Here is a 144,179-nt window from a genome sequence, read left to right as displayed (position 1 = left end):
AACACACAGAAATCTGTGGCTCTCCTATACACTAACAATGAACCAACAGAAAGAGAAATCAGGAAAACAACTCCATTCACAATTGCATCCAAAAAATAAAATACCTAGGAATAAACGTAACCAAAGAAGTGAAAGACTTATACTCTGAAAACTGTAAGTCACTCTTAAGAGAAATTAAAGGGGACACCAACAGATGGAAACTCATCCCATGCTCGTGGCTTGGAAGAATTAATATCATCAAAATGGCCATCCTCCCCAAAGCAATATACAGGTTTGATGCAATCCTATGAATCTACCAGCAACATTCTTCAATGAACTGGAACAAATAATTCAAAAATTCATATGGAAACACCAAAGAGCCCGAATAGCCAAAGCAATCCTGAGAAAGAAGAATAAAGTAGGGGTGATCTCACTCCCGAACTTCAAGCTCTACTATAAAGCCATAGTAATCAAGACAATTTGGTACTGGCACAAGAACCACAGACCAATGAAACAGACTAGAGAATCCAGACATTAACCCAGACATATATGGTCAATTAATATTTGACAAAGGAGCCATGGACATACAATGGCGAAATGACAGTCTCTTCAACAGATGGTGCTGGCAAAACTGGACAGCTACATGTAAGAGAATGAAACTGGACAACTGTCTAACCCCATGTACAAAAGTAAATTAAAAATAAATCAAAGACCTGAATGTAAGTCAAGAAACCATTAAACTCTTGGAAGAAAACATAGGCAAAAACCTCTTAGACATAAACATGAGTGACCTCTTCTTGAACATATCTCCCCAGGCAAGGAAAACAACAGCAAAAATGATCAAGTGGGACTATATTAAGCTGAAAGATTCTGTACAGCAAAAGACACCATCAACAGAACAAAAATGAACCCTACAGTATGGGAGAATATATTTGAAAATGACAGATCCGTTAAAGGCTTGACATCCAGAATATATAAAGAGCTCACATGCCTCAACAAACAAAAAACAAATAACCCAATTAAAAAATGGGCAGAGGAACTGAACAGACGGTTTTCCAAAAAAGAAATACAGATGGCCAACAGACAAATGAAAAGATGCTCCACACGGCTAATTATCAGAGAAATGCAAATTAAAACTACAATGAGGTATCACCTCACACCAGTAAAGCTGGCTGCCATCCAAAAGAAAAACAACAACAAATGTTGGCGAGGCTGTGGAGAAAGGGGAACCCTCCTACACTGCTGGTGGGAATGTAAGTTAGTTCAACCATTGTGGAAAGCAGTATGGAGGTACATCAAAATGCTCAAAACAGACTTACCATTTGACCCAGCAATTGCAATCCTAGGAATTTACCCTAAGAATGGAGCAATCAAGTTTGAGAAAGGCCAATGCACCCCTATGTTTATCACAGGACTATTTACAATAGCCAAGAATTGGAAGCAACCTAAATGTCCATCGATAGATGAATGGATAAAGAAGAAGTGGTACATATACAGAATGGAATATTACTCAGCCATAAGAAAAGGGCAAATCCTACCATTTACAGCAACATGGATGGAGCTGGAGGGTATTATGCTCAGTGAAACAAGCCAAGCGGAGAAAGAGAAATACCAAATGATTTCACTCATTTGTGGAATATAAGAACAAAGGAAAAACTGAAGGAACAAAACAGCAACAGAATCACAGAACTCAAGAATGGACTAACAGGTACCAAAGGGAAAGGGACTGGGGAGGATGGGTGGGTAGGGAGGGATAAGAGGGGGAAGAAGAAGGGGGTGTTATGATTAGCATGCATGGGGGGTGGGAGAATGGGGAGGGCTGTACAACACAGAGAAGACAAGTATTGATTCTACAACATTTTGCTATGCTGATGGACAGTGACCATAAAGGGGTTTATAGGGGGGACCGGGTATAGGGGAGATCCTAGTAACATAATATTTGTCATGTAAGTATAGATTAATGATACTAAAAAGAAAAAAAAGCAGTTCCTGTGTGGTGACCTCCAATGAGTTCTACACAATTGTATAAATGGCATAGAAAAGTGCAGGCAAAGGGTCTGTTTGTGTTTATACAGAGGATCAAAGCCTAATTTGGCTACCCCGAAAATGAACTAAGATACGAAATGAAAAATAAATTCCAACATCAGCACTCTCTGGAAGACTCATACCAGAAGATGATCATCAAACAACCCCAACAAAGATCCACGCACTGCTACAGGTGTAGATGCACTCATCCCACCAGCTCCTGGACTTGCCATGGGAATGAAGAAGGAGATATCTAAGCTGGCCTGTGCATACAGTAAAACAACAAATTTGACTGGATCTATACTGTTGGAACTCAAACAAGAATTAGGAGAAGTGCAAATTGTAGCACTCCAAAATCTTACAACTACAGACTATTTAATGTTAAAGAACATATGGGATGTGAACAGTACCCATGAATGGGTTGTTTTAATTTGTCTGATTTCTCTCAGACTGTTCAAGTTCAGTTGGACAATATCCACCATATCATAGATAAGTTTTCACAAATGCCTAAGGTGCCTAACTGGTTTTCTTGGTTTCACTGGAGATGGCTGGTAATTACAGGTATGCTTTGGTTATGTAACTATACTCCTATTATGTTAATGTGTGTGCGCAATTTAAGTAGTAGCTTAAAACCTATACATGCTGAAGTTACTCTACAAGAAGATATGTCAAAGAAATAATCAATCTTCCCATGTTTTCTTCCGCCTGCTACTTCTATAGCTTTTCTTCTTCCTTCCTAATTACAACCCTTAAATAGAATTCATGCCTCATATCAAAGTTACCGAGTATCATAATTCTTCCAAGTGGTAAAGATACCTCAAGACAAATGCTGGGCATAGAAGCCACAGGGCATAAATATGCAAAGAAGTAAAAAGCTAACCTTTTCAAACAATACGGCTTTTCTCTCACTTACCAACTTTACATTTCCCTGTATGGCCCCGGAAGATGACTGGTTAGCCAGAGACGGGTAAGATTCCTCAAGGGAGGAACAACCTAAGACAGGCACAGTCGCAGGGGGGCCATCAGGTGAGAAATTGGGGATCAACAGAGGTGAGGCTTAGAACCTCACCCCCCCGTTCTGAGAGAAATCTTCTGCATACGTGGATGTTTTATTGCCCTTGTCTAGCTTGGATTAACACATAATCTACAGGCACACACCTGATCATCTACGTTTGCTCTATTACAACACTAAACTATGTTTTCTACCTTTATCTTGTATCTACCTACCACTTCAGCATTTTATTAAAAACAATAATAACAAAGAGAGAAATGTGGTATCCACATATAAATCAAGTATAAAAATCAAATGAATATTCATATTTGAACTGACTGTTTATAGTTCATAATGCATGAGCAAAACCGAAAGTTTCTGTGATGAGTGCCCTTGCACTGTTCACCATGTAACTTATTCACTATGTAAGAATTTGTTCTCCATGTAAGAACTTGTTTGTTATGCCTCAGAAGATTGGAGACTGATGAAAATTAGGCTTGGGGTGGATTAATGATTGTGCATTGAGCATTGACTCCCCTGTACAGAATTTTATTGTTGTTAACAACCATTTGATCAATAAATATGAGAAATGCCTTCATAAAAAAAAAAAAAAAGTACACACTTCCAATTGTAAAATAATTAAGTAACCGGGATGTAATATATAGCATAAGGAATATAGTCAAAATATTGTAACAACTTGGTATGGTGATAGCTGGTATAATTATCATGTATATAAATGTTGAATCACTGTGTTGTACACCTGAAACTAATGTAATACTGTGTGTCAACTACCCTTCAATAAAAAATAATTATCTACAAAAAATAAATAAATAAATAAAAAATAATAAATAGTACATGTAATAATGTCTGTATCACATTATGATGTTGATATAATGGTTTGTTAATATCTAGTGTATTGCATTTTCTAAAATCATTTCCGTGTTTTCCCAACATTTCCAAAATACAGAAGAGACACTGTATCCTCTTATTAAGGTAGATCATTTTGCATGATCCTGTGAATCTTTAGTCTTTGAACCATTCATTTTCCATCACACCATGGGGTTTTAGTAAAAGAGATAAAGATGTCCAAAATTTCATGCATAGCTTGAAACTGCCACTCAGTTGGCTTTGTCAAGAATTGCAACATTTCAAGTACTGCAAAAATTCGCCAAAGCTATAGAGACTAAGCCTCAATCACTAAAGTATTTAGTTGTGTCTTTTAGTGATAGGGTTTTGTTGATTGATTTATTTTAATTATGAGTTAAATATCCCTACCTCCAAACTCTTTCTGTTTGTTTTTCTGTTTCTACTTCTTTGGTCAATTACCAACAGTCTTCCTTCCATGCAGTCTTTTATTGTTCATTACTTCAGCTAGTTTAAAATGTGTAATTGTTCAGAGCAGTAATTTGTGTATGCCCCTCTTGCTACTGCAATCCTATGACATAATTCAGAGCATTTTCCAACTCACTATGTACCTATAAACCAGTAGGTAATTACTTTCATTTCTAATTCCAAATTATCCAGAGAGAAACTGTAATATTTGTTATCATCATTATGTGGAAACCTACTGCCAAACTAATTCACTGGGTACTCACCAGAGGTTAGGATTATTTTATACAGAGCATGGCCATTTAGGACAGTTTCTCCTAACTAGAGAATATATATATATATACATACATATATATGTTGTATTGGTTTTGTTTAATCTATAATATGATTTAGATTTTGGGGTTTTTTGATTTGCTCTAGAATGGAGAAATGGTTACTAGAGGCAGCTTTTCTCCTTCCTACTGTGATGTTATTGATATTACTATCTGTATTAGTTTTTTAGGGCTGCCATAACAGTGTACCACAGACTAGATGGCATAAATCAAGAAATTTACTTTTGTACCATAAGGAAGGCTGGTAGTTCAATATCAAAGTGTCAGCATGACTTCATTCTGAGGTCTTTCTATTTGGCTTGTAGATGGCCATCTTCTCTCTCTGCATTCACATGGTTTCAACTCTGCACAAACACTTATTTGTGTCCACATGTCCCCTTCCTGTGGGGACACAAGTAATATTGGTTTAGGCCCCACTCTAATGACCTCATTTAACCTTAATTACCTCTTTAAAAGTCTTATCTCTAATTTCATTCATATTCTAGGCACTAGGGGTTAGGACTTCAACATATGAATTTGGGAGGGACACAATTCAGCTGACTGCACTATCCATATCAAGTTTTAAAGTAAATATAATTTTATGTGTAATATAGTTATAAGTAAACCTAAAGCATGACTTACAAAAAATAGGTCTTATATCAGGGAAATATGGAATATTTCCCATAAGTTTCCTTAAGAAAAGAAAAAAGAAGTCTTGAAAAAGAAAAAAAAGCATTTTAAAACATTAGTCCGCCTGTTTTTATATTTATTTTAGACTCTGACAAATACTAATAGCATTGTGTATACTAATAAAGTGTAATTAACACTGAATTTGGAGACAATGATAATGAGATTTCAGCAATAGAAAATGCAGAAGAGACTTGAAGAAATAGTGTTTTCTGATTCACTAAAACTGAATTAATTACTTCCCTCAGGATCAGTCTTCCTCATTGTGCACCTTATGCATAAAAATAAAATTTTGGAATGCAACCTGAAGCACATTTGGATTTAGGCAGTTTTTGGAGATCTTACCGAATTAATGAAAAACAAATACAGGCAAAATGAAGCACCATAAATATAGTTTTATGTAAATATTCTATGCCACCTAATTAATAAATATTAGGGATATGCATGATTCCAAAAGGCCTCAAACATAGCTACTTTTCCTCAATATAAAATTAAAATGCCCTTTGCATTTTTAGTTTTGTAAAACAATCTAAAACAGAAATGACCTAAAACAATCTTCAATAAAATAACATTGAATTATTCCTTATTTGCATCAATGAGAAAAATGAACTGGAATCCACAAAGTGTTCCAAATCAAGTGCTGTTCCACGCTCCCCAAATCCAGGACCTTTAATTATGCTAATCCTTTCTGGCATTATGAATGTTCAACATGTGTTTCTGCTATGTGAATATTTTCATAGCAATTATTCTAGGGTCTGCTTAATTTTACTCTATGTTCATTTCCAATGTGCTATATGGAATTTGCCTTTCTTTTTATATCCATGTTACTTTGTATTTGATGGTGAGAATTAGCTTTTCTGACTTTGACCATCCATTCTTAACAAAAATAAAGGCTTCTGTGGTAGATTGTGTTTGTGCTCTCAATTCTTTACCTTGCTCTGAGTTGATACCCGTCCTGTATCTTCATCAGAGATGGAATGTACTCCTCTTTCACTTGTCTTTGGGCTAAGCCATGGGACTTGTTTTGGCCAGTGAGAAATGTACAGAAGTGACAGTGTGCCATTCTGATCCCAGGCTTTAGGAGGCTTTGTGCATTTTTTTTTGTCTTCCTAAATATACTCCATAACCAGAAAAGAATCTCCCATGTAGTCATTATCCCAGGAATAAGATGGTAGAAATGTGGAGCTAAACTGATTCCAGCTTGTACAAACCTAAAGAGAGTGACCTGCAGACCTTCAGTGAGAAGCAGAAATGTCAGGCTAAGCTCATCTTAGATCACCTAACTGATACAGTTTGTTATGGGATGAACTGTTCAAAATTCATATGTTAAAGTCCTATATTTTACCTCAGAATGTGAATGTATTTGACCATTAAAAAGGGAATTAAAATAAAATTAAGTCATTGCAGTGGACCCTAATCTTATATGACTAGCTTCTTAATAAGACAAGCTAATTAGGATACAGAGACATACACAGGGAGGACCGCAGGAAGAAATAAGACAGCCGTCTGCTTGCCAAGGAGAGAGGGCTCAGAATGAAACCAACCCTACCAAAAACACTTTGATTTGGCCTCCAGAACTGTAAGGAAAGCGTTGTTTAAGCCATGCAGTCGGTGTACTTTGTTACGGGACCCTGAAGAAACTTCTATAGGTTGCATTCACTGTTTTCCCTCTTTAGATAATTTGTATAATCAACAGTTTACATATGTGAGTCTACCTTACGTTAGCCAACATGGCTAATGATCAGCTCCCCCAGCCTGTTGATGAAATGTATCTAAGGACCTTAGTGGGTAACTGAAGTAGTCACTAGCCACATTTGGCTATGAAAATGTAAATTTAGATTACCACTAAATGTAGTTAAAACTTCAGTTATTCAGTCACCCTTGCCCCATTTCAATTACTTATGAGTCAAATAGGACTACTAGTTCATATGTTGAACACAAATTTATAGACATTTCTATCTTCACAGAAACTTTTATTGACAGGACTGGACTAGAGAATCGATAGGTACACAAGATTAAAATTGCTATTCTTAGATTTTTCTCACTCTGTAAGACAATTTAGGAGGCATGTAATAAAATTCGAGTGTAATTAGAATTAAATGAAAAGTCAAGAGATATTTTACTTTCTTTCAAATAATATGTTTAGGTACTTGTTCACTTTAATGGCTAAATTCATAAAGATTATGGATTTCACACTACTGTTATGATGTATTCCTTTACAGGGTTACTTCTGTTAATGAGAATTAGCAAGGAGTTGACTTTGAGAGAGATACCCAGATTTGATCTAATGCAAATAAAACTTCATGTTGCATTGCCTGAAACACAACATAACAATAAAACAATAAATAAAGAGCAAAGTAACCTAGCTTTTTAAATCAATATATGAAAAATATACTTAGGGAGATCAGCCTTGTCCTTTAGAAGTAATAATTAGCCAGGTTTTCTTTGTATCTTTATACTCTCCAACTATCCAATCATTAGAGCTTTTTCCCACATGCTACATTATTTTCCATCTCAAACTTCACAAATTTTTTTTTTCAATGCTCCCCAAACTGCACTACTTTTCTGTACTACATTTATTGCCAAAATTTCAGAGTTGCTTTAAATGGAAATTTCTCATTATTTGACTAATCGTTGCCCACTGGTACTTCCCAATAAAACATACCTCCTTTTTTCCAATCTGGGCTGGCTCTCCAATCTATTTTAACCAAAAGAGTGTGGCAAAATTGATGCTGTGCCAGTTCAGAGCTAAAACCTTAGGACACTTTCATAATTTGTCTAGCCATGAAAATAAATAGCTCTGAAACCATCATGCTGTAAGGGAGCCTCAGATAGTTGACAGAGCCACATGAAGAAACCATATGAAAGGTAACTGAAGATCCCAGGGACAGAGCAAACCCTAGGCCCTGACTGAGTCTTGGTTGAAGCTCCAACCAACACCTTGCACCAGATTTCCAGCAGTATGATTGTTGGAAACAGATCCCGGTCAGCTCGCACATGTTCAAACCATTCTAGCTGACACACCAGATCTGTAAATAAGGCAACCATCTTGGATTGACATCAGATGGAGCAGAAAGGCTTTATCCTCACAATGCCTTACTCAAATGCCTAACCAAAGAATCATGAGCAAATAACATAGCTGTTGATTGAAACTACTGAATTTTGAGTAGTTTCTTATACAGATGTATTATTTTCCTAGGGTTTCATAACGGAATACCACAAACTAGGAGGCTTAAACAACAAAAATTTATTTCTCACAGTTCTAGAGGCTGGAAGTCCAAGATCAAGGTGTCAGCAGGCTTGCTTTCTCCTGGGACCTCTATCCTCGGCTTGCAGTTGGATGTGTCTTTGCATCCCTGATGTCTCTTCCTCATCTTCAATGACACCAGTCACATTAAATATTCTTTCGCCATCCTTATAGCTTCATTTAACCTTAATTACCTCTTTAACGTCCCTGTCTCCAAATAGTCACAATGGAGATTAAAGCTTTATTATATGAATTTTCAGGAGACACAACTCAGACTATAACAACTTCTACTGTCTGAACAATTGTGTCCCGCAAATACATATGTTGGAAACTAACCCCCAAGTTAATGTTATTAGGAGGTGGTGCATTTGGGAGGTGTTTAGGTCAAAAGGGAGCCCTCGTGGACAAGATTGGTGGCCTTATAACAAAGAGATCAAAGGATCCCTTGCCACCCTCCACCAGGTGAGGATACAATGAGAATTTGGCAAACTGAAACCCTGAAGAGGTCCTTCAACCAAACCTCACATTTGATTCCTGTAAAATTGGTTGCACTTCACAAAATTTTTATGCCTCACAAAACTGGTTGATTATAAATACCAATATAACAATAATAATGTTAGCACTAATAATGATACTATCTAATATTAATGAGCATATAATACATAGTAATCATGGAGAAATAATTAGAAATTTACTTACATTTAAGAGATGCATAGTATAGTGGCTAATGTAGGAAGTAGAAAATCACTCCTCTAAACAAATAATTGTAATGATACAGAAATGCATTTAAATTCATATGGAGATTAAAAAGGGGAGACTAAGTTTCCAGGGATTTTAATAAGATAAGGAATGGGAAAGGAATGAGACAAGAGATATTTGATATTTAAAATAATGCACATTCCCTTATACCCCTGGTGAACCACTGTGTTGTATACTTGAAGCTAATATAAGATTGTATATCAATGATACTTTAATAAAAAAACAGTACTCAGAAAAAAAATGCATAACAAAAGGGAGAAGTCCATCAGGATATTAAATGTAAATTGTGTAGAAAAATATGGATTTCAAATTTCATATCATTAAGAATTTTATTGTCTTATAATCAATAAATGTGTGAAATGTTAAAAATGTCATAATAAGAACAATGTAATGCCTGCTTTTGCATTACATTATCTTGGCTTGAAAATCAAATTAAAGTACATATATAAATAAATGGATAAGTACTGATAACATATAAAAGCTGTACATAGAGATACACTGTGATAGAGTCCCTGCATGAATAACCCCATGCTTTCTTTCTACCCAGTGTTCATACCATCTGACATCCTCCCACACTAATTCTGGGCTTGGTGAGTGACTTTCTTCAACAAGGTAGAAAATTAGGAAAGCACTTTTGTGTTTTAACTTTCTCTTTAGCACTCCCTTTCACGAGAACAGGCTGAGTAGACTTTTGAAGGAATGTGAGCAACATGGGGAATCATACCAGCCAGGTCAGCTAGAGAAGCCAGTCTATGCCAAATGGCCAAGTTCTTGTAAATGTTGAGTGAGCCCAGCCAAGATTAGCTGAGTCCAGCCCATGTCATTGTAACCTCATCATGAACTGCAGGTTCATTCCTAAAGATAATTTTGTTGTAAAGCACTACTTTTTAAGGTGGTTTGTAACATGGCATTATTATAGCAACAGAAAATGAACTCAGAAGTACAAGCAGTTCACCAAAAACTGAGTCGGCAGAAGAAATGTGCTAATGAAGAAGAATAATATGCAAACACCCCAATTACTAATGAAAGGAAAAGCTTGATGTGTTTGAGAAAAGAATAGTGGGTCATGTTATGGGTCTTTTGGGATTGGGAGAGAGTCAAGGTTTTTATGCATAGTTAGCTTTAATTTAAGTTTTTGATAAAGCCAATTTTGTTGCCAGGAATATAATAGCCTGATATTTGCTTGAACTCCCAAGTTTTTAGAATTCACCCTGATTCTAATTTGCTACCAGTTTCAAATATAATAGAAATAAAAAATCTAAGTAAAAGAGTTATATTATTCCCATAAGAGAAGAATGTTCTCTGTAATTGAACCATCAAATGTCAAAAGAATAATTATTTATAATATGTCAGAGACAATGCATCTCAATGAATATTTGAAATTCTAATTTAAATTTTCCTAACCTCAGTCACAAATGGGCTTAAAAATCTACATAAAACATTGATTGGAAACTGAATGTCCAAGCATTGAAACTATTTATTCCTTATGAAGGTACTAAAGATTAAGAAAAAAAACTTCTTTTCCATTAACATAAATTGCTTAACAATAACCTATCTTGTTATGCCTTTGTTAAAACATTATTTAATTATTTTAATATGTCTAAGCATTATGGTATGCACCAGAAATATAGTGATGAGCACAGTCAAACAATGGTGAGTAATTACTGTAAGCAGGGTAATTCCAAGTATAGTACCTTGTTTGACACTCACAACATCCAAAATATGTTGTAAATTCATTAAAAATGGAAATATAAGTTTTGGATTTTAGGAACAATGTAACTCTTACCATACAAAAATATGTATGGTCTATTTAAAAATATATCAAAATGTAACCCAGCCAACCACAAAAATAATTCAGGGGTTGAGGAGTTTTCAAATAAATTTTTAAAGAATTCATTCAGCATTTATAATGAAAATGTAGGAATGTAATTCTTATGAATATACTGAAATAAAACTATTTTTTATTTATTTATGTATTCTTCCATCCATTTTCCAATTCAATGAGGATGCACAGACACACACACACACACAAATGTAACAATTTCAGATAAAAATGTGTCATTAATAAAAAATATAACCACTTTCTTTAAAAAATGGATGCTTTATTATGTTTTGAGTGGTTTATCACATAAAAATATATAATTAATACAAATATTATATATCCTTTTGTGTGCCTAGATTTTAAATAAATATATTTTTCATTTCAGTTCACAAACACAACTTATTTTTCACTGCTGTATAGTATGCCAGTTTATAGATCTACTTAACCTGTCTTCTATTCAAATATACCTTAAAAATATGTATCCATTAAAGTAATGCTGAAGAGAATATCATTACTTATAAGTATTTTCACATGTGTGCATATATCTATAGGAGAAAAGTTTGGAAGTGAAATTTCTGACTAAAAGTGTATGTATTTTTATTTCTGATTGGCTTAACCAGGTTGCCCTCCATTGAGCATTGAGAGTGGTTATTTCCCTATACTTTTACCAATACAGATATAAATTTTTAAATATTTGTTAATCTTCTATGTGAAAAAAATGTCAAAGTGAGATTGAATTTTTATTTCTCTTATTATGGGTGAAGTTGATCATCTTTTCATATTTTATGGGCCATTTAAAATTCCTTTTGTGTGAATGAACCCTTGCCAATTTTTCTAGTTTTTCATCTTCTTGTGTTTAGAGAAGCTCTTTATTTATTTATTGTTTATTAAGGTATCATTGACATACAATGTTATGAAGGTTTCACATGAGCAACATTGTTGTTTCAACATTCACTCATTTTATCAAGTCCCCACACACACCATTGCAATCACTATCCATAAGTGTAGTAAGATGCTATAGAGTCATTACTTGTCTTTTCCATGCTATACTGCCTTCCCCATGGCCTACCTATATTATATGTGCTACTTATAATGTCCTTTAAACCCCTTCTCCCTCCCTCCGTACGCACCTTCCCCAACCCCTTCCCTTTGATAACTGCTAGTCCCTTTTTGGAGTCTGTCAGTCTGCTGCTGTGTTCTTACACTCCACAAATGAGTGAAATCATTTGGTACTTGTCTTTCTCCTCCTGGCTCATTTCATTGAGCATAATATTCTCTAGCTCCACCCATATTGTTGAAAATGATAGGATTTGTTTTCTTCTTGTGACTGAATAATATTCCTTTGTGTATATGTACCACATCTTCTTTATCCATTAATCTACTGATAGACACGTAGGTTGCTTCCATGTCTTGGCTATAGTAAATAATGCCATGATAAACATGGGGTGCATATGTGGTTTTGAATCAGGGATCTTGTTTTCTTTGGGTAAGTCCCTAGGAGTGGTATTCCTTGGTCAAATGGGATTTCTATTTTTAGTTTTTTGAGATATAGGAGCTCTTTATATTTAGAAAGTATAACTCTTTATTTTGATGTGAGCTGTGAATAATTTATTCCCACTTTGTTGTTTTACTTTTATTATTGAGATTTTACTGGTGTATAGAAATTTTTAGCTTTAGCTGTACAACATGATTTCATATATGTAAATATTACAAAATTATTACATTATAAGTTTAGTTAGCATCCAACACTACACAGTTATAATTTCTTTTTGGGTGATGAGAACTTTTAAGATCTACTCTCTTAACAATAAACTATAACTACTTTTAATTTACCTAAAGAATAACCAAATGATTTGTGTTGTAATAGGTGTAAGTTTTATCTTGCTTTCTATAACTTTAAGAACTTGAATGAAGCATGGCTTTGATGGTATTTTTCATTATGAAAATGTAGAACCATATAGCTCAATAAACACATTTTTGTAAAAAAAGAGAAAGAATTATACGTAAAACTGCATCATAGCTAAAAATAAATTAATAATTGGCCCCAAAGTAGGGAAAAGTTCTGGCAACAATGTTAATACTAATAATCTATTATTGGAAAAATTGATTAATCCATCTAACACTGTGTGTTGATACTGCACTTCATTGCGTATCAGAGTAATTATTTATTTTTAAAATTTTTGAATAAATTATATTATAAGGAGAAACAAATAACAGTTTTTTATGATACTCTATCCTATCTGGAACAACATAGTTTAGAAGAGCTCAAAATAAGGATTTATGCCCCATTGCTACATTGTTAACCTATCCATTAGTCCTTTCTCTTAACGGTATTCTTGCAAGCACTAAATGAAATGATAATTGTGAAAAACTTCCTTGTTTTGCTATAATACTGCTTAAACAGAAATATGAAATGTAGCATGCGCTATCAGCATACTTTTTCATTTGTTATTTGAGAATAATTAATTACTATTTTTGGTATCATTAATCTACAATTACATGAAGAACATTATGTTTACTAGGCTCCCCCCTTCACCAAGTCCCCCCTACATACCCCATGATAGTCACTGTCCATCAGCATAGTAAGATGCTGCAAAATCCCTACTTATCTTCTCTGTGTTGCACAGCCCTCGCCATGCCCCCATCCACATTATGCATACTAATTGTAATGCCCCCTTTCTTTTTCCCCGCCCTTATCCCTCCCTTCCACCCAGTCTCCTCTATTATTCAGGCCTTACAGTAGGATGGCACATTTGATACAATTAGCAAAACATTACTGACACTTAAAAAAAATAAAATCCATACATTATTTAAATTATTTTGTTTTATTTCCCCCTTAGTTTTAACCTAATGTCCTTTAACTGTTCCAGAATCACAGCCAAGATGCCACATTCAATTTAGTTGCCATGTCTCCTTAGGCTCCATTCTTTGGTTATGACAATTTCTCAGATTTTCCTTTTTTTTTTAATAACTGACAGTTTTGAGCACAGGACAGGTATTTTTTAGGTGTATCAGTGATTGATGATTGTTGATTTGGATTTTGATCACTTTATGGAGGTACAATATGTTATGTTTCTCTATTTTAAAGTTACATTTTTTCCCTGTTTCCATACTGTACTTTCTGGAAGGCAGACACTCTGCACAGCCCATATGCAAGAACTGGGGAATTCTACTTCAGCTCCTTACGGTGGATTTCTATAAATTATTTAGAATTCCTCTGCACAGGTGATTTGTATCTCCCCCCCCCCCCCATTTGTTGATGTACTTAATCATTTATTTCAGTATGGATCACACATTTTTGTTTTATACTTTGGGTTAGAATCTAATACTACTTTAATTTTTGGTGTGGCTCAAGCCGTTCTCCCAGCGGCCACAGAGTGCTCTTTCAGTTGGTCCCCGTCTCCTTTTGATGTGCTCTCAAGAGTACGGGTGTATTTTTAAAATCCCTTTTTTTACTTTGTGATATCACACAGTACTCCAGTCTTATCTTTTTTACTTCTAGCCCCAGTCCTAGAAGTAGCTATTTCTCCAAGAAGCCATTGTTCTTTTTTCTGGTAAATAGTATTAGAAACTAAGAACTGTGTACCAGTGTGTTCATTGCTATAGGAGTAGCCTTTTGTCTAAGCCTTCTCAATGGACCAAGGAAGGAAATGCATGTGTGTGTTATAACTCATGTAGATACACATTTTTATAAATCAGTCTATATGGAACCATCCATGTCTATATTAAGTAACAGCAGTTTATTCTGTTGCCTCCAGCTCTAACCTATTATTATGAATAGATTGCTAATAACCTGGATTATTTTAGTTCCTTTCCTTTCTTATCTATAAACTTCCACCCAACAGTAAAAAATCTGGCTGCAACCACTTGCCATTCATTTACTTCACTGTTCAATTCCAGTGTAAATGTTTAGCAGCCTAAGAATTGTTATCAACTAGAATATAATGCTTCTCTTCATTTGTTTCTGCCTTAAGTTCTACAGACTTACACTCATTTCCAAAAGTACTTAGGTCTGCACTTTCACATATTTGTATACACTAATGTCACAGTCTACCTTCCTGCCTGGGATCTCCAGTTCCTTAAATGATATTACAATTTGCATACATTGCAGTGAAGTCTTTGTGCTGTAGTGTTCTATGCATTTCGACAAATGCAGTGTTCTGTAAAGACCATTATAGTATCATTAACAGTAGTTGTAGACTGGTCAAAAATTCCCTGTGCTTAACTATTCTGTCCTCTCTTTTCCTTATGTCCCTGGCAAACATTGATGTTTCTATGACTATTATAGTTTTGCCTGTTTCTTAATGTTATATAACTGGAATTACATCATCTGTAGCCTTTTTACAGTGCCTTCATTCATTTAACAATATACATACAAGATACTTCCTTTTTTTTTTTGTTTGGCTTCAGGACCATTACTTATTATTGCAGAACAACATTTCATTTTATGGGATGTATCACAGTTTGTTTATCCATTAACCTATTGAAGGCTATCTTGATTACTTCCAGGTTTTAGTGATTATCACTAAAGCTGCTATAAAAATTCACAAGCAGGTTTCACACGGAAACAATTTTCAAATAAGTTGGGTAAAAACCTAGACACATGGATATTGGATCCTATGGCAAGAATACGTGTAGCTTTGTGAGAAATTGCCAAACCTGTCTAAAGAGGCTGCCCAGTTTGCATTCCCACCAGTGATGAACAAGATTCCCTGCAATTCTGCATCCTTGCCAACAATTAGTATTGTCAGTGCATTTTTATTTTATTTTGGCTCTTTTAATAGGTGTGCACTAGAATCTCACTATAGTTTTCATTTGCAATTCCCTGATGATAAATGACTTGGTTATCACTTACACACTTATTTTCAGTGTTTATTCTCTGGTGGGGTGTCTATTCAGATCTTTGCCCATTTCATAATTGGGCTTTTGCTGTTTTTAATTGAGTTCTAAGAATTCTATGTACATTTTTAATACAAGCCCTTTATCAGATATATGTTTTGAAAGTATTTTCCTTTTGAAACCTTGTACAATGCTTATGGGGTTGTAAATCGGTGCACACAGTATGGAAAGCAGTATGGAGGTTCCTCAAAAAATATAAAAATGCTATATGACCCAGCAAATCTGCATCTGGGAATTTACACAAAGAGAACAAAAATCACTAATTAGAAAAGATACATGTACTCCTTTGGTTATTGCAGCACAATTCACAATAGCCAAAATATTGTCTTAATGTCAAAATATTGTCAACCTTAATGTCTACTGAGAGATTAATGGATAAAAAAGATGTGGTACATATATAAAAGGGAATACTACTCAATAATAAAACAGAACAAAATCTTGCCATTTGGGACAAAACAGATAGACCCAGAGGTTATTATGCTAAGTCAGTTAAGTCAAGCACAAATACCATATGATTTCACTTAAATGTGGAATCTCGAAAACAAAACAAATGAACAAAACAGAAATAGGCTCATAGATACAGATAACAGATTAATGATCGCCATAGGGCAATGGGTGGTGATGTGTGAAATAGGTAAAGGGCAAAAGTGACTTAAGGATGTTTGATATCTAGATCTTGGTGATGGTTACATGAGTATATACACATCAAAATTCATCAAGCTATATACTAAAATTTGTGCATTTTATAGTCTGTACCTCAGTGAAAATTTCTCTTAAAAAATATCCCCTGTAATTTTTTTAATTCTCTTAGTACTGTTTTTTTTGCAGAGCAGAGTTTTTAATTTAGTGAAGTACATTTATAATTTTTTTTCATGGTCTTCAATTTTAGAGATACATGTTTTTTCATTCAAAAAATTAGATATTATTTTTAGGAAAACAAAATTACATGCATTTTGCTGTGGCTGGAAAGCCTACAGAATTGACATTGAAAAACCCCCTACCTTAAGTCTCCATGGTTTTGAATTCCCAAAGAAATCCAGCACTCGTGACTATGGTTACATTTACTCCCTATTTGTGCCAGGAAATCCAAGAATTTAAAATCCCAGTATAGTTTTGCTTTCCCTTTTTCTTAGAAATGTATTTTAAAATTTTAAATTTAAATCTACCTAGATTTTCTCCCATGTTTTTCCTAAAAAATTTAAATTTTGTGTTTACATTTCAATCAATAATCCATTGTGGCTTAATTTTAATTTTAATGAAAGGCACAAGATCTGTGCCTAAGTTCTCTTTTTTTTGCATATGGAATTCCAATAGCTCCAAAAACATTTGTTGAAATGACCATCCTTTTTCCATTGAAATGCCTGTGCTTCTTTTTCAAAAATCAGTTAACTTTATTTTTGTAGATATAGATATCTGGATACTCTATTCTGTTTCGTTGTTCTATATATGCATTTTTTCACCCATATCATGCCATCTTGATTGCTGTGGCTTTATCGTAGGTCTTGAAACCAGGTATAGCAGCCCTCCAACCTGGTGTTCTCTAGCATTGTGGTAACTATACTAGGTTTTGACTTTCCTTATAAACTTCAGAATCAGTTTATCTACACACATGTATGCATCAAGACATATATCTTGATGGGATTTTGAATGAGATTGTGTTGACACTATACATAAACTTGGGAGAACTGAAATTAGGACAACATTGGCTCTCCTGTTCTATGAGTGAAGTATCTTCTTTTTATTTAGGTATTTTTTTATTGTTTTCATCACAGTTGTATAGTTTCCTGCCTAATATCCTATGCATATATTGTTAGATTTATGCTTAACTATTTCCTTTTGTGTGCAGCTGTTGTAAATTTTTAAGAATATCAAATTCCAAATATTTATTACTAGTGTGTTAGAAAGCAACTGACTTTGTGTATAAAGCTTGTATCATATGATTTGCTATATTCATTTATTAATTCATTTCTTTGGGTTTTCTGTACAGGTACTGTCATCTATAAAGAAATAATCTTTTTTCTTCCTTCCCAATATGTGTTCTGTATTTTTCTTGTCCTCTTGCACTAGCTAGGCCTCCCAGTGTGTTATTAAATAGTATTATTAGAGTATGTCCTGGCTTCTTCCTAATCTTATGGGGAAAGTATTCCACTTCTAACCATTAATTATGAATTTTTTGGCAAGCATTCTTTATGAAGCTGAGAAATGCTCCCTTTATTTTTAGTTTGTTAATCGCTTTATTTTGTTTTGTTTTTCATAAACGGGTGTTGGATTTCTTGACTTTTTAAAAAATCAATTGATGTTACATGATTATTCTTCCTTAGCATGCTGATGTGGTGGAATTACTCTGAATTTTAACATGTAAATTAGCCTTTCCTACTAGGAATAAATTACACTAGCTTGTGTGTATGATTATTTTTATATATGTTTGAATTCAATTTGCTGATGTATTTTTAGCTACTTTTGCATCAATATTCATGATAGATTCTGGCTAATAGTTTCCCTTCCTTATAATATTTATATCTGGATTTGATACTAGGATAATGTTGGCCTAATGGGATCAGTAAATGTTCTCTGTGCTTCCTTTTTCTGGAAGAGATTAGGAAGAATTAATATCACTTCTTCATTTAATGTTGGGTAAAATTCACCTAACTATTATTTGAGTCAGGTATTTCCTTACTTGGAAGGTATTTATTATGAAATCATTTTCTATAGTAGTTACCTATCACTGGAATCAGAATCAAGAGTTGCAATTACAAACTAGTTGGCAACTTTGGTTGAGTTACTTTATTTATACAAGATTCAGCTCCCTTCATTGTATAACAGGGAATATAATAATACCTCACAATAACAAGCATTGAGATTTAACAATATTTATTACTATAATAAAATTGTTCAGTATATCATAAATTTATCATTATTCCATACTTTTCTGAATCTTTGACAATGTGTGTTTGGTCTCTATAATCACAAACAATTTAAAAGAGGCCAATATACCACATACCAACTAGACAGAGTCAATTTGTTTCATTTTAGATAAACATAATCTAGAATTCACATTCTAGCATTATTTAGACCAAAATGTGTAATATTTTTTAATTTAGTCATTTTTCATGAAAATAACCTTTCTTGATAACACTGCACTTTAATTTTGTTTTGCTTCATTTTCCTTAGAATATATATTCATAATTTCTGCTAATTGCAACCAAATATTCTTGTGAAAACTAAAATGCTGGGGAATGTTTCAATAAGCAAGATAAAGCAAATTAATCTGACTTGCTATGAAACCTGATCAAGTGAGCTTGACTTTCACATAAAGATCAGTTAGTCTTCTTATCTATTATTATTAGCATGAGTTTGTATGTATCACTATGCGCTGCCTTATGTAACACAAATTTATGTGATCCTATGCCCATCTTTAAAAGTGGGGTTAGTAATAATGGACTCCTAATATACACTTTATATGGTTGTTTAAACAATTGTGTAAGAGAATGTACAGGAAAGGGCTTTGAAAATGGTAAGAAAAATGGAGAAGACAAAATTTAAAGAAATATACAAAGGCAAGATTTTATTCATATTATGAGGGTCAGACAACTCTCAGTCCAAAAGTTAGTTATGCAAGATATATGATCTTTTATTTTTCTAAAACATGTTTAATTTTATTTAGAATTTCCATTCTGGAGGCATGGTTGAACTTGATTGCACTCAACTCACCATTGTCATCAGTGACTGTAAGTTTGAGTCCAGGTTTCTCACCCCAGTCAAGTCACTGCTCAGATGTCCATTTATCTGCTTGATCCCCTTTGAAGGTCAGATGTCTCCTGGTCTTGCAGTGGACCATTTTTCTAGTTCTGACCAATATCTGGACACTGAAATTGCAGGAAATATGCCTTCATCCCTGATTAGATATACTTATGAAGAAGGTATTACCTCTCTGGAGTCCTATAGATTCTCTGCTCCTTTGCACTGGAGGGAGGGGAAGTAGGGTGTGATCAGAGGAAAGAGAATGATGGGAGAGGAGTATAGTGATATTTTGAAATTAAATGAAAGAAAAGGAGTTCTAGAGCTTCTAGTATTTATAAATAATAAAAACATTATTTAAATATTACCTATTCATATCTGAAAAGTTATCATTACTTATTTTTTCCCTGAATGTCAATCTCTTTGAGAATATAATGAAAGATCAAGGAAATGACTTATCACTCCAGGATAATACACACATTTTTAATACCATTTCAGAGGTTCTGTGGGGTTGTTTTAGATATTTCCACCTTTTCGTTTAAGTGTTGTCTGATTTGACAGCTATAAATAAATTGTTTTTTCTTCTCTTTGCCAAGAGTATATGCACTTTACCTTGCCCTTATTATATTCTTTTATTCAACTAAGTACTTTCCATAACTACTGTGTCTCACAAGCTATAAAACATCTGAGGAAAAAGATTTTACTATGTTTATATTGGTGTTTCCTGCAAACAAGTCCTAAGCTTGGTATATGCTTAGTATATGAATAATTAATTTTAATTGAAATACTTTAATAAAAATTGGAACAACTAAGTTTATTGCCTTTTTACAAACTCACAACACAATAAATATGTATTTGTACTAAGACTTGCCCTTTAATTTCTGCCAGAAATGTCTTCTATTATTTTTTTATTTTGTTAGGTATGTTGATCTGTAAAAACAGACAATGTTACACACAAGTTTTTGAAAACTGTGACTTCATTTTCAACTGTGACACGTAAAGAGCTGAAAAGACATTACTTCCATCTCCCAACTAGAAAAAGCTGATTAAACTGAAAATTAATAACTATCTTGGACTCAAAAAGTGAGGCTGTAGAGTCACCTGTCACCATAAACTCTGGATAGAAAGTCAAAGATAGAGAATTAGAGCTTAGATCTATTCACTTAGAGCAGAAGCCATAGAATCCATAAAATAATAGGAAGAGTTAAATGGCAATATTGAACTGTTGGCAGTTGGGTTAGCATAAAAGTGAGAAATTTCTGGACATTCAGTTTTAAGGTATTCTATATTTTCATGTGTTTTACCTCCAGTAACTTCACCAGGTCAGGGCAAAAAACAAAGAAAGATCCCTTTGCATCTTATAAACTCAAAATCATGTTTACCCAAGAGGAAACAAATTAACTCTGCCTAATATTGGTTTATGGCCTTAAATTGTTTGTAACTGTAGTAACCCAACATACATTGATAAAGACTTAGAAAAGTATGGGATAATGATACCATTTAGGATGTACTGCACATCTTTGTTATAATAAGAAATATCATTAAATCTCAAATGTACATTCCTATAAGGTGTTATTATACATGATCTTACATGGAGGAGAGTGAAGCTTGTATAAATAAAGTTACTTAACCAAAGTTCCAAGTTGTTTGAAATTGCAACTATTGACTCTTATTCAAGTATCTAGGGATTTTTAACTATGCTTAAGATTTCAAATTTGTGGTCTGATTATGGGTCACTTGGTGTGAAAGGTAAGAATATTAAAGCACATACTTAAATGTGTTATTATGCTGTTTTCATTACCACTGTATCTCTAATAAATAGAGTTTGTGCTTTAAAAATGGCTAGTCAAGTTAAATATATGATACAGTCAAATAATTTATCAAAACCATCAACTGTTCTCAATTGCATAAACAATTTGTGGGACATATTAAAGAATACTAAATATTCTTTAATTAAAGAATATGAAGCCATTTATAAAATATTAGTATGCTGTAGATTTTCAGAGAGCAAACTAATGGAAAATGATAGAGAATGAAATATAGAAAGGTAGAAAATGAAAGAGAAAATATGAACCTCTCCCTATTCAAGGTCGCTTTTGCTTCAGTTTCCTTTTAAAGAAGCCAAGAACACATACCTAATATCTCCCCTGTGATTCAGAGACACACCTGGATTTTTATGATGAATGAATCCTGCATAAACTTGGAATGCTTTAGGTCAAAAAGGCATGAAACTAGCAATAACTGCCTTTTAAATCACTGAGCTAAGAAAATTGAGAGGGATCATCTCAACACACAATATTCTGTGTTACTATCTCACAGGAAATACATTGCTACATTTGCAGTTACACATTTTGTCTTTATTTCTTATTGATAATTGAGCCTAGTTGAGATTTTAGGGTAGATGAACTGGCCTTGTCCTATGCAACTAATAATCTCATTTAGTTGATTAGCATTAAAACCATAAGTATATATTTTCTGTGAATATAATTGATTATTTTGTACTGACTTCTTTTGAATTACTGACAAACTCTGTAATTTTTTGTGTTTTTCTCTTAAGTTTAAACAAACATTACATGTCACACACATAAGGATCTCAAATCATAAGATTGATTTTTTAAAATTTCAGGTTGGTAACTATTTTACTATGTTATCACTCTTGTATGTGAAGAATGCAATCAAATTATCCAAAGTTAGATTTAGATGGGACTCTTATACAATATAACCCTCCTAAACTTTGTGTGACTTTATGTATACTTTACTCACTTGACCTGAGAGACAAAAACTACACATTGAGTAGAAAAAAATCAATAATTCCAGATGTGATATCAAAATGCAGATCATCAGTGAGTGATGAAGGTGATCTTCACCCTTAAAACAAGGGTGAAGACATGGAATACGGGAAAAGGTGAACTAATAGAGAAAAGAGGTAAAGAAAATCTGAAGGGGGACATTTGTGCAGGAAGTCTAGAGACCATTCCAGCCAGAGAAAATGCTAGGAAATAGAGGGCTCTAGAACAATTAAGGTAATCATGTGAGGTAAGATGATTTGAAGATATTTATTATACATACTTTTCTAGCAAGTTTGGGGATGTTAGTGATGGATAGAAACTGTCACCAGAATTATTTTTTAATCTTCATAAAATAAGCAATTGTTGATAGATAAAAGTTCATTTAGCTCTAGCCTGCCTGGAGACCTCATCTCCAGGATTTAGGTCTGGGCGTGTGATTAATTTCCAGTCAATGACACCAAGCAAAAGTGATGTGTGCAACTTTCAAGTCATACTTTAAAAGGAGAAGAAAACTCTGCCTTCCTATTCTCCTTTACTGCTGGATGAAATAAAGACAGGTTTCTGGGAACTGGAGCAGAATCTAGCACGATTAGATTAAAGTTATATATTGAGACAGGCAGAACCACCAGAGATACAAAATCAACATGCTAATACAAAAGAAATAGACTCCCTCTTTGATTTGTTTTTAGTTTGTGTCTGTTAGAGTTGCTGAGCCCGTATCTTAACTGTGCATTGCAGCACAGTGGTTCTCAACTTTTGCTGGTGTTAGCCTTCCAAAGAAGCCTTGCTAAATTAGAATATGCTGGTCCCACTATCAGTAGGTCTGGAGTGAAGCTGAGAATTTACTTTTCTGTTAAGTTCCTTGATGAGGCTGATTATGCAGTTCAGGAGCCACAGTTTCTAACCACTTGTAGTACACTCTACCAGGAATAATCTCATTAACACTTATTGCAAAATGACTAATTTTGCTTCATCTGATATAGTCTCTATTACTTAAATAGAAAGAAGTCACCAGCTAAGCAATCCCAGTTTGACCTGGAGGTTCATTTGTGTCTTTTAAAAACCCAGAATTATTAAAAACACTCATTCACAGTCTTCATTGATTTGACATTATTTCCCTTCAAAACTGAAAAAAATGCATATAACTAGAGTCACAATATTTAGAAATATAAATATACTTAACAGAAAAGAACTAATGAAATTGAATTTAGTTAACAGTGGTTAATGAGAATTATAGGTAGGGAGAAAGGTTCAGTGAAATGTTCTTTTTGAAATATAAAGTATTTGTGTAAAATTTTGTGTTTATCACTTTTTCCTTAGGATAGATCTTTAGAAATTTTTATAAGTGATTTGAAAGACAATAGCAGTTTAATCTCTTAATACATATTAGTAAACAGCATTCCAGAAATCTGAACTTCTTATATTCTCACCAGTGGTGCAAGAGATTTCAGTTACCACACTAATATTAGCACTGAGTATTCACTCTCCCTCTTCTTCCATTATTTCTTCCTTGCTTGGTTACTTCCTTTTTTCCTTTTGTCTTTCTTCCTACCTGTTTGCCCATTTGGATGAGATAAATCAATATGACTATTACATTTTCATTATATTTACTTAGTCATTATTTTGATTATACATTATTATCCATGAATTTCTGTGTTCTCATATGTCTTGCCAATGGGTTTCAGCCCCTGTTAAGTTCACTATGGATTCAATGTGACCAAACAAATTGACAGCAAAATGTTCTTTGGTGTGAAAGGGTTTATTACCCGGCTTGTTATACCAGCGGTAGGTCAAACACTATAGCGTCTCTGCTTCTGCTCAGAGCACTGGGCCAAGATCTCTATACTGCACAGTAATAGCTTATTGCCTAAAGGTGTGGAAATGGTAGCCTAGCAACAGGCCAGTTACATCATCAGGTGGTTTAAGTTCAGTGAGGATCCTGGCCACAGGAGCCCCAGCTTCCCCACACTTCACCCCGTCAGAATTACTGCCTTACAATTTACATGCTTTCAATCTTCCGCAATGGTCGCTGTGTGAGAAAGCTGGAGCACTGTAACTAGATTCCACAATTGCAACAGAGGATAACAACAACTTAGAGATAATAAAAATTAAGATATAGCAAGATTTTGATATAGGTAACAAAAATTATAATAATTCTCAAGCCAGAGAAAGTTCTCAATCCTCAAAGACTTTGGGGGTGATAAGAAACATGTTTTAATAATACCAACATAGGCAAATCTTTACCCCAAAGGGGTCAGGCAGGATGCATGCAAAAGTGTGGTCCTCTGATAGGACTATAGCAGGAAGGGGGTCCCTTCCAGGTCTAGTGTACCACACTTTTACTCCTTTCCCCATGGGGCTTACTGAAGGGTCTATATATAGTGCTACTGGAGGTGCATGCACTGGCCATAATGATAAAACAAAACTCCCCAGGAAGATGCTTCTACCTTCTGGCCGTTCAGTATATACTACTGTGACCTTTGGCGGCCACTCTGCTGTTATTCCAGGAATTCACAGGAGCCCAGCTTCCAGGCCTTGTCCCCAAGGTGCCAGGAGAGCCAGCCATTATTGGTCAATGTGTTGAAAGTCCACGTCCAAGTCCACGTCCACTCAATGGAATCCCCGGGGTTCAGTGCAGTTGGTGCTGGCATCAAGATGTTATTCTGGTGGCTGAACCTCAGTTTCAGTGATTTTTCCTTGGTTTGTACTTGCAGTTCTATAGGGGAGGCAGCCATATGTGTTAAGATGTCTACAGGGCTCAGGGCTCCCTTTCAGGGTCTCTTGTTCAAACGCCATAGCACGGTCCATAAACGAACTGACCATCCCCGCAGACTTTTGGTATCTGACTTTAGTCCGGATTTTAACAAGCCATTGTGTCTCTCTCTCATGCCTGCTGCGGTAGGATTGTATGGCACATGAAACTTCAATTTGATTCCCAGCTCTCGCACCCATTCTTACAGTGTATGTCCAGTAAAATGGGTGCCCTGTTCACTCTCAATTACCTATGGTCAGCCATGGGCAGAAAAAAGATGTTCCAGGCCTCTTTTCATCATCTGCTGGCCTGCACAACAGGTAGGAAAAGCAACCAGAAGTCCAGTAGCTGTGTCCACACAAGTCATTGCATACTGATTTCCTTCTGACACAGGTAGAGGCCCACTATAGTCTATCTGCCACCTGATGAGGGGTATAGGCCCCTTAGCTATTGTCCCATGTTGCTGTGGAACTCAGTATAAGTCCCTTTTGGAACACACAACACACTCCTGCCAGACTCTACTAACTTCTTCAAAGGTCAAAGGCAAGCCCCAGTGACGGGGTACAGCCCACATTGTCGTTTGCCCCACATGCTACATTGGACTACTTCTAACCAATGTACCTGGGCCAATTTATCTGCTGCATCATTTCCTGGGGATGCCAGTGGCAAATGACCTGTCACACAGTATACTGTAATTATTTTAATCTGACCACAGGCCCATAAGTCTTGCCACAACTCTTGCCCCCAATGGGGTCAGTGACCAGCCAGCCAGTTGGCATGGTACCAGGTTGGTAGCCACAGGGTCAAGCCCTGATAGACAGCCCAGCTGTCAGTGCAGACAACTATAGGGGATGGCTTCTTGCTGATCACAAGCCAAGCAGCCTGCAACTCTGCCCACTGGCTGCTCTTCCCCTCACTGTCTTCCATCCATAGTGTCTCAGTCTTGGATGAAAAGCTATGGCCCTCCATTTTGGGAGCTGCCTACAGCTGGAGCCATCTGTGTACCACGCATCTTTGGGTATAGGGGTTCTTCCCTTCCGATGGGGACTCTACTACTAATCATTCAAAAGCAAGTTCATCCTGCTTTTCACTAGCATATGTCACTGGCCCCAGTAAGTGTTGGAGTTTTTCACTCAGGAGGCTACTAGAGAGGGCACTACACTGCTGTAGGTAAGCACCCCACTTGGCTAGTGTGGGTGTTAATGCCACACCACTCCTTAACTTTTGGGTCCAGTCTCATATGCTCCCCAAGATGGGATAGGTGGTTATTACCTTTATCAGGGCCATTCCAGTGATGGGTTCTGTAGTCAGTGAGGCATGATACATGGCAGCCAGTTATTTTTCTATCAAAGTATATCATACTCTGCCCCTTTCCACAGTTGTGACCAGAATCGAACGGATTAGCAAGTTCATTCAAGCCACTGCCAGAGACTCCAGCCATAACCATCTTCAGTGACATGAATGCCCAGCTCACAGGGCCTTGATGGGTCTATCACACTCAAGGCCTGCACGGCCTTGACTGCCCGTTTTCCTGTAGTAAATGCAGATGCACATGTCTCATCCCAATTCCACCTGACGCCCTTTCATACCAACCGGTATAAGGGCTTCGAAATTTGCACCGAGTGCAGGATAAACACTCTCCAGTAGCCTAGAAGACCCAGAAACTCCTGTAGGAATGCTACAGTGATAGGGTAGGAAAGGCCTGCTTTCTTTATCTATATCTGCTTCTGGTATAACTTTGGTCTTACACGACCAGAAGAACCCCGATAATTTTTTTTTTCACTTTGGGAAAGTTATTTTTTAATGATAAGTTACATTGTCCAAGAAAGTGAATGAAAAAGGGAATTTTTGTTCACTCTTAGAGGAGCCCAGAGTATGGTATACTTTTTGTGAGGGGGAACATTATGGTTACTAGACACCCTCCATCACCAAGTCCCCCCAACAAACCCCATTACAGCCACTGACCATCAGCGTGCTAAGATGCTGTAGAATCACTATTTGTCTTCTCTGTGTTGCACAGCCCTCCCCGTGCCTCCCCCCACATTATACATGCTAATCATGATGTCCCCTTCCCCCCCACCTTATATACCTCCATTCCCATCCATCCTCCCCTGTTCCTTTTCCTTTTGTAACTGTTAGTCCATTCTTGGGTTCTGTGAGTCTGCTGCTGCTGTTTTGTCCATTCAGTTTTTTCTTTGTACTTATACTCCACATATGAGTGAAATCACTTGGTACTTGTCTTTCTCTGTCTGGCTTATTTCACTGAACATAATATCCTCTAGTTCCATCCATGTTGTTGCAAATGGTAGGATTTGTTTTCTTCTTATGGCTGAAAAATATTCCATTGTGTATATATACCACATCTTCTTTAGCCATTCATCTACTGATGGACACTTAGGTTGCTTCCATTTCTTGGCTATTGTAAAGAGTGCTGCGATAAACATAGGGGTGCACCTGTCTTTCAAACTGGGCTGCTGCATTCTTAGGGTAAATTCCTAGAAGTGGAATTCCTGGGTCAAATGGTATTTCTATTTTGAGCTTTTTGAGGAACCTCCATACTGCTTTCCACAATGGTTGAACTAATTTACATTCCCACCAGCAGTGTAGGAGGGTTCCCCTTTCGCTGCAACCTCGCCAACATTTGTTGTTGTTTGTCTTTTGGATGGTAGCGATCCTTACTGGTGTGAGGTGATATCTCATTGTGGTTTTAATTTGTATTTCTCTGATGACTAGCGATATGGTGCATCTTTTCATGTGTCTGTTGGCCATCTGAATGTATTCTTTGAAGAACTGTCTGTTCAGTTCTTCTGCCCATTTTTTATTGTATTATTTGCTTTTTGTTTGTTGAGGTGCTTGAGCTCTTTATATATTTTGGCTGTCAACCCTTTATTGGATAAGTCATTTATGAATATATTCTCCCATACTGTAGGATGCCTTTTTGTTCTACTAGTGGTGTCCTTTGCTGTAGAGAAGCTTTTCAGCTTGATATAGTCCCACTTGTTCATTTTTGCTTTTGCTTCTCTTGCCTGGGGAGATATGTTCATGAAGAAGTCACTCATGTTTATGTCTATGAAATTTTTGCCTATGTTTTCTTCTAAGAGTTTTATGGTTTCATGACTTACATTCAGGTCTTTGATCCATTTCGAATTTACTTTTGTGTATGGGGTTAGACAATGATCCAATTTCATTCTCTTAAATGCAGCTGTCCAGTTTTGCCAACACCAGCTGTTGAAGAGGCTGCCATTTCCCCATTGTATGTCCATGGCTCCTTAATCATATATTAATTGACCATATATGTTTGGGTTAATATCTGGATTTTCTATACTGTTCCACTGGTCTGTGGCTCTGTTCCTGTGCCAGTACCAAATTGTCTTGATTAGTGTGGCTTTGTAGTGGAGCTTAAAGTTGGGGAGCAAGATTCCCTCCATTTTATTTTTCCTTCTCAGGGTTGCTTTGGCTATTCAGGGTCTTTGGTGGTTCCATATGAATTTTAGAACTATTTGTTCCAGTTCATTGAAGAATTCTGTTGGTATTTTGATAGAGATTGCATTAAATCTGTAGATTGCTTTAGGCAAGATGGCCATTTTGACAATATTAATTCTTCCTAGCCAAGAGCATGGGATGAGTTTTCATTTGTTAGTGTCCTCTTTAATTTCTCGTAAGAGTGTCTTGTAGTTTTCAGGGTATAGGTCTTTCACTTCCTTAGTTAGATTTATTCATAGGTATTTTATTATTTGTGATGCAATTGTGGAATTGTTTTCCTGATTTCTCTTTCTATTAGTTCATTTTTAGTGTATAGGAAAGCAACAGATTTCTGTGTATTAATTTTGCATCCTGCAACTTTGCTGAATTCCGATATAAGTTCTAGTAGTTTTGGAGTGGTGTCTTTAGGATTTTTTATCTAAAATATCATGTCATCTGCAAGTAGTGACAGTTTGACTTCTTCTTTACCAATCTGGATTTTTGTATTTCTTTCTTTTGTCTAATTGCCATGGCTAGGACCTCCAGTAGTATGTTGAATAACAGTGGGGAGAGTGGGCATTCCTGTCTTGTTCCCTATCTTAAAGGAAAAGCTTTCAGCTTCTCGCTGTTCAGTATGATGTTGGCTGTGAATTTATCATATATGGCCTTTATTATGTTGAGGTACTTTCCCTCTATGCCCATTTTGTTGAGAGTTTATATCATGAATGTATGTCGAATTTTGTCAAATGCTTTTTCAGCATCTATGGAGATGATCTTGTGGTTTTTGTCTTTCTTTTTGTTGATGTGGTGGATGATGTTGATGGATTTTCGAATGTTGTATCATCCTTGCATCCCTGGGATGAATCCCACTTGGTCATGGTGTATGATCCTCTTGATGTAGTTTTGAATTTGGTTTGCTATTATTTTGTTGAGTATTTTTTCATCTACGTTCATCAGGGATATTGGTCTGTAGTTTTCTTTTTCGGAGGGGTCTTTGCCTGGTTTTGGTATTAGGGTGATGTTGGCTTCATAGAATGAGTTTGGGAGTATTCCCTGCTCTTCTGTTTTCTGGAAAACTTTAAGAAGTATGGGTATTATGTCTTCTCTGTATGTCTGATAAAATTCTGAGATAAATCCATCTGGCCCCGGGGTTTTGTTCTTGGGTAGTTTTTTGATTTTTGATTCAATTTTGTTGCTGGTAATTGGTCTGTTTAGATTTTCTGGTTCCTCCTTGATCAGTCTTGGAAGGTTGTATTTTTCTAGGAAGTTGTCCATTTCTTCTAGGTTTTCCAGCTTCCTAGCATGTAGGTTTTCATAGTATTCTCTAATGATTCTTTGTATTTCTGTGGGGTTCATCATGATTTTTCCTTTCTCGTTCCTGATTCTGTTGATGTGTGTTGATTCTCTTTTTCTCTTAATAAGTCTGGCTAGGGGCTTATCTATTTTGTTTATTTTCTCAAAGAACCAGCTCTTGTTTTCATTGATTTTTTTCTACTGTTTTATTCTTCTCAGTTTTGTTTATTTCTTCTCTGATCTTTATTATGTCCCTCTTTCTCCTGACTTTGGGCCTCATTTGTTCTTCTTTTTCCAGTTTCAGTAATAGTAACTTTAGACTATTCATTTGGGATTGTTCTTCCTTCTGCAATTAGGCCTGGATTGCTATATACTTTCCTCTTTGAACTGCCTTCACTGCATCCCACCGAAGCTGGGGCTTTGGGCTGTTGTTGTCATTTGTCTCCATATATTGCTTGATCTCTATTTGGTTATTGATCCATTGATTATTTAGGAGTATGTTGTTAAGCCTCCATGAGTTTGTGAGCCTTTTTGTTTTCTTTGTGCAATATATTTATAGATTTATAACTTTGTGGTCTGGGAACTTGTTTGGTAGCATTTCAATCTTTTTAAATTTACTGTGGCTCTTTTTGGGGCCTAGTATGTGGCTATTCTGGAGAATGTTCTGTGTGCACTTGAGAAGAATGTGTATCCTGGTGCTTTTCGATGTAGAGTTCTGTAGATGTCTATTAGGTCCATCTGTTCTAGTGTGTTGTTCAGTGCCTCTGTGTCCTTACTTATTTTCTGTCTGGTGGATCTGTCCTTTGGAGTGAGTGGTGTGTTGCAGTCTCCTTGAATGAATGCATTGCATTCTATTTCCTCCTTTAATTCTGTTAGTATTTGTTTCACATATGTTGGTGCTCCTGTATTGGGTGCATATATATTTATAATCCTTATATCCTCTTGTTGGACTGAGCCCTTTATCATTATGTAATGTCCTTCTTTATCTCTTGTTACTTTCTTTGTTTTGAAGTCTATTTTGTCTGATACTAGTACTGCGACACCTGCTTTTTTCTCCCTATTGTTTGCATGAAATATCTTTTTCCATCCCTTGACTTTTAGTCTGTGTATGTCTTTGGGTTTGAGGTGATTCTCTTGTAAGCTGCATATAGATGGGTCTTGCTTTTTTATCCATTCTATTACTCTGTGTCTTTTGATTGGTGCATTCAGCCCATTAGCATTTAGGGTGATTATTGAAAGATATGTACTTATTGCCATTGCAGGCTTTAGATTCATGGTTACCAAAAGTTCAAAGTTAGCTTCTTTACTATCTAACTGTCTAACTTAACTCACTTAATAAGCTATTATAAACACAATGTGATGATTCCTTATTTCTCTCCCTTCTTATTCCTCCCCCTCCAATCTTTATATGTTAGGTGTTTTATTCTGTACTCTTTTGTCTTTCCTTTGACTGCTTTTGTGGGTAGTTGATTTTATTTTTTGCCTTTAGTTAGTATTTCATTAGTCTGCTTTCTTAGTGTGATTTTACTTTCTTTCTCTGGCTGCCTTTAATACTCTGTCCTTGTTCTTGATCTTTGCCATTTTAATTATTATGTGTTTTGGTGTTGTCTTCCTTGGGTCCCTTGTGTAGGGATTTCTGTGGGCCTCCATGGCCTGAGAAATTAATTCCTCCCCCAGTATGGGGAAGTTTTAAGCAATTATTTCTTCAAAGACACTTTCTATCCCTTTTTCTCTCTCTTTTTCTTCTGGTACCCCTATAATGCTAATTGTGTTCCTTTTTTAATTGGTCTCACAGTTCTCTTAATATTCTTTCATTCCTGGTGATCCTTTTATCTCTCTCTGCCTCAGCTTCTCTGTATTCCTGTTCTCTGATTACTTTTCCATTAATGGCCTTGTTCACCTCTTCCAATCTGCTCTTAAGTCTTTTCAGAGATTGTTTTATTTCTGTATTCTCCCTCCTAACTTGATCCTTTAGCTCTTGCATCTTTCATCTTTCTCTGTAGGTCCATCAGCATGGTTATGATCTTTGTTTTGAATTCTTTTTCAAGAAAATTGGTTAAATCTATCTCTCCAGGCTCCCTCTCAGGTGTTGTCTGGGTAATTCTGGACTGGATCAAGTTCTCCTGCCTTTTCATGGTATTAGAGGTAATTGTAGGCAGTTGGCACACGTGTCAGCTGGGAGAACAAAGTCCCTTCCTGCTTGCTGGTTGCCTTGCCCTACTCCACTGCTTGTGCCAGTTACCTGCACACAGGGAGCAGCTTCCCCTTTTATTTCCTGAGCTGCCATGGGCAGAGCAGCCATTGGGGCAGCCCAGAGCCCTGTGGGGAGGGGCAGGTGTACTGGGTGTGCTCTTCTGTGAGAATGGTGACCTTTCACGCCTTGTCCCAGCTTCCTCTGTGCTGGGCAGCCACTCACCAGCAGGGCCTCAGAGTCAGGCCCAGATGGCTGTGGAGGGGGCTCTGAACAGTTGCTGTGGTCGTGGCTACTCCCTGTCCCCTCCCCTGCTATGGCAGGGCCATGCCAGAAAGGAAATGGATGGGATGCTGTTTATCGCCATGAGGGGCTTCAGAGCTGCACTGCCACCCAGAGGGTAGGGTGCCTGGAGTTCCCTGAGATTCCCAGCTGCTGGGCTGAGTGTGCCAGAATGCTTCCATCCAGCTGTGAGGCCCCTGTCCCTTTAAGACTTTCAAAAATCTCTTGCTTTTCTTTTGTCCCAGGGGCGCTGGCTGCGGGGACCCACTCGCAGGTTTTACTGTGCCATTTCACTAATATCCAGCACACCATGCAATGTGTGTCTTTGTTCCTGGTGCAAATGACTAGGGCTGGGTACTTAGCAGTCCTGCGCTCCCACTCCTTTCCTGCTCTCACTCCTTTCATCCCACTGGGAAGCTGGGGTGGGGGGAGCGCTCGGGTCCCACTGTGATGTGGCTTGTATCTTACTCCCTTCCTGAGGTGCTGAGTTCTCGCAGATGTAGATGTAGCCTGGCTGTTGTACTCTAACTTCTGGTCTCTCTTTTAGGATTAGTTGTATTTGTTGTATTTTCAAATATATATATATGGTTTTGGGAGGAGATTTATGCTGCCCTTCTCATGCTGCCATCATGGCTCCTCCCCCTGAACCCCAAGAATTTTACAGACAAACCAGGTCCCTGAACCTTGGTACTGTGTGCAGCCCATCCTTTCTCCTATAAATGTAGCAACAGTGTAGGTGCTGCACCTTGTAGATCTGAAAGAGAATCAGACATGAGCATGACATCATCAATATAATGGTACAGCCACACCATTGGCAGTTTCTCCCATGTAACCAAATTCTGGGCTACAAGTTCATTATAGCTGGTGAGGCTGTAGAGATATCCCTGTGGAAGGACATTGAAAGTCCATTGCTGTCCTTCCCACATGAATGCAGATTTTTCCTGACTTTCTTGCTCAATGACAATGGAAAAGAAGGCATTAGCAAGATCTACCACATAATGATATGTTCCTAGTTCATGGCTGAGGGTATCCATCAACTCCGCAATAGAGGGGACAGCAGCATGCATGGGGGTATGACTTTATTCAGTTCTCTGTAATCCACAGTCATGGGCCAGGAGCCATCTGGCTTTTATACTGGCCACAATGGGAAATTAAAAGTACTATGGGTGGGCTTTATAATACCCATGTTTTCCAGCTTCTGGAGAGTTTCTCCAATCTCCTTATGCCTCCAGGTAGTTTGTACTGTTTGGCATTAGTCACCCGCCAAGGCACAGGCAAAGCTATGGGTGGGTGCCTAGCATGTCCCCTCAGAACTGCCTTCACCACAGGTACTCTCAGTCTGAACTTACCTGCAGTGGTCTGCAACCATAGACCCTGCAGGATATCAATACCGAAAATATACTCAGGGATAGGAGGTATATACACAGTACTCTCTTTTGGGGGTATATGCCCTATTCCCAAAGGGATTTGGGCTTTTTTCACCCTGATGGCCTTACCCTTGTATCCATCTATGATAGTAGGGGTCCTAGGGAACCACTCAGGGTTACTAGGAATCAGTGAACATTCAGCCCCTGTGTCCACCAGAGCCAGGACACATTGTATGTTCACTGGGGACCAATGGATGGCTATTTCAACATGTGGCCTCCAATACACCCCTGGTCCCTCAGGGCAGATACCTTGACCTACCCCTCAGTCAAACCATGTTCCCCAGTTACCTTCCTGTGTGGGCTCAAGTGAGGTTGGCTCGCTCTCCAGCAGCAAGTCTTGCAGACACAGAGGCTGGACTCGTGGCTCTGTCTCTGACCTCTGCCTCTTTGGTCTTAATGGCTGGAACTGCTGCTCTGATTTCAGCTGTTGCCGTAACTCTAGGAAGATCCTATTTGACTTCCCATCTAATTTCCTTCTATCTGCTCCTGCCAGGATTAAATCAACCCACATCTGGGTCCTCATAACCTTCATGGGGCTGTTTAAATTCTTCTTGTGTGTGACAGGTCTTCTTTCCAGGTTCTCATTGCCTCAGCCTCTCCTAAGTCTGCTACTGTACATGTCACCTTGCTTATGGGCTGCCCTAAGTGAGGGGAAAGAATGGCCATTAGAGACCCAAAGAGGGATGTAGGAGCCATTTGAAGTACAATATTTCTCATCCCAGTAGTGAAAATCTCTTCATCTGGGCCACAATTCTCTGGACTATAGATGGCATTTCTTATCCCTAGCTCTCATAACACCTGTTGGAGCTCAGCATACATCTGCCATCTAACAGGAGAAGATGGTAGATCAGCCTAACTGGGCCACACAGCACGAAGTGCAGCCATAAGCTAATTGAGGATGGAGTGACTCCCTGGGGTCTGATGTGCATTTTGTAACCACTGTCTCAAGGTGGGCTGCACTGTCAGGGAAGACAGCTTCCCATCTCTGATCCCGACAGAACAATTCCATCCACCCCTGAGTCCCACAGATGCAGGAGCCAAGCTAATATTGACTCTGAGAACTTCTGTCTAAACCGGGAGCCCAAATCCACCAGCTCAGCCTGAGCATAGGGGCCAGCCAAAAAGTGGTCCATGACCTGGGAAGGGGGCTTCTCCTCTCCTTGGGGGACTTTCAGCTGCTGGGTATTCATTTTCTTTACAACCACTGGGTGTGCTTTCAATACAGGAGGGGCCAGTGCGTCCAGCACCACCCCTTCATCCCTCCCCAGCTCCTCCATTTCTGGGGCTGCTGGCACTTTTGTCTCTCCTCCCCTGAGTGCCTCCTCTGTTACAACATTTACATTTTCTACTGTGCCTCCCAGCAATGCCAGCTCAGTCTTCAGAAGCTCTCTTACCTTCACCTCAATGCTTCTCAGCTGACATTCTCATGCCACCTCCACCTGTGCTTCCCTCAGAAGTTTGTCTTTTTCCTTGATGGCCTCTTCCTCCTTCAGAGGACCTGGCAGCACTGCCGTCTCATTCTGTAAAGAACTGTTTACCTCTCCAATGGCACCTTGCTGTCGGAGTTCTCGTGCTGCCTTCCTCTCACATCAATGCCATCTCCTTCTTCAGGACATCCACAGAAGTTTGCAGCTTGTGTTCTCGTGCCGCCATTTCTTGGGTCTCCTCTGTAGACCTTTTTAATACTGTGAGAAGCAGCCAACCCACAGTCCCCACTGCCTCCCGGGCACTCTGCTTCTCAAAGGATCTGCTTACTATACCAAGGGCCACCCCTACTGCCTCAGGTGTCACCGCCACTTGCCTCCAGTCCTGGGGTGGGGCCCAGCCCTCTAGGAGGCAAGCCAGCTTAGACTACATACCCATTGGGGGATGATCCACTGTCTCCCCATTCACAGGGGCAGCCTGCTCAAGCACCCCTCCCATAAGGGTGGCCTGTCTTTTTCCTTGGTCAACAATGAACCCTGCTGACTTTCACCTATTGTCTTGCCAATGGATTTCAGCCCCAGGCAAGTTGCTATGGATTCAGTGTGACCAAAGAAATTGACAGCAAAACATTCTTTGGATTAAAAGGGTTTATTACCCAGCTTGTTCTTCCGGTGGTAGGTTGAGCACTAGTGTCTCTACCTCCACCCAGAGCATTGGCCAAGGTCTCTATATATTGGAATAATAGCTTATTGTCTAAAGGTGTGGAAGCGGTAGCCTAGCAACAGGCCAGTTACATCACTAGGTGCTTTAAGTTCAGTGAGGATCCTGGCCATAGGAACCCCAACTTCCCCACATCATCTATGCACTTTTGAATACCTTAACAAGAAAATTCATTTGGATATAGCCTACACTTCTTTGAAATTTCTACACTAAATTATGAATGTGTGACATTTGCCTTAAGTTTTGTTCTTTTTGATAGCTTATTTACAACAACCTCTTCTGTATTTCATTTTTGCCACCTGGATTCTGATGTACTTACTGCTGCATGTATCAGAGATTCCACAAGGTAAGTAATTTGCTTTAATATTAGGAAGCAATCAAAAGGTTATCCATCACAATGTGGAGATATGAATGATTCTTAAAATTTTTGCCTGTGTTATGATTAGACTTCAGAGCTTAAAGCAGCTGAAGGAAGTCAGCATAAGCCTGACTGAGCAGCTGTGAAGTGATAATTGGAGCTAATTGCTGATTGGAGACTAGAGATTACTAATTACTCTCACCTATACAAATTGACCCTATAAAAAGCCACTAGGAAATTTAAGTAGAAGGATACAATTTAATAGCCTCTTACAGTGAATTTTAGAACAGACAAAGCAAGTGATTTGAAGCCATAGGATGAGAAAATGAAGAAAACACTAGCAAACTATAGCACTGTCACTTAATGGCATATTAGCTGACCTTACTATGATTGCTGCCTGTATGGTAAACCTTTGGTTTAGTACACAAATTCGTTCCAGTTATGTGCTTACTAAAATAAAATTACTCTCCCAATGTAAGAAAACATTTCAGAAAAAATGAAAGTTTTTTAACTGTTCTGGAGAAAATGCACTTGTAAAAGAAGAATTAACAAACACCTTATCTGAGAAAGATATTTTCTTGTGATGTCATTTATAACTTTCCTTGGTGGAAAAACTAATTTTCCTATCATTATCAAACAATTTTCTCATTCTTTTAGTAAAATAGTTATATACCCACCAAGCTGACTGTCATTCTGGAATCTAATGATCTCTATCTATATATGTGCCTCTTCCATTATAATCACTGTTTCTTGAAATGTAGCAAATATTATTTACTCATATTTGACTTCAATTTCCTAGATCCTTTAAAGTCTCATTATCTTTCATACCATGAAGATTTTAACTTTAGTTTTATACTATTACACTATTCCAACACAAATGTGAAAGAGAATATGTGATCTCAATTTCTCCTAAAGAAAACTTAGTGGAGATTTTACCATAACTGGGGATTGTAAATCTTAAAGCACAGAACTAGAACCTTGCCTTTGACTGAAGGATTTTTGCTAATACATTTTTATTGAAGTATAGTTGATATACAATATTTTGTTGGTTTCAGGTATATAAAATAGTGATTCAAAAACTATATACATCACAAAATGATCTCCACAATATATGTAGGTATAATTTGTCACCCTAAAAAGTTATTACAATATTGTTGACTACATTATTATTACAATATTATTATTAATAACTATAATACTATTACAATATTAAATGTTATTGACTATGCTGTACTTTTTATCCCCACAACTTATTTATTTTGTAATTGTTTGTATCTAATACTTATTTTTTAATAACTTGACTCCTTCCTATCCTTTGCTTTTCCTTTTTCTTTGGTAACTTTTGTTGTCTTTCCAGCTGTTTTCACTGTCCCCTGCATATTTTATTTTCCCAAATTTGATACAGCCTTCTACTTCAATTTAGCTACATCTAGGGGTTCTTCCTACCCCATTTTAACCATGACCTAGGAGCAAAACAAATAAACAAAAGGGCCAGTAATGTGTTTCCTAAAACAAAGATCATTCTTTAAGTTGTACTTTTGCTCCCAGCTAAATAATTTATTTTGTGTTTGTTTTGTTACATTCTAGCCAGATAATGAAACTTTAATGCCTTATGAATACTTCAATCAATCAAAAGATTGTTATACAACTAATAAACTTAGATTGCTTTTTGGGTGTAATCTTGGTTAACTTTATGAGCTATCACCCCACTTGGTCACAAAGTTTGGAATTAACTAATTCAGTGTCAATTGGGGTGGGGTCCACCTTTAGTGAGATTTGTCAAGGGCCTTTAGAGAAGGTCAACCCATCATAGTAGAGGTTGATAGTAATATTAGTAAATAAAAATCCCTTGTAAGATTGACTTTCAGTTATATCTGCAGGTATCACAGTTGATGGGGAATTTATTTAGAGAACACAACTCAAGCCTAATATATGCCCAATAAAAATAGAAGACTAATCCACAATATTACACAAATAGCTTGGGCAAAATGAACTGCAACTATGGCTAAGAATCACAGAAGGCCGTGAACCAATCCCAAAATGTGCTAAAAATAAAAATAAAGTGAAAGTGCTTAGGATCAAGAAAGGGCTAAGAAAAAATATATGTTACAAAATAATGAAAACAGCTTTCTATAAAGTAATTTTTAAAATTAAAGGAAATGGGACTGTCATGATACATTGCTAAAATAAAAAAATAAAAGCAGTTGGAGACAAAATGTTAGGAAAGGAAGAGATAAAACACACATTTATAAAGATTAGAGGGAAATAAAAGTGAAACCAACAAGTAGAAGAAGTCTGTGTCTGAAATTATAGGAAAAAAAAAGGAATAGGTGCTGCTCAAAATCCAGGCTGGGTAACAGAGGACATTGTCATCAAACTTGTGCACAATTATACCAAAAAGAAGAATTTAAGGGAGAATTTTTTTTCAAATATAGATATATAAACACAAAAGAGATCCACATACTTCTAATTGCTCTTAAAAAAGAAAACAAGCAAAATCAAACATATGCTTTTTAAAATTACAAAAAGTATTTTGTATTTGTTAACTTCAAACTGAGATGTATTAGAATAATAAATTATACACTGGGTTTTAAAAGTTAGTTTAAAATTAATGCAAAATATTTCAACTTTGTATGTTATTGTATGTTGAAATGATAATATTTTAGATATATTGGGTTTAGTTAAAGTCAATAAATTAATTTTACATGGTTTTTGTAACTTTGTTTAATGTGACTTGTTGGAAAATAAACACCAGGCCCAAAATGGAGTCATTTTGCCCCCACGACAGCAAACCAAGATTTAACTGTTGTTTCAACCTCTCCCAGAAATATGATCTTTAAACAGTCAATCTGAAACATCCTAATCAGCTCTAATGAGGTGATATACCTATAAGAACCCTGCCATCCCTTCCCCCCAAAAAGAAAATGACAAGGCCTGAAACAATCTTTTCTTTCCTTTTGCTGGAAGGTTCCTTGACCCACCATCCTTTTCCCTATAAAACCCTTCTTTTTGTAGAACTCTTCGGAGTGCTTATTTACTAGAAGGGATGCTGCCCGATTCAGGGATCATTGAACGAGGCCAATTAGATTTTCAAATTCACTCAGTTGAATATTACTAGAAAACAAATAGCAATATGTGGCTTATGTTATATTTCTGTTGGATATTCCTGTGTGGAGTTGGTCCTTTCTCTTATTTATTAAACTTCTCTCTCTCACTCAGAGAATATACACTATTTTATGTGTATGTTAGTGTTTTAAACATGCTAACATGTTTAATCCTCTCAATAATTTTATTAATTGATGAGATATGTTCCTCCCGTCTTTAAAAATGATTTTTAAGCCCTATTTAAATAAAAAAGAATCTCCTTTGGTCCTTAATCAGCTGTAGTTACTACACTGTCTCCTCCCTTTATCAGATGAATTTTCTGAATGATTCCTTTTGTACTCTTTCCACACCACTATTCCTTTCTTGTGAAAGTATAGCTTCAGACTATTGAGTTGTGTTCTCTAAATAACTTCCCCTGTCAACTGTGATACCTGCAGATATAACTGAAAGGCAATCTTACAAGGGATTTTTATTTACTAATATTACAATCAACCTCTACTATGATGGGTTGCACCTATTTCTTTTTTTTCTACAATTTCTACTTGCATTACAAAAAGCAAAAGCCACCTATCAGGGCTTAATCTGCATCATATTATACGTACTTGTCTCCCCTTTTTGTACTTAAGACCTGTGTTTCACTCTTCATTGCAGACAAACATTTCTCTGTGTACAAGTTTCTTGTTTTTGTATAAAGCTCTTTTTTTTTGAAGTGTGGGAAATGACCAACTCAAATGTGTTTATTTCTTATATATTGGCTCTATTTACAGATAAATCCTAGAATTTAGAGGCTTATATGATCTTTGGTTCTTGTGATAATGGAAGGAAGATAACACTGTTTTTCAGAATCATATCAATTTTCTCCAAAAGATTGTAACTGAACCGTTTTTTTACCTGCTCACACTGCTCACTCTTGTGTCAAGGGAGGTAAGTTCTTTTTGCCAGGTCTGGTATTCCAAAGGTCAAGGTTGTGAGGTTAGCAGCATTTGAACCACGTCATGTGACCAAGATCAGTACAAATAATATTTATCAAGTGTTCTCATATATGTATCATTAAGAATGTTGGAAATCATAGATACCTACTAAGTATTTAAGGAAAAGATAAAGGAGCATTATTTCAGTATTCATGCTAAGCATGAACATATTGATCTTCCAATTCTGACTGGATTGTTATTCTAAAATAATTATGGCTGAACTAAAACATAAATGATGACAGAACTTAATAAGAAGATGAAAGGAAAACAAAGAGGGATAAAATACAGAAATAATGACATACAAAGTGAGAAAATGGATAAATTAGAGAGAAATATGAAAATTTTAAATGTTCTAATTTTACTTTTGATGTACATGCCCAAAAGTGAAATTGGATCATATCAAAGATCTATTTTTAATATTTTGAGGAACCTCTATATTGTTTCCACAGTTGGTGAACCAATTTACATTCTCACCAACAGAATACAAGATTTCCTTTCCCTCTACATCCTCACCAACATTTGTTATCTCTTGTCTTTTAGATATATGACCTAGCACTTCTAGGTATGAAAGAAAACAAACCAGGATATTGAAGAGATATATGTACTACCACATTTATTGCAGCATTATTCACAATAGCCAATATATGGGAACAAAATGTCCATCAAAGGATGAATGGATAAAGAAGGTGGACCCAAACACATTTTTCCAAAGAAGTACAGATGGCCAAAAGGCTCATGAAAAGATGTTCCTTATCACTAGTCATCGGGTAAATGCAAATCAAAACCACAATGAGATATCACCTCACACCAGTTAAAATGACCACTATCCAAAAGACAAGAAATAAAAATTTTGGGGACGATGTGAGGGAACCTCCTATACTGTTGGTGGGAATGTAAACGGGTGTAGCTACTGTGGAAAGCAGTATGGAGGTTTGTCAAAAATTCTAAAAACAGAAGTACAAATCCACTTGGTAATTCCACTTCTAGGAATTTAGTCAAGAAAATAAAGCCCCTGATTTGAAAAGATATAGGTACACTTATTATTTACAATAGCTAAGTTATGGAAGCAACTTAAGTGTCCATCAACAGATGAATGGATAAAGGAGATGTAGTACATGTACACAATGGGATATTATTCAGCCATAACCTAGAGGATATTATGCTAAGTGAAATAAGCCTGGTAGAGAAAGACAAATATCATATGATTTCACTTATTTGTGGAATGTTAAACAAAACAGAATAAACCAAACAGCAATAGACTCACAGACACTGAGAAATGACTGGTATTACTATGGGGTAGGGGTTAGGGTGGGTGGCTGGGGAGAGTGAGGGTGATAAAGGAGCAAAAAATTCTCAGTCATAATATAAATTGGCCACAGAGATGGTAGTACCATATGGAGAATATAGCCAATGATTCTGTAACATCTTCATATGTTAACAGATAGTTTACCCAACTAGTAGGGGGGAAGGGTGAGGAATTAATAGCATGGATAACTGGTGAACTACTCTGTGGTATACTTGAAGCCAACATAAGTTTGTATATCAATGGTACTTCATTAAAAAAAGAAGTTGTGTATAAATACAATGGAATATTATTCAGTATCAACAATGAAGGAAATTCTGCCATTTGTGAGAACATAGATGAATCCTGAGGATATTATGCTAAGTGAAATAAGTATGACAAAGAAAGACAAACATTTTATGATAACATTTATATGTGGAGACTAAAAAGCCAAATTCATAAAAACAGAGTATAATGGTGATTACCAGGGGATTAGAGTGGGGAAATAGATTTTGTTTAAGGGTATGAATTTGCAACAAGTGGTAAATAAGTCCTAGAGATTTAGTGCATTACACAGTACATATAGAGAACAATATTGTATCATAATCATTCAACTTGCTAAGAGACTATATCTTAATTATTGCAACCAAAAACTATGAAATGATGGTTATGAGATATGATAAAGAAGCTATAGTTACAATGGCAATAATAATACATAAATGTATCAAATCAGGATGTATACTTTAAATATACACAATGCTATATGTGAAATATATGTCAATAAAAAAGAAAAAGGTTGTTCTACATTTTAAAGGTTTATAGTATTTATATATATTTTTGAACCTCTTTAACATAGAGGTAAGTTTACTATATGATATGATTCCTTTCTCCCTAATATACGAATTTTAGCCATAATTAAAAATATGATTATTGAAATATATTTAAAGGACTGAGATTTTAAAAGAAGGTAGAACACCTTTCAACACAATGTGTGGAAAACCTCATTATCCTAAAACTCTTAGTTATATGGGTCTATTTTGCATATTCTCAAAGAAAAAACCACTTAGAAATTAACTAGGTACAGATGCTGTAAAGAGAAGAATAAGCATATAAATAAGCATATGATGAATTTCCCTAAGTTTATATGTTAACTAAGTTATTTTAATAGGTTAGTTAGTTTTTTAAAAATATGAAATTGAAGTGATTTTAAAGTGACTAATAAATATAATTTCTGAATTGGTTTGAATGTGTAATTCTTTGAAACAGCTGCTACAATGAGAAAGAGAAAATGTAGGGCGAAGTCATTTGTGTGTGTGCTAGCTGGCTTCCTAGATTAAAACTTCAAAATAAAGTGAATGATTTATGGTCTCTAGGAAAAGGCCATTTTTAGATTTGAAATGTCACTTACAGTTTTCTTCCCATTCAATTTGTTTCCCTTTTTGCACTTAAATACATTATTCTTCTTACCTCAACCTCCCATAAATATGATAGTTTAATATTATCATTCCAAGCAATTTCATAACACTATGGGAATATCTTACAATCTGTTTTAAGGAAACTAGTGAAATTACCTAAGGAAGATGGGGGCGTGAGAGGTGAGAAAGAGGCTTCCTTCTAAAACCACATATAATACAAAAATATAATTAATACAACTAATCCTTAAAGAGCAATAGGAAAGAGGGCTGTGCCAATCTGCACACACCTGGAGAAAAGAATAAACCTCACAGAACAGGGTAACATACAAAAGCCATGGCCTGGCAGGACCCAAGACCTTCCTTCACCCTAGCTAACCAGCGGGAGGTAGAGAAATGGAGCAGGGAGAGAGTGGAGGCCTGGGACTGCCAAATACCTAAACCCTGAGATCTGCTCTGGGAGCACAAACCTGCATTTCATGGTGCTTTCATGGTACTCTCATGATTAGGGGTTTGGAAAACTAAGACAGGCAGAATACCTGGAGAGACTGATATTTCAGCCACTGTGGAAAGCATGGAGCCATATCTTGCTGCTCTGGGACAAAAGAAAGGCAGGCAGTCTGAGAGACTTCCTAACAGCAAGAGGGCTGCTAAAGAGGAAAGGATTGCACAGAGCTTACTGCTCAGGAGAAAGGACAGGTAGACAAAATTGTCCAGGTGCCCTCTACCGAACAGGTTGGGAACTTTCTTGATCTTCAGGCACTCTAGCTCCCTGACTGGCTACACAGCTTGAAGGACCCCTTCCATGATACGTAGCCTACTGAGACTTTCTCTCAGCCAGACCCACCTGGCTGAAAAAACAGCAAACCCTACTATGGCACTAGGTCAGCCAGAGGGAAGCCAGCAACTACAAACACAAAGCATAGATGCTTATACCTGTGTGCTTGGCCCATTGATTCTGGCAGTGGAGGCAGGCATAGCAGCTGGGAAGAATGAAACAGTTCTTTTCTCCATGTAGGCATCAATACTGCTCCCTTGCAACTCCTGACATTGCTTCACAGACTGAGCAGCTCCAGAGAGTTGAGCTTCTGGGCACTAGAGGGCACCATATACAAATATGAAACACCAAAGAAATCTGGTTAAAAGTAAAATTATGAATACAACACCTGAGAAAAATTCAAATGAATCTTCTTGAAAGGGATTTTAAAATAAAAATCATTAACATGAACATGGAGGTAAAGAAAAATATTCAAGAACTCAGGAATGAATACCGGTCAGAGATCCAATCATTGAAGAGCACATGGAGGGAATTAAATGCAGATTAGACACATTGGAGGAGACGATAAATGAAATATAAATTAGAGAAGAGGAATACAAAGAAGTTGAGGCACAGAGAGAAGAAAGGACTTCTAAGAATGAAAAAATGTTGAGAGAACTGTGTTACCAATCCAAATGGAATAATATTTGCATTATAAGGGTACCAGAAGAAGAGAGAGAAAAAGGGATAGAAAGTGTATTTGAGGAGGTAGTTGCTGAAAACTTCCCCAATCTGGGGAAAGAGATAGACTCTCAGGCCATGGATATCCACTGATCTCCCAACACAAGGGACCCAAGGAAGACAACACCAAGACATATATAAGTAAAATGGCAAAGATCAAGGATAAGGAAAGACTATTAAAAGCAGCAGAGAGAGAAAAAATATCTCAGACACAGGAAAACCCATCAGACTAACGTCAGACTTCTCAGCAGAAACCTTCCAGGCCAGAAGGGAGTGGCATGATGTATTTAATGCAATGAAGCAGAAGGGCCTTGAACCAAGAATACTCTATCCAGCAAGGTTATCATTTAAATTTGAAGAAGGGATTAAACAATTCCCATATAAGCAAAAGCTGAGAGAATTTACCTCCCACAAATATCTCTACAGTCTATTTTGGAGGGACTGCTATAGATGGAAGTGTTCCTAAGGTTTAATAGCTGTCACCAGAGGTACTAAAACCACAGTAAAGAAAGTAGAACAGCTAATTACTAAGCAAATGCAAAATCAAATCAACTATACCCAAAGTCAATCAAGGAATAGACAAAGAGTACAGAATGTATACCTAATATATAAAGAATGGAGGAGGAAGAAAAAGGAGGAGAAAAAAGAATCTTTAGATTGTGTTTGTAATAGTGTATTAAGTGAGTTAATTTAGACTCTTAGATAGTAAAGAAATTAATCTTGAACCTTTGGAAACCACAAATCTACAGCCTGCAATAGCAATAAGTACATACCTATTGATAATCACCCTAAATGTAAATGAACTGAATGCACCAATCAAAAGACATAGAGTCACTGAATGGATAAGAAAACAAGACCCGTCTATATACTGCTTACAAGAGACTCACTTTAAACCCAAAGATATACACAGACTAAAAGTGAAGGTATGGAAAAAGATATCTCATGCAACTAATAGGGAGAAAAAAGCAGGAGTTGCGGTACTTGTATCAGAAAACATAGACTTCAAAACAAAGAAAGTCACAAGAGACAAAGAAAGACATTACAAAATAATAAAGGGGAAAATCCAACAAGAAGATAAAACCATTATAAATATCTATGCACCCAACACAGGAGCACCTAAATATGTGAAACAAATACTAACAGAATTAAAACAGGAAATAAAAGGCAAAATATTCATTCTAGGAGACTTGAACACTCCACTCACTCTGAAGGACAGATCAACCAGACAGAAAATAAGTAAGGAGACAGAGGCACATTAGAACAGATGGACCTAACAGACATCTACAAAACTCTACACCCAAAAGCAGCAGAATACACATTCTTCTCAAGTGCACAAGGAATATTTTCAAGAATGGATCATATACTAGACCACAGAAAGAGCCTCGGTAAATTCAAAAATATTGAAATTGTACCATCCATTTTCTCAGACAACAAACGTATGACACTAGAAATAAATTATGCAAAGAAAATGAAAAATCCCACAAAAACATGGAGGCTTCACAACATGCTCCTAAATAACCAATGGATTAATGACCAAATAAAAACAGACATCAAGCAATATGTGGAGACAAATGACAATAATAATTCAACACTATAAAATCTGTGGGACCCAGCAAAGGCCACTCTAAGAGGGAAGTACATTGCAATACAGGCTTACCTCAGGAAAGAGGAACAATCCCATATGAACACTCTAAGCTCACAATTGATGAAACTAGAGCAAGAAGGACAAATGAGGCCCAAAGGCAGTAGAAGGAGGGATGTAATAAACTTAGAGTAGGAATAAATAAAATCAAGAGGTAAAATACAATAGAAAGAATCAATGAAAGCAAGAGCTGGTTTTTAGAGAAAACAAACAAAATAGATCACCCAAGAGGCAGACTTACCAAGAAAAAAAGGGAGTCTACTCACATAAACAGAATCAGAAATGAGAAAGGAAAAATCACTACAGACACCACAGAAATACAAAGAATAATTAGAGACTACTATGAAAAATTATATGCTAACAAACTGGATAACCAAAAGAAATGTACAACTTTCTAGAAAAATACAACCATCCAAGGCTGAGCCAGAAGGAAACAGAAAATCTGAGCAGACAAATTACTAGCAATTAAATTGAATTGGTAATCAAAAAACTACCTAAGAACTAAAATTCTGAACCAGATGGCTTTACCGCTGAATTTTATCAAACATTTAGTGAAGACCTAATATCTATCCTCCTTAAAGTTTTCCAAAAAGTAGAATAAGAGGGAATACTTTCAAATTCATTCTATGAGGCCAGCATCACCCTAATACCAAAACCAGGCAAAGACACCTCAAAATGAAAATTACAAACCAATATCCCTGATGAACATAGATTCAAAAATACTCAAAAAATATTAGCAAACCGAATTCAAAAATACAGCAGAACGATCATCCATCATGATCAAGTAGGATTTATTCCAGGGATGCAAGGATGGTACAACATTCAAAATCCATTAACATCATCCACCACATCAACAAAATGGACAAAAACTACATGATCATCTCCACAGATGCTGAGAAAGCAATCATCAAAATTCAACATCCATTTATGATAAAAACTCTCAACAAAATGTGTATAGACAGCAAGTACCTCAACATAATAAAGGATATATATGACAATTCCACAGCCAACATTATATTTAAGACCGAGAAGCTGAAAGCTTTTCCTTTAAGATCGAGAACAAGAAGACAAGGATGCCCACTCTCCCCACTTCTATTCAACATAGTCCTGGAGGTCCTAGCCATGGCAATCAGACAACACAAAGAAATAAAGGCATCCAGATAGGCAAGGAAGAATTTAAACCATCCTTGTTTGCAGATGACATGATATTGTACATAAAAAACCCTATAGAATACACTCCAAAACTACTAGATTTAAGATCTGAATTCAGCAACGCTGCAGGATACAAAATTAATACACAGAAATCTGTGGCATTCCTGTACACTAATGACAAACTACCAGAAAGAGAGATCAGTAAAATAATTCCATACACAATTGCATCAAGAAGAATAAAATACCTAGGAATAAACCTAACCAAGGAAGTGAATGACCTATACTCTGAAAACTGCAAGACCCTCATGAGAAAAATCAAAGAAGATACCAATAAATGGAAACATATCCCATGCTAATGGATAGACAGAATTAATATTGCCAAAATGGCCATCCTGCCTAAAGTAATCTACAGATTCAATGCAATTCCTATCAAAATACCAATAGCATTCTTCAATAAACTAGAGCAAATATTTCTAAAATTCATATGGAACCACAAAAGACCCCATATAGCCAAAGCAATCCTGAGAAGGAACAACAAGTAAGCTGGGGGATTATGCTCCCCAACTTCAAGCTCTACTACAAAACCACAGTAATCAAGACAATTTGGTACTGGTGCAAGAACAGACACATAAACCAATGGAAAAGACTAGAAAGCCCTGATATAAACCCAACCATATATGGTCAATTAATATATGATAAAGGAGCCATGGACATACAATGGGGAAATGACAGCCTCTTCAACAGCTGGTGTTGGCAAAACTGGACAGCTACATGCAAGAGAATGAAACTGTATTATTGTTTAACCTCATACACAAAAGTAAACTTGAAATGGATCAAAGACCTGAATGTAAGTCATGAAACCATAAAACTCTTAGAAGACAAGATAGGCAAACATCTCCTGAATACAAGCATGAGCAACTTCTTCCTGAGTGCATCTCCTTGAGCATGGGAAACAAAAGGAAAAAAGAACACATGGGACTACATCAAACTAAAAAGGTTTTGTACGGCAAAGGACATCATCAACAAAACAAAAAGGCATCCTACAGTATAGGAGAACATATTTGTAAATGACATATCCAACAAGTGGTTAACATCCAAAATATATAAAGAACTTACACGCCTCAACACCCAAAAAGCAAATAACTTGATTAACAAATAGGCAGAGGACATAAAGAGACAGTTCTCCAAAGAAGAAATTCAGATAGCCAACAGATACAGGAAAAGATGCTCTGCAGCACTAATCATCAGGGAAATGCAAATTAAAACCACAATGAGATATCACCTCACACCAATAAGGATGGCCAGCATGGAAAAGACTAAGAACAACAAATGCTGGTGAGGATGCGGAGAAAGTAGTACCCGCCTACACTGCTGGTGGGAATGTAAGGTAGTTCAACCATTGTGGAAAGCAATATGGAGGTTCCTCAAAAAACTAAAAATAAAAGTACCATTTGATCCAGGAATCCCACTCCTTGGAATTTACACGAAGAATGCAGCCTCTCAGACTCAAAAAGACATATGCACCCCTATGTTTATAGCAGCACTCTTTACAATAGCCAAGATATGGAAGCAACTAAGTGTCCATCAGTAGATGAATAGATAAAGAAGATGTGGCACATATACACAATGGAATACTATTTAGCCATAAGAAAGAAACAAATCCTACCATTTGCAACAACATGGATGGAGCTGGAGGATATTATGCTCAGTGAAATAAGCCAGGTGGAGAAAGACAAATGCCAGATGATTTCCCTCATTTGTGGAGTATAAGAACAAAGCAAAACTGAAGAAACAAAATAGCAGCAGACTCACAAACTCCAAGAAGGGAAGAGTGGTTACCAAAGGGGAGGGGTGGGAGGGCGGGTGGGGAGTGAGGGAAATGGGGATTGAGGGGTATTATGTTTAGTACACATGGTGTGTGGAGGATCAGGGGAAAACAGTGTAGCACAGAGAAGGCAAACAGTGTATCTGTGGCATCTTACTACACTGATGGAGAGTGACTGCATTGGGGTATGGGTGGGGACTTGATAATATGGGTGAATGTAGTAATCAGATTGTTTTTCATGTGAAACCTTCATAAGAATGTGTATCAATAATACCTTAACAGAAAATTTTTTTTTAATTACTTAAAATTTTTATTGAAGGAAAGAATATAGCAATAGATCTGTTGACATTTTAATCAGCATAGAGAGACTTGAGTAGGGAAAGATATTGTCTGATTAATGTAGATTTATATACAGTTTTCAGAAAAGGCAGCTAGAAAATTATTTTTTCCGTTCTGTTACCTTTAAAACTTACTTTTTCTATAAAAAAGTAATCATTTTGTCAAATCATTAGCTTCACTCATATTTTATTTTCCTAGTACATTTTGAAAGTGTATGTATTTTTGGGTGCTCATTGTCTATACATATAATCCTATCCTATCAGTGATATTATTGTATTTGTTGTTTTTGATTTGATTTGACTGTATTGTTTAGTAAGTAGACTCTGCATTTTTTTTCATTTTATTAAATTGATTTTTAAAATTTCAAATATACACAAGAATGCTATTCAACAAAATTCTTAAAATTTCATTTAAATTTTAAAAAATCACATTTGAGCTGGTAATATTCCAAAGCAAACTTGTAGTAGTGGTTAGTTCTGGAATTATGATTATCTTGACAGAAAATTATAACCTTTAAGTAAATTTTTGACGTTTGTGAATATAGACAGGAATGAGTCACAATCATTTAGCCATGAATAAAGAATATTATTAAGACAACTCTTCACACACATGAGAAAAACAGAGTTAAAAGTCAAAAATATTGTCTTGGTTCTGCAATTCTTGAAAAAATATTCTTGAGAATTTCAGAAAGGAAAGACGTCTCTTATTATTGTCTTCATCAAGAGCAGAGGCTCTGCCCAGAGCAGCAGCAGCCCAATGGTGGAGAGCGCCTTCCGGTGCAGACAGGCCAGAGCCCCGCAACCCTGCCTCTTGTGAGGAATCACTAGTCACAACCAATAGAATTTTAAACCTTTAAATGACTCCAAATTAGCAAGTGCTCAGACTTGACTGCTCAAGATTTATAACTGTCATTTTCTAACCAAAATTATAATATATGATCTTATAGTATATAAGCTTAAACTTTTTATCGAAACTGAAGATCTGAAGTATCTTCTGTTGTAAGAGGGTGGAAGTTCAATGTGCATTTACTTTTTACCCATTGTTCAGAATCATATTTTACAGAATTCCTTGGCTCCTTTGTTATTCATCTGGGAACAAATGTATTTGTTTGTCTTAGTTTGAACACAGAATGATATTTGTTAATTAGGATTTATTTTGAAAAGTTGCCTTCAATTCAAATGCAGACCAATGCTTTGTGAAGTAATGTTAAGTCAGAGATAGTTGTTTTGCTCAGAGAACGTCTGCATTCTCCACTTCCCATGATTCCTTATAAATAAATGTCTTTAACTTAGCTTGACCAGAAATTACAGCATTATTCTTTGCATTTTCATTATATAGTGTTAGCAAATGCAGACAAAACAATTAAACTGAAAACAACTCAGTGAGGGATGATGTTACCTGACAAAACTTATATTGCTGCTGAGAATTTGAATTTAAATAGGCCAGGCAGGATACTAGAGGACATGAATCAAGCTTCTGAAGAAGAGCAATTTGAATTTTTAATACCCAAGCAAAGCATTGTACATATTATACAAACATACATGAGAGCAGAGTAAAAAGTTTATCACATGTACAAGAATTCCAAAAGTTTTGTCTTCAAATGCCTTAGCCAAACAAGTTATTTGAAAGTGAATTATAACAAAATAAGGGAGAAAATTGCAAAGAAAGAATCTGTAAGAGAAGCTCTAATATAAGAACTCACAGAAGGGAACTCGCAGGAATAAAAATATGCCACAGACATGTAGCAGTTATTCACTGTGAATGGGGCAGCATGAGAAGCCTTGGGAAAAAAGAGAGGTTCTATGCACTAGGTGATCAGAATATGGTAAAGGTGCATTATCCTGAGGTTATTGAAGAAAAAAATTTGAACTCGAGCAAGGGAAAAGTAAGAAAGAAAAATGTACCCTAAATATAAAGCAAATATAATACAGCATTAGATGGAACAATCAATCATATATAGGACAACTTACTTTATTCAGTATTGATACTATCATTGTTCTCTTTTGAGACATGGAGGTCTATGTCATATACATGAAGGAAATCATTACAATGAAAACGTACAGTTTGGATATTTATGGAGTCATAGTAAAGTTTTTTGTTTGTAATTCTTTTGTTAAGTTGTTGGAAGTATTATTAGTTGATTTTTAATTCCTTATTAGGGTTCTAAAGTCCTCTTTGTTATGGCTATTTTGTTTCTCTAAACCTTCACTTCTTGCCTTAAGCATCTCAGCTTCTCTAGAAACACTGACCTTCCTGGTCAAACTTGTTCCTGTATTGGAGCCTTTGTTCAGGTACTCCTTCGGTGTCCAGTGCCCTCTCCTAGCTTGACTTGAGTTGCTTCATCCTGCCAATAAAATTTCAGTTTAAAAAGTATTTTTACAGAAGCTTTCTCTGACTTCCAGATCTAAAGCAGAGATTCTTCCATTGTATGATTTATAAGTTTTACGTAGATATAGGCCTCATGTGGACATAAGTTTTTATAATTCTGAAGTAAATATCTGAGAGTTGAATTCCTGGTTGTTTATAAGTATACTTTTAACCTTATAAGAAACTAATAAACTATTTTCCCCAGTTGATTGTAACATTTTACATTCCCATCAACAATGAATAAGGTCTGATTGTTCCACATTCTCAACACTTCGTACTAACAAATTTTTAATTTTAGATAATTTAATGAGTATGTGATGGTGTAGCTTTATGGTTTATCATTTGCATTTCTTTCTTTCATGATTAATGATGTTCAGTATCTTTTCATATGGTTATGCATTATATATAATAGATATGTAATATATATACACACACACATATTATATATGTATGTATTTCTGAAGTGCTCCTTAAATATTTGCATATTTCTTTTATATCAAGTTGCCTAATTATATTTGAGTTCAAATAATTATTTATACATTTGAGAAATCGGGCCTTTCTCAGCTACATGTTGGAATAACTATTTTCTTGCCTTTCCATTTTTCGATCACCGTCTTTGAAGAGTAGATGTTTGTCTGTTTTTTCCTTTCGACTGTGTTAAGTTTAAATGTCTTTCCTTTCATTGCTTGTGTTTTTGTGTCCTGAGACATTTGGCCTATATCAAGTTTGCAAAGATTTTATTTTGGAGTTTTTCCAAGAAGTTTTAGAATTTTATTCAGATCTCTGATCTACTGAGTTTTTGTTTTTGTCTTTGGTAAATGATGTGAGAGAAAGATTGTGGTTTATTTTTTCCATACTTACTTTTCTAGGATCCTTTGTCCATATTTTGGAACTTCTAAAAATAGCTTTCTGTTCTTTTTAAAATAATTTGAATGGATTCTACAGTCTTCAAGTAAGAAAACAGCTCAATACTTATGTTGAAAAGAGTTAAGTGGCAGGAGAGGAACACAAAACAGCCAGGTCAGAGCTTTTATTTAGATGTTTTAATTTCACCCTGAAAGACAAGGAACCCAAGAAGAATTTTAAGGCAATAAGATACATGGTCATATTTACACTTTAAAATACACTCTACCTTCAATGAGCAGAAACAGAATATATGGCTTGCTGCTATCTCATTTGTAGTGCTCAATATTTATTTGTTCCATAATCTGTGCAGAGAAATATAAAATCATTTAAGAGCAGTTGAAGAACTGATGGTTATAAATGTATCCATTTATTCTGATCATTAATCATTATTATTTTACTATTTTAAATACATAATAACTTAATTCAATGTGCTCAAGCTGTACATTTCCTAGGAGGTAGAACTGAGGGGATAAAGGTTGACTGTTTCATCAAAAAATGTAAAAGTTAACCTTTTATACATTTGTAATTGGTAAGATTTTAATAAATGAACTGTTAAATATGGAACATACACTGTATATGTATGTTCATATATACTCACAAGCAAGCATTTGGTATGTGTCCGTGCTTACTATTGGGAACAAGTGCCAAAAAGTAAGCACTAACTTTGTTACATACAGACAACATTTCCGTAGCAGTTAATAGTAATCCTATCTCTTTAAGTCAGTCAATGTCTTGACCAAAAGATTTTAAGAAAGAGAATTGTAGAGAGAGCTAGAAATAGAGGGAGAAGGAGAAGGAGGAGAATAAGAGGGGGGAAGGGCTAAAATATTATTTGATCCATCAGAAGACTTTAGGGAAAGCTCTGAAAATGTATTGCATTAATCATTATTTTCTCATATGCTAATTGTTCACTAAGTATGATTCTATTAATTCTTCTACATATGATTTTTAATGATATCAGGTGAATTTAGCAGAGATTAAACAAAAATGTCAAATCTATAGAGTTTCCATTTTCAAGAACTGAATGTTATTAAGGAACACGGAATGTAGTTGCAACATTCAGACTTGGAAAAGTGTGGAATGACAGTTTAATTAAAAAACATTAAAATAGGTGGATGTGGCATATAGTATATTATAAGCGTGCTTTTGTTATTTTCAGAATTATATACAATCCTAAAGCATTGCTTTAATGAACATTTGATTATATTAGTTTGTGTCCATTTTCTAGCTATAATATTGCTTTACAGTCTTTGGTCAAGAATGGGATTCAAAAGGATTTGGGGGTTTACAAAGATACTGAAAGACTGAGAGATCAGAGTTGAGGGAATTGATCACTACTGCCTCATCCAGGAGCTTAGAAGCATGTGGTCCCAAACAGCTCACTGGGAAGCTGCTATAACTCTTAAGTCTCTGTGGGAAATTCTGTTTGTCTCATTCAGCAACCAATGGTGAGTGAATCTCAATAGCTTACCAGGAAGCTGATGAGTCTGGGTAAAACTACCTCTGAAAATAACCGCGTCTCCTTTTGCTACCTTCCTAATCTTGTATTAGTGTTTTTCATTGGCAAACTCTAAGCTGAACCTGTGGGGGATGGTGTCTGAACAAAGTAGTTCTCGCCTTCTCTTTGGTGATGAAGAGGAGATCTTTAAAAAGGTTTGGTTTAAAAGAGATGGTATTGGTTGAATATAAATAACCTCAGATACTAACTTTTATTTCCCTTCTTAGACAATGGAAAAATTAAACTAAATCATAATGTTTAAAAGAAATAAATAATGAGATTATTCACAATGATAATTGAATAACTAAACAGCATAACAAACTATTAAACCTTTTAGACATTTTTAATATACAGAAGAAAAGACTTACAAGTCAAGCTGAAATTTTTCATATGCTAGTCAAGTGATTCTAAAAAGCAATTTAGACTGTTTTCTGAAAATTTCTCTCCTGTTGTAGCCTAACATGTACTATACTGTCAGTACCAGGTTCCCCCACTCATACATCTGTGCTCTTGCTAGTCTACCTGAAATCACCTGACAGCCTAGTCTTCAATCACCAAAGTCCTGCTTATACATCAAATTCATTTTTCTTGGATGAGTTGAAGATGGTGAGATTCATTCAGTTGCTGATTTGGGATCTCCCAGAAGCCTTTTAGGAGGTTTGAAGTGCCAATTTAAATCTGACCTTTCCGAATGTTCCTTTATATGTCTTTATTATTGTTGCATAACTCCCGACCTGTATGTATTAAGTACTTACTGCATCTCAGGCACTCTTATTGGGAGTAGGGATCCTTGCTGCCTTAATGTGACCTCTGGAAGAAGATAATTCAGTAGTTAAATCTTAAGTTATTTTGACGAATGCCCTAGACCAGAAGATCGTATATGATTACAAGTTTCAGTGTTATGTTCACTATTTTATGATTCTGTTACATAGGCAAAGTGTAAAAGTCAGTCATTGGTCATTCGTGGATTTTATTTCTCATTTTCCTTTGAATTGAATGGATGGGAAATTGCTTTCTCAGAAAATTTCAGCTTGACCTAGCAAAAGATCTTGAGGTCTAGATTTGGAGTGGGTTTAGGTAATGGTGGAAAAAGAAAACAGCAGGTCCTTTTTTATTTCATTTTTCAATTCTGCTTTATTTGGGGAAAAAGTGTATTTTATTTCTTAACTGACTACAGAGTAAATTTCTCACTTGGTTAAATACTTAAAGTTGAAAGTGATGTTTGATTGCACTTATAAATCAGTCACAGCTGTAATTATAGGAATTACATGTTTCCTCCTACAATTAAAATACAATCTACTGGCTTATCTGTATTAACTTCAAAGGCACCTAACATACTGTTTTTAATTCATTCATTAAATACACATAATAAAATATAAATATATTATATAATATATACTATAATGTTTATATTTATGTATAAATATAAAATATATATAAATATTAATCTATTTTTTTAATTATACCATATATATGTATAAATGGTCTGTTTATATACACAGTTTATATAAGTGGATAAACAACCATATTGTGTTTTGCTTCTGTAAAGATTAAAATTTTCCAAGGGACCTATTTAGTTGGTTGAATACTTTGATACATCACTTGAGAAGCATAGTTATGTAGCAATAAATGGTTGCTAAGCTGCTTTTAGAGGAACTTAAGTTCAACTAATGGTGAGCTTTAATTTTGCTGAATAAAATATGCACAGTTTATAGAACATGCACTATTTATTTGCTTAGGGCAATAGAGTCATATGAAAAATTTTACCTGACAAGGAATAAAAGGAAAAGGAAGGTAATGTTACTAGAAATCAGAGAAAAAATAATTTCATTTAATTTTTCTGAATGTTGTAGCATATAATTCTACAACATGTATAATGTAAATTTTATTAATTGTTAATGAATTGTGAACTTTTTCTTTGCTATCTTTTTAAAAATTTTCCTTAAGAGGTCATTGGGACAGGATTATGACAAATGCTAAGGCCAGTGAGCAGATAGTAGAAAATTCCCATTCAGATTGGGTCAGTCTTAGTCTCGTCTATATGATGGATTTATTGAGCATCCTGAGCTTGTTGATGTGTGTATATATATATATATATATGAAACAATCTTTTTCTCCATACATTTCTAATGTCTGCTTAATTTTTTTATCCCATTAATGTTATTCAAAGTTTATCCCTCTAAAGTGGATACTTTGTAATAAAAATTAACACAGGGACAAAAAAATAAAGAGTGTGGAATATCTAGTTCAATTTATTCCTCTTTAAAACTGCTTTACATGCAACCCAACACGAGTCTTCTCTCTGCTCCGATACCTGCCAGGCTGTTGCTGGAGGTGTGAGAGACCATCATGTCTATTTTCACACTCTTCTGCCTCTAACTACTCCAGAGATGGGAGTGGGGAAGACAAAATTTGGAGAATATACTAGTTTCTTAAGACTTCTGTAACAAACTGCCACAAACAGGGTGACTTCAAGCAACAGACATTTATTCTTGAAAATTTGCTGGAGGCTAGAAATCTGAAATGAAGTTGTGTTCAGGGCTGGTTCCTTCTAAGGCTGTGAGGGAGAGTCTATTCCATGCTCACTCCTGGGGTCTGGTGATGACTAGCAATCTTTCTCATTCGTTGGCTTGTAGATGCATTACCCCGATCTCTGTCTCTGTCCTCACAGGACATTCTTCCTGCGTCCCTCTGTTTTATGAGGACTTAGTCAGACTGGATTAAGGGCTCATCCCACTCCAGTATTACCTCAACTTATTTCATAACACCTGCAGTAACCCTGTTTTCAAATAAAGTCACATTCTGGGATGCTGCAGTTTAGTATTTCAATATAAATTTTCCCAGGGTCATAATTTGATCCATACAGAAGAAATGAACACAAAAATGCAGGCAAAAATCCTTTGTCTAATTGGCAATGTTATTGTCCTCTCTCGGCTCTCTTCTGGGAAGGGCGTGTGACTCTGTGGGGCAGGCGCAGGTGTCCTCCCAGTGTATCACTCGCGGACGTGGGAAACTTGTGCACTAACACCCTCCTCAGCACCTGCTGCTTTGGTCTGTCCCACAGCCCTCTCCTGTTGGAGTTTCCTTATGTAATAGCTTGCATTTTGGGGGGGGGACCATAAAATTAACTACCCCAGTTAATTTTCCAATTTCCACATGCGTTGCCTGATCCAATTATGGGGCTATCAGCTAATCAGATCTGTTTTTTCTTTTGTTCCTTATCACAGCTCTCAGATTATTTTTCTGTTTTGCTCAAATTGCTACAGAAGGCTGATCAACAAATTCATTCATTGAATAAAATTAATTGGAAAATTAATGTCCTGGCTTTCAAATACTCACATATCTCCACAAGTGTTTATCTCGTAACCCACCTCTGACTAGACCGTGGGAAATGTTTTATAAAATTGAAAGATTCTTTTGATGTGGGGCACAAGCACTGACACTCAAGAGGTGAAAGGCAGAAATTTTTGTTACATCTCGAAACAAGAGAAGGCTGCCAGGCAGATGCATCAAACTGGAGACAGGGTGAGTAGTTGGAGCTGTAGGGGCAGCAGGTGGATTTAGAAATGTTTCCCGAGTAATTTGTAAATTGGCTAATTTGAATACTTTCACAGGTTCTGAGGCAAAAGACTGTTTTCTGCTTATCTGCTACCTGGCCCTAAGGAAATTAAGGCAGGTGTATAGAGGACTGATGAGAAACCTACACAGGAAACAGGTGGGGATGTGGACCGAGTAGCCACTCAAAAGGGGGAACTAACAGGCTTCAAAACTGGATAAACACAGCCCAACTGAAAACAAAACAATTATATGTAAGAACCCCCACTTAACCACTATGAAAACGGATTATTCCTTTAGATAGAGTCTCACTCAAATCACCATACCACTCTTGATGCTGTATCTTCTTCACTTCTACGTCTTCTGCTGGACTGGGGTGTCTGAGCGTCTGACATTCCCAGTGTCCCTCTGTCCTGAGGGGCGTTCACCCTGCGCCTCTTAGCTGTCTCTCTTTAGACTTCGGTGGTGCTCGGGTCCTACTCTTTTCAATTCTGGAGCTTCAGTAAAGAGCTTTTCAGCTTTTTGTGACTAGAAAGAAAGTATCCTATTTAATGTCCTTTTGCCAATGGCACTTAGTAGGCTCTGTTTCCTCAAAAAGATGCATTCTGGTTAATAAAACCAATATTCCCTGTCAAAAAAGAGAATACTAATGTCATGGACCCAAAGATAAATTTACCACCCTCTGATTTATCTCCTTCAACCATAAGTATTCTTCAAAATCTTTCATGTTTCCCACAGATGAAAAGCATTGCTGGCCAGCCTATTACTGAATAAATGGTATGCTCAGTTCTCTTTTCATAATCAAGAGTTAAGTTCCCCCCCTGGGAGAAACTTTCTTTATTTTAAAACTGAGGCAGTAGAATCTTTGAAAACTAGAGAGGATTTTCTCAGTGAAACAATAAAAACCCTAGGAAAAGGTTCCCCTTCAGCCCTTTTTCCTATTACACTCTCTAGCTAGTGTCTTGAGATATGTGTTTCTAAAAGATGGGCAAGATGGGGGAAATGAAGGATCGGTTTTATTTCTTCCTGAACACTATATTTAGAACAGCTATGGCTAAAGAATTATCCTTAGAACACTAGTCATATGGCCCCCAAATAAATAAGTAAATAAATAGGGTATGGGGGTAAGAGCAGGAATACCTAGACAGACAAATACATGAAATTTAACAACAACAACAAATCATTTCCAGCTTCACAACATGAATTAGCATGTGAAATGATCTGGGGCATTTTGTAGGAAGTTATTTGGTAACATAGTTTAATTCTGATTTATCAGATATTTTTTTATCACATATAAGATCTTGCTAGGTTTGTTCTCCATGTAAGAACTTGTTCGTTATGCTTCAGAAGATTGGAGACTGACGAAAATTAGGCTTGGGGTGGATTAATGATTGTGCATTGAGCATTGACTCCCCTACACAGAATTTTATTGTTGTTAACAACCATTTGATCAATAAATATGAGAGATGCCCTAACAACAACAACCAAGAAAAAGTACACACTTCCAATTGTAAAATAAATAAGCAACCGGGATGTAATGTATAGCATAAGGAATATAGTCAAAATATTGTAACAACTTGGTATGGTGATAGCTGGTACTTAGAATTATCATGTATATAAATGTTGAATCACTGTGTTGTACACCTGAAACTAATGTAATGTAATACTGTGTGTCAACTACCCTTCAATAAAAAATAATTATCTAAAAAAAAAAAAAAAAACAAAAAAAAAAAAACAAAAACAAAAAAAAGATGATCAAAACATTTAAAAAAAAAAAAATCACTAAAATATGGAACTTTGGAAGATAAAAAAAAAAAAAAAAAAGATCTTGCTAGGAAATATGCTTGTTGAGATGTTTCAGTTTATGAATTAATATAATATAGTATGATACAATTTACTCATTCTAAAAAACCTCAGCTATGTTCATGCCTGAACTCATACAAATAGTTTACTATATCAATTCAATAAAAACGAGCCATATAAGAATTTGATCTTTGGTGAGCATATTAAAGAACATAAAGTTTATCTTTAATATGTGAAAATTGATAACCAACATGACTGATGTGCAAAAATAAAAGAATAGAACTGGAAAAAAAAGATTATCCTTGAGCAACATGGGACCCAGGAGTCCCAAGAAGAATTACGCGACCGTAACAAATATTCTTTAGCTGTGGTAGGCACGCCTGCCATGATACGTATCAGAGCTAGGTAGAAAATGGAATGCAAGATCATCTGTATTGATTTCATTGAAAAGTTACAAATGCTTTTCTTCCAAAGCAAAAACAAACTACATATTACCATAGTTTTAGGTTAAGATGGGGTATGTTGGAAAACAATAACTGCTACGGCAATAATTTAAGCAAGAAAAAGAGAGTTTTAGGAGTGCTATGAGGAGAGCCAGGAATGCTGCCTTCTCTGGGAAGGTTATGTTTAGTAAAGACTTGTAGTGTTCCCGATGGAAGGACAGAAGAGAAAGTGTAAAGACCGTAAGGGGACATCTCACTACTGAATAAAGGAAGGAGGTCAGGATACCTGAGTGAATAGGTGGAGAATAGTCAAAGCTGAGCACAGAGAAATAAAGAAAAGGCAGATCATATAGGTTCCCCTGGAAGAACTTTGGCTGTAAATAGGGGAAATTAAAGGCCATGGCAGATTTTGAAAAGAAGAGAGACAAATATATTATTCGCATAGACAAGGGAGAGTAAGCTGTGAAATGCATAACCCAGGTTAAAGATGGAATTGCAATCTGGGGCTTCCATCAGAGTGTTGTCAGGGAAGATGGTTGGGAAGAATCAGATTTAGGGGATTTGGAAGAAACAGCTAGGGAAGTTTGCTGATGAACTGCTTGCAGGACAAGAAGAGTAATACAAAATGACTTTTAAAGTTTCTGGCTCAGACCACTGGTATAGTTGCATATTTTTATTAACTAGGGAGGAGAAGGCTGTAGGCGGAGCAGGTTTGGTGAAGTCAAGGAAGAGGTAAATCTCAGAAGTGTGGTTCCGAACACAAGTAACCCCCACTTTCCCAAAGTTCATGTTAAGCCACTTTGCTTTTAGGAAAGACTTGCATTAGCACCTGCTTTCACTAACCAAAAGAATCCAACAAGAATTTTCACTTTTACAAAAAAAGCCATTACCATACTAATGTAGATCTTTTTCTGAAAGTGAAGTGGTGTTAACAGGAACTTTTGAAAAGCCAGGATAATCTTCTTTTTATGTCACCTTGTTTATGAAAAGTTTCATAGGAAATCTATGTTATATCTCATGAAGAATATTTTAAGTGGACTTAATGATAATGCATGGAATTAAAGCCAACATTTTCTTTTAAAAGACACACATTTTCAGGGATTAAATTTTAGAATTAGGACTGCCTTAAATGTATATACTTCAGTTTATTGTATCAAAGGTTATCTTTCTAATTTATGAGTTTCCACTACCACCTGACAACATAATATGTATTTTGCAGGACATTTTAGACAGTTAACCACCCATATTATCTATATTAGTTTCCTATTGCTGCATAGCAAATTACATAAACATACAAGTTTAAGAAAAGACCCATTAATTATCTTATACTTTTCACTGATCATAAATCCAGACATGACTAAAGTGGATCCTCTGCTCAGGTCCTCACAGGCTGCAGTGAATGTGTTGGCTGTGCTGTGGTATGCACTTGGAAGGCCTACAAGGGAAAGATCTATTTCCCAGCTCATTAGAGTCTTGAGAGCATTCAGTTCCTTGTGGTTGTATGGCTGTTTTCTTTCTGGTGGTCAACAGGAAACCACCACCAGCAACTAGAGACCGTCCAGTTACTTGTCACATGCCAACCATCATCAGTTCGAACACAAATATTACTTTCTTCTAGGCCAGCAAGAACACATCTGATGCTTCATCTTCTTTCAAATGCTCCTTTAATTAAATCTGGTCCAAGATACTCTCCATTTTGATTAACTCAGTCTGCTGATTAGTAACCTAACACGGGAGTGATATTCCATCATATTCACAGGTAATGCGAGTCCAAGGAAGGTGACAACACAGCACATTTGTATAAAGAAGCTGTAATCCTAGTGGCCATCTTAGAATTTTGCCTATCACATCTACCCTAAAAATTCCATCTTGTGGATGATAATTTAGAAGAAGGCTACCTTGTAGTATCAGTACAACACATGACTCTACAGTTCATAATGTTTTACCTCATTTGGTCCAGTGCATCTGTAGGATTTCTAGTAATATTAACCAATGCTCCAATAAATATATTTAGCTATGGAACTGTGTAAAATAGGCACTTACTAGAAATCAGAGAAAAACTTGACCTTTGCATAATTTCTACTGCTGAATAACATTAAGCAACATTTAGGACATAATGCATCATTGGTTTAAATTTTTGATTGAAAGAAGGTTAAAAAGAGGAAACAAAATTTCTCTATTGAAATTTAATATGCAATTGTATTTTTCCTATAATGTAAGATTAGTGAGCATGTAAGATTTTGATAAGTGGTCTGCTAAAGCAAAAAAATTACATACAAAGAATGAAAGATAGCCATTAATGTGAACAGCCAGATGTTTTCTTTTCCTATTATACAGCAGACTTTCATCAGACCCTCCTAATTACAGTTTGTACACTGGTGGTTTTGCAGTTCAAGCCATTACCCTTTATCTGAATCACTAGTTTCTGCATAAGGTACATTGTCATCACAATGTTCATTCTCTGTGAAAGTGTATGCTTGTTTTAACAATGAAAAGACTATTGAATGGACATATAGTTTGTTTCCTGTCCCAGCACAAAAAGAAAAAAAGAAAAAAGAAAGAAAATCCTAATTCTCTCTTCCCAACAGTCCAGACTGAGGCATAAGCTATTTAGCCATTTGCAAGGAGAAACAAAAATATTTTAATTCCAGAATTAGTAATAATGTATTGCTGAAAAGCAGTTTGGCTAAAATTGAAGAGAAATACAAAAATAATTAGAGGAATAATTTAACAGTCCCAAAAGGAATGATATGCAATTATAATGTACAATTAAATTCAAGGCTGTTCTTCACAAAACAAAAGGGAAAATGGCATGCTCCAAAAAACAGATGCTTTGTTTAAAATGTAGTTTCAGTTTTCTTAATTACTACTTAAGATTCAGATTTTCCTTTTTGGATTATAACAGCAAATAATCACTAGTTCCTCTCGTTTCTATAACATAGGCTTAATAAGATGGTAGGAAATTGTATGTTATCGTTCATCTACTAGATGAGTCTAAATAAAAACTTGAGCAGAAAAATTACTTGATTCATGTTTTCTCTCAGTTAACCCTGTAAGTGCTGTAAGAGAGAAATCATGTCAAGGAGACCACAAATATTTAGATTAGTTTCAGGCTAGATAGTATTTACCCTGGAAGGATAATTTGAATATATAAAAAATGACAAAACATGTTCTACATAGATAGAATGAATTTGATGGAATCTGTTTAGTATGTTTTTTTCCAAGAAGAAAGTAGTTTTATTTCTTAATAGGCTTCCTTAAAAGTATTCAAGGTGAAATGCTTTCAGACACATTTACCCCAAATATCATTAATCAGTTCCTCAGATAATAAAGTACATTTGGAACTATAAAGTAAGTAGAATTTTTGAGCTGAAAGTGACCTCAAGAATCCCCAAAAACCATCCTTTCACTTCAATCATTAGGTGGGTTGGCACCTAAATACATTAAGTGACTTTTTATAACAATTACCAATACATAAACAAAATAAACTGATTTAAAGTTCCTACTCAGTGAACAAGTAAAGATTTCAAAATAACATGGTTTCTGAACACCAAGTCCAATATTTTCAGTGTTAAATAGTTAAATGTCATCAAGAACTGGCTCTATGATTGCTTTCTATAAAGCTTGATATGCATTATTTAGAAAATGCATTTCTAATGTGAAAATTCCAGGGGTTTTTTCTGTCAAAAGTTTAAACTTTGTAGATTATTTCTCAATGGGATTTAGAAATTTGGGGCCCTAATTTCATTGGAGCTGTTAAGAGGCTACTGTTAAAATCTTACATTAGATTAAATAATCTCAATATTTGTGCTACAAACTTGTTTATATGTTACCTCTGATTCTCTTCTCCATATCCCAAACCAGGAGCTTGAGTTTGATGAAATTACATTTAAAGGAAATTTTCAACAGCCATTGGAAATGAACATTGTTATATACTTTCAAACTTAGAGTATAAATATTTGGTTTCATCTATTAGCAAAGTAAATAATCTGTTATTCTTTTCTATTTTATATCATGTACTATTTTACTATAAATTCCAAAAGGTAAGTGATTCATTTAAATATTTAATATTTTAATTAGCAATTTATTTTTGAATTTATCATCTCCATTTAGTAATAAACATTTGCTGACTGTTTCTGGTTGTTAGCATGATATGGGGCAAATGGAAATAGAGCAGTTTTGAGATTCTATTTCTCAGTTCTTTTGAAAAACTCATACACAATAAAGTAGTGAAATTGTAGGTTTTTTAAATTGGATCAATAGTAGAGGCTTCCTCAGAGGTTGCTGTGAGTATTAAGTGAATTAATATAGAAAAGTAACTTAACTCAGTGTCTTGCATAAAGCAATCAATTATATTACCGATTTTAACTATTAAGTCTGACAATAAAGAAAGTGATAATAAATGTACTATTTAGTTCCCCAAGTCTTTTTATGTGTGAATGCATTTATTAGTTCACCATCTTGAAAACTAAATGGAAGATATGTTAAAAGCCAAAAGTATATTTATCAATCTTAAAGTTTAGTTTTTTTAAAATGAAGACCAAAAATTGTCAATAAATCCTGCCACCTTTAAAGCAATGTGTCAATAAACACAGAATTCCATTGCTTTAAGATAAATGAAGCAAAGATTCATTTTCTTCAGTGATGGAATTTTCTCACTTCTATGAGTCATGGACATGCCACGGATCTCATTTAATGTACTTGAGCAGCTTGGCATCACAGAGCATGAGTTACAGTACATATTTTTTTTAAGAACCCTCTCATAGAGCTAAGTTCAGTGTGTGTAGTAACATTACCGTTAGCACAGTGACTATGTATTCAACAAATATATGTAATTAACCAATAAATATTCTAAATGCATGATGGTTGAGTGTAAATAAAAATAAAGCATTGCATTTTACAACACAAGGAAATATGACAGAATAAATGAAAAGAACAAAACAGTTAAAGATAATGTAATAAACACACTGGTGGTTTCAACAAGTTAAGAAAATAAATTTTGTGGACATTGAACTTAGAGAGCAGGGCACAGTGTGCCATAACTTGCTTCCGTACCATCCTGTCCCGTAAGCCTAGAACAAGAGTGAAATCTTAGATACGTGTTTCACATTATATTAACTTACTTCATGCTGTAGTAACTTATGAAGTAGGTACCATTAATAGTGCCTGTTTTACAGATGAGAAGTGAAATAACTTACCTAAGGCCATAGAATTTGGAGTTAGCAAAATTAGATGTAGACTTGAGCCATCTGTGACACAGTTTGACTCATAGTAACTGTGGTCTTCCTCCTCGTATCTGTTCACTATCTGAATTCAACTATGGTGTGAGATCTGATCCTGCAGGTTAAATCTTCTTAACTCCACCCTAGGAATATAAGATCCAGATCAGCATGAGTTACATGAGTTTTTACTCATGCTTTGACATTCTTTAGTATACTTATCTACCCTCTATTTATCTATCACCTATCTATAGTTGCTTCTTCAGCTGTCATGGAAGACAATGAAGGAAAAGACAATAAAATTTCATTTGGTACCTTTTTTCTGACGTATTTGTCATACATTATGCTAAGCATTTCAGATACATGATGTTATCCCACAGCAACCAAACAAAATAGGCCATTTAAATATCTTTATTTTAGTGGGAGATTATAATCCCACTTATTTTATTGAGGAAAATTTGCATACACTGATACAGCTCATACTGTGGAAATATTTGCATTAAGTTTTCAGAGATAGCTCAATCGTGTGCTTTAATCATTATATGTGACATAGTAAATATATCAAAATAAATGTTTGTGATCCATCTGGCTTTCAACTCAATATTACTCAATTTGAAGAAAAATTGTTTACTAAATTTAAGTTAGATATACTGCAAAAAAGGTAATTTAATATCATAATCAGATTGCTATTCACTGATAACTTTTTGCGAACTCCATTTCATTTCCGGCAAAATAAGTATCAAACTGCTGGAATTTGAATTTTCTCCTTGAATAATGAAAGAGACACTTTTTCTTCATAAACATTTTCTATCTTACTACTTATATGTAAAAAATCAAAAGAATATACATAAACTTGACATATGATGGAGGGCACAATTACACCCATTTCAATCTCTGATCTCACTTTGAAAAAGGGTGTGTGATGAGCCAAACGATGTACCATTTGCAATCACAGGGATATCTTCTCACTTTTTTTCATCTTTTCTCCCCATTCTCAGTGCTCCATTATCTCATTTCAGAAGCAGGAGTTGCCTTCCATTTCCTTAAAATTAAAGATGATTTTTGACTTAAAGTCTATTTCTTTCTACTAGTATTTTCAATCTAATAATGATCCTGAAACCTATATGACATTAGACCCAATAGAAGGGATCTTTATTCTCAACTCTTTAAAACTTGTGATATGCCGATGTGAAATCCATGCATGATATGCAGATGCTTTAGGCAGGTTTCTACTTTTCTAGAATTGTACATAAGGGGTGACTAGGTCATCTACTCAAAGACACAGATGTTACAGGCAAAATTAAACCAAAACCAACAAATCAGATTTGAAATAACTAGGCTTTAAATAAGCAACCTGAAAAGAAAAGAACATATAACAAACATTGCACAATTCCCTAATTTAAAGGAAATTAGAGAGATTAAAAATTAATCTAGGTAAGAGGAATTTGTTCTAATTTTTATCATGATTCCAGTTATCTTTTATTTTTCCAATGGTAAGTTTTTCTTTTCTCTATAGGTCTTTGCTTCAGAATGGCAAAGCAAAACAAATCAAAACAAAACAAAACAAAACAAAAATGCCCCAGGACAATATATTTTAAATGCTAGATATGCCTTCTTAGAAGAATAACGAAGAACGAATATTTTTCCCCAGGTGAATCTCTTGCCTGGGATTTCTTCTTCAACAGTGAAATGTTGTTTTTAAATTTTCAAATGCTTTAGGGAAGAGAAGCTATCAGAGTGCTCAGGTTAGAACTTATGAGCAGAATGTTACTAGTTATATTCTTGATTTTCTGTCTTAGGCTGGACTTGTATTAGAGGGGGAAATACAGGGAAGCAAACAATTTGGAAAGTAGACATTCAAAGGAATAAAATATACAGTTATTCTCCAAAACACATAATGCCCTTTTTTAAATCCACAACTAGAAAAGCATGGAGTATAGGGTTGGATATTCTGAGCAATATAAACAGAATTTTTGGAAAGAGAAAAGACATTGCATTTATCCTAAAATCTTTGCTTTTTTTTAAATGAAAAGTTTAAAGTAATTCTAATGGTAATTGGTAAAAACATCCAAAATAGCAGGCAATGATATGAACTTATTTAAAGAGGTTTGTATAAACAAACTTTAAATTTTAATGGTGTTTATAAACACTGAATACCTTATCTGTGTGTGTGAAAACACACAGACCAGAAAAAAATATTGTTTTTGTTTATTTATGAGAAAAAATTCTGTATTGGGAAAAAATAATGAGAAATATTTAAATATCAAGAATTCAATTTAAAAATTTTCTAATGTGCCTTAGCACAATTTCTGTTTATACAACATAATCTGAAAAGCCAGACATTACCTTTTTTATTATTTTTGTTTTTAGGTATAGAATATAGGTACTTCCTAAATATTTTTCTCTAATTCAATTCACATACACACAAAAAATCAAAACATGTTGGATTTATCCAAATTCTATGGGAACACTAACATTATGGGGAAAACATAAGGTGTATCTCTATGTTTTATCTAACTTTGCTTGATTAAATACAAAAAATTAGACAACACTATGTTTGTTTCCAAGAGCAATTGATGTCCCAACTTTATTTATTTAAAATTGTCCCTATATCCAATAAGTAGGAATTGCAAATTTTCATCCCAGAATATTATGAAAAACTGGAAACCAAATACAATAAAATAAACTGGATGCTCTCTAGAAATAAAAAAATACGTATTTCTGTTTGTGACAGAAATAATGCTTCCTCAATAAAAGACTTAGCACAAAACTGTAAAATAATCCACATTATAGATTCCTTCTTAAGAACACCTCCCAATGAGTCCAAATCTCTATCCAGCCATTACTCCATTTCTCTGCTTCTCTGTGTAGCATAATTCTTGAAAGTATTATATTATCTCCAACTCCTTTCAACTTACTCTTTCTAAACCTACCCGAACCTATTCCTAAAATGCCAATGAATTCATTCTCATCAAAATTGTTAGTGAAATCCATATTGCTAAAGCCAGGGAACAATTCCTATTCCTTTCTTTACTAGGTTCTTGGTGGCATCGTATGTAGTGGTTTATCTACCCTTCTGGATGTGTGGTCTTTATTTGGTTTAGAGATGGCAGTCTGTAATAGATTCCACATTAGCTTTGATAAACACATGTAAAATTCTGAGGATGATGTTCCTTCCACTGAATAACTGTTATTACAGTATTTTTAACAGTTTTTTATTTTGTTCCTCATCAGTCCCTTAGGCATTTGGTTTAATATTCTTTTCACTTCTCTTTATAGTCTCATCTCTGAATGATCTCACTCAGACCCATACTTAAAATGCCCTCCATATGCTGTGCTTTACATATATGTCACATGTCTTGATCTTTCCTCTGAAATCTAAACAAATGTATCCATTTTCCTACTCTCCCTCTCCATTTGGATGTTACATATGTATGTTACATATATATTATATATATGTGTATAATATATATGTAGAGAGTCAACCTCAAGAAAGAATATTTTTACCACAAATTTCTTTCACTGGGAGTTAGAGGTGTCTACAGATTCCAGTAATAGCCAATGGAATTTCATTAATTCTCAATGGAGAAAAGCAGATAGAAACAAAGCACAGAAACAAGAAAAAATAAGGACAATTTAACAATGGAATATAGGACAAATGACATTTGTATCCATGGTGAATAACTTAATCATTATTTTCTGTAATTCTGTTCTTCTATTTTTAAAAGTTGGTTAACAAAAACAATTTTAACCCAGAAATGTTTTTAGTGTCTTGACATCAACAGTTTTTTTCTAAATTATTCAAATTAATGTCTATTGATACTGATCTCTTTTCTTATTCACATTCCATTGATGTGCTTACTATTGAATTAAATTTCAATAACAAAATTGACAGAGAGAGGAAGGGGGTCAATTACATCTCAAACTTATAAGTGTACATCTCAAATGTTGGAAAAATCACCTGGGGATTCTAGAATGTAAACTACTGGAGATAAACATTTATTTTTCTGTGGGTATCAATCAATATAGTTTACATAAAGATTAATGGATTGCCTGGCAATACACCTAAGTGTAGATTGATGAAGAACTCCACTGCTGCAGTTTCCAATATGGGACCTTTATCAAATTCTATATAAATGTTATGTCGTACCTTTAAGTTGTTGTGGAACAAATAAAAAGGAAAGAGGAGGAAAAGAACAGGGAGGCAGAAGAGGAGAAAGAAAGAAAAAGAAGACAAAAATAGAAAGCTCAGTAAAACAAACAGTTTAACACAATCTAATAATGATTGTGCATGTGATTGATTCAATTTTCAATTAAAATACTGATTTAGTCTCCTGAAATGAAAGCTAAGACTTTGAAATGTGTCTTAAAATATGCAAAAGCATGCTTTGTTTCTTATTAATAGAAGATATAATTAAGATTGATCAAATATATTTGCAAAGGACTTTAGTTTGTGGAAAACTCATTTCTTTTGCAGAATTTGGTTTATCAAAACAGAGGAAAAAAATGCATTTGAGTAAATTTTGTTGTATAACAATGTTCAATTCACCATATAAACCAAGATGCCATTATGGACAATATTACTGGCCTAATGATCCATGAGTCCTGATCCTTCTGTCTATACAGTGCATTCAGGGATTCTGTGAATATTAGAAAATTCTGATTTCTTTCACCTAGTTTTCCAGATCAGCTTGTGTTGAATTATATAACTCCACTGAAACCTGTCTTTGTCTTCTTTTTTTTCAAAGTATCAGTAGACAAATTTTGAAATAAAAGACTGTTTTTCTTAAACATATAGCACATGCTTTTTCTTCAGATTTGTGATGTAAAATGTGTGTGCATTTGTATTGGCAGAAGTCAGTGTTTAATGTTTCATTTTTTATATGAACAAGAGTCAGAGTTCCTACTCCTGAATCTGAGCCTTGTCCACAACTCCAGAAATAAAATATACCTTTATGAAAATATCAATAGTTTGAATAAATAAAACAAAAAGTTATTCCAATCTACCTTTTTATTCTTGTTCTTTCCAAAACTATAAAACAATAACAAAAAAAAAAAGAGCATAAATAATGAAAAAAAACAAATTTTCCTTATGGAAATCTGTGAGTAGGAAGTTTTAAAGTCAACTTTTAACCATTATGTCTTCTGAAATTCACTGTGTGATTTAACAAGAGCTTTCTTAGCTAGTGTTTTCTTGCAACAGCATGTTCTCCTAAGGCATTAAAATGTTGAATAAGATTATATATCTTTCAGAACCCCCAGAAGTGGAAACTGAGCTGAAGTGCACCTTAGGGCCCAGGAACTTCCTCCAGGCAGATTAAGGTGAACTTCTTTGTGTGTATTCGATTCGTTCTCCATGGTGCAGCTGCGCTTCATTTCAGAGTAAAAATGGGGCTGTATCACTGCAAAATCACAACGGAAAAGGCAAGTTGTTCTGTGTATAATGATTATAAATTACAAATGAGGACCATAAATAAAAAATAATTTATTTAAATAAGTGAAAATAATCTGGTGTTTTTTCCTTAAAATCTACATAAAATAATGCCTAAAGGCCCTCTTATTCATTATGAATATGAACATAAATTTTAGCAATTTGGTGAAATATCAGTAATATTCCAGCCAGAAGAAAGAAATCAATAACTTAGTTAACAAATTTCTCATAAATAAGAGTTTCTGCAAAGCTCAAGTTTGCAACATGTACTACTATATTAAAATTATTTCATTCAAGTTATTCAAGCAAAGTCCCATTAAGTTTCATACTTTAACAAACCACTATGCTTTCTTTCTACTTTTTCTCCTTCCCTAATATGATATGATATGAGTGCCTGCTTTTTTTTTTTCTTTGCTCCAGTGCACTTACTTGGTTTTCTACCCATTATTTTTATTTTATATGCTTTAAGTAAACTCACTATATTTTGTCTTAGGATTCTCATCTGGACCTAACAGAAAGATGTGTAAAATACTCTGGGATCCAGAATTTGCTTCTGGATTCACTTGGTGGTCTATGTTTCCCTCTCCTGTGCACCTCTCCCAGCACTATTTTTTCTTAAACAAGTTTTTCTTGAGTTTTTTGTCATTTGGAATTTTAAGAAATCTCTACTAGTGAAGAAAGATAAAATGTGTGCCCAGTGTTGTTCCTTTCTTCAGAGAACTACATGGCTATATGGAATTCTAAAATTATTGACTTGTCTAGAGAGGGGGTTTCTTGGCTCAGTCCAGACCAACAACAGCGTTTCCCTAGATCTTTTAAATTATAACTAAAGAGGCCAAGTCTCACTGGTGGGAAGAGTCATAAATTAAAAATTACGAAAGCTAGAAACAGTTGTGTTTTCCAAGTTGTTTTGGAATCCTGTTCTCAGTGAGACTGATAAGGAAAATATTCAACACAGCCGTCAAGGTCAGCAAACCGCTTGCTCCCTCCAGTTGGCAAAGCCCTCACAGACCCCCCTCCCCTCCTCCAGGCTCCCCTTTTGCCCTGTTCATGCCGAAATGCCACATATCAAAATAATATAAATGCTCCCCTTGCTTGTGCTCAGGGCTCAGACCTCAGGAGATCACTCCCTTCTGGGCCCGCCGGTGTAAAATAAAACCTCACCACTCCAAGGCCTCCGAGTCCCACTTGGTTCTCCCATCAGTGATCCAGTCCAGGTTTTCCAGTATTTTCCGCAACAAGGCTATCTGACCCATGCTGCTAGCAAATGGCACTATGAGTGCTAAAGAACATAATAATGACACATGGATATAACTTTATGATATTCAGAAAGGTAAGCAAATAACACTATTTTTAAGTGTTTAAATGAAAGCTAAATTAATAGGAATTCAAAATAATAATTTTGAGTAATAGTAATTTCAGATTATATTCTGGAAATTCAGATTATATGCTGGACACTGAAGGACTTAGTTATGAGCAAAACAAATGTATGATTTCATATGAAGCTTGTATGGAATTTCATCTGAGTTATGGACATGTAATTGGTGACACCAGACATGAAAATAATGAGAGCGGTAACAATGGACAGAAATGTCTCATTGATTTCTCTCAGTATTTTTTTTGTCAGAACACAAAAAATGTAAACAGACTGATGATTTTGGTAAGAGAAGGTATGTTCCAGTTTTTAGCCCCAGTTTGTTTCCTCTTTTCTATAGTAATAAAGAGAATTACCTATTGGCTATCTTGTCTGCAAGAAGAAATTATGGCAGTATAAAATAAATCAAATTCACAGGAAGAAAATGTAATGCATCTTGTGTTGCATTAGGATATTTACTCAGGCGTTTACCTCACATTTCAAAGCTGTAAAACATAATAGGAGCTGCTAGCAGTCACTCAAGGAATCAAGAGGTTCCCCTTAGTGTTACGATTGCACAGGGAACAGCACCTTACAGAATGTTTAATGGGTATCTTATCAGAAAAAATATTTGAAAGATTTTAGATTCTCATGTCAGATTTCTCCTTCATGCATAATTTCCCAAAAGTGTAAAGATGGTATTAGAAACTTGTAATTAAAAAGTATATTACTAGGATATTTGTAATCATTAATATCAGTCTTATGATATGTGGTTAATTCTGTGGCAATGATCTATGGAAAATAACATCAAACACCTTGCTAAAATGTCCTCATTATTATAGTGTATCATCAACTGGAAAATATAGTGCTATCACTATGTTTCTCTCCATTTCTTAAAACTCTTCATTGAAAAATTTATTTTGTAAGGAAAAATTATCACCTTTTAACTTTTGATGTTTTTGCGTAGAGCCTAAGAGCAGAGGATTTGGAAAGAGGCACTCTTTGCTATTTTCTTTTTTTTAACTGAGTGACCTTGGAAAATTTATTTAACCTCTTTAAACCTAATTCTCTATATTTATAAATATCAGATCAGTGGTAAACCAGTTTAATAAAGACATTAAAGAAATAATGAAATACTGTACTTTTTTCATGTGTATTTTTTTATTGAAGTATAGTTGAGACAATATATTGGTTTCAGGTATTAAACACAGTGATTCAGCAGCTATACATGTTATTAAATCCTTACCCCAACTAGTGAGGTTAATCTGTTAATTAGTGTTCTTGTTTTGATACCTGACACAGCAATTGCTTTATCTCTGTAGACACAATGGAAGCAAATGCTTCATAGAAACTTTATCTAAAGAGATAAGCTTTGGGTTAATATTTTAAAATAGAATACTACATTTATTTCAATTCCGTATTGCCTTTTCATGTACCAGTAGGATAATGTGTTAACCTGGGTTAGTTCTGAATTTTCTTTTTAAAACATTGATTAAAATAACATATTGTTTTTAATTTGAAAAAATCCTAATTAGGAAAGGTGTTTTTTCTTTTCTTTCTTTCTCTATTGTTAGTATATGCATAGCTAAAGAAAATGAAGATGAAAGTTTAATTTATTCAATATAAGACTAAGAGAACTTGAATTAAGATGAATATTTTCTATATTATTATAGAATTGAATCTCTGTCTCAGTAAGAGTAGTCTGGAGAAAACTTTAAAAATTTTTTATTCTTATTTTTTATAGTAAATATGGCAAATGGATGGTTTAAATTGCACCTTGAAACACCAGTGAATAAGAAAAAGTAAACCCTGCTGTACATTATTAATTATAATAGTAGGTTTAATGATTTTTTAAAGAGTATAATGTATTATGTATACATAATACATTTTATATTGTTCAGAATTTTTAAATCTAGTTTACTAATGTACCAATTTATTTTTTACTCTATAATCAAAATAAGACTCATAATCATCCTATTTTAAAAACAAAATGAGGTCCACAAACACATGTGAATTGAAATACATGAGAAACTAGATTTCTGAGAAATTCACATTTCTCAGCATCTTTTCCTTTTTAAGAAAATCAGAAAAAGTTCTCTCAGATTTGAGAAATCAGATTTAATCTGATAGAAATTAGGAAAAAAATTATCATGGGACTCATTTGTTTTCAAACAATGCAATTATTGCTTCTAGTCATGACATGATTGTTGTTTTACCATATTGCCCTAGAAACAAAAGAATCAGGAATTTGAAGACTCTTTTCCAAAGAGGTCCCAGGAGCTAGCTTGGACAGCTCTTCTCTGTCACTCTGAGCCCCTACTTGAGAAAGTGGCTGTTGAAGATGAGTCAATCATAAGGCCAACATTATTGGGGAAAAAGGAATAGCAATGTGTAAAACCTAAATTTTATAGAAGTTTTATTTTAGAGAAGCTGTTGACAGATTTTAAAAGAGATTTTCAATTGAAACTGCTTTAGGATTTAGGTTGAATTGCCCTTGAATAAAACGAAGTATAAGTATTAATGTCTTTTTCTCAGAGGTGTTAGAAAAAACATGAGTAAGCATCATTTTCCTGCTTTCTCTCTTTCTCCTCCTTATTTTCTTCCTTCCTTTCCTTTTTTTATGTGAATTTTGGCATATAAGTAATATATTATTGGTATAATCAACAGACTTAAGTACATGCTGTTTGGTCCATACATTTCAGAGATAGTCTTCCTATTTCTGAATTTATTTAATGGAAGTGTTTAATTATCTAATCATCTTCCTTTACATTTATATGACATCTCTAAGCTCTGCCTTGGCTTTTCTTGTGAAAATATAAACAATATTGATAGTATAATCAAACCGTGATTTGTTTACACATATGAAAACAGAGTTATATGATTTATACTGCTATCTTATTAGAAAGGTCTGAAAAGATTTCATGGAAATAGATCATTAACAAAAATAAAACTCAATCTTTGCTGGAAAAATGGTGAGACTGCCAAATTTCTGTAAAGTCACAAAAGGTAAATTTGTAGCACTCAACATTGGTAAGGCATTTTTTTACTTAAATATATCACTGTAGTACCTTGACATTGATTATCATAGTCAACAACTTAAAAATACCTTGCACAATTTAAAGTAGGATATGTCACCTCAGCACTCTGTATTGACTGAACAAAATTTCACTAACTGGAAGTTGAAACATTTTATCAGGTACAGACTCTCTGTACCATGCAGTTTCGACAGACGCACGTGGGCATCTAATCACAGTAAAGTGGCATTCCACCACCTCCACTGAAATGTGAATAAGAAATGGAGAGGACTGCCCATCTTCTGAAGCCTGTTGCCTAGAAAAAAGGAGATTGTATTAAGAAGGAATATTAATCATGAACAATTATAACCCCTAAAATAATTAAGAATCATAGAAATAGTTGAACAAAGTGTACTAAAGATAATGTTTTTAAATGATAAAACAATAATATTCTTTAGTTTTAAAATTTCAACCAAGACTATAGAATGTCCCAGTTATACAGAATGATTTAATCCTTATATGGTGCCATTATTTCAACTGTAGGAAGTTTACATGTTGAAGAATTAAAAAAAAAAAAAAAAACAATTTGTATTTAAAAATGCATTATCTAACATACATTATTTACACATTTCTGATGTTCTAGTGTTACTTATAATACAGAAGGGTGGTAAAAGACTGTGAGAAGAAATAATATATATACAAAAGATATTGTGCTTTATTTATTGCACTGCCATGTGTAGTGAGAAATAAAAGGAAAAGACTTACCTGGAAATATTTATAAATTGATTTTGAAATGAATTAATGTAGACTTCTTAATTGAAATTATTTTTGAAGTGCTTATTTTATACTATAAATAAGGGATTTGATAAAAAAATAACAGTATATTCAGTATACTGTTCAGTCTAACAGTAGTTTTGGTAATGCTCGCACCTGCTTGTCTCCGCCAGTCACTGCTATGTGAGCCAGGTCCCTGTCCTCTCATTATGTCCTCCTAACTGAATTCCCTACTTTTACACTTCCCACCTCAGTGCATTCTCTGAAGAATATCTTGAGTATTTCTTTCTTAGTGTGAATTGTACCACTTCCTACTTAAAACATTTTAGAGACTTCCATTACATTTATGATAAAATCTGAATCCCTATTTTTGACCTACATTGCCCCTAAACACCTTTTAGCTTCACTCAGCTTCTTTTTGTGTGACTCCCACTGTTCTACTCACCTTGTCCTTTTCAGGTGCTCCGACATACCAAGGTCTTTCTTCCTTGGGACCTTTACATGTTTCCAAACCCTGATTTAGCTCACTCCTTCTCAGACCCTGTGTCCAGCCCAAGGATCAATCGCCTAACCAGGAAAGCCTTCCAAGACATTGAATGTAAAGGGCTCTTCTGCAATAGTCTTCTTATTATTTATTTTTCCTTCAATTTATACATCTAGCAGTTATTTTTCATTCTTAGTACATATATACTTTTTGATTTTGGACTTCTATCTGACTATAAACTAACTCAGGTCAAGAAATACTCCATCCCCTTCACTGTTGTATCCCTATCAGTCAGTTTCATGGCTGACACATAGTTTATGATCAATGACTGCTTATTGAATCAATGAATGGTAGTCAATCAATACATCACAATAAAAGCACCAGGTAGGGAAAAATTTTCACACAAATACACACTCTCCAACTCTAGTGGTATTATATAATTAAAATTTTGATTGCTCATATTCAAAGTGATGCATTTCATAAATTCTGTTAGTTTGATTCAAAGCCCCCTACCTTATAAATAGTTGTTTTCATACTATCGAAATAGGAAGTTTATTTTTATTATTGTTCTTTGGACATTCTTATATTTCTCATTTGGTTACTAACTAATCCCCAGCTCTCACACCTCTATCAATTTAATGGCCTATTTTCATATATATCTTACATCTAAGCCCCCTTCATCCCTAATTTAGAATTTTTCAGTTTTCTATACTATGTGAAATTATCATTCTTGAGTTTGATCTAACCCAGTCTTAGACCTGTGTTCAAAAATCAGGTCCTACACATTATTTACTAGAGGAATGTAAGCAAGTTTCTATCTTGCCAGAGTTCTCATTTGTAAAAGCATCAGTAAAACTATTTATAGGATTATAGCAAGGGCTGAAATGAGACATTTTATATTAAACTGCTTTAAAAAGGGCCTGACAAATAACATTTTCCCAGTAAATGATAGCTTCGTTCTAACATCTAGTTTTGATCTCTTTCCATTTACTCTCAGTAATTCTCCCTCTCAGTGTGGCTTATCTAACTTGTCTTTTCAGACGGCCTTCTCCACAGGATAGCTAGATTTATTATACAGAATCCCAAGGCTCATAAAAACATAGAAGTAGAAGCTGCTAAGCCTTCTTAAGACCCAGTTCAGATCTGGCAAAACACCACTTTCATCAAGGTAAAGATAACACCATAGGATTTTTTAAATATTTCTCCTAAATTGCTTAAATTGGCTTTTGACCAATTAATTCTATCCAATAAACACACATTCTACCATGCCATTTATTTCACCTCTTTACTCACAACCAAAAATCTGTTGGAATTTGTCAACAAATTCAGTAAAGTTCCTGAATATGAAGTCAACATACAGAAATTAGTTGTGTAAAGTGTCTAGAAAAGAAATAAAGAACACAGACCCATTCACAATAGCATGAAACAATAAAATACTTAGAAAAAAATTCACCAAGGAAGTATAATATGTGCACAATGAAAATTATCAGACTTTGATGAGAGTAATTGAAGAAGTCCCAAACAAATGGAAAGCTATCCCATGCTCATGGGGGAGAAGAAATAACACTGTGAAAATGTCCATATAACCCAAAGCCACTTCTTGTTTCAATGCTTTCCCTATGAAAATTCCAATAACATTTTTCACAGAAATAAAAAAAAAAATCCTAAAAAATGTGTATGGAACCACAGAAGACTTGAACAGCCAAAACAATCCTAAGAAAAAAAAAACGTTGATTATACTACATATACTTCCTGATTTCATACTATACTACAAAGGTACAGTAATTAAAACAACATATTTCCGACATGAAAATAGACACAAAGACCAATGGAACAGAACAGAAAGCCCAGAAATACACACCCCACATATATTGCCAATGAATATTTAACAAGAGAACCAAGGGAAAGGATAGTCTCTTCAACAAGTAGTGTTGGAAAAGCTGGATGACCACATGAAGAAAAATGAAACTGGACCCCTATATTGCACCACTCACAAAATTAATTAAAATGGATTAAAGACTTAAACATAAAATTTGACACTGTGAAGCTCCTAGAAGAAAGCACTGGGAAAAAGCTTCTCGGCATTAGTATGGGCAAAAAGTTTTGGGTAAGACACCTATACCAAAAGCGTAAGTAACAAAAGCAAAAATCTACAAGTGAGAATACAAGTTAAAAAGTGTCTGCAGAGCCAAACAAATAACAAACAAAATGAAAAGGAAACTTATGGAGCTGGAGAAAATATTTGCAAGCCAATAGATATTGGATAAGGGTTTAATATCCAAAATATGTGAAGAATTCATACAACTCAATAATAAGACAATCTAATTTAAAAATTGGCAGAGAAACTTAATAGACATTTTTTGCAAAGAAGACATCGAAAAGGCAAATAGGTACAGGAAAAGATACTCAATATCACTAACCATGAAGGAAATGCAAATAAAATCCACAATGAGTTATTACCTCAAATCCTGTTAGAATGGCTTTCATTAAGAAGGTAAGAGATAATAAGCACTGGGCAAGAGGTGAAGAAAAGGGAACCCCTTTTCATTGTTAGTGGGAGTGTAAATTGGTTCAACCCCTTTGGAAAACAGTAAGGAGTTCCTCAAAATGCAGAAACAGAATTACTATGTGTTTTAGCAATTCCACTTTTGGGTATATATATATATATATATATATATATATATACACACACAAAGGAAGTAAAAACAAGATATCAAAAGATATCTGTACTCTCGTGTTAATTGCAGCATTATTCACAATAGCTGAAATATGGAAGCAACCTAAATGTTTATCAACAGACTGAATGGATTGAAAAAAAGCATGGAAACAACCCAGATATTTGTCAATAGATGAATGGGCAAAGTAAAACGTGTTATGTATATTATTCAGCCATGAGAAACAAGTAAATCCTACCATTGGCAACAACGTGGATGTACTTGATATTTTATGAGCATTATTCTATGTGAGGTAAGTCAGACAAAAAAAGACAATGATATCACTTATGTGTAGAATCTGAAAAAGCTGAGATCATAGAAACGAAGAGGAGAATAATGCTTACCAGGGTCTGAGGGTGGGGGAGATATTGGTCAAATGTGCAACTTGTTGTTAGAAGATAAGTTAGTTCTGGAGATTGAATGCACAGCATTGTGATTGTCTTCAATAATACTATATTATAAATTTCAAAATTGCTTAGTCCAGATCTTAAATGTTCTTACATAAAAAATATGATTATTTGATATTAACATTTGATGTTAACAAACGGGTGGTAATCATACTGTAATATGTAAAAGTATCAAATCTATACATTGTGTACCTTCAACTTATACAATGTTGTATGTCAATTATCTCAATGGGAGAAAAAAGAGGACCAAAATTAATAACGTGTTATTATTCTCTAGAGTCAAAATGTTATTTCATATGAAATTGTGTAAAATAAAATTACTGCAATGGAGGAGCAATATAGTAGAGTTATGGACATTGCTTCTGAAGATAGACTTCCTGGAGTATAAACATTGCTTCACCACTTACTAGCAGTATATCTTAATACCATTTTCTCAATGGTATATCTCAATTGCTTGGAAAAATTAGGCTGTTCATTAATATGGGAATTAATTTTTGATCCTCTTCTACAGCACTATTCGAAAGAAATAGAAGTCAAGCCACAAATGTAAGTCGGATGTGCAATTTTAAATTTTTGAGTAGCCACTTTGAAAATAAGTTTAAAGAAACAGATTAAATTAATATTAATATCTATTTTTATTTAACATAATATCAGCATTTAGACATACATTCAGTAAAAAGCTATTACTGAGATATTTTACATTATTTATTTTTCTATAAGTCTTTGAAATCTGACATGAATTTTACTTACAGTACGTCTTAACCTGGACCACACACATTTCAAATGATTGATCTACGCCATTTTAGGATGGACTGATTTAGATTTCCTTTCAGATGGGAAGGACAAAATATGGGAGGAGGTCTATATCTGGGAACAGAAAAGCATTGCTCACATTAATAATGTAGCACTTAAAGTGAAGAAATACACTATAGCAATTACATCAGCTACTGTGTGAGAAGATGCTCTGTTTGATTCAGCTCTACCACTTCAGTTATGAGACTTTGACCAATTTTCTTAACCTCTTTGTGCTTGAGTTATCACAGAAATTTTTTTAAAGGCATAATAATAGTCCTTAGAAGGGTATTCATGAGAATTAAGTGAATCAATACAAGCAAAGCATTTAGAATAGTGTCTGTTACTTTGCAAACCCTGTGTTAATGTTATCAATAGTATTATTAGTATGATTGGTTGGGCAGATCAAAAATGTAAGCACGCAGTGGGAGTATGGAGCATAGTATGTTGCTGAAGTTTTAATTAAGGCACACAGGGAAGGCATGATTAAAGAAGTAACATTTGAAAAAGGTCCTGAATGGGTTAAGGAATGAACAATGTAGTCACCTGAACTAAGAAAAATCCAGGCAGTGGAAACATCAATTGCAAAATCTTTGAGGCAGAAGCATGTCTGGCAGATTCATGGATTAGCTGAGAAGACTGTGCAGGAATAGAGCAGAGTAAAGAAAGGCTAGAATTATAATAGATGAGTTCAGATAAGTTATCAAAGACAGAACAAAGAACCACATATTCTGTATACCAGTCTCATAGCTTTAATCAGTTGACTCCTGAGAAGGAAATATTCTTCCATTTTCCCCTTCCAACATTTCTCAACTTTCCTAGAAGTTGGGTGTAGCCTTGTGATTTCTGGTCAAAATACTCTGAGTACAAATGCCATGTTCAACTTCAGCAGTGTGCCTTCAGACCCGGTGGCTGTGGTGCTGATGGTATGGTGACATTGTCCTCTCCTTAGTTACCCCGTTGGCTGAAATGTGGATTTCATCCTAGAGCCTGAGAACTCATTTTCTATGGTAAAATGGAAGTTTCATTTAGAGGCTGAATAAGGAGTCCCAGCCCAGATAATGCTGCTCTCATCATATCTGCTCATAAGAGACAAACTAATTTATGACATTTATTAATCATTGTAATTTGGGGGAGGGTATTTTTTTAATTACAGTATTTTTTAATATTATATAAACACCTTTCTAAGAGTATTTACATTTAAAGACTAGCTAATATTTATTGACTGTTTATTATGTTCCAGCTACAAACTAAGTACCTTACATATTACCTATGAGGCTAATATTCCTAATATTTGCATTTATATATTCACAAGAATCTGAGACTTAAAAGATGTCAAGTAATATGTAAATGTTATACAGTTAACAAGTAACAGAGATGGATTTAACTCAGGGATATTTAGAAATCTGGAGTAGTTTGTAATTGTTACACTATAATATATATAGAAAGCTTCCAGAAGAAGCAATAACTTAACTCAGAAATTTTGGTGGTACTATTTAAAGCACTAAGGTATTCCGTAAAAGCTAGATTGTGGGGCAGGATGAATTTAATGGTTTTGATTGTTCAGTTTTATAGAGTACTGCATATTAGCTAAGAAAAATTATAATTAATGTGAAGATATTTGCAGGTCATTTCACAGATTAAAACTTTTAAAGGAGAAATAAATGAAAATCAGATATATTTCTCAATTTTCCAGTTTGTATGCATGATATTATGCACACACATATGTGTGTATATGAACACCATGTAGGTCAAAGTGATATTATGAGAACATAGGTTACCTTACTACTTTGAGAAACAGGATTAACTTTTAAAGAAATGTATATTGGAATACATTTTAAAGATCTTACAGTTACATAATTGCAGCCATAAAACAGTATCAAAGACTATAGGTATATGACCACATATCTAGAATGATACATCTATGCAAATATAAATATGTGACCACATCATTAGGTAGTATATCCAAGTATGGATATTTTCCTTTTTTTCCCCCTGTTTAGGGTCTTATTGATTACCTTAAATAGTCTGTACAAAAACTATAAACAAAATTCATTTGCAAGGAGAATTACTTTTATTCCCCTTAATAAAAAAGTAAAATGTTAATGCTCAGATATATTAATATGCATAGGTCTATCTAGTCATTCTACCATATCATTTTTTTAAAACATATCCAGACATAATTTTAATTGTCATTCATTTAGATTGTCTAAAACATTGATAAGAATTATTTCTTCCAGATTAAAAGATGTTACCTGTAAATCACCTTCCAGTGTAATATTGTACCTATATTTTGACACGTTTTCTTTTGTCCATTTCATGATTTATTGACTCAACTTGTTTTAGATATCCATGTGAAGAGGCTGTACATATTCTGGACATATATTATTAACATCTAAATAAATAATTTGCCCTGTATTTATAGAATTTATCTTTATCTTATTCCTCATTTTATGAAAGTTTCCGACACAGGGTTTAATATAGTAAGCTTAATGGTTGCTGGTTGGTGAATTTAAAAAGAATATAACATGGAAGCAACCAAAGTGCCCATCAATAGATGAATGGATAAAGAAGATGTGGTACCTATGCACAATGGAATATTATTCAACCATGAAAAATAAAGAAATCTTGCTATTGCAACAACATGGATGGACCTAGAGGGTATTACGCTCAGTGAAATAAGCCAGGCAGAGAAAGACAAATAACATAGGATTTCATTCATTTGTGGCATATAAAACCAAAACAAAACCAAATGAATAAAATAGCCATAGGCTTGTAGACACTGAGAAGTGACTGGTGGTTACCATGGGGGAAGCGGTAGGGGTGGGTGGGTGGGGAGCGTGATGGGGATAAAGGGGCACAATAATTCTCAACCATAATACGAGTTGGTCATGGGCATAGTAGTATAGCATGGAGAATATCATCAATGACTCTGTAACATCTTTCTATGCTGACAGTTACTACACTAGTTGGGGTGAGGAGTTGATAATGTGGGTAACTGGTGAACCACTGTATATACTTGAAACCAATATAAGATTGTATATCAATTATACTTCAATATAAAATATAATAAACTTAAATATGACAATTTTGTTTTGACAGTAAAAAAGTGCATCTTATAACTTAATTATGCTATATCTTAGAAATGGGATGCTAACTTTAATGAAAAATATTAATCTAGTACATGTTTGGAATAATTCAAGATGCTGAGACACAATAAATATTAAGGTAAGTCTGCACCCACACGAAGCTTTCATCCTGGTAGGTGACATCTTAGTAGGAGATAACCCTAAAGAGACAAAAATATACATGTGGCAACATTCTATTTGAAGAAAAAATAATTTAGGAAAGAAGAAAAGAGAGACCTGTACTGGTGGTGGGAAAATAATATCAAGCTAAGGTGGTCACAGAATGCTTTTTGAATAGATAACATATTAACTGACCCATGAATGAAATATGCGAGTCGGAGTGAGCGTGAGAGCGAAATGAGGGAGGCAGGGAGCCGTGAGACGACCTGGGAGAAGGTTATCCCAGGTAAAGGGAGGAGCACGTCCTCAGTTCATACAGCAGAACTGAGCTGGGCCTGTTCATGGAACAGCAGGAGCAGCTGGGGTTGGAGCAGAGCAAACAAAAGATTGTAATGAAGGCGATGAGCACGGCAGCCAGAGGCAGGATCATGCGCGTTTCACAGGTCATCGTAAGGTGTGTGGACTTTATTAGAGCTTGACAAGTGAATACTGTCAGGCAGAGGGCGGAGGACTGCCTGCCGTAAGGACATGACTGCTCTGTTTTATGTATGTTTGACTAGAGGTAGAGGATTGTAAGAATGAAGGCAAGGAAATCAGGCAGAGGAATATTGATGTGATAAAGATGAGTGTTCACTGTGGCTTCAAAATGGCATAACTTCTTACGATTCCAGTTACATTTCGTAAATTAGAATTCCCAGTTTTAGTATTGATAGGTAGAAATATAGTCTCATCTACCTTCAGAAATACCATGCTTCTCTCTATTCTAGACTTAATCACACTCCTTGTTTGAGATTTGAGTTTCCTTTCAATTAACTATCTTTTCCTTGTGCAGCAAATTAGGAAAATCCATATAAAGATCAAATTATAACATTTTATATATAAGCTCTATGAAAATAGATATACACATAGATAAATGGTACTATAATACAATGTATTATATTATTCTTGTGGAAAAATGGAATAATATCTTTAGGAATTGAAGTGCAAAGTCCTCATTAATACCCTATAATATTTTTGCAAATCTATATACATAATGTTCATAGCAATGTTAATGTTAAATTTTATTACTGCAATTTAAACAATGTGTGTATGTATATATATATATATATATATTTATTTATTTATTTAATTTATCTCTTACTCTCCAATTAACCATACAAACTGGGGAAAGATTAACCTAAATCACTTTTGTAATTTTCCTACATAAACATTATTCAACTGTTTGTCTCTCCCTATAATCGATTCCAGATTCATTGGCCCACAAAACATGAATTTATTATCCCTGTTATATCACATAATGGATGTTATCACAGTAAATATCTAATATAATTATATTATATATGAGATAAAGCATATAAAAGAAAAGGGTTTGGGACATATTTTTATCATAATGACATTATCAAATTAAATACTATATAATTGACTAGTATAGGTATAGACATATGGGAAAAATAAAAAAATTAAATTATTTAGTAATAACACACAGAATAATAAATAATTGACTAGTGAAAAATATAGAGAAAAACATCTTAGAGTTAGCAATTGATCATAAACATTTTGGCCTATAGGAACTAAACATGTAGTGCTACTATAGTTTATTTAATGAGTTCACTTGACAGAATCACAGAGTGTCCAGATTAGTTCAACATTATTTCTGGATAAGATTAGCATTTGAATGGTAAACTAAGTAAAGCAGATCATTCTCCATAAGGTGAGTGGATCTCATCTAATCTATTAAGAGCCTTAACAAAAAGGTGGGGGAAAGGAGAGTTCCCTCTCTCTGCCTATTCATGGACCTGGGTCCTCAGCCTCCTACTCTTGGACTGTGACTTAAACTATGTGGACTCCTGGTTCTCGGGTGTTTGGACTTAGACTGGAAATACACTGGCTTTCCTGGTCTCCATCTTGCAGATGGCAGGTCATAGGAATTCTCGGCCTCCGTAAGTGCATGAGCCAATTCCTTATAATACATCTCTGTGTAGATAAAAAGAGGATATAGATGATATATATGTTTATATGTAATAGATTTATTTATTATACTTCTATTATATATCTATGTATATAAATAATGGACAGTTTTTCTGTAGAAAATGTCTTAAAGAACAGAATTACATAATTATGCTCACATATGTCTTGATAATCCATACACATATAATCCCATGTGTATGTAGTTAATATTTAAATATGCATGTTTGTATTTTCTCACAATGTACAAATATGCACAAACATATATCTCTGGAAGTCATCCTCTAGGAGAGTTATAAAATATTTCAATAGAAACTCTTCTTGATTCAATAAACTAAGAAGCAGTAGGCTTTTCTGGGCATCATGCCAAGAAAAGTATGATAATGCTGATTTGAAACATGAAGCCCTCTCGTGGAAAGTCAGCTATACTCTCATATATTTCACCAAGCCTCATAGAGAGGGGGAAAAATACCCCAAACATATCTCTTACTATACTCATTAAGTATTGTGAAGCCATTAGGGCAAATCATCATTCACACTGCACCTCCCTTTGTTTGGCTTTGTTTATAGAATCTATTTAGAAGCACTTGGAGAAAACATTTGCCAAATTTTTAATCACTTATCAAATTCCTAGTAAGTAGAGTGCTTTCAAACACTAACAATCTATAAACATAGTTATAAAATCAAACACAATGATATAGAATCAAACTGACAACTGGATAAACACTTCAGCTGCATTTGTTGGAATTATTCCCACCCTAAAATGCTTTCAGAGAAAAAAAAAAAGAAGAGTTAAAAAGAGTGATCTTCTGCTTTTGAGCCATGGAACTAGGAAGGCAGAAGAATTAAGCAAGATCTTAAAAACTGAATAATGATAAATCAAATTTTACAGGAAATTATATTTCTAACAATGTGTTTTATTAACCAATTGCCAGATAAATAATAGCTTTAGAATGAACATGTGAAAATCTGAACTTCAATAATTGAAAGGAGTACAATCAAGCCCCTACTATAAAGTAAATGCTGACTTACAGCACCCTGGAAGTTCACTTATAGATGTGTTTCGTAACTCTCCCCATGTGAGTGTTGTAGTACATCACAATGAAAACAAAACAAGCAAAAAAAAATCCTCTACACTTACACACTAACATCAAAACAAAAGAGGAATAGGTATGTAATGGGTTTTACATTCTTTTCTATTTTGCATAATTATGTGCTCATCACCAATTTTTCTCATTTTCCTGAGGGTCTTGAAGAATTTTACCCTATTTAGTTATCTTGTATTCTACTATAGTCAGGACCATTTAATCAAAATCATTTTTAATATATATAGAAATAAATGTTGTAATGGTGTTTTATAGAGAAAAGATATTTACCATTAAAGGAGAATTCCATAGCAGCTCTCTTTGTAAAGCAAAAAAGTTCTAGATATGAATAATGATCCAAAAAATGTATACTCTCATTAAAATGGAAACATATTTCTGAGTCACTGTTCTAATTTTGATCAATATTGCTTTTAAGAACTTAATAAAAACTAAACACAATAAAATAGATATAAAATTGCATTTAAATTATAATGTTTCAGAAATCTTCAAGAACATATGGAATATTATACAGAACTTTACAAACATTTAATAAAATCCACAGAAGCTATGACATATGTATAATATATAAACAAATTCAGGTATTACATTTTGATAGAATATCTACTGTGGCCAAGGTTCTAGCTATATAAAATAACATCCAGAAGAAGTTATTGAACCCAGGATTTTAAACACCACAATCAGGCTATGCTTTTAACACATGTGTTTCAACTCCTGTTTGCAAGAAAAACTACTTGCTGCAAAACTTTACAGGTTTAGGCAAGGACCCAAAGATCCAATTCTCAGTCAAAGTTGTATCAAAATGCATTTGGAGCTCAAGAGATAGTGCAAACATTTCTTTACTCTTTCATCCAGATCATATTTTGTTTAGGTCAAGCTTTAGACTCCTTTGAATGGTCATCCAAAAGGCTTTCTCTCTATTGTCACACAATTTCTCTTTTTACTACTTCAGATTCCTGGATTCCTCCTTTTCCTCATATTTTTGGTGTTTAAACAGGTAGACTCAGTTTCATGCTGCTGTCTCTTAAAAGTGCACCAATAAGTTCCTGAGTAAATCTGAACAAAATGAACAAATTAGCTCAATTAAATACTATTAAAAGTTGTTTCTAAGGTAAGTACACACATCTTGTAGGATATATATACAATATGTAACATGCTAATGATGAAGATTTCTGAAAAATCAAGCACAATATTCTTATTATTTGCAACAGCTAAGAAGTTGAATATACATATAAAGAAGTCAGTGTATCTCTTAAGAACTAATAAGTAGTCCTCGAATTGACATTCCCGATGAACAGAAAATATAACACACACATATAAATATTCTCTGTTTAGCAGATAAAACATAAAATTGTGAAGGCACAGGTTTTCTGTTTTCAATTTTTAATTTTTACTGTAAATTTAACAGCCATTGTAACTTTTAGTTGAATGCTATAAATATATGGCAATATGGAATAGTGTTTCTTGATACTGTGCAAATGCAAAGTATCTAAATAGACACTTTCTACTGATCTTAAATTTCCTACCAGGTGCTTCAGTCTTCCTCGTTTTGGCAACCTTAGGAAATTTAAATGGATTAAAGGGAGGAACACATCATTTCCTGAAATGTGACGAGGGTAAGGATTGGCCCTGGGTAGAGCAGAGTGTTGGTATCACCATAGGGAGTGTTTCACCTGCAATCACAAAATGTGACCTGTGGCATGTTAGATATGGCTGGGATATTTTAGTGTTCCAGAATGAACAGATGGGAGAATAAAAAAAAAAAAAGTAGCAGAAGGGTAAAACACCTGCTCCTAATTTGGGGCAAATACTGAAATTGTGGTTACAAATGAATGTATACCTTTTTTGTTCTTTGTTTTAGGATCTTGATTCAGATTTCATAGTAAAAACACTTGAATTGGCCCAAAGAACCTGCAAAATGTTCTCTCAAAACCAGATTTTCATCACTGATAGAAAATAATCTCCCTTATTAAATCCACAGATTGTTCCTCTATCAAGTGAACATTACGCGAGAGTACGATATGAAGCTTTCTGTGTCTGCTTGACTGTTATTTATGACAATTGCTCCACTGAGCTATCAAGTCATAGAACATTGGTAAAGAAGGAACATTCATTTATAGATATACTCAAATGCAAACCAGCATGTAATTTACCTGCAATACAGTTTAGAAACAAGTGTAATAAAAAAAAAAATGGCATATTGACAACCTAGCCAGAATTGTTAAGTGATGTTAGAAATTAGATGAAGATGATGTTATACTAAGAGTTATTAGGCTTTCTATAGGCTCTGGGGATTCTCAAGTAGTCACTGTTTTCCAACTGGATGGTATAATTAACTTCTGGTTGGATGATACATAATTACATTTTGCAACCAACGCTCATTTATTATCCTGTGCCCAGAACTGACACACCATTAGTAGCTTTGGGGATTGCTAAAATCATTTTATCTATGGATTTATGTAAGAAGTTTTGGCAAATAGCCTTGCATAAAAATTTCAGCCAAAATGAAATTTGCGTATTGGATGTAATATGCATGCTGAATAGTATAATAGACAAAAGGCTTCATCACGTGGTGTGTGTGTGTGTGTTTATGTTTACGGTAGGTTAATGATTTAGATAGGTTTAGAAAATTTCCTCTAACTGTATTATGAGGGTTATTTTCATTATCACTACATAAACATCAGGAATAGTTTATATTAGTACCAGCAAAATGTATAAAGTTAATTTATACTATATCTTAATGAATTCTAATCCAAGGTTTTAAAATTATAAAATTGAGAAAATCAATTAGGAATTTTACTATGAAGGAAATAATATGTTAGAAATAAGAAATATACACAGCTATGAGATACAAAATATTTGGCAAACTCATTGAATAATGCAGATTAATTTTATTGTTCTTTTTTCAACTTGTTTGAAACTAATAAAACGTATAGATGTCAAATTTTCTTATTGAAATGTTTTATCATTACCAGTTTTAAAAATCCTTGCCTTTCCACACTTCTCACTGTGATATCCAATATGTTTGCTAGTATATTTGATATGATTTTATTGTTTGACTTAAAAAATGTAGTTTTAAAAATATTTTAAATGGATATTTGTAAAATCATGTATGTGACATTAATATTTTGGGGATTATTTTTGGTGGGGAAATGACTTTGTAGAATGCCTTATAGATTATTAACACATTATCCAGTGACTATCTTTTAGAAAGATTGACATCTAACTTTAGTAAGTAAGGTACACACATTTAAAAGAATGAGTAAGAAATGATGCAATGTAATTTTTTGGTATTTTTATTGAAATAAAACATTAAGTATTCTTTGAGGATTAAAAAATAACAGAGCTCAGGGTATGGTACTGTGATCACCAAAAATTATTAAACATAATTTAAATAGCTATATATTTTACATACAAGCCATTTTTGTTGAAATACATGACAGAATGTTATTTTAAATATAGTATAACAAATTAAATTATAGTGATTAATTAATATAATTGTATTAATATAATATATAATTAAATAATATATAATTACAGTGTATGTATAATTAAATTATTATGAGTGTTTTTGATAATATATTTTCTTTCTGAAAGCAATTTCATATGCACTACCTTAAAACTGCTATTTGTAAAATCTAGAACTGAATTTCAGCTATTGTTAGAAAGAGTTGAAAGTCTTTTATAGCTACTTATTTAATGACACAATGGTTGATGGAAGCATCTGTTAAATATTTTTCTCATTGTGTAATTAAAGTGTGATATTACTTCATCTTTACTTTTTAGGAAATAGAGGCTTTTAATGCCTTTCATCATATCTGGGAGAGAATGCAAGATTTTCTACAGGATTATTAGTTACATTTCTTCAACTGGCATGGAGTAATACTGAAGGTATCCTTGTAATTAACCCTAAGAGTCTAAGAAGAACAAATAGAATATTTATTGCTGTGGCAGATTGAAATTACTAATTACTAGGTGAGAAAAATACCTAAAGGGAATTTGACGATAGGCAGCAGTATAGTTGAAAGAAAAAAAAGGAAACACTTTTTAAAATTAAATTATCATTGATAAACAATCTTATATTGGTTTCAGATATACAACACAGTTGTTCAACATTTACCTATATTATTCAATCCTCACCACCTCTAGTGCAGTTATAATCTGTCAGTATAGAAAGATGTTACAGAATCACTGAATATATTCTCCATTCTGTACTACTATCCCCATGACCAACTTATATTATGATTATTTTTGTTCCCCTTTATCCTCCTCAAACCCATGCATATATGGTCAATCAATATACAATAAAGGATCGATGAATATGCAGTGGGGGAAAAGACAGCCTCTTCAATAGCTGGTGTTGGAAAAACTGTACAGCTTTATCCAAGAGAATGAATTACTGTCTAACTCTATACACAAAAGTAGACTCAAAATGGATCAAAGACCTGAATGTAAGACATAAATAAAACTCTTAGAAGAAAGCATAGACAAAAATCTCTTGAACATAAGTATGAGCAATTTCTTCCTAGAAACATCTCCTTGAGCAAGGAAAAACACTTTTAACAGAAAATTAATAGGGATATTTTAGTTACACACAAATCTTTAAGGATTTAAAACCATGAGAGGTATCAAAACTGTAGGTATCAAAACTCTGGGTTAGAAACTAGAACAAAATGAAGCTGAGATAAAATATTGACACAGTACAGTTAAATATTAATAGAAAGAATCTCACTTTGCTTAATATATATATTTTTTTTACCCTGTTCTAGTAGGGAAAGAGTAAGAGAGATAAATCTACAAGTTCACTATGGAAAATGGTAGATATTCATTAAAGCTTACAAATAAAGAAATAAACTATTTATAAACATTGTAATAAATGCAAGATAAGCAGAGTTGTTAAAAATTATTGTGTCTGGGGTTGAGAAGGTAGAAAGACTTATTTAAAATACAACATTTAGTTATGGATTGATGCTTAAATGTCAAATATGAATTGCAATGACACAATAATAATTTTCAATATAAGAAGGATTTGTTTCCTGTAGCTTCCTTTCCTGCACAAAGAGCAAGATCTATCATTCTAAAGTGCATTCTGAATTGTGTTTTCAAATACTATTTTAGGCTTCTTCCGTCTTGAAGCAGTCTACACTATTTGCAAAAATAAAACCATTATTTGGTGAAAAATATCTGAAGATAAAATTGTAAACATAAACAAAAAAATATTTCAAAAATAAAGCTGGGCACTCAGATACCTAATATAAAATACATTAAAATTGCTATTTAAATTTCTTTCCATTTCTTTTCATCAATTTCTTCTTATTATCCTTGTTAAATATAATTATTGGAAAGGGATATGGAAGAACACGCATAAGTAGAAAGGAATTTATCCACTAGTCAATCATTTAATTTTTCAGTGTTTGGCTATAATAGTCAGATATTTGAAATTAAAAATGAATATTGTCTTTCCTGATCATAAAAAGCTTAGCTTATCATCTTACTTAAGAGGCAAAGAAATAAAACAAAACAGACTGCAATATGAAAATATTAAGATGGGGAATAGACTATATTCCAGAAGAGGATAGGATAAGGGCATCTACATGAGTCATGAAAACTTCCTGTGTGACAAACTATATCGCATTAACACACATATACTAATATGTAAAATAAATATATTTTCTATTTTCAAAATTTTTAGTCATTATTTTTAACATATGCAAAAATAAATACAAATAATATTGTGACTTTCAACAATTAAAACATTGAAAAATATGGACAAACATAATATATGAAAATGTATGCCTAATAAATAATAAGATCAGGAACAAAATTACAAAATGCTTAATGAAATTGTTGGGGGAGCGCTGTGCATTTTCATGGGTCCCTGTCTCTGCTGCGACAAAGAACTGAAGGGCAGAGACACAGTAGTGAAGCAGGGTAAAAGTTTCATTTAAAGTTACTTAAAGAGAGAAAAAGTACGGCCACCTCAGCAAGGAGAGGCACCCTGAAAGGTTGGAGAGAGAAAGTTTACGATTAAAAGGTTACATGCTTAGAAAATGCGGGCGACCTCATAGAGAGGAGCACCCCCTGGAAGGTTGGAAAGAGAGACTTTAAAGTTAAAAGGTTATGCACTTAATAAGTGTGGGCGACCTCAGAGAGAGGAGTGCCCCAAAAGGCTGGGGGTTCCCCCTTTTAAGGATTCTTTAGGAATGTGACTAAGGGCTGGGGGTGCAGACTTGTTAAGTGGTCTTTGAATACTTAGAATGAAATTAACACAAGGAACTTCCTGCTCTGATTTCTCCCTGGGATACCTGCGTCTTGGTCTGGGAACATATCAAACAGATTGCCTGCCCAGCCCCCAACGTGGGCTTAGCTATTGTCTGTTTGCTAAAAAGTAAGTTAAGAATCTTACATTTTTAACTTCCTGGGTATTAAAATGCAATCTTTCAGATGTAATATTTCCTGCCTTTTACTATGTTGTTTATGGCTGGGCCTGCATGATTAACACAATAAAGCCATGGGCTATGCTGAGGTACCCTCCTGTATCTGGGGAATATTCAAACATTCCAGGCCAAGTTGCTCCTGGTTTTTTGAGCTTTATTTGATTAATTTTGGGTCCTTTTAGTGGACTTTTTGGCCTTTTTCTCTTCCCGCCCTGCTCATATATATTTTCCTCCCTAACAAAATGATTTTAATGTTCTTTAAACCACTGGCAATTACTATCATTATGTTCTAACTATTTTAGGAAATACGGGCAAGTTTGATGTTTACACTGCAAATAAACCTATGGCTATGGAATACTATTAATCTATATTCAATAACTTAAACTATATCTTCACAAAGACTGTCAGAGTCTTTATAAAGAGTTAGAATCCTTATACAGGAAGAGTTAGGATACTCATAAAGGAAGACTTGAAGGAAAAAAAATGATGTGGCCCAGAATATAAGTAACTGGCATTGCAAGTTATACCTTGGCACTTCGTTTGGAATGCTGTTTGGATCAGCGGAAAGTGTTCCAATAGTGCAAAGTCAAAAGGTGAACCGAGCTGAGAATAGAGGAAAGATACGCTGTTAATATGTAGCAATGTTCTAAGAAGAGGGGTTTCAAAATAAGCCAAATTTGGTCCATATAGTTGTTCCTTTTTGGATGTGATTTTTTTAGTCAATACTTAAATTAAGGGATATTTTACACAAAAAGTCCCGCTTTCAAATTTCTCAGGAAAATATTTAAAGTTCTGGCTATACCACACCCACATTCTAGTATGTCCACTGTCTTAATCGGTTTTTTTGTTCGTTCTCTGATCTTGAGACTGTTGGATTCTCCCAGAGGAGGACTCCGCCCCAAATCACTCACGGAAGGCGTCTCTTGATGAAACAAGCAAGAGGAATTTATTCAGAGGCCAGCTAGCTGGGGTCCATGCGTTAGCCCGACGCAGCGGGTCTCAACGAGGACCCCGAACACACAAAGTCAGAAGTTTTTATAGCATTTTCAAAGGGGCAGTATTTTCTACAGTCACAATACAGTGTTTTTTTTTCATAGACACATAAATTTTTGGCTGACGCCTCATCCTGGGGGTCTGGTTAGATAAAATCACTTTCGTAATGTTTAGGGTGGTTCTAGCAAGATAAGCTTAACTGATTGAGGTTGGCTAACTAAAGGTCACTACAATTAACACTGGCTGACTAACTTGTTTTTCAAAGTTCTAGTAATTTTTCTCCTTCTAGGTTAGAAAATGGTGTTTGAGCCTTTAAGATGGCTGTGCTTATGCTAACTTTTGATTCTTCAGGTTCTACATTTCCCCACTTCTCTTTAAGGGCATTCCAATCATGGAATGTTTGTATCTTCCTGTTGGGTGAGTGAATAATATTGTTGCTTCAACATTAGTACATGAACGGCACTCACTCTTTCTCTAACAAAAGTTATCAGCCAATTCAATATGCAGGGTCCTAAAGTGAGGAGCAACACAAGGATGAGTAAGGGCCCAGCCAGAGTGGATATCAAGGTCGTAAACCACGGGGACCTAGTGAACCAAGATTCAAATAGCCCTTGGCCGGCTTCTTGTTCTCTCTTTCTCTGGTCTAGCCTCTCCCTAAGCTTTGACATTGAATCTCTTACTATTCCGGAATGGTCTGCATAAAAGCAGCATTCTTCCTTTAAAGCTGCACACAATCCTCCTTCTTTTAGAAACAGCAGATCCAGCCCTCGTCTGTTCTGCAAGACTACTTCAGAGAGGGAAGTCAGAGATTCTTCAAGTTTAGTAATGAATTGCTCTATGGTTTTTAGGTCTTCATCAATAGCTGTCCTTACTCCCTCATAATGTTGGTTCCCTTGGATAATAGCAGCTGTCCCTGTTCCTACTCCGGCTGCAACTCTTATCTATAACAACACAGCTAAGGTCAGCGAGACCTGCTCCCTCCTATATCTATGCCTAGGTTCAAATTCAGCTACGAATGAGAGGTCATCATGATACATCAACCTGGGCACCAGCTGAACCATGATACAGAAATCGCGGGAGGAGTTGAAGGCAGAAGTAGAGGCACATGGGGTCACTCCAGTGTTACAAGCCCACCACCCTTCGGGAGGAGGGACTAGATACTCATTTTCACCTGAGGAGGTCACAGCTATGGTTTCATTACACAAAGCTTTATGGGTGGGGGGGACTGAACCTAAACATTTTCCTCTTCCAGTTACTTCAGTCAGAGTTAGCTTCTTGTGGCTTCCCCAGCTACAGATCTCGTGACGGGTTGTCCTGTTAAAACTGCCTAACAATCCCAATCCTTCATAATAAGGTGGCCCAGAAGAGAAACACAACCAACAGGATTCAGTAGTGTTAGGGTTGGTGGTATTTAAGACCTGAAAAGCCCCTTCAAGGAGGTTGAGAAGGCGTTGTCCGGTGCTAGGAAAGGAGGTGACTCGGCCAAGAGTGGAGGCGGAGGGAGTGGTGGCAGAGTCCATAGGTGGGGCTAGGGCCTGTTTTGGGGCTGGGGCTGGGAGACGCGGTTGATCCCGCAAGACAGCGTTGGGTCCTACTGGGGCAGCTGGAAGGGTCTCAACTTTGAGCATGATAGTAAATATAAGGCCTTTATCATATCCAGATTTATAGTATCTGAGCCCCCACTGTCGTCCAGTGACCCATCCATCATACTGGCGCCCCTTATCACTGAACGTGATATTTAAGGGGTTGCATAGCCCTGTCTGCTCACAGTTGGGGGATGTGTGGTTCAGGACTACTTTAAGGAGGTCCCAACTGGACACGGGGTTCCAATAAACATTACCCGTAGTTTCACAGCCCCAAGAGCTACAATAAAAGGATTCTAAGCCCCCACACTGTTGGGCTTGTTGGTGGGTTCGTCCGTCATGGGGGCAGACATAGAAGGTAGTGGTTTTTATTCTATTGCGTGCTCGGGGATAACTACACCTGCTGTCTCCATAGGAAACCTGGCTCTGGGCTGCAGAATAATCGCGGTCTGGTGGTCGAATTAGGTGGGCCTGTCTCCAAGGTATATTAGGTATGTCCCAGGTATCTAATCCAGCAAGTAGGGCGCAAACATCAGGGTGCAGGGACGGCCACCAGGTCTTAAGGGGGGCAGTCTTAGAAACAGACCACACTGCCTCTCCTGTCTGAGAGAAAACCTGCTATGTCAGCAACCTGGGTTCATGGGGGTTAGGGTTCTGGAAGGTGGGAAGTAACTGGGTCATTAGAATTAGAATTGTTAGTGACACAATCATTTTTACACAAGCGAAATTTAAGATGGTTATCAGTTCGAATTACTCGCCAGTCCGGGTCTGGTTGAGGCGCTTTCTTCAGATGTGAAGCATGTATCCAGGAAGAGATGCCATCTACTTTCACAGCCGTAGGTGTGGTCAAAAGGACGATGAAGGGTCCTTTCCACCGAGGCTCAAGATTTTCCGTTCGATGTCACCTTACGTAGACAGAGTCTCCCACTTGGAACGGGTGAGGTACTGAAATGTCCTCTGGCCGATAGGCTTCTCGGATAGAGGCCCACACTTCTTTCTGCACAACTTCCAGAGCCCGTAACCTTTCAAGCAGAAACTTATTAGTCACAGATTCAGGGGATACGTGGAGGTGAGCTGCATTTAGTGGAGCCAGGGCTCCAAACATTATTTCAAAGGGTGTTAGTCTAAAACGGCTGGGGGTGTTTCTAACTCAGAATAAGGTGAAGGGAAGGAGGACCAACCAATCATATAAACCAGTCTCTATGGATAATTTAGTCAGGATCTCTTTTAGAGTTCTATTCATCCTTTCTACCTGTCCTGAGCTCTGGGGCCTGTATGCACAATGCAATTTCCAATCCGTCCCCCAAATCTTGGCCAATCCCTGACTTACCTGGGCAACAAAGGCAGGGCTGTTGTCGGAGCCGATTACCTTTTGGGATTCCAAACCTGGGAAATATTTCTTCAAGGATCTTTTTAGACACCGTCTGAGCTGTCTCAGTTTTGGTGGGGAACGCCTCTGTCCATCCTGAAAATGTGTCTAGGAAAACTAGAAGGTACTTATATCCATACTTAGCAGGCTTGATCTCAGTGAAGTCAACTTCCTAGTAAGCTCCTGGGCGATCCCCTCGAAGTCTTTTCCCGGATGTTACTGGATTTTTACTCACATTTACTAATTGGCAGGGAACACAATTTCTTACAACCTCGTCAGCCAGTTTTCCTAATCTAATAACATGATAAGGGGAGTCTTGAACCAAGGTCTTTAGGTTTTTTGCTCCCAAATGTGTCAATTGATGCAATTGCCTTAAGTATTCTTCTGCCTCTCTCTGGGGCAGGACAACTCTCTCTTTTTAAGACTTGTACATCTCGTGGGGTGAGGAATTTTTAAACCCTAATTTGTTTATACAAGCGAGGTCTTCGGGTGTATACTGGAAGCTCTTAATACAAGTGGCCTCCGGGTACACTTGGAGGGGTAAGATATTCATTCCCTGGGCTGCTTGTTTTGCAGATTGGTCCGCCCTTCTGTTTCCTTGAGCTATTAGAGAGTCGCTTTTTTGATGCCCAGGGCAATGTATTATTGCCACTTCTCTAGGTCTATGGATGGCTTCTAACAAATTTAAAATTTCTTGTTTGTTTTTAACATCTCTCCCGGCAGAAGTCAATAACCTTCTCTGTCTATAAATAGCCCCGTGTATGTGAGCGGTGGCAAAAGCGTATAGGCTGTCGGTATAGACGTTAAGTCTCTTACGTTCTGCCATCTTTAGAGCCTGAGTCAGAGCGACGAGCTCTGCTCGCTGTGCAGAAGTGCCCGTTGGAAGTCCACTGGCCCACACGATTCGGTTATCATCCACTACTGCAGCTCCCGCCATTCTCTTACCATCCATAATGTAACTGCTCCCGTCTTTATACCAAGTCAGGAGTCCTGGTCCTTCTAAAGGTTGATCTTGTAAGTCCTGGCAGGTCCCCATCTCCTCAGCCAGGATTTCCTGGCAGGTATGAAGTACTTCTTTTCCCACATCGGGGAGCAGAGTAGCTGTGTTTAGGATGGCAGGTGGGGCAAATTCCACACGATCACGATTCAGGAGTAAGGTCTGGTAGTGAGTCATTCTGGCATTTGACATCCATCTTTCGGGTGGTTGCCGGATTATGCTCTCCAACACATGTGAAGCAACCACAGTGAGTTTTTGTCCCAGTGTTAGTTTGTCAGAATCTTTAACTAGGAGGGCCACAGCTGCTACTACTCTCAGGCAGGCAGGCCACCCACTACTCACGGGGTCTAATTTTTTTTGACAGATAGGCGACAGGTCTCTTCCAAGGTCCCCATTGTTGGGTCAACACTCCTCGAGCTACTCCGCTCCGTTTGTCCACGAAAAGGACAAATCGCTTAGTTACGTCTGGCAATGCTAGAGCAGGTGCTGAGAGGAGGGCTTTCTTGATATCATCAAAGGCCTGTTGTTGCTCAGATCCCCAAACAAATGGGGCTGTCCCCTTGGTAAGGGGGTACAGAGGGGCGGCCAAGGAAGCATATCCGGGTATCCACAATCTACAAAACCCCGCTGTCCCCAGAAACTCGCGAACCTGGCGTGCTGTAGTGGGGACCGGAATCTGCGTCACAGTCTGCTTCCGGGCTTCAGTAAGCCACCTTTTCCCTTTTCTCAGGGAATATCCCAAATAAATCACTTGTTGTTGGCAGATCTGTGCCTTCTTAGCAGATGCTCTATACCCTAATTTGGCAAGTTCAGTCAAAAGGGCTTCAGTGGCCTCTTGGCAGGTCTCCTGGGTGGGAGCGGCTATCAATAAGTCATCAACATATTGCAGCAAAGTTACCTGTGGGTTTGAAGCTTGGTAGAAAGCCAAGTCCTGATGTAAAGCCTCATCGAAGAGGGTGGGCGAGTTCTTGAATCCTTGTGGCAAACGAGTCCAGGTCAATTGCCCAGTAGTTCCTGTGGTGGGATCTTTCCACTCAAAGGCAAACAGCGGTTGGCTGTTCTGGTGCAAGCGCAGACAAAAGAAAGCATCCTTTAGATCTAAAACTGAATACCAGATGTTTTTTGGGGCCAGGGAGCTTAGTAGGTTATAGGGATTTGGCATGGTGGGGTGAATGTCCTGTGTCCTTTTGTTAACTTCTCTTAAATCTTGTACTGGTCGGTAATCTCCCATTCCTGCCTTTTTTACAGGCAGCAAGGGGGTTTTCCATGGGGATTGACATTTTACTAATATTCCCTGTTCCATAAGCTTCTGGATATGTGGCCTAATTCCATCCCTGGCTTCTTTACTTATTGGATATTGCCTCACAGTCACTGGCAGGGCTGAAGCTTTTAGTTCTATGATTACAGGGGGCTGGTTCTTGGCGAGCCCCATGCCCGCCGTCTCCGCCCAGGCTCCTGGGAATTGGTCGAGCCACTCCTGACTAATTCGGGAGGGCTCTGGTTCCATAAAAAGACAGCATTCGTCTTCCAATCTTATGGTCAGAATACTCAAGTTCAGAGGCTTATTTTACTGATTAGTCACCAGAGGTTTCTCAGCTTGAAAAGATATTTGGGCTCCTACTTTGGTCAAGATGTCCCTTCCTAACAGGGGCGTAGGGCATTCCGGTATAATGAGGAACGAGTGACTTACTCGTCCTACTCCTAAGTCTACTGCTCTTCGGGTGGTCCATGCATATTGTTTCTGGCCTGTAGCTCCAATCACCCAAGACTTTTTGCCAGAGAGAGGGCCCTTGTCTTTAGTTAATACAGAATGTTGAGCACCGGTGTCTACTAGGAACTCAACGGGTTGCCCCTCCACTTTCAGAGTTACCCTGGGATTGGGGAGGGGTTCTGAGCCCCATCCTCCCTAATCTTCGTCTTCCAGCAGAGACAACACCTTTTTTGGAGGCTTCTGCAGTGGCTTTTTAGGGCATTCTTTCACCCATTGTCCTTTCTCTTTGCAGTATGCACATTGATCTTTATCCAAAGGAGGCCGGTTGCCCAGGTGCCCTGCCTTACTAGTTCTACCACTAGAGGGCGGGCGTCCCTTACCTTCTACTACTGCAGCCAAGTTTTTGTTAAATTTCTCTCATGCTTCCTATCCCTCTTTTCCTCTTTACTTTCTTTTTCCTTTTCCTTCCTTAATTCCTTCTCTTCCTCAGTCTCTCTCTTATGATAAACTTTCTCAGCTTCTTTCACCAAATCTCTCAACGACAAATCCTGTAAGCCTTCTAGTCTCTGAAGCTTCTTTCTAATATCAGGCGCTGATTGCCCAATAAAGGCAAGAGCCACTGAAGCACTGTGTTCCTCAGAAGTGGGGTCAAAAGGAGTATACCGCCTGAAGGCTTCCATCAGGCGTTCTAAGAACACTGCGGGTGCCTCAGCGGCTCCCTGACTAACCTCTCTTACCTTGGCCAAATTGGTGGGGCGCCTTGCAGCCCCGCGAATACCTGCCACCAGAGCCTGGCGATAGATGGTTAGTCGCTCCCTACCTTCTGGAGAATTAAAGTCCCAGTTGGGTCTGGTCAGTGGGAACCCCCTTTCTATATCATGAGGGAGTTGCGACGGTCGTCCGTCAGCTCCAGGCACATTCTTTCGTGCTTCCAGGAGGATCCTTTCTCTTTCTTCCGTGGTGAAGAGTACCTGTAAGAGCTGCTGACAATCATCCCAAGTGGGTTGGTGAGAGAACATCAGGGACTCTATCAGTCCCATTAGTCTCTGCGGTTCCTCTGAAAAAGGAGGGTGGTTAGCTTTCCAATTATATAAATCGGCAGAGGAGAATGGCCAGTATTGCAGAGGTTGGAAAGGCGGGTCTCCTTCCTCCCCAAGAATGGGGGCCCCATAAGACCTGAGGGGAAAAATACCTGATGGGTCCAATGTGGCCCCTCGGTGCCACCGAGTTCCCTGGGCCGGTCCTGGAGCTGGCCCTGATGCCTTGGAACCAGAGGCTAGAGGCATCGGAGGTGCCGGGGCCAGAGGCACTGGGGCCTTGGCCGCCAGGGCCTCGGGCGCTGGGGCAGAGGCAGGAGGGTAAAGAGGGGGATCATCAACCATGAGCAAGTCTTGAGTGTCAGGGTGTATTTTGGTGGTCTCTTTCCCTTTTCCCTGAGGTTGAGCCTGAGCCAATAAGACTCGAGAGTTCGCTTTCTTTCACACCCAGGGCTCTACCCAGGGCGGTGGATTTTCCACCAATTCTTGCCAGACCACAATGTAGGGCTGCTGATCCGGATGTCCCCGATTTGAATTCTGGAAAACAACAGCTTTTACTGCAAGCAGAGTGGAGAGGTCAAAAGTCCCCTCCAGGGGCCATCCAACATTAAAAGTGGGCCACTCGGAGGTACAGAAAGTCTGCCACAGCCCTTTTTTAACTTCTACCGACAAGTCATGCGCCCTTGCTCTCACTTCTGTCCAATGACCTAACGTCAGGCTAAGGGGGGTCGTCACAGTCTGTCACATTGCCAGTATAACAATTATTAGACACGTAAAGGACACATAAAACAGAGACACACAGCGGCCGCTTTTTGTCTTCCTCAGATTTCTGACCAAGAACCGGAAGGAATCAGTGGGCTGATACTCTCGGCGCCCAAAAACCAACCCTATCTCATCCGGTTCACTTTTGCGGAAAAACAGGTGGGAGGCCACCAGGCGTCCCTGGCCCTCCAAACTCCCCGGGGCGTCCCCCAGGGTTGCAGCCTGCGGTGCTCCAAGTACGTCTACCGACCGCAGTCGTGACCCCTTATGGGACAGGGACGGCTGCCAGACAGAGGGTACCCTTTTCAGAACTCCGACCGGTCTCACTGAAAAGCAGAACACAGAACACAGACAACTCAAGGCGCCACTAATCTTACCTCTTCCTCCAAGAACGGCTTCGGGAGTGAAGCGGGGTGAGCGCACGATCCCGGACGAGCCCCCAAATGTTGGATTCTCCCAGAGGAGGACGCCGCCCCAAATCACTCACGGAAGGCGTCTCTTGATGAAACAAGCAAGAGGAATTTATTCAGAGGCCAGCTAGCTGGGGTCCATGCGTTAGCCCGACGCAGCGGGTCTCAACGAGGACCCCGAACACACAAAGTCAGAAGTTTTTATAGCATTTTCAAAGGGGCAGTATTTTCTACAGTCACAATACAGTGTTTTTTTTTCATAGACACATAAATTTTCGGCTGACGCCTCATCCTGGGGGTCTGGTTAGATAAAATCACTTTCGTAATGTTTAGGGTGGTTCTAGCAAGATAAGCTTAACTGATTGAGGTTGGCTAACTAAAGGTCACTACAATTAACACTGGCTGACTAACTTGTTTTTCAAAGTTCTAGTAATTTTTCTCCTTCTAGGTTAGAAAATGGTGTTTGAGCCTTTAAGATGGCTGTGCTTATGCTAACTTTTGATTCTTCAGGTTCTACAAGACAAAGTTTCACTTTCTGTGCTGGGTATCAATTTATTGCCTTTCAGCTCCAAATTCACTCTTTTTGATTGATCCGTGAAAATGGGCCTGGGGTCTTTTAAGTATTGTTTCCTTGCCAGCTGACACTGAAGCTTTGTCAGAAGAGGGCACTGGAGAGACATGAAAAGAGGAAATCGTTTTGTTTCTGGGTTCTAGTGTGTTTTCCTGCACTGGCTCCTGCCAGGGGAAGCCTTCCCCAGCACCGGCCGCTGTAGTGTAGTGCCTCTTGTGACCCCCAGGGGCCAGACACATCACATCGGGCTGGGGCTTTTCTGTCACTGAGTGCTTCCAGCGAGACACCACCCAGAATCTTAGAGTGCAGATTTCCAGCAGGTTCTCTTCCTCCCACTAAGCCACAGCCTTGTCCCTTCCAACACTGCCAGCATGGCAGACATGAGTGGAACATTCTCCTTGGGTGTCTAGCCCTGCCCGCAGCCCTCAGCAATGGCTGCTATTTACTTACAGTATTACTACTTTCTTTAGAATTTTCTTCTTCCTAGCCAATCCTTTTTTACTCCAATCCCATGCTATACTTAACTTTTTATTAAACTTGCCCTGTTCAAATTACTGTGTGGCTTCTCTCTGGTGATTAGATTTAGGCGGATTCAATTTTCATTTATCATGGGGCTTGCTCTTGCTTTATATTAGACAAATATTTCACTATACTCATGCCTTTATCAAAAGTGGAAGCATGAAATAAAGACAGAGACTTCATTTTTTTTTTCAAGAAAAATGAGAGGCATATTTCCTGTGGAAAGCCAGCATATTCCCATGTGTTTAATAAAAAAATATGTAACAGTGGCAAAAAAAAAAGATGTGTGTGCCTAAGATTTCAATATGACACAAACCTGTGGGGAATGTGATTGGTTGGACATTGGAAAGCTGGAGGCAGGGGCACTGCTCAGGGATTACTGAGCTCTAATGCTGCTTCCTGTCCCCACTTGTGGCCTCCTTGTCACTGATTTTGGTTCAATAATTAGAGGTGCCATATTTCTATAAATACAATTTTTTCAAATGGAAAAACTAAGAGAAATTGGATGGTTTAAGTTCTTTGATATATGTACATGTTCCAAAGATTTCACCCCAGTATAAAATACAGTTTATTCAGAATAAACAAAACAGCAGTAGACTCATAGATATTAAGAAGTGAATAGTGGTTACCATGGGGGAAGGGCTTGCAGTAGGTTGGTGAGGAGGGTGAATGGAATAAGGGGGCACAAAAATTCTAAATCATAATATAATTTGTTCATGGGGATAGCAATACAGTATGGAGAATACAGTCAATGATTCTGTAACACCTTTCTAAGTTGATAAATAGTAACAAAACTAGTAGGGGTGAGGATTTAATAATACAGGTAACTATTGAACCACTGTGCTATATATTTGAAACCAATATGATATTTATATGAACAATACTTTAAAATATATATAGTTATTGTATTAACATAGAATTTACCACCATCTCTCCTTAAGATACCTCATTGAGAGAATTATGAAGCTCAGGGAGATGTGGTGAGCTGTGTAGCATGTATTCCTCCTCTATTTGCATTTCTCATCAATTTATTTTGTTTGCTTGTTTGTTTTTACTAAATAGGAAACTTGATCCAGCATTGCAAAGTATACATATTTTCTAGTGTTTGTATTTCTTCTGGACATAAGTTCATATATAATATATATTTCAATACCATAATAAGAACCATAACAAGTTTATGGAAGCAAGAAATGGTAGCAAGCATAATAAACTGAAAAAAAAAACAACAGAAAATATAACTCAGAACTCAGAACTCATGCAATCATAATACATATAAAATAGGTTAAATTGAGATCTCTCTGAAAATTGTTTGAGATAGTAAAGGAAATAATGTCATGACTGTTTTATCTTATATATCTCAAGAAAATTGCAGTATTCAGAATGCATTGAATCTTTTTAATGTTAACCTGACAGTATCTCTTTCATGCATCATTAATTTAGATTGTATTTTTTAAATTTCCATTTAAAATAATCTTTGCTTTTGAAAACTTTATGTTAAGGATTCTGGGGAAAAGATGTTGGTATAGGAAGGCAAGGAATAAACCTCCTTCCCAAATCACATAGAACAGGAAAATACAGCAAATGCAACTAGGCCTGAAAATGACCTGAAGATGGCAGAACTGACCACCTACACCTAGGGAAGAAGAGAATACCCTACAGAAAAGGGTAAAGTGTCAATGCCATGATCTGGTGGGACCCAAGCCCTCCCCCAGCCCCAGCCCACAGGTGGGAGGAAGAGGAATGAAATGCAGAGGGAGTAGAAGCCCAGGTCCACTGAACACCTGGTTCTGGAGATCTGCTCTGGGAACAAGACCACAGGTGCATGGTGTCCTAGTGATTGATGGAGCTGGAAAACAGAGAGGGGCAGAACACTCGGGGAGGCTGAGATCCCAGCTATTGGTGGAGAATAAGCATGCTCTACATGCTCTACTGTCCCCACACACCCCAAGAAAGGAAGCAGAGCAGGCAGTTTGAAAGACTTCCCACCAGTGAGAGGGGCACCAGTGGAACAAGGAATGCACAGTGCTCTCTGTTTAGCAGAAAGGCCAGGTGGACAATACATCCCCAGCCCACCCACAGCCCAAAAGGTTGGGAGTCTTCAAGAGCTTCAGACTCTTCATCCTGCTCAGTGGCAACAGAGCCTGGAGGCTCCTTGCAGCTACATGTGGCCTGCAAGCTGGCAGTGAAATCAGACTTTGCCCCCATGTAGGCAGGGGGAGATCCCCCAGCCTGCTCAGCCCTATTTTAGGCCAGCTAGGGAGATGAGTGCAGGAGCCATCCTGGGAGCTCTTTCCTAATGACACCCTTCAGTCCTGTTCACCAGCAGCTCCTGCCATCGCAGCAGGCCAGATGGAGGGCAGGCACAGAAACTCCAGCTGTGCAGCATTGGTGTACTTCCCTGTGTACATGTGGCCCAGCCTCAGGAGCTCTTCCTCCTGGCAGTTTCTGGTCCTGCTCATCAGAGGCCCCCAACATCACAGCAGTCTGGTCAGAGGGCAGCTCTACCAACAGCAGTTTCAGTCCCTCACCACCAAAGCTTTTCCTTGTGCATGTGAGTGGCCAAGCCCCGGCAGCTCTTTCTGCCCAGCAGGCACCAGTCTGCTCATCTGTGACCCCTGCCATTACAGCAGGCTGGAGGGAGGGCAGCTCTGACCACAGCAGCTACAGAGAGTATTTTCCCTGCTCCCATGATCAGCTGAGAGACCACATAGACCACCTGAAATCAGATCCCTAAATGCAAGGCAGATAGGTGCCACACCCACTGAACACCAGCAGCTGGGGATCCTGCACAGGAAATTGAGCTACTTGACACTAGAGGTGTCTCCTATATTTAAAGATCCCCTAAGTATCACTAAAAAAATGAAGAGGCAGAGAAATTTGGTTCAAACAAAAATACAAGAAAAAACACCAGAAAGAGGGCTTAGTGAAAGTTAAATAACCAATCTTCTTGATAAATATTTTTTTTAAAAGTCATAAATATGCTCACAGATTTACAGAAAAGTATTCAAAATTTCAAGGAGGAGATCAGCAGAGATAGAAATTCTGAAAAATGCCACTCAGAGCTGAAGAACACAGTATCTGAAATGAAATAATACAGTAGAGGGATTTAAAAGTAGGTTAGATGATGTATAGCAAATGATGCATCAATTAGAGATTAGAGAACAGGAAAACAAAGAAGAACAAACAAATAGAAATTAGAGAACAGGAAAACAAAGAAGATGAGGACCGGAGAGAAAAATGGATCTCTAGGAATGAAAGAATAATAATAGTGCTGTGTCACCAATCTAAATGGGACAATATTCACGTTATAAGGGAACCAGAAGGAGAAGAGGGAGACAAAGTGATAGAAAATCTCTTTGAGGAAATACTTGCTGAAAACTTACTCAATCTGGGGAAGGAAATAGACACTTAGGTCATGGAAGCTCAAAGATTCACCCAACGAAAGAAACCTTAGGAAGACAACATCAAAACATAAAATAATTAAAATGGCAAAGACCAAGGGAAGGACAAGGAGAGAGTACAGAAGCAGACAGAATGAAAAAGAAAAAAAGATCACTTATAAAGGAAAGTCCATCAGGCTATTGGTAGACTTCTCAGCAAAAACTTTACAGGCCAGAAGAAGCAGTATGATGTATTTAATGTAATGAAACAGAAAGGCCTCCAACAAGGAATACTGTGCCCTGCACGATTAACATTTAAATTTAAAGCAGCCATTAAACAATTTCCAGATAAGCAAAAGTTGAGGGAATGGACCACACACAAACCACTTCTACAGTGAATTTTAAAGGAGCTGCTCTAGATGGAGGTGCTCATAAGGCTAAATAGCTGTCACTAGAGAAAATAAACCCACAGTAAAAGTAATAGACCAATTAAGTACTAAGCAAACGTGAAATTAAAACGACTACCCACAAAGTCAGTCAAGGGATACACAAAGAGTACAGAATATCACTCCTAATGTATAAAGAGTGGAGGAGGAAGAAAGGAATGGAGGAAAGAAAAGAACCTTTAGATTGTGTTTGAAATATAGCAATAAGTGATTTAAGATAGACGGTTAGATAGTGAGGAAGCTCTACTTGAAACTTTGGTAACCAGAGGTCTGAAGCCTACAATGGCAATAAATACATATCCATCGATAATCACACTAAATGTAAATGACCTGAATAGACCAATCAAAAGACACAGAGTTACAGGATAGTAAAAAAAAATACCCAACTATATGCTAACTACAAGTCTCACTTCAAACCCAAAGACATACACAAACTAAAAGTGAAGAGATGGAAAAAGATGTTTCATGCAAATAACAGGGAGAAAAAAGCAGGGGTTGCAGTTCTTGTATCAGACAAAATAGACTTCAAAACAAAGAAAGTCACAAGAGACAAAGCAGAGCATTATATAATGATAAAGGGGTCAGTCGAACAAGAGGATATAACCATTATAAATATATATGCACCCAACACAGGAGCACCCAAACATGTACAACAAATACCAACAGAATTAAAGAGGGAAATAGAATGCAATGCATTTATTTTAGGAGACTTCAACACAACACTCACTCCAAAGGTCAGATCAACCAAAATGAAAATAAGTAAGGAGACAGAGGCACTGAACAACACATTAGAACAGATGGGCGTAACAGACATCTATAGAACATTCCACCCAAAAGCAACAGATTACACATTCTTCTCAAACGAACATGGAACATTTTCCAGAAAAGTTTACATACTAGGCCACAAAAGAGCCTCAGTAAATTCAGAAGAATTGAAATTGAACAAACCAACTTCTCAGACTACAAGAGTATGAAACTAGAAATACATTGTACAAAGAAAACAAAAAATCCTACAAACACATACATGGAGACTTAACAACATACTCCTAAATAATTAATGGATCAATGACCAAAAAAAAACAGAGATTAAGCAATATATGGAGACAAATGAAAACTACATCTCAACCCCAACTTCTCTGGGAAACAGTAAAGGCAGTTCTAAGAGGAAAGTACATAGTAATACAGGCCTACCTCAAGAAATAAGAATAATCCTAAATGAACAGTTTAAACACACAATTAATGAAGCCAGAGAAAAGAACAAATGAGGCCCAAAGTCAGTAGAAGGAGGGGCATAATAAAGATCAGAGCAGAAGTAAATAAAATTGAGAAGAATAAAACAATAGAGTCAATGAAACCAGGAGCTGGTTCTTTGAGAAAATAAACTAAATAAATAAACCCCTAGCCAGACTTATCAAGAAAAAAAGAGTCAACACACATAAACAGAATCACAAATTTGAAAGGAAAAATCACTACAGACATCACTGAAATACAAAGGGTTATTAGAGACTACTATGAAAAATTGCACGTTAACAAACTGGATAACCTTGAAGAAATGGACAACTTTCTAGAAAAATACAACCTTCCAAGACTGACACAGGATGAAACCAAAAATCTGAACAGACCAGATTTTTTGAATTTGTAATAAAAAATTACCAGAAATTGAATTTGTAATTAAAAAAACTACCTAAGAACAATATGCCTGGACCAGATGACTTTACCATTGAATTTTATGAAACATTTCGAGAAGACCTAATATCTATCCTCCTTAAAGTTTTCCAAAAAGTAGAAGGGGAAGGAATACTTTCAAACTCATTCTACAATGCCAGCATCACTGTAATACCAAAACCAGACAAAGACATCACAAAAAATAAAATTACAGACCAATATCCCTGATGAACATAGATACAAAAATACTCAACAAAATATTAGCAAACTGAATTAAAAAATACATCAAAAAGATCAAACATCATGATCAAGTGGGATTTATTCCAGGGATACAAGGATGGTACAATATTTGTTAATCCTTCTTCATACACATACACACCACATCAACAAAAAGAAGGACAAAAATCCCATGATCATCTCAATAGATGCTGAAAATCATCTATCATAATTCAACATCTATTTATGGTAAAAACTCAACAAAATGGTCATAAAGGGCAAGTATCTCAACAGAATAAAGGCCATATGTGATAAACACACAGCCAATATTATACCTAACAGTGAAATGCTGAAAGCTTTTTCTCTAAGATCAGGAAAAAGACAAGAATGCCCACTCTCACCAGTTGTATTGAACATAGTTCTGGAGGTCCTAGTGACGGCAATCAGACAACACACAGAAATATAAAACATCCAGATTGGTAAGGAAGAAGTTAAACTGTTTGCAGATGACATGATATTATACATAGAAAACCCTAAAGAATCCATGCAAAAAGTACTATAACTAATAGCTGAATTCAGCAAAGTTGCAGATACAAAATTAATACACAGAAATCTGTTGCATTCCTATATACCAACAATGAACTAGCAGAAAGAGAAATCAGGAAAACAACTCCATTTACAATTGCATCAAAAAGAATAAAATACCTAGAAATAAACCTAACCAAGTTGGTGAAAGACCTATACCTTTAAAACTATAAGAACTCTTGAGAGAAATTAAAGAAGACATGAATAAATGGAAATACATCTCATGCTTAAAGACAGGAAGAACTAATATTGTCAAAATGGCCATCCTGCCCAGAGCAATATACAGATTAAGTGCAATCCCTATCAAAATACCAACAGCATTCTTCAATGAACTAGAACAAATAGTTCTAAAATTCTTATAGAACCACAAAAGACCTGGAATAGCCAAAGCAATCCTGAGAAGGAAGAACAAAAATGGGGGAATTAAGGTCCCTAACTTCAAGCTCTACTACAAAGCCACAGTAATCAAAACAATTTGGTACTGGCACAAAAACAGACCCATAGATCAATGGAACAGAATAGAGAGTCCAGATATAAACCCACACATATATGGCCAATTAGTATATGATAAAGGAGATATGCATATACAATGGGGAAATGACAGCCTCTTCAACAACTAGCGTTGTCAAAACTGGCAGCTACATGTAAGAGAATGAAACTGTTTTATTATTTAACTCCATATACATAAGTAAACTATAAATGAATCAAATACCTGAATGTAAGTCATGAAACCATAAAACTCTTACAAGAAACCCAAGCAAAAGTCTCTTGCATAAACATGGGCAACTTTTTCCTGGATACATATCCTCAGGCAAGGGAAACAAAATAAAAAATGATTAAGTGGGACTACATCAAACTAAAAAGGAAAGTACAATCTCAACAGAACAAAATTGTATCCTACGGTATGGGAGAATATATTAATAAATGATTTATCCAATAAGGGGTTAACATCCAAAATACATAAAGAATTCATGTGCCTAAACACCCAAAAAGCCAATAACTCAATTAAAAAATGGGCAGAGGATCTGAACAGACACTTCTCCAAGTAAGAAACATAGATTGCCAACAGGCACATGAAAAGATGTTCCCTATCGCTAAACTTCAGGGCAATGCAAATTAAAGCCATAATGAAATATCACTTCATTCGTGTTAGGATGGCCAACATCCAAAAGTCAAGGGAAAACAAATGCTGGTTAGGATGCAGAGAAAGGGAAACCCTCCTATACTTCTGGTGGGAATGTAAATTGGTTCACTCATTGTGGAAAATAATATGGAGGTTCATCAAAAAGCTCAAAATAGAAATACCATTTCACCCAGTATCTCTACTCTTAGGAATTTACCTGAAGAAAACAAGATCCCAGATTCAAAAAGACATATGCCCCCCTATGTTTATCACAGCACTGTTTACAATAGCCAAGAAATGGAAGCAACCTAAGTGTCCATCAGTAGATGAATGGATAAAGAAGAGGTGGTACATATACACAATAGAATATTATTTAGCCATAAAAAGAAAAGAAATCGTACCATTTACAACAACATGGATGAAGCTAGAGGGTATTATGCTCAGTGAAATTAGTCAGGCAGAGAAAGACAAGTACCAAATAATTTCCCTCATTTGTGGAGTATAGCAACAAAGCAAAACTGAACAAAACAGCAGCTGACTAACAGACTACAAGAAGGGACTAAAGGTTGCCAAAGGGAGGGGTTTTGGGAGGGAGGGAGAAAGGGATTAAGCAGCACTATAATTTGCAGTCACAATAAAGGTCAGTCATGGGGAAGATAGTACAGAAGGGAGAAGACAAGTAATGACTCTATAGCATCTTACTATGCTGATAGACAGTGACCTCAATGGGTTGGGGGTGTGAAGACATGCTAATATGGGTGAATGTTGAAATGATGGTGTTTTTTATGTGAAAACATCATAATATTGTACATCAACGATATTTAATAAAAATACTGTTAAAAATTAAACTGTTCATGGTAAAAATTGAGCACTTCTCTAAGGCCTTTAGATCATGCTAAATAAAATAATGGATATAATAAACTAATGGTTTTTGCTTCTAGAATCATAGTTCAAAGAGACACAAATACCCATTCAAACGGAAAATACTCAGGTTTGGAACAAAATACACAGTGTTTTACGTGTTTCATAGTTTAAAAGAACCATAGCACGAGAGAAGGGAGGGTGAACAGTTGTTGTTTTAAAAAAAGCCTCCATAGCCACAAGATAGTTCATGTGTTCATGTTATTACATTTAAAACATTTCTCTCTTATCTAATCGCATTTAAGCTGTCAGAGAATTATCTACAGTGCTTGAAACATTCCCTTAATTGTTTTCTTGTAGTGGTGTTCAAACTGCTGTAAATAATTGGAAATGTATTGTATCTTTCTGAGCAGAGGAAACAAACTGCATGCACTTAAACAGCAATTGAAGACTATTTATTTCTACCAGGATATCTTTGATAGTGAATATGGTCAGTTCATATGAAATAAATAACTGATATAGCCACAAAAAAATGGGAAGAATTTATGTATAAAACTTTCACTTACATTTATCAAAGAATAAAGTATTGCATATAATCTTTAATGGAAAACAACTTATGGAATCTTTTTCTAATCTCTTTAATAATCACAAATAAAATTTGAAATGTTGCTATTGAATTTGATAATTGGTAACTTTTAAAAATTATAATACCCTGTATAGTGACATAATTTTAGAAAGCAGCTTAACTGTATTAGGAGCTTTTTTTAAAATGTTGATTCTGCCATAAATGTTTGTTATAATAATGCATCTAAACAGCCACACAAATTCTGACTATCCAGTTGGATGAATTTTCACAAAGTAAACAGACCTATATAACTGTGAAATGGACAAATTAATTTTCATATACAACTTTAAAACTCATGCAAGAAGACACAGAAAATTGAATCCTCCAAACTGTATCCAAATTAATTATTAATCATAAAATATCAATGCTTCTCACACACACATATACACAAATATACTCACTACTCAGCTTCAACACTAAAGTCTTCCAAATATGTATGGAAAAACTTATATCAAACTTATGTAAACAGTTTCAGAATTATGCATAGCACCAAAATCTCATTCAATCTTGCAGACAATTGGATTACATACTGCCAGATAAGTCCTATAGAGTTTTGATAGTAAGAGCTGTCTAGGACATTATCAGGAATTAATATTTCAGGATAATTTGTTTCTTGTCATAGCTGAAAAAAATATGAAACCAAATACTACCAAATTATATCCAATTAAAAATAAAAAGAATAATACCTGACCACATTGCATTTATTTTAGCAATGTTAAGTTCGTATAACCTCTAAAAATCAGCTTATGTAACTTTAACACATTGACAGAAATAGGAAAAATTCGTTTGATTACCCCAATAGATGTAGAAAAATAATTTCACACAATTGAACACTTGTTTGTTATCAAATATCTTAGAGTATTAGAGAGAAAATGGAAACAACTTCAATATAGTAAAAAATATTTCAAAAACCATATATGCAACATACCTGCTCAATAATTACATAGTACAAAATTTCCATCTGAAATCAAAATTCAGATGAGAATACTCATTTTCAATTTTCTTCAATGTGTTACTAGTGGCCATAGCAAAGTTATCTAAGAATATGTAGAAAATTTAAAAATGTACTCTTAAGCAATTCAAATTAATGAGTAAATATAACAATGGTACTAGGTAAATATTTAATTTACAAAAATTAATTATCTATCCATGTACACACCCAAAAAATCAGAAATGGATATCAAAAAGTATTAAATACCTAATAATGAATCAAATGAAATGTATTACAGACCTTTACTCAGTTAATAAAAATAAATATTGAACGAAAATTACAGAAAATAAAAATAATAGTGTATGTCATGTTAGTGGCTTGGAAAACTAAATATTATAAAGATATTTGTTACATCTAATTGACATCCAGATTCAACATAATACTAATAAATATTTGAGTAGGTTTTTTTTGGTGGAAACTTTACAAACTAATTCTAAAATTTAATGAAAAGCAAAAGGATGAAGAATAACCAAAAGTTTAAAGAAAACCCAATATGGAAGATTGCACCAGGTAAACAGCATTCATTTGAAATGTCTGTAAAGAGATTAATGCAATGTGACACAGAAACAAAGACAGATAAACCAATGGAACGGATTAGAGAGAAGTAAAGGAATCATGCTTGTATGAACAACTGATTTATGAGAAAGGTAGCCTGTGTAACAGCAAAGATATTTCATATTATTGGTATATCAATTCATTCTGCATATATTTTTAAATAGCAATTGACCATACAATAAATATCAACATCAACATGAGATTTATTATAGCTGTAAATGAGAATTAGATCTTATAACAAATAATGAAAAATAGCACATATATTGAACCATGCCTTCTTCAAATAGATAGTTTTACTGATTCTTTTGCAATTTTTATGCTTCTTTTCTTATTGCATGATTTTTGTCTGTACCACAATGCTAAGGAAAAGTGGAGAGGCACACACATCTTTGTTTTATTTCCCATTGTTAGGTAGAGGCATTCAATATTTCACCACTAAATAAAATGTTAAATGTGGTTCTTTAGTAAATAAGCTTCATCATATTTAATAAATTCTCTTCTATTCTTAATATAATGTTTAGAGTTGGTAGCATGAATATGTGTTTAATTTGGGAACATCATTTTTCCAAGGATATGAGTTTTATGATGTTATTCCTTTATTCTATTACTGTGATGAATTATACAGATTGATTTTCAGTTGTTAAACAATTTTGAATTACTGGTTTGTAAATGGTGTGTCGACTTTCTTATGTAGTACTGAATATATTTGCTGATATTTTCTTAAGGATTTTTTAAATCTTAGTTCTGGAGACATAATATTCTGTAATACATTTTCATATACTGTTCTTTTAAGATTTTGGCATTAGAATTATACACATTTTATAAAATGAGTTGAATATTCCCTCCTATTTTGAGAAGTGTGTACTGAATTCATATTATTTCCTCTTTAAATATTTCATAGAATTCACTAGTGAAACTCTATGGGTATGGAGCTTTTATTTGTCTGTTTATGTAGGAAGTATTTGTTATGAATTTGTGTATTTAAATAGACATATCATTCACATTTCCTTTCTCTTTTTCTGTCAGGTCAATTGATTTTCTCAATGAATTTGTGCTTTTTTTCTCACTTGTCACAATGTCAGTATAAATTTGTTCATATTTTTTTATCTTTCTAAATCCTAATAAAACTATAATAATATCACTTCTTTCATTGTAGATATTCTTAATTTGCTATCTTTTATCCTTGAACAGGTAATCTTGGAATAGATCAACTTTTAAAATCTTTTTAAGGGGCATTGAGAGCATTGCTGATTTTCTCCTTGGTTTATTTGTTTTCCATTGATTTCCATGTTATCTTTATTTTCCTTTTCCTGTTTTGTGGTATATGTATATGTGTTTAATTTGCTCTTCTATTCCTTGCATCATAATAAGGAAACAAGGATCACTGATTTTAAGCTATTCTTCTTTTCTAAATAAGCATTGAAAATATAAATATTTTATAGTCAATGCTTTATCAGCATTTCATCTATTTTATATGCTGTGACTTAATTATTATTCAGTTCAAAATGTACTTAAATTTTTCTTGTGATTCTTTTTGTGTTGTTTTGTTTTATGATGTCAGTAGAGAAGTGTGTTCTCAAATTTCCAAAATTTTGAGGGTTTTCTATTTTGTTAACTTTAGCTTAATTGCTGTAGTTGAACATACTCTGCATGAGTTCCATATTTGTTTTAATTCATTGAGGCTTATTTTATAAGTTCATAATATAGACTTTCTAGTAAATTTTTTATGTAATCAGGAAAATGGCTATTCTGCAATTTTTCATGTAGTGTTCCATAAATATCAGTTAAGTTAAGCATTACTTAGTGCTACGGTTCTATATACTTACTAAATTTGTTTCTACTCATTTTTTATTAAGGTATTATTGATATACACTCTTATGAAGACTTCACAAAAAAATCAATGTAGTTATTATATTCACCCTTATTATCAAGTCCCCCGCCATACCCCATTGCAGTCACTGTCCGTCAGTGTAGTAAGATGCCACAGAGTCCCTAATTGTCTTCTCTGAGCTACACTGTCTCCCCATGACCCCACACATACCAAGTGCACCAATCATGATACCCCACAATCCCCCTCTCCCTCCCTCCCCACCTGCCCTCCCCCACCCCTCCCCTTTGGTAACCATGAGTCCCTTCTTGGGTTCTGTGAGTCTGCTGCTATTTTGTTCCTTCAGGTTTGCTTTGTTGTTATACTCCACAAATGAGGGAAATCATTTGGTATTTATCTTTCTCTGCCTGACTTATTTCACTAAGCATAATCCATCCATGTTGTTGCCAATGGTAGGATTTGTTTCTTTCTTATGGCCAAATATTATTCCATTGTGTATACATACCACCTCTTCTTTTCTTTATCCATTCATCTACTAATGGACATTTAGGTTGCTTCCATATCTTGGCTATTGTAAATAGTGCTGCTATAAACATAGGGGTGCATATGACTTTTTGAGTCTGAGAAGTTATATTCTTTGGGTAAATTTCTAGGAGTGGAATTCCCATGTCAAATGATATTTTTAAGCAAAGGGTATCAAAAACCTCCAACTGTAATTGTGGTTTAGTTGTTTTTTAATTTAGGTTTTTAGACTGATGTTAGAAGTTGTTATATTCACAAATATTTAGAATTCCTGAAGTATTATCCTTTTAACCATGATGAAATATTCCTCTTTATCTCTAGTAAAATTTATCTTAAAATCAATTTATCTGATTTTAATAAAATCATAACAGCTCTATTATGCTTAATACTACTTTGCTGTATCTTTCCCCCTTTATTGCATTTTCAGTCTAGTTGTTTATTTTAAAACAGTGCCTCTTATTCAAAATAGATTATTTACATTTAATATAATTTTGATATATTTTATATATTCCCACCACTTTATATGCTCTTCTTTTCAGATTTATTTTGGGTTTTTTTCTTTGTTTAGTATTTGTTTTAATTATCATTTCAATTGTTATGTTGTTTAATATTAAACATTTACTGGGCTTGATATTATTGCTTCTATTGGATTATTCTGTACATATTTACAACTGTACTATAATAATTCCTCAATTTCTTACAGTCCATTTAGAATAAATATTGAACTATTTAATGTAAATTTGACATGAGAGTGGGATACCTTAATTTGTTCTCCTTCCCTTTCTCTTATTATTTTATGTTTAATCCTCTACATGTTATAAACCATGAAATATGTTTCATGGAGTCAATTGACTGTTAAGGCAATTAACATAAATCAAAAAGCCACCATTTTTAATTGAAATATAGTCTAAGAGTTATCATTCCTCCTTTGCTTCAGGTGTTTTTTTAAACTGAAAAATTTTAAATATTTATGACATCACATAAAACATCAATGATAAACCTATTGCAAGTTAACCAAGTAAAGAGCTATTTATTAATATTAACAATACTGTCCAAAAAAAAAGTGAGAAGAGTAGCATTTTGCATTTGTTGGAAATCTCTTTAAAGTCTGCTTAATAGGGGATAGAATGTTTCATATGCTTCCACATTCATTCTGTTACAATATCACATGTCACATAGGCTTTGAGAAACTTTAGTGCACACTTGTGAAAGAATAGAGTGAGCAAGAGACCGGAGTCAAGATGGCGGCGTGAGTAGAGCAGCAGAAATCTCCTCCCAAAACCATATATATTTTTGAAAATACAACCAATACAACTATTCCTAAAAGAGAGACAAGAAGACACAGGACAACAGCCAGACTACATCCACACCTGCGAGAACCCAGCGCCCGGTGAAAGGGGTGAGATACAAGCCCCGGCCCAGCGGGACCCGAGCGCCCCTCCCCCCAGCTCCCGGTAGGAGGAGAGGAGTCGGAACCTGGAGGGAGACGGAGCCCAGGACTGCTGAACACCCAGCCCCCGCCATCCGCACCAGAGCACAGACACCCAGTGCGTGGGGTGCTGGAATCTAGGTAAACAGGAGAGTAAGATCTATGAGCAGGTCCCCGCAGCTGGCACCTCTGTGACAAAGAAAAGCGAGTGCTTTTTGAAAGTCTTAAAGGGACAGGGACCCACCAGCTGGACATAAGCCTCCCAGGACACTTAGCCCAGTAGCTAAGAATCCCAGGGAACTCCAGGCACCCTAACCTCTTGAGCGGCAGCACAGCTTGGAGGCCCTTCATGGAGATAAACAGCCTCCAGGAAGATCCCCCTCCGACGAGTCTCTGCCATCTTGGAGCAACCACCTAAGGCAGGCCATGCCCATAGCAACTGCAGAGCTAAACTCTACAGAAACCCAGGCAAGAATCAGAGACCCACCTGCACGCAGCTGCTCAGCACAAGACGCTAGAGGTCGCTGTTCTCCCAGGAGAGGAAGGCCACAAATCAGCAAGAAGGGACGTTCTCCGAGCTGACACATGTGCCAGCCCCGCACAATTACCTCTATCATCATGAAAAGACAAGAATTCGATACAGACCAAAATCACAGAGTCAAAGCCTGAGGAGATAGACCTAATGAACCTTCCTGAAAAAGAATACAAAATAAAGGTCATAACCATGCTGGCAGAGCTGCAGAGAAAATTGCAAGAGCTAAGGGATGATGTCTGGAGGGAGATCACAGATGCCAGAAAGGAGATCACAGAAATGAAACAATCTCTGGAAGGATTTATAAGCAGAATGGATAAGATGCAAGAGGCCATTGATGGAATAGAAAACAGAGAACAGGAACACATAGAAGCTGACATAGAGAGAGATAAAAGGATCTCCAGGAATGAAACAATATTAAGAGAATGTGTGACCAATCCAAAAGGAACAATATCCACATTATAGGGATACCAGAAGAAGAAGAGAGAGAAAAAGGGATAGAAAGTATCTTTGAAAAAATACTTGCTGAAAACTTCCCTAAACTGGAGGAGGAAATAATCAAATCAGGCCACAGAAGTACACAGAACTCCCAACAGAAGGGACCCAAGGAGGACAACATCAAGACACATAATAATGAAAATGGCAAATATCAAGGACAAGGACAGAGTTTTAAAGGCAGCTAGAGAGAGGAAAAAGTTCACCTACAAAGGAAAACCCATCAGGCTATCATCAGACTTCTCAGCAGAAACCCTACAGGCCAGAAGAGAATGGCATGATATATTTAATGCAATGAAACAGAATGGCCTTGAACCAAGAATACTGTATCCAGCACGACTATCATTTAAATATGACAGAGGGATTCAACAATTCCCATGCAAGCAAAAGTTGAGGGAATTTGTCCCCCACAAACCACCTCCACAGGGTATTTCAGAGGGACTGTTCTAGACAGGAGCACTCCTAAGACTAAATAGATGTCACCAGAGAAAATAAAATCACAGCAAAGAAAGCAGACCAACCAAACACTAACTAAAGGCAAAAAATAAAATCAACTACCCATAAAAGCAGTTAAAGGAAACAAGAAAGAGCACAGAATAAAACAACCAACATATAAAGAATGGAGGAGGAGGAATAAGAAGGGAGAAAAATAAAGAATCACCAGACAGTAGTTATAACAGCTCAATAAGCAAGTTAAGTTAGACAGTAAGATACTAAAGAAGCTAACCTTGAACCATTGGTAACCACGAACTTAAAGCCTGCAATGGCAACAAGTACATATCATTCAGTAATCACCCTAAATGGAAATGGACTGAATGCACCAATCAAAACACACAGAGTAATAGAATGGATAAAAAAAGCAAGGCCCATCTATATGCTGCCTACAAGAAACTCACCTCAAACCCAAAGACATATATAGACTTAAAGTCAAGGGATGGAAAAAGATATTTCATGCAAACAACAGGGAGAAAAAAGCAGGTGTCGCAGTACTAGTATCAGACAAAGTAAACTTCAAAACAAGGAAAGTAACAAGAGATAAAGAAGGACATTACATAGTGATAAAGGGCTCTATCCAACAAGAGGATATAACCATTATAAATATATATGCACCTAACACAGGAGCACCAGCAAATGTGAAACAAATACTAACAGAATAAAGGAGGAAATAGAATGCAATGCATTCATTTTAGGAGACTTCAACACACCTCTCACTTCAAAGGATATATCCACTGGACAGAAAGAGAGTAAGGACACAGAGGCAATGAACAATAAACTAGAACAGATGGACCTAACAGACATCTATAGAAATCTACATCCAAAAGCAACAGGGTACACGTTCTTCTCAAGTGCACATGGAACATTCTCCAGAATAGACCACATACTAGGCCACAAAAAGAGCCTCATTAAATTCAAAAAGATTGAAATTCTACCAACTTTTCAGATCACGAAGGTATAAAACTAGAAATAAATTGTACAAAGAAAATAAAAAGGCTCACAAACACATGGAGGCATACCAATATCCTCCTAAATAATCAATGGATCAATGAACAAATAAAAACAGAGGTCAAGGAATATATGGAAACAAATGACGACAACAACACAAAGTCCCAACTTCTGTGGCAAGCAGCCAAAGTATTCTTAAGAGGAAAATATATAGCAATCCAGGCATACTTAAAGAAGGAAGAACAATCCCAAATGAATAGTCTAACATCACAATTACTGAAACTGGAAAAAGAAGAACAAATGAGGCCTAAAGTCAGCAGAAGGAGGGACACAATAAAGATCAGAGAAGAAATGAACAAAATTGAGAAGAATAAATTAATAGAAAAGTCAATGAAACCAAGAGCTGGTTCTTTGAGAAAATAAACAAAATGGATAAGCCTCTAGCCAGACTTACTAAGAGGAAAAGAGAATCAACACACATCAACAGAATCAGAAACGAGAATGGAAAAGTCATGACAGATGCGACAGAAATACAAAGAATTATTAAAGACTACTATGAAAACCTATATAGTAACAATCTGGGAAACTTTGAAGAAATGGACAACTTCCGAGAAAAATACAACCTTCCAAGACTGACCAAGGAAGAAACACAAAATTTAAGCAAAACAATTACGAGCAAAGAAATTGAAGCAGTAATCAAAAAACAACCCAAGAAAAATACCACCAGGCCAGATGGACTTAACTTGGAATTTTATCAGACATACAGAGATGACATAATAACCATTCTCCTTAAAGTTTTCCAAAAAATAGAAGAGGAGGGAATACTCCCAAACTCATTGTATGAAGCCAGTATCACCCTAATACCAAAACCAGGCAAAGACCCCACCAAAAAAGAAAATTATAGACCAATATCCCTGATGAACGTAGATGCAAAAATACTCAATAAAATATTAGCAAACCGAATTCAAAAATACATCAAAATGATCATACACCATGACAAAATGGGATTCATCCCAGGGATGCAAGGATGGTACAACATTTGAAAATCCATCAACATCATCCACCACACCAACAAAAGAAAGACAAAAACCACATGGTCATCTCCATAGATGCTGAAAAAGCATTTGACAAAATTCAACATCCATTCATGACAAAAGCTCTCAACAAAATGGGTATAGAGGGCAAGTACCTCAACATAATAAAGGCCAAATATGATAAATCCACAGATAACATCATACTGAACAGTGAGAGGCTGAAAGCATTTCCTCTGAGATCGGGAACAAGACAGGGATGCCCACTCTCCCCACTGTTATTCAACATAGTACTGGAGGTCCTAGCCACGGGAATTAGACAAAACAAAGAAATACAAGGAATCCAGATTGGTAAAGAAGAAGTTAAACTGTCACTATTTGCAGATGACATGATATTGTACATAAAAAAACCCTAAAGACTCTACTCCAAAACTACTGAAACTGATATCAGAATACAGCAAAGTTGCAGGATACAAAATTAACACACAGACATCTGTGGCTTTCCTATACAATAACAATGAACCAATAGAAAGAGAAATCAGGAAAACAATTCCATTCACAATTGCATCAAAAAGAATAAAATACCTAGGAATAAACCTAACCAAAGAAGTGAAAGACCTATACCCTGAAAACTACAAGACATTCTAAAGAGAAATTAAAGAGGACACTAACAAATGGAAACTCATTCCATGCTCTTGGCTAGGAAAAATTAATATCATCAAAATGGCCATCCTGCCCAAAGTAATATACAGATTTGATGCAATCTCTATCAAATTACCAACAACATTCTTCAACGAACTGGAACAAATAGTTCAAAAATTCATATGGAAGCACCAAAGACCCCAAATAGCCAAAGCAATCCTGTGAAAGAAGTATAAAGTGGGGGTGATTTTATTCCCCAGCTTCAAGCCCTACTACAAAGCCATAGTAATCAAGAAAATTTGGTACTGGCACAAGAGCAGAGCCACAGACCAATGGAACAGAGTAGAGAATCCAGACATTAACCCAGACATATATGGTCAATTAATATTTGATAAAGGAGACATGGACATACAATGGGGAAATGACAGTCTCTTCAACAGATGGTGCTGGCAAAATTGGACAGCTACATGTAAGAGAATGAAACTGGATCACTGTCTAACCCCATACACAAAAGTAAATTCGAAAGGGATTTAAGACATGAATATAGGTCATGAAACCATAAAACTCTTAGAAAAAACATAGGCAAAAATCTCTTGGGCATAAACATATCTTCCTGAGCAAGGGAAACAAAAGCAAAAATGAACAAGTGGGACTACATCAAACTGAAAAGCTTCTGTACAGCAAAGGACACCACCAATAGAACAAAAGGGTATCCTACAGTATGGGAAAATATATTCATAAATGACAGATCTGATAAAGTGTTGACATCCAAATATATAAAGAGCTCACCCACCTCAACAAACAAAAAGCAAATAATCCAATTAAATAATGGTCAGAGGAGCTGAACAGACAGTTCTCCAAAGAAGAAATTCAGATGGCCAACAGACACATGAAAAGATGCTCCACATCGCTTGTCATCAGAGAAATGCAAATTAAAACCACAATGAGATATCACCTCACACCAGTAAGGATGGCTACCATCCAAAAGACAAACAACAACAAATGTTGGCGAGGCTGTGGAGAAAGGGGAACCCTCCTACACTGCTGGTGGGAATGTAAATTAGTTCAACCATTGTGGAAAGCAGTATGGAGGTTCCTCAAAATGCTCAGAATAGAAATACCATTTGATGCAGGAATTCCACTTCTAGGAATTTACCCTAAGAAAGCAGCAGCCAGATTTGAAAAAGACATATGCACCCCTATGTTTATTGCAGCACTATTTACAATAGCCAAGAAATGGAAGCAACCTTAGTGTCCATCATTAGATGAATGGATGATGATGTGGTACATATACTCAGTGGAATATTATTCAGCCATAAGAAGAAAACAAATCCTACCATTTGCAACAACATGGATGGAGTTAGAGGGTATTATGCTCAGTGAAATAAGCCAGGTAGAGAAAGACAAGTACCAAATGATTTCACTCATACGTGGCGTATGAGAACAAAGGAAAACTGAAGGAACAAAACAGCAGCAGAATCACAGAATCCAAGAATGGACTAATAGTTACCAAAGGGAAAGGGACTGAGGAGAATGGGAGGATAGGGACAGATAGGGGTGGGGAAGAAGAAAGGGGATATTATGATTAGCATGTGTAATGTGGGGGAAATGGGAGGGCTGTGCAACAGAGAAGACAAGTAGTGATTCTACAACATCTTCCTATGCTGATGAACAGTGACTGTCATGGGGTTTGTGGAGGGGACTTGGTGAAGGGGAGAGCCTAGTAAACATAATGTTCTTCATGTAATTGTAGATTAATGATAACAAAATAAAAAATTTAAAAAAAGAGAATAGAGTGAGCAAGGCGATGTTTTGATGTGTTATCATTTTTCCTCCTCCTAAAGAATGTCCTTCAGCATTTCTTGTAGTGCTGGTCTGATTGACATCAATACTCTCAGATTGCACAATATCAAAAATGTCTTGATTTTTGTCCTTATTTTTGAAGGATAGTTTCACAGGATCTAGAATTCGGAATTGACATTTTCTCAACACTTGAATTATATCATTACATTATCCACTTGTTTCTATTGTTTCTGATGAGAAATCCTGCTTGCGGCTTACTGAGCTTGGTATTTTTCAATGAAATTTGGGAAACTGTCAATCATTGTTTCTTTAAATAATTTTATGACTTATCCTTTCTCTCTGTCCTACTGATATGTCAATTTCACATTTGTTAGACCACTTAATATTGGCCACAATCACTTAGTTTCTGTTCTTTTTTAATATGTTTTCTAGCTGTTCTTTGGATTGATTACTTATAATCAGTGAAAATTATTGACCTTTAATTCTATACTATTCAGTTTACCTCTAAATAGGTCCAATACTTTTTTCTTTTGCAATACCTTATTTTAATTCCTAGATATTGTATTTGGTTTAGTTTTCAGTTATTTTGTTTCTGTTTTTACTACAGATTTACAGATGTTTTCTTATTTTTAGCAATATTGTATTTATCAGGACTAGTAAGTGATTTTTTCTTCTTTTATGTAATAGTAAAATATTTTTTCTCATTTTTAATTTTCTTTATAAGTTTAGATATGGCACTCTAAGCGAAGGATATACTTTTTGTGTGTACTCAAATGTATCAATATTTTATTTCATGATCTCTGACTATATTAAGTCATAATTAGAAAATCTTTCTCCAAATCAAGATTATGAAATTATTGTCTTTTTCCAGATGTCTGGAGAGACATAGAAAATGAGTAAGTCAGTTCCAGAGCTCTATGATTCTGATGTCTGGAGAAAGTGTTGGGATAGAGTTACTAATCTATTTAAGCAGTAACTGAAAGAAAAATGTTATCAGAGAGGTATAGTAATAAATTCAAGGCAACTTAATGGAAATCTTACAGACTCCACTTCAATGAATGAGAAAATGAACAGGGATCATAAAGACAGGCAGAATATTATCCTGTGGAGAAAGCCACTAATTACCTTGCTGCTATTTTTCTTTAGAAATCCTATTAATCATGAAGTTATAAGACCTCAAAATTATGGCCTCATCAAAGGATTATTCTGTCTTTTTACTGTACCTGCAATGTTTATAGCAGCAAATTATATTGAAAGAGCACATCAACAAATGTACAACATCTACACAAACAAGGTTTTGTTTACCTACCAGATAGACTTGGGAATTGTGTTTTCATTTAAGCTTGAAACAATTTTATGATTTATCTGTATTGGTTGACTGCCTAAATTGAATGAATTCTTCCACTGAAAATACCTAGAAAAGCTGGAAAAAATGTAAAAACATCAGTTTGAGAGCATTGTGGAGTTAAAAAGGAGTAAAGGCATTTTAGAGATACAGAGGAAGGAGGAAAACAGAAGAGATAAGACTGGGCCCTGCTAAAACCCAAGTTGTAGTCTGGGATCCTAAGGTGATGTCCCACTGTAAGATTAATGTAAATCAGATGTAAAGTAAAACACCCAGGGGTTGAAGCTTAGCCTCAAATCTTCTCAGTCCAGGCTTGGAATAAAATGATTTGGAACTGTCATTGCCTCTAGTCATGAGTTGGAAGTGTAGGTAGAATAAACTTATTTTCAGGAAAACAGAAACAGGGAGTCTACCAGCACCAGCCATATGTTAATTAAATATTATAGGTGTTCTTCATATAGAAGGGAAATGAGTTAGTTGTTCCATTTATTCTTAAGGATTCTACATTAAAGTGTGCTTAGGACATATACAATTGGTTGTTTAAATGATTAACTCTCTCAAAATAGTGTAAGCATCACAAAAAAATTAGTTTACACTTTGATCTTTAATCAACCCATATTTTGGCTGCATACTTAACATAGAGCAATTGCTTTTTAATTTTCTCCAGGACAGTAAAATACAAATTAATCATTTGTTGAGTGAGCATTGAGGAGTCTCACCTTTCTTGACTTTACCCCTACAGAAGTTGAGTTTCCCAATTTTACACATGAGTTTTAACCAATGAAAGCACCAACCCTATGTCCGTTCAACAGTTGTTAGGACCAATGACACTGTCTTCTTTAGCTCACTACCGCTCTTTACTCTGCTTCACAAGCAGACTAGTCCTTTAATCCAAACAGGAAGAATAAAAAAACCCAGCAAGACCACTATAAGCAAAATCTGGAAGTATTATTGGAAAATGGAGGGGGCAGATGGGCAGGAGATTCAATGTTTTAATATTCATATCATATGTAAACATAAGCAATTTGCTTTTTTTTTCTGTAAAGTCAGTCAGTCTTTGAAAGACAAGGTTAAAGAGTGGCTTCTTTGATGCAATATGAGAGCAGAGCCGAGAGAATACGTACAGTGAAAATGTGCCTTCATTTGTAATCCAGGTTTTCTTTAGAGGGGATTGTATTTTTCCTATGTATTGTACATTCTTTGAAAATACGAATGTTTTCAAATAAAGAACTGAGCTGTTAATCCTTTATTTCTTATCATAACATGAACAAAACAAAGTTTAGGGAAACCGAACCAAAAAAATATAAATAATTCTTCAGAGCTACTGTATTTTTCCTCTAATCACAAAAACAACATCACACAAATACAGTAATTTTTGTTAACCATGGCTAATAAAATAATCCCTTCTAGTTACTTCTTAAGAATGTTTTTGATAGTTAAAATATATGTATGTATATTAATGTATTTCTTATGTTACATATTATATACAGTATTCTTATAATAAAATAAGCTAGAGAAAATAAAATGTTTTTTCAAAATTATAACAAATCTCAAAAAAATTTTCCAATGTATTTATTGGGAAAAATACACATTTAAGTGGACCTGTGCCATTCAAATTCTTGTTTCTCAAGGGTCAACTATGTGTGTGTGTGTACCTGCTTTACCATTTACCATGTTATATAAAATTTTTTATAAATGTAATTTGTAATGATTCTATAATATAGCAGGATATAAACATATAACATAGTTAAGCTCTGCTTTTCTGTGTTTTGGTTACTTTTATTTTTATTCGCATCATTATTCTATAATAAGGCTTTTGCATATTATTTCTGTATGAAAAAATGTTTTTCTCTAAGGGTAATGTTTTATAAGTGGAATTATTCAGTAGAAGAGCATGAATATTCTAAACTTCTGAATAGCCATATTTATATATTCTTTAGCCCTCTACATTATTATTTTCCTTTTATTTTGTTAGTTTGATGTTTGAGAAAGTTGCACATTTCTAAGCAGACATTGTATGCATATGAGTACTTATTGTGTGCCAGATAATATATTAGGTATTTTACCTTTTTCATCCTTTCTAATGTTTTATAACACTCATAGAAGTTCAACTACAAGATTTCCTGACTATAACTGTTTTTTCCATAGGATTACACTCCTTCAATATCTATATATACACAGATATTACTGTTTTAATATCAATGTTATAAATTTTCATATCAGACATATGCATGTGTAAACACAAAAAAACACAAGCATATATGTGTGTGCAAATGTGCCTGCGCATATATCTGCACAAATTTAAGATTTTGTACTCAAGTAATTTGTTTTCTTTTTTATTGTTTTATGATTACATTTTATTATTTTTTCCATGCACTTAGTCAGGCACATTATGTTTTCACTATTTCAAAGCAATATAAATATATTAATGTTTTTAGTAAGTCTTGAGAAAGCATTCACTTCTAGCCTTTTAAGTTTAAATCCAAGTTAAAAATAAAGTATATCTTAATCATGCTTCCTCAGACTTTTTCCAATGGAAACTAACTAAATGACAAGTAAACTAAATGAATACTTTAATGTCAATTACAGAAAATCCTAAAATACAAAATTCTGGTACATGAACATATAGTTTAGCATTAAATGGATTTTCTCTATGTAGTTAAGCCATGAATTTTTTTAAAAAGTCTCAAAGAAATTTGGACCATATTTTCCAGTTCTATCATAAAAGTAATGTATATTTTATGTTTATGGAATGCAGTTACAGACTTTTCTTCAAGCATCATAATTCAAAGTATATTTATGACAACAATATCTATTCCATTTGCCAAGCCATATAGAACATGAAGCATTCCATCAAATGATGCTTTGCCAAAAACTATTTTAAAATTAAATAAGTTTATTTTTCTTATACTTTCCAGTTCCTTCAAGACTGTATTAGGTTAAGATTTTTCTTAGTCCTCTAAGTAGAGTAGTCATTTCATATAACCTATTCTTGTTTCATATCACTTTCTTCCAGCAAAGGCTCCTAATTTTTAAATTAGCAATACATCTCCTATAGTTATTTTCATGGTTCATGCTGTTCACAACACCCAAAGGCCTACTTACTATTTTCAAACCATAATTCCAAGAGTAAGGATCATTAGTGATACTTAAATTGTGAACAACAGAACCCTAGTAAATCTATATCTTTAATAGAATAAAATTTGGCTACACGTAAAATCACCTTGGATTCTATCCAGAAGGTATTAATTCTGGAAGTACTAAAAATATCTCATTATAAGTTAATTTCACTTTGAATATGGTTTTCGTTCATAGAATTGAGAACATTATATTTCTGAGGTTATATGTATTTTTTTCATTCAAGTGTTTTAAAATTACAATGCCAATAAATAAAGCCCAGGAAGCAAACTAAAAACCAAACAAATAGATACTGAACTTCCAGTACAAAGAAGACGGTATAGACCTATTACTGGTCTTTCTCCTTAACTACAACTATAAACCCAGGAAAAAATGCAATTAAAGGAGAATTCTGAAAGGTATGAATAGGAAATAAACTGGTTTGGGTCCCCAGAACTGGAAGAACAGTACAGTGAGAGAGCAGGTTCCATTCACCAACCCAGCAGAAGAAGACAGCTCAGGCCTGATACTGCCTGATTCACAGCATAAGAACAGAAAGTGACTCAGGGTGTCACGTGGCAGTTCCACTGATAACACAGGCAAAGGGAATTGATTGGAACTCTACAGCCAGAAGACAGGAGATGCTCTCTCCATAGCTGTGGGGCCTGAGTCTGTACCCCTCACCCTCAATAAGAGACAGTCTGGTGGTACTGGGCAGGCTGGCAGTTGTTGCCAGAGGAATCCTGCATAACAATTAGGAAATGTCTTCGTCTTCAAAAAATTGAGACTCCTCTCCATCTAGTGTCACCTGGTGGCCAGGCATCATTGACAAGAAAGATTCTTACAGCAAATGTCTCAGATTTGGATGCCTTGTCACCCCTGTGGGCCTGAGAATCCCTCAGTTTGAGGCATCAGGATGTTCCTGGAGAAAATGCTTTTTGTGTCTCATGCAGAAGATGCAGGAACACTAGTAGCTACAGCTGCAACAGATACACCAAGCAGACAAAATTAACAATATAAAGCCGTAGAGAATTAAATTACATTGGGAAACAGCCCACAGAAGTGTGGGCTGAAGAAAACAAGGTAATTGAAAAAATGAAAGATATAAGTAGGACCCAAAGTCTCCTAACATAATAGAGAAAATCTGAAAAACAATAAAACAGGATCTAATTAACAAACATAAACCATCCTACCCAACCATATCAGAATATCCTTGTTTTCTTAAACATCCATAACACATTTAACGAAACTGAGTTATCCTGAGCACTGAAACAAAACTCCATACATTTAAAAGAATTGAAATTATACAGTGTATATTCTCTCCAAAATGTTTTTAGACTTGATATCATCCTAAAAAGATCTACAGATAGCAAATGATCACCTGAAAACACATTCAATATTATTAGCCAGACAGAAATGCAAATTAGAACCACAGTGTGATATAACTGCACATACCAATCAAAATGGCTACAATAAAATCAGTGACACCAAATAACAGCAAGGATGTGGAAGAACTTGGTGACTCGCCCATTTCTGTTGATACGTAAAATGGTATAAACATTCTGTAAAATGACACCGTGATTCCTTATAAAAGTAAGCATGCAACTACCATTTGGTTTGGCAATTTACACTTCACTGTTTATCTCAGAGAAAGGAAACCTCGTATTCACATGAAAACCCACCTGCAAATGTTTTTATCAGCTTTATTCATAACAATACAAGAAATTAAGTACCCAGATGTTTTTGACAGGTGAATGCATAAACAAACTGTGGTACAACCATACCATGGAATATCATTCAGCAATAATAAGGAATGAATTATTGATCCACATTATGCTAAGTGTGTGGGGGGGAAGCTCTAATGATTACTTAGTATAATTTCATGGATATATTCTTAAATTAACAAATACACACACACACACAAGGTGCAAGTAGAACTGGATAAATCTGAATCGGATGAGTTAGTTGCAGAAAGACAGAGAGAAAAAGAAGTAAGGGAGGAAGGGAAGGACAGAGGAAGAAGGAAAGATTTTTTAAAACTTATTTGCACAGGGCAACATATGATTTCTATGACAATAAATAAATGAAAAAATTGATGTATACTTTGTTTTTACCAAAAGCTTTGTAAACCAGTTTTTGCATATAAATTTTTTCATATCTATTTTGTCAAATATTTATTGAGTGTTTAAAGTAGTTTCTTCAAAAAAGTAACTGACAATACAAAAAAACAAAAACAGAAAAATGAATTCAGTTGTCATGTATTAGAAATTATTAATTCCAATGAATCTATTCCATCACTGTAACTGCAAGGCAAATTTGATTTTAAATTCTGAATGGCAGTGACAGAACAGGAGAGTGTAGGATACGGTGGTGCAAGAAGGTGGGGGTTGGCTGGGGCTGCTCCCCGGGACAAGTCCCTGTCCTCTGTCCTCAGCAGCCACTTCGGAAGAAAGGGCCAAGCTATTTGGGCCTCTTTGAAGACACACACTGACACAGATCTGGGCATACTAGGACATGAAGGAAAGACAGCTAAGGGAGACCGAGAGGGAAAGGAGAAGAGAGAAAAAAAGAGAAGGAAAAGACAAAAAAGAAAGGGGAAATAGAGAATCTTTCCATTCCATGAATTAAACGAGGTCAGAGGTCTTTATAACCCTGTGAACACCCAGAGACTGACGTTTAGATAAGGACTTGGGTTTTAAGTTCCTGCCTTATTTTTCCTGGGCACCTTTTAAAATGACCACTTGGAGTTAAGATCAAGAAAAGTGACATCTGCCCCAGTTGCCTTATAAGTAATAGGTGCCTGTTCCCCTGCTCTCTAACACCTGCTCCTTCAGGACCAGGTACAGAGGACTGTCCTTTCCCCGCCTCAGTCACACCCCCTCGCTTCTGGGATCTGTAAATAATTAATCTTGTGATCTTCTTCCTCTGCATGGGTGCATTAAAACTGTGCCTTCAATCTAAGTGACCCTCTCGGTTTCATTTCCCCAAATTGGGAGCTTGAATGCTGAGGGAGTTACTTGCCCTCCGGGCTCCCCCAAAGTAGCTGGCTTGTGCTTCCTTATTCAGCAGATGTTAATCTGCATATTCTTAATTCAATACACCAGCTCCAACTTCTCAACGCACATGTCAATGAGTTAAAAGCAGATATTACATCTTGCTTAAATTATATTAGGTTTCTATTGGTATCATATGTGTAGTCTCCGCATGAAATCCATCTGATATACTGGTGCTGTGTAAAGTTCACTAATAGTCTATTTTGAGCATTCCACATCCTCATATGAAATCACTAGGTGCTATCCATTAAAGTAAAATTTGCATTTTATGGACTAACTTTATAAATCACTGTGTAATCTGTTCCCAAGCTCACATTTCCTATCTCATTACCATAGCCTGATTATATGTTTAACTTTTCTGTCTTACTCTCTTGGTTAGTGGTATTCATTTATTTTAAAGTATCTTTTGTTTCTCCTCCAGTACTACAAAACCATTTTTTATTCCAGTTTTCTATCTAAGCCCTTCAGTGATAATTTCCTCAATATTTGGTCTATAAATCCTTCATACTTCTGAAATTCTTTATGGGAATATAGCAAAAAATGTCTTATATATGATAACTTTAAGGTACTGTATTTTTCTATTAAGGACAAGCACTTGCCATTTAACTGCATTTGAAAAAATATTTTTAATAGTAATGAGTCTGCTTATTTAACTCAGGTCCAGTTTAACAGGAATCAATTACTGTATTCAATCCAGCATTCCTGATAGAAAAATTTTACATTTTCTAGGTTATTTGGAATACTTAGAAATGTTTATTTAATTATAATGAGTTTTTATTGTGATTATAAAGTTTTATTAGTACTCGTGTTAAGTCACTTAAAACTTTCTTTTGTTAATAGTCTAGGTAAGGCTTATTTACTTATTAAGATTTTAGAATTTTATGTGATTTCCCTCCTTTGTTTTTGTATGAACTCACATTATTTAAGACAATGACCATTTCCCTCCTCGAATTGCAAAATATTGTGTGCTTATAAATTTTACTTTCCTTTTGATATTAAAACTAACATAATATTTGAAAATTAGTTTGTGCATTTTAAATTCTGAGTACATCTATTTTAAAGTTGACAATTCTACCTACTCTAAATTTGATAAATGTCCACTTTTTCAAACTTTGAGAGATTTTTTTTTTTTTCTAACTTTTACTCTGTACTCCATCTGGAATTTATTTTAATAAGTGCTGTGAAAATATAAATTGACACTTTAAAAAAAGTGCTTTCTCAATCACACTATCATCTTCTGTTGAATAATAAACACTTTTTCCTTTGATTTGAATTGGCTCTTATACTTCAAGTTGTTTATCGTAACTGCATCTATATGTAAACAATCAATTTTTCACAGTGATCTATTTATTCCTGAATAAATATTCCAGGATTCAAGTTATGGTAATTGTGTGCTTTAATGATTGCCAGGTCTAATTTTTACTTTTTCTTCTCTTTTTTTTTTTTGTTTTATTCTCAACCATTTAATTTTGCGGAGTATATTTTTCAAACATTTTCTTAGAGTCCTTTTTGTAAAACTAAGTCTGTGCAATGCTCAAAAGTGCAAAACAGATGAAGGCCTAATAAGCCTCTGATCACCCAGATTGCTCCTCTTATTTGCACAATTATAGGCTTCCTTGGGCTCATGTTTAAATATGTCATTATAGAATAACTTTAATATATTTTTGACAAATTCTCCCAAATTGAATGTTTTTAGTTGAAATTGCAGTAAATCTATAAATTAATTTGAACATATCGTTAATCAGAATTGTGTCTATTATCAATGTGTTGCTTCTTAGATCTGAATTAACTATTCACTGTCCTGCCTGTGATATACGTAGCATTTCTCCTTAGCCAGCGGTGACCAGTGTTAAGCTTTGTTGGCAGATGTGACAGATGGGTCATGCAGGACATAAGAATTTTTTGTTTGTTTCAGGGTTTGGTGTGTGCTTTCCTTGCCTCATCCCTGTGCTATACAATAAGCAGGTGCGAGTGGGGTTGCCCGTCGTTCGCAGCCTCCAGCTGGCTAGTTATGCCCTTGGCTCCCTGCCCATCAGCCTCGGTCAAGCACTTTCCCAGGGGATTTCCTGGCTGGCGGAGCCCCTTTTGCCAGCTCTGGCTCACTGATCCCCAGCAAAGGGTTACCTCCTTGAAAGTCCTGTTGTGCACTTCCTCACAATCTCAGCCTACTTAGGGGCGTCTGACTGAGGTCTTCTAATTGCAAGACCTGGCCTGCCAGCATCCTCCGGAAGATTCTAGTGACTTCTCTGCCTGCTGGCCAGCCCACACAGCTCCGTCCCCTGGCTTTGGTGGGATGGTCTTCCAGTGGGTGATACTCACCGAGGGCTCCCCACCCTCCAGCCTCATCCCTGATGAGGGACCTCTGGTTTCCCAGTTCCTAGGGAGTTCCCTGCTCCCCACGTCCAGGCCACTAACTGCCCAGGCGGCCCCACAAACTTCTCTGCCATCTAGAGGTCAGCAGCAATGTACCGTCCAATGATGTCCGAGTTACAGCTTCAGGGAGGAGAACCCCTTTCCAAGTGTGTCTTTTTTCAGTACATTTCTTTAGCCTTGGAAATTTTTAATGAATTTTTTTTGCTTTTAGTAGCTAAACTTCTGTTAATTTTTCATATTTCTTTATGTTAGAATCTTTAAGTTCCCACGTGCTGTTTTTCTCCTACCTAGACACTGATAACAATCTTTCCCTTCTCTTCCTCCTCCTAATCCTTCTTTTCCTTTCTCCTTTACTCCTCCTTCTAATTTTTGAAAGATTATTTTAAAATTATAATAGCTTTTCATGCTTTGAAATGTTTTTGTTTTATTTTTCTTTAGTTACGCAGCATGGTTTTACTTTAGAAAAGCATACACTGTATTTTATTCCCATGGTGGATGAGGTAATTTCCACATTTTTTTCTTGGAATTTATTGACGCATAAGAAGCTCATGCTTTGCTTTCTAATATATTTAACTTCCATTGTGCATTTTAACTAAACTTTTTAATGATCAGTTTTCATTCACTTTTAGGTACTCTATTTTCAGAATTTTATTATCTGTAAATAATGATCGTCTCTTTCACCATCCTGGTGTCTGAGCAACAGATCCTGTGTTAATGAGATATTTTCTACCTCTAGATAAATGAGTAAAGAGTAGAGAAAGGAGAACTTCTGTGAATGGAAATGAAAGGTATAACCACCCCTCACACACAGTCTCTTTCTGACTCGTGGAAAATATTCATATAAGATCTCGGAAAATAACTATTGGGTTTAAAAGCAAAGTCCCCCAATTCATTGGTGTGTTTGTCAGAACAAAAGCAGCAGGAAACCTTACTCCCATTTTCACTTAAGATTTTCATCAGAAATGTATAACTATTTTTTCTTCCTAAAAAATAAATAATTCAAGAACATAAACCCACATTGTATACTTTTAGGTCTCTGAAATGGATTAGTGAAAATGTAATAAATTAAGAGTATTCACAATACTAAGCTTACATTCATCTCCATTTGATTTCCTATTCAAGTTATCCCCAGCCATTCTCCTAGTTGAATTAACCAGTGTTAACAAAGATAATAATAGCTCACACTTATTAACTGCTTATGTGGGACCATGAGCTTCATTCCTTTCTATATGATACTTTATATGCATTAACTCACTTAATTCCCACAATAATCCTTTTAAATAATAAAATTGTTCTTCCAGTTTTACAGATGAAGAAACTGGAGACCAAAGATATAATTTTCCAAAGTCACCTAGATAGTTAATTTTAGATCTAAGGTTTGAAGTCTGGTACTTCCTAAAATCTACATTTGTTGTCTTTCCACATGGCAGCAGAGATCACATTAAACAATACTAGGAATATCAACATTTCCCAAGTTAGAAACTTTTATCCCATTATTGACTTTGAAAATAAATTAGCTAAATTTTAGGAAAATAAGAGTCCCCAAGGGGAAAATTTATTTAAATGGTTTTTGTTTTATGCCACTAAGTTTGGAGTGATTCATTAAAAGTAAAGATAAGAGTAACAAAAGGCTTCTGAAGAATTGTATTTTTAAAAATCATCTATTCTCATTGTGTTCTCAAACACTATTCAAGTTGCTTTAATTCTTCTGGAAATGTCATACTTTTGAAATTTCTGTTGTTCAGAGGAGTAGGTGATTGCAATGGGGTGAGTTACTCAGTTACAACTTTCTAATACTAGTAGAAAAAATAATTATTATAGTTAATCATAAATGTAATGACTTATTTTGAGAGCTTCCTTTATGTCAGGTATTGTGCTAGCTGCTTTCCATGAATTATCAATTTGTTTTTTAATCTACTTCCTCTAAAGTCAGAACTATCATTACATTTTATACATTGATATAACAAGGTATAAATATTATATAAATAATTGATCCATAAAGAGTCATTTTTTCCATTCAGAGAGTGCTTGGAAGTGATTCTAGGTATGTTTGGCACCAAAATCCATAGGCTTAACTGCAATGAAATAGGTCTTTGATACTTGAGACAATTTCCCAAGAAATTAAATAGCACTTTAACCCCCCCAAAACAAATATTATTTCATATTTTTATTCTACTCAGTATCAGCAGAGAAGATTCCAACAGTGTGTAATGTGTAAATGGGGATAGTAACACATTAAACAGATGCAACTCAACTGTTCAAAATGGCCTCAGGAATAAGAATACACATGTTTTTATACCAACAAAATTTATCGCAAGGAATGACATGTTTTTGGCCAGTAGGTAACTGCCTATAAAATTGCTGGAATGGAGGTTAGTCATACAGTGAGTAGTAGACATGAAAAAAAAGGAAAGAAGAGTAAAGAAAAGTGAAAAAAAAAAAAGAAAAAGATAAAAGAGAAGCAGAAAAATCTTGGTTTCAGCTTCCCTTATAATCTAATCTGTCTGATTTGTTGAGAAAGTTAGAAACATCTTCTATAAGAAAAACAATTTCATACAGTTATTTTCAGCATTTATTGTGAAATCAATTACATTTTCATTGTCTCGTATTTTGGAGTGGCACTTAAATATTTATCTTCATTTATAATGTAGAAATTTGCAGCACAATAATGAGTCACAAAGAAGATAGGAGGACAAGGGATTCTTTTGTGGCTTGCAATGTCTGGCTGAGAGCTCCCTTCGCGCATCACGAGGCAATGCCCTTCTGTATTACTGGAAGTATTCTTTATGTTTAAGTGTATATTGTCTGATATTAACATAGCCAATAGAGCTTTCTTCTGACTGGTGTTCATACAGTATATCTTTTTGTTTCCATCTTTTTTTCATGACTAATATGTCTTTATATTTAAAGTGGGTTTCTTGTAGACAATTTGTAGTTCAGTATTATATTTTAATGAAATCTGGAAATGTCTGACTTGGTGTTGGGGTTTTGAGACAATTTACATTTAATGTAATTTTAACATAGTTGGAATTAAATCTACCATCCTGTGAGTTGTTTTCAACCAGACCCACATTTTTTTTTTTCATTTTTTGGTCTTTAAGTAATGTATTTTAATGGTTTAATTTTATTGGTATACAAGTTATAACTCCAGGGGGGGAAATATTTTCCCAGCCCAGGGCAAATTACCTTTGAAACTGAAATCAGTCAAAGGGAGAAATAAAGTGGGAGAAAACCGTTTATTGCTAATAAGCAGTCATTCACTTCTGCTCACCCATGTCTCTCATGACAGGGCAGAAAAGGGACCCTAACCCAACATCTCTGGTCCAAATATGCCCTCCTTCATGTAATTACCTATTGATATGGAGATGGACTACTTCTCCCCACCCTTATGAAACACCTAATGATATGGAGATGCCCTAAAACCAGGCAAGAAATTCTGGAAATATTACAATTTTACCCACATCCCACCCCTCCAGAAATCTCTACTCACTCCCCATCTTCCTCAATGGCCCCTGTGTGAGAAAACTGGAGCACTGTAACCAGACCAATAATGTAAAATAATAAAAGCAATAAAATCATGATAATCCTCAAGCAGGAGGACTCAAGTAGGTTCAAAGTCCTATGCAGGTTAAGTCCATAGCTCACCCATTCCACAGGCGGTCAGTAGCCGAAAGAGTAGGGAGTTCAGAGCGATCACCACACAGCAGCTGAGGCCAGGGGGTGGGTCCAGGCCACAGGGACTATAGAAGAAAATAACCTTAAGGGCAATAAGATACATGTTTTAATGACACCAGCATAGGTAAATCTTGTCCATCAGGTAGGATACATGCAAGAGAGTGGTCCTGGGATAGGACAGTGGCAGGAATGGGATCTGGTCCTGGTCTAGTACACCAGATTTTCACCGCTCTCCCTGTGGAGTTACAGATGGGTCAGTATATAGGGCTAGGGAGGTACATGCACTGGCATTAAAGATAAAATGAAACTTCCCCTTAAGATGCTCTACCTCCAGGACATTTGGGGTACACTACTGTGATCTTTGGGGGCCACTCTGCTCGTAATCTGGGAACACACAGGTAGCCAGTTTCCAGGCCTTTTCCCTAAGGTGCCAGAAGGGCCAGCCACCACCGATCTATATGTAAAAATGCCCAGGGCCACATCCACTCAATAGAGTCTTCAGGGTTTAACGCAGTTAGGGCTGCAGCAGGATGGTGCTCAGATGACCATCCCTTGGCTTTAATAACTCCTCTTTGGTTTGCACATAGTTATATAATAGAGGCAGCAATGTGTGTTAGCATGTCCAAAGGCTCAAGGCTCCTTTTTGGGGGTTCTTATTCAAATGCCATAGCACTGTCTATAAGAAAACTGACCAGCTCCGTAGACTATAGGTGTCTGAGTTCAGGCCAGATTTCAACAAACCATTGCACCTCTTTAGCATGCCTACCCTGGTATGGTTATATGGTACATGAAACTTCCACTTTATTCCTAATTGCTGCACCCATTCATGTAATGCATTTCCAGTAAAGTGGGTGCCTTGATCACTCTGTCACCTGTGGCCAGCCAAAGGCTGCAAAGAGATGCTCTAGGCCCCTTTTGATGGTTTGCTGATCTGATATACAGGAAAAGTAACCAACAGTCCAGTAGCTGTGTCCACACAAGTCATGGCATACCAATATCCTTCTGACATTGGCAGAGGCCCAATATAGTCTACCTGCCACCTGACATATTGTCCCATGTTGCTGTGGGACTCAGTGTAAGTTGCTCTTAAACACATGAGGCACTCCTTCTGGGCTCTTCAAACTTCTTCAGGGGCCAATGGCAAGCCCCACCAACAGGCTACAGCCCACACTGTCTTTTACCCCACATGCAAAACCACACCGTTTGTGGTTTCTTCCATGTGGCCAAGTCCTCGACTACAATTCAACGACAAATAGTGGGACCGTGGAGGTATCCCAGTGGAAGTTCAGTGACCCATATGAAAGAAAACTCTTCCTGACTTACGCATGCTACATCAGTAGAGAAGAAAGCATTACCAACATCCACAACATAATAATACATCCCCAGTTCATGTCTGAGGGTTTCCATAAGGGCTGCTATGGGACAGCAGCATACAAATGGGGTGTGACTTTATTCAATCCCCTGTAATCCACAGTCATATGCCAAGAGGTGTCTGGATTTCTCACTAGCCACACTGTGGAATTAAAAGGACTTGAGTGGGCTTTTTGATGCCCACTGTCTCCAATGCCTGTAGAGTTTCTCCAATTTCTTTGTGTCCCCCAGGCAATTTATATGCTTAGTATTTGTTACCTGCCGAGGTGCAGGCAGAGATACAGGTGGGTGTTTAGCAGGTCCTCTCAGAATTGCCTTTACCTCACATATCCTCAGCCTGAACTTATCTGTAGTGGTCTGTAACCACAGGCCCTGCAGGATATCAACTCCCAGGCCAGGGATGAGAGAAATGTACACAGTATACTCTTTTGTGGGTAAACCCCCTATCCCCAGTTGGATTTGGACTTTCTTCATTCTAATTGCCTTACCCCCATAGCCATCTATCACAGGGGGGGTCCCAGGAAACCACTCAGTGTTGCCATAAATCAGAGAGCATTCGCCTCCTGTGTCCACCAGCACCAGGACACATTCTGCATTCATGGGGTCCAATGAATTGCTAAGTCTACATGTGCTTCTGGTCCCCACCATGTTCTTCAGGTCCCCACATGTCTCCCAAGGTCGAATTTCAATGCAGAGTCATTGTCCTGTGGGAGCCAGGACCCTGGCAGAGCCTGAGTACTGTCCCCCAGGAAGTCTTGCAGGGACACAGGCTGGACATGGGGCCTGGTCTCTGGCTTCCAAATCCTGGACCTCAGTGGCTGGAACTGCTGCTCTTGGTGCCACAGTTCTAACAAGATCCTATGGGGCTGCCCATCAAGCTTTTCTTTCACTACCCTGGCCTTTATCAAATCAACCCAAATCTAGGTCCTCGAGGCGTTCACGAGGCCCTTTGCACCTCTCCTTTCAGTTGTAGCCTGTACTTCCTTCTGTGCTCTTATTATTTCAACCTCTCCAAGATCTGCTAAAGTATGAGTAGTCTCACTTATGAGTTGCCCTATGTGAAGGGCAAGAATAGTCACTAGGGACCCAATGAGAGATGTGGGAGCTGTATGGAGCACCAGATTTCTCACTCTTATGATGAACAGCTCCTCACTGGGGCCCTAGTGGTCCATATTATACATGATATTTGTCATGCCCAGTACCCATAACACCTGCTGGGGCTCTGTGAACATTTTCCAGCTAGTAGGTAAGTATGATATATCACCCAGATTAGCCAAACTGCCCTGATGGCTGCTTTCAGTCAATCCACAAATGCCCGATTCCCTGAGGTGTGAAGGGAAGTTTACAGCTGCTGCCAGAGGAAAGAGTGAGTCATTATGGAAGCCATTCTATCCACTTCAGAACCTGACATAACAATGTTTTCCATCCCATATTCCAGAGACGCAAAAGCCATGTAGGCAGAGGTTCTGGTGGCTTCTGCTGAAACCAGACACTCATCTCCACCAGCTCATCCTGGGTTTAGGGGAGAGTGTGGTTCCTCCCCATTAGGAGCCCACGGCTGTTGCGTTTTTATTTTCTTAATTACAACTGGGCAGGCCTTTAATACCGGAGAGGCTGGTGCCTTGGAAAGTGGCTTTGGCAACAGTTGGACCTCCAGCCCCACCCCCTCATCCTCTCTTGACATCCCTGGGGCTAAATTCATGGCTCTTTCCTCCCCCTCCATCATGGCCTCCTGCAACACATATTCGCCTTCTGTCTCCTCCCTTGCTAGTAATGCAGCTTGCAGTAGCGTGACCTGTCTTCTCAATAACTGTCTCTCTTTATTAAGGGCATCCCATAGGTCATCACCCAGCTCCTCCAAGTGATGCTGAAGTGTGTCTCTCTCCTGCTGAAATCTCTCTCCTCAATAACCCTTTCCACTATCTTGAGAAACAAACATCCCACAATCTCAGCTGCTACACAGCCACTCATGGCCTCTAAGCAGTCTTCTATGTCGCAGAAGGCTAATCTCACAGCTTCTGGTGTCTCCACCCTTCCCCAATTCTGGGAAGGCCCCACCCCTTTAGGAGGTGCTTTACACTAGACGAATTCCCCACTAGGGGCTCCGCAACTATAAGCTCCATGGATAAGGGTCCTCTAGGTGAAGCTGCACCCTCTACTGCTTCAGCCACTGGGGCCTCCCCATCATCTACAGGGGTTTTTCACATATCTCCCCACCATCTCTAGGGGCTCCCCACCCAAGGGGAACCATGAAGACAGATTTTGTGTTCAGAGATCCTGCCAACTAACCAGATGTAACTGTATATTTAAAATAATATAAGTGTGATTAGAAATACAGATGAGAAAAGATTTCTTAGCAGATGATTATTGCTGAATCTGGATGACAACTACATGGATGTTTATCACACTGTTTTTCTATTTTGTATATGTTTGAAGGTTTTAATAAAAAATATGAATGAAAATGGTAAGGCTCTGTCTCCTTTATCTCCAAGATCCTTTATCTCTAAGAAATGGTGAGAATATAAAACAAAAGCAAGAGTTTGGCATTATAAAATAGTTAGTAAAGAACTATCATGTTTCCCAAGTTTTAAAAAGATAGGTATAGTGATGTTCTTAAAAGGACATGTTGGAGTGCCTAACTTGCATGGAAAAATTTCTTAATATCCCCAAGCTGTAGTTTTTCACCTTTAAAATGGATACAATAATAACACCTCTGTAATATAACACCTTATAAATCCTGAGAAAAATGTTCAATAATGTTCAGTAATCCATAATGGTAAAATTACTGTTACAGCTTTAGACATCATCTGCAACCAAAATCAACATTATCATCAATACATGAACAAATAGTAACATTGTAATATATTATGTAGCAGTTTTATTTAACTCTTCAAATTAATTGTGCTTTTTAAAAAGGTAGCAACTAACTTCAATGTTATTGTGGATCTTTCAAATAAATATCATTTTGAGACATTAAAAGAAATAACATCAGTGTAAAGCAATTTGGCCTGAATAATCAAAAGACCCCAAAATATACATCAGTACACAGATCAATAAACAATATATAGATCAATAGCTAAAGAGTTACTTCTATGATGAATTGGTTATGTTATCTGTGATTAGTGAGAAAAGATAGGAGTTACCATTTTATATAAAATTTTATCAAGTTTACAATTTTTAAAATCATTAGATTGAAAGACTTACCTGTTATGAAAATATTTAATATACAATGAACAATTAATAAATTTCATACCATAAATTTTAAAAGAAAGAATAAAGCTCATAGCATTATTATTATGGTACTTTTAAATGATAATAAAAAATTATTAGTGAGTCTTTTTCATCTATAAACCAAATACTGGCCTGTAGTTTACAAAGTTGTTTTCTTGAATTTTAATACCCATCATGTTTTTTGCAGAGTTCTTATAGTTTATGAAGTCAGTATAAAACTATAGACTGAATTATAATCTGTTTTCTTTGGAAATATTAAATATTCCACATATCAGTAAATAAACTTATGAACATAAATTACAGTTTATAAGCTTCTTCATATGTAAGTAGTTGTACATTTATAGAGAAAGAAGTAAAATTACAAAATCAAAATCTTTAATTTGAAAACATTGTGACAGGGTTTTAACACTCAGCGTAGTTTGAATCAAGAACAATAAAATATTTTTATGGCCTCCTCACATTTGAAAAAAAATATTATGTTGAAGCAATCTTCTGTCAATTAGGTATCATTCAGCTTTTAAGCCATTATACAAAAGCACAACTTGTAACTGAGGCATAGAAAAGGAATTTGCAATTTATCAAAGGGTGATTAAGTTTTATATCAGTCCAGATTCACTTATCACTATTCTTGGAATATCACTACTTTCCTAAATGGAGAAAATTGAATGTAATTTTAAAAATTAGTACTTTGCTCTGATGAAATTGATGTAATTTTGACCTTTATTGCTTTAAAGACTGAACTGTAATGGAGGAAGTCCATTAAGTTACCCAGTCTCTTCCAATTTTACTTAGTTAAATTGACTGTAATAGAAAAGATCTTTTGTCAGTTTTTAAAACTTTTTATCTTTATGATTCTAGTTTAATCATACATAAATACATCATCTATGTCTTCATTCAAAACAGTGTTAAACAATTATTCTCTTGGTCTCAAACAATGCATATTAGAAAGCTGTAATACAAGTATTATTAAATCTTAAGATTGATAAATAAAATTAAATCATCTGAATATTTTACTCTTAACTCATCATGTGAATTGATGAAAATATAATAGAAAGTGTTTATACTAATGAATTATACCATTTTTATAAGTTTCAGAAAACCCCATGTTTGATTATTTCCTATTGATCACACGATTTTTTAAATTAAAAAATCAGATACATATTTTAATATTTAAACAGTTAAAATGCTTTCAAATTAAAAAAATCAAACTCAAAAGATAAAGCTGCATGTGGTCTACCCTTTACAAACTTCATATTGATAGAGAAGCTTAAAATAATTTAAATTATGAATATTTTTATTTCCTCTTTATTGAATATCTTATAATGTCAAACTCTTGCTGTCTTTTATAGTGTCAGTATTTTAAATATAGTTATTATGTATTCTAAAATAAGTTGATTTAAATAGATGAATAATAATTTTTTCAAAATACTTTTTATTTCTGTTTATTCATTTTTCTCTTTTCTTATGTTAGAGATTTTATTTTTTTGAGACAAAGCAGTTTTATTTACATTTGTCAATGCTACAAGTCATACCTGTTAGCTTTCAGTCTCAGTGGATGGTGATTAACCCACACGAAGAAGATAACTGCTTTATAAATTGCTATATTTTCTTCAATTATTTCTAATTTTGGAATCAGAAATTTTAAATGACAAATGCAGAGTCAATAAAATGAAAAACTATAAAAGTAGCAGAAAGTAAGCCATAAACACTTTGATTCTGTCTTCTATAAAATTATACTTGTCATAGTCTACAAGTTTCAACAGTACTTAATGAAAAACTTTTAGTGAAAAATTTGACACATTTTCAAAATTTTTAACGAGTACTTTATTTTTCAAGCTATTTTATAATTACAAAAAAGTCAAGTGTCAAGTACAGAGAATTTCTGTATACCTTATTATCTGTATGCTGTTTTGTATCATTATTAACGAAATTCCATAGACAACATTAGTGTTTGTTTTTTATGTTGTATATTCCACAGGTGTTGACAAAAGTATAATGACGTTTTTACATGTGGAGTAAATAGAAGTTTTCACCCGGAATTTCCAGAATCCTATCTGGCCTTGGTCCATTTGCATATCAATGGATATTTAGCACAGCAGAGCCCTCTGTTGATCCAAGGAGAGGGGTAGAGAGGAGATATGGCCATAATCTCCTCCCCTTTATTCCTGGTACCTAATTGGTCTGATGCCATCCAGTCACCATGGCTCTGCCCATGGAGTTCCTGCCAGAAATGGTGGATCATATCTAATGAATGAACAGAGAGTAGGGCATGCATACCATGGCAGGAGGTGATGGACAGAGTGAGGGCTGGCTAGCTAACTCGAGCAAGCTGTGAGCAATAAAAGCTCTCTCTCCCAGCTTGCCCTTCCTCCTCAGGTTTTACCAGTTCCACAGCGAATTTGCCCCAGGAGGGGAATGCCCTTCCCCCTGGAGCTACCATACACCATTATAGTATCGTACAGAATAGTCTCACCATCCTGAAAATCTCTGGCTCCATCTATTTATCCTTTCTTCCCATACAAACATTTTAAAATAAATATGCAAAACACTGATTTTCCAACATTTTAATTTTTTTTTAAGAAATTCAAGAGGGCCTCAGGAAAGTTGCCTAGTTCAGTCAATATGGTGGACTAGGTAGTCTTTATAATTGAACAGAAATTAACC

Source organism: Manis pentadactyla, chromosome 19 (assembly GCF_030020395.1).
Source record: "Manis pentadactyla isolate mManPen7 chromosome 19, mManPen7.hap1, whole genome shotgun sequence".
NCBI classification, from domain to species: domain Eukaryota; kingdom Metazoa; phylum Chordata; class Mammalia; order Pholidota; family Manidae; genus Manis; species Manis pentadactyla.
The sequence above is the reverse complement of the archived record's forward strand: the minus strand, read 5'-3'. Positions refer to the sequence as shown.